This window comes from Plectropomus leopardus, chromosome 15, assembly GCF_008729295.1.
Source record: "Plectropomus leopardus isolate mb chromosome 15, YSFRI_Pleo_2.0, whole genome shotgun sequence".
Taxonomy (NCBI): Eukaryota; Metazoa; Chordata; class Actinopteri; order Perciformes; family Serranidae; genus Plectropomus; species Plectropomus leopardus.
Genome location: NC_056477.1, coordinates 7,462,846 through 7,607,024, shown reverse-complemented (window position 1 = coordinate 7,607,024; position 144,179 = coordinate 7,462,846). Strand labels below are relative to the sequence as shown.

The window sequence follows — 144,179 nt, the reverse complement described above, 5'->3', positions numbered from 1 at the left end:
TCACATGTGAGTATTTTGCTGTTATTATTTATCTTATCTTATAGTTAAGCATATGTATTTGGATAGACAAAACGATTTTAAGATGTCACCTTGGAATTTATAATTTATAACTGTAAAAAACCTAATATTTTCTGACATTTTATGCACCAAACAAGTAATCAGTGATTTGAAATAATTGGCAGATTAACTGATTATGAGGATAATCCTTTGTTGTAGCTCTAAAACAATGTCTCTGTATGTTTGTGCTGAGGAGTCATAAAAATGGTGTAAAATTATTCTGCACTTCTTCTCAACAATACTAAAGCAGTAATTTGACATGTATTTAGCATGTAATTAAGAGCAGAATCTGTTTACTGTGTGCTGCAATGATATAGAAGTTATTTAAATTTTAAAAAACTACAACATGTTTGCCTTCAATGTGTTATATTTTAAAGAACAACTAGAATAAAACTGACAAAAACTGTAAGAAGTAAAAAAACAAAAAAAAAAAAAAAAAAAAAAAAAACTACTACATTAAAATATAAGCCAATAATTCCTCCAGTACTCACATCTATGCCGACACAGTTTACTCTTAAAAAAAAAAAATTCCCTGTTGACAAAAAGAAGGATGTGGGAGATTTTAATGGACTCAGCAGAAAAAGCTTCTCTGAGGCACTTTGACGTTTTCAAACACACACACTTTTGGTGAATTAAAGAGATTCTGTAGATAGCTGTGAAAGCTTATCCTGTGCACCTCAGCAGATTCTAAAGCCCTTTTTCTTATGTGATCATTTTAGGTAATTGAATAAATTCCCAGAGCTCGGCGTGGAATTAGAAGAAGCTAGTCTTTGGTCAGAGGAGAGCTTTTAAGAAACCGAGGGAACGCACATCAGAGGCCCAGCAGTCGATGGTAATGTAATGAACGTTTACATTTACCTGCCTCTCACCTTTCCTGTTGGTATATATCCTCAATCTAAACTGCACTCGTCAAAGCTCCTGTCCAGTTTGCTTTCATAAATATACTGTATCTTTTTTTTTTCCTCCCTCCTTTGCTAAGCGTCCCTGCCTTGGAAATGAAATGTTTGGTGTTGCAGTGAGGGGGGGTTGGGGTGTGTGTGTGTGTGTGTGTGTGTGTGTGTGTGTGTGTGTGTGTGTGTGTGTGTGAAGGGGGGCAGAGGGCTGGTTACGCTGCCAGAACTAGCACTTCTGGTTGGAAAAAAGGGGTCTGAGTTTTCGTCAGACGTGCAGTGCGGACAGACAGGGCGAAGGAAAAGGCTTTTTGAAAGTGCAGTCCAAGAGCAACAGAAAACACTCCCTCTTGACCGTGTGGTCAAAAATGGGTGTAGAGGGAGAGGCGGCATCTGGCACGCCGCCTGGAGAGAAGGGGGAGCAAAGATCCCCGCCTCGGCCTGCTGTGTCCCCCCTCTGCTGCCAGCTGCAGCCTGTGGGTATGTGGTAGGAAAAGAGGATGGAGGGAAACAGGTAGAGCAGAGAGGGAGAGACAGGCAGACAGATAGAAAAGAAGAGCATCAGTGAGGAAGACAGGCAGACGGAGGTTCACGTACAAAAGCGCCAGGCAGGAGGATACTGAGAAGCATGGAGGCATATCATGAACAAGGTCAGAAAGACACTGCTAGGAAGAACAGGAAATGATACAGGATATATCCTCTCATTCTCTCTCTCTTTCTCTCTGTCTGCACTCTCCGAGGCCTGCGCTGTAAGTGACAGCGCTGCAGAGGGAAGTTGACATTGCTGAAGTATGAATTTCACCCGTTTGTGTTTTGCGGAAAACACGGAATCGAGGCTGTCTGTCTGGATCAGGGGCTGGGCCCTTGACCCCTGAATGTCCCCTCCAAAGCAGACGGCAGGGTTTTATTGGCCAGTCAGACTCAATTTATTAAACACTGTGCAACTCTATTCTCGGCTTTTGAGTTAGTCTTTCCAAATGTGGCTGTGATATGTGTTTGGACGTGGATATGAGAGGTATTTCTGTGGCCAATGATGGCCTATTACTTGAGAAACATGCTGTTTTTTCATAAAAACTAGCATGTAGGATAACCCATAATACAAAACCTTGAAAAAGCAACGTTTCTTCAGCATATTTAGATACATTTTAACTCCCTGTGATACTTTTCAGCTCAGACTGAAACCAACATTTTGCGAGAAGAAGAAATTCACTCAGTGCAGATGTACAAATTCCTTGCAACAGGAGATGTTTGCCTAAAAAAAGGGCTGCTTAATTAAACAAAATATTATCGAAATCACCCTGTGGCTAAGTGCCATATTGAAATTGCAAGAGCAGCATGTTTTTAATGAAGGTTAAATGTTTGTCACAACATGCCATCATAAATGAAGCATTGTGGTGCTACAGGGATGCCCCAACCCACAAATCATAGTCCAGATGTAAAGGAACGTGCTTGTTTGGTACAAGGGGCAACCTCCGGGGCTGAAAAATGGAGGCAACTTACAAGTGCCAAAAACTGCAGTTCCTCTAATGGCCACTTGAAGCGACGCTTTCATAATTAGTTAGTTAGCCCTCCAAGCTAATGATGCTGACTACGCAACTGACAGATAAGAAATAGTTAGAAAATAAGTTATAGATAGAGAATAACTTCTTGCTGACACCAGATATCATATATAACTGTATCATATAAAGTTGCTCTGAGCTCTTAATTCACTTCTAAGCAGAAAGAAGAAGATGACTTTATCTCAGAGCCCTAATGGGCAAAGCACAAGAGTGCTTGGCTTGAAGGGTCTGAGTCGACTGAGGGGTCTCCGACTGATGTTACGAAACTTTGACTTACATTGGGGCCTAGTGCAGACCCTCAAATCAACGCACCATCAACATTTTATGTTAAAAATTATTATTCCAGCCAAAATCGCTACTCATATTGCAATTGCACTATCTGTCAAAACAATCACAGTATGATTTTTTGCATATCGTGCAGCCCTCGTCTCAAACATGACAAACAGCTGCATTAAAACATGATACACCCTTTAACACTGCAAGGTACAGACCTCCCAAATGGTACAATGTGAAAGGAAATATACAACTCATGCAGCTTGACTTGGGCAAGACTAGACCTCAACCTGAAACACAAACAATACGCATGCAGTATGCAAGTTTACTGCATGCTCATGTACTGTATATTTACACACAGATACACACAAGCACTCACAGGACAGTGGGTAATACGATATGCGCATCTATGGAGTGGTGGAGTAAAGTGAGACCTTCCTGTAATCAAAAGAAACAGCGTGCTACAATAAAGGCTGTTTTGAAACGGTCTGTGGCCTGAGGGATGGATCCCTCTGTTGGAATGAGGAAGAGAAAACGGACACTAAGCTGTGTGTCACAGAAAGAATAGAGCAGAATAAAGTAGAACAGAGCAGCAGAGAAGTGGCTGGCTGTGCAATCTTAACAACATTGTGTTGTGTTGAGCTGAGACCTATTTTCTATTCTGCCTTTGTCTTCTTTTCCTTTCTCCTCTCTTCTTTTGTCCCCTCTTCCCTCCTGACTTTGCAGGTTGCAGTGTGTTTGTGAGTCTCTTGGGCGACATCCATCAGTTAAATGGATAGGGGCTATGCAACAGCAGTGCTACAGTGAAAAGGAGGGCAGGGCGTATTCCCTTTCCTAAATCCAACCAGTCTGGAATCAATCTGCTATCACACTACCGGCCCTAAAACACACACAAACACACACATTTTAATCTTTAACCCTGGTGAGGCTGGCCCGTGCTATTTTTCATCCCTGTACGTTTATGCACTGTAGTGTTGTATCAGGTCTGGGATATGGTTCTCCACTACATCTCTGACTTCACCTGCTGCTGAAGCTCTTTACCAGAGCGCTGGGAGTTAACGGCTGCCATAAATAGTCATAGGAGTGTGTGCAGCGATCTGCAGGGCAGCGCAGGGCAAAGATATATCTGACAGGAAAGGAGCAAATCTCCTCTCCATGCTACCTGCTGTAAAAAGTTAAACCTTCAGATCAGAGACAGGTTGATTTTTGAAAAAGGATACAGAAATAAATAAAGTCTGTGAGGTGTCTACAGCACACTCAATTTGATTTGCCGGCCACTGTCTCAAAAACAGCTTGCACATGGACAGAGCATTCACAATATAAAACAAATCAAGTCAATTCAGAGTGAAAGTCTCAAAATTCTGGGTATAGGTATATCAACCGAACCAGAACAGCAACAAATATGTTTTTGTATGCAATATATTCTAAGCAGTATATTAAGGACATGGTTGCTGCAGAAGTGGAGATATAAACTGAATATAAACAGATGACTGGCTGAGATTTTGTCATAATTTTTTTTTACAGTCATTTGCAATAATATTCAGTCCTCCTTGATAAACACTGTATCCTAAACAAACGTGCCACGCTTGTTTCATTTCCCTTCTCTAATTGGGCCAAAAGTGAAGATATTTTCACAGTTTTTTGTTTGTTTGTTTTTTCATCATGCTGTAAATTTGGTGTTGACACAGAGTGGTAAATCTTTTTATGCGGAAATCTACTCTTTTTGTTGAGTTTTTTAATAAATAATTCTCATGATTACTCAAATGACAAAACCGAGGAGTAAAGAAGCTTTTGGTGTCAGTAATATATGCAAAGCAGAAATGGACCGACAACACCTTATGCATGGGCGCTATTGAAAACAAAAAGGTTTGATTGCAGAACTGTGGCTTAAAAAAGACATCTGCGTTTATTTCACGGACATGTGGTAGAAAATAACTCAAAGTTATGCAGGAATTGTAGGTTACTGTTTGTAAACAGAATTTTCAGCAAAAGTGAAGGCCCATCCTAGATTCACTCTTGTTTTGGAACGAGCTTTGTCCACTTGATATTTTACCTTGACATGTGCATTTTTAAGGTGCTGTGTTGGCAATTTTCATAGTTTCCTCTTGGATGTGTGCTGCTTATGGTCTGGCATCTGTTTGCTCTTAGAGTGGCACAATAGGAAGAGATATGGGTGTCATGTCAAGACTAAAATGAACCTTCCTTTTCAGCACTCTGCGGAGCGCTGAAAAGGAAATGTTCAAAAGAGTTCATCCTCTGATGAGTACTTAGATTTGTATGACATTTGATAAAAATCAGCCTGATGTTAGGACCTTATATTTATTATGTGTGAGCTGAAATTGCGTTAAGAGTGACCTTAAATATGAGGACTTACCGACAAATACTCAAAACAAATTTAATTGAAATTTGACAAGTGGCCCAGTGCTGGATGTGCGACGTACAGCAGCAAATACCTTCATAATTAACAATGCACTACCTGAAGAAACAAATGTTATTTTTAGGACGTGAAAAATCACATTGCATTGTTCTATGACATATGATTTATAAAGAGCCACTAAAGGCGTCTGTGGTGTGTTTATCACTGAGCAAAATTAAATGTATTTACCAGAAAAGAAACAGGAATGATTTGATTTTAATTTACATATCATTACTGATGCTGATGACTATGAGTGTCAGACCAAAGCGGACAGTGATCACAGGTCAAAGATGTGTCTATAAAGCTCATAAAAAAGAACTATTCTTTAATTTTTAAAATGCTCTGAATCAGTCCAACCACACTTATCTATCAACCAACCACGGTGAGACTCCAGGGCAATAAGACTCCAGTAAATGAACAGACAGCCTATTGTTCCTCTGTGGCTCTTTGCTGCCTCACCTCTGCCTCTGCCTGCTTAATTAAAGGTTAATTGCGTAGAATAAGTATGCACCTCCCGCAAATGCTCCACATTTCTCTTTCCATCCACTCAGAGCAGAGTTTGTGTGTTGGCTTGGTTGGATATCTGGAATTTATCAACTTGTTCAGGAAATGAGAACCAAGCTGTACCTAACTCAATGTGTGAGCAGGTACAAAACCAACATATGGGAGTGTGTGCTGTGTGTGTTCAAACAGAAGCATATGCACACACACACACACACACACACACACACACACACACACAGGCAGAAGAATTCAGCACTCCCTCCGTCATTTTTAATCAAGAATATGATCCCTCATCCCATCTGGGTTTTCTGACTTGGTGGGCTGCAGCGTGCACAACACAACACATCCATTTATGAAGGAGTGAAGACACACACACACACACACACACACACACACACACACACACACACCAATACGCACACATACATTATGCAAACATGGATAGACAATCTGTGTGGTTGATGAAGCTGAGACCACCAACTGTATGCAGGGAGTTTGGCCTTAGAAATCGCAAAGAGCAGATGGTACCACTCTTGTAATTGACAGGGATAGCCATTGAAGCAGCCGCTCTGACACAAACATACGCAGACAAACACACACACATTTACAGGAACGATTTTGTTTTCCAAAGACAATTATTCTCAAAAATGTAGCACAAAAGCGATGCAGCTGGCACGCAGAGGGGGAATAAAAAAAAAAAAAAGAGCACTGGTATAATTTTAGTACACTATTAGCCTAAAACCTGCGTGTGTGTGTGTTGTGCTTTGTCCCCCTTCAGGTTGATTTATTCAAGTAAATCCTTGTTCTACTGTCAGAGGCCTTCTTATCACTTCACGATCCCCTCTGCTCACTTACTGGCTTGTCTGTGTGTGTATGCATGTGTATGTGTGTAGGAGGACAGAGGTCAATGAGATAACATTTGGTGGACCACCTGCCGGGAAGCTCAGTTTGCTAAATACAAAGTCTCATCTAACCCACTACTGTGTGTGTGTGTGTGTGTGTGTTGGTTTGCTGTTTACCTGAACAACTGAGGTACAAAAGTATTTGATTACTGATAATGTTATGGGACAAGAACCATGTGAGGAGGAATACGGGCAAAACATGCAAGCCGTTTGTCTTCATCAGTGTAAGCTGATCAAACACACGTGTAAACAATATACACCAACTTCCTACCGAAAGGTCCTCTCATCTCAAATAATTCACCCCCAAAATTACCATTTTTATATCAATTATTCACTGCGTGTTAGATGAAGAAAATATTTTTTCTTGCATGCTTCCACAGTGAACAAAGAATTTAAGAAATCTTTATGAATTGGAGTAAAAAGGGTCTGCGTTTAACAACAGTAAAACTACATCAAAACATCCGTTTATAACTCTCACACAACTCACTCACTATAATCCAAGTCTTATTTATCCAATCAAAGCCAGACTTCAGTGACAAAAACGATAGTCGGTAGTTAGTTTGTATTATTGTGTGACTTTGGGGGATCCAACTGAACCTTTTCAGAACACAAAAGTATAGAGATAGTATAGAGACATAAGTATAGAGAATTTTCTCTATTTTTGGACTGCACATTCACCGTGTGGGGTTGCAAAAATAATGATTTCATCATAAATTCAACGTAACACAGGGTGAGAAACTGATATACAAATGGTCATCTGTGAGGTGAAGTATTTGTTTAAGAGTTTCGTTAGACTGCCATAAATCCTAACTATCTTCAACTTAAAAAACAGTGGCAACAGAAGTGAAACAATTTCCAAAAGCCACCTCCTTCTTAACAAGTGTGTATTCTTAAAACTCTCCCTAAATGGGCTTTATGACAGGAGCACACAGCCACATGTCACCTTGGCTTATCATTAGTCCAGTGCCAGAGGGAAAGTGTTACCATTGGACTATTGGAGTGGACATTAACAAGTTCTGCTACCAGCTCAGTGCCTCATAACCTGGAGGAGTGGGGTGTCTACATCATTAGCTTTAACTAGCTACACTGATAGCAACTCACAGGGAGGTTCACACACAGAAACACAGAGGGCAGTAGAGATGAAGAAAGAGAAGAGTTAATCTAAAAAGTTCTCATTATTTAAGAATACAAACAAACTTTAAATCGTACGATAGTTTAATTTCTTATTCACCAGAGATTATAGATGGATGGAAAATTTTACTGTGTGTGTGCGTTCAGCCGTGCACAAGGGTGTGCATATACTTGTAATGTGTAGATGGATGTGCACGTGCCTCACAACCAGAGGAATTTTAATTGTCTGAGACAAAGGATTTAATTTTTTCCCAGTACATCTATCTTTCACTCCTTCACTCTCTCTGCTCCTTTTTTTTTCACCGTCCTTTCTTCCATGAAACAATAAAATCGTCTGGCCTCTAAGTTATGGAGAGCGTTTGAAGTGGCTGGAGGAGCCAGTAAATTTAGTGGGCACCTTTGGGAGCCGGTTCAGTGGTGCAGTGGCTGCACCTATATTTCATGTGTGCATGTGCACGTGCCTGTGTGGAGTATGTGTGTGTTTGCATGTGTGCTCACAAGAGTCCTGGCTGTGCCTGTGTGTGTGTGACAGAAATGTGCTTAGATTTGGTGTGTGTGCACGTGTGTGTAAATGTTCATGTGGCTCTCTATTTCATAGTCATGCTGATTTGTGACCGTCTACATCAGGTTTCCCAGGACGCAGTAAATCCAGTAAGCTGGACAAACGCAAGCACGTGTTTGTGTATGGGCGTGTGAATGAACTTGCATGAGGCATATTTTACAGTTGTGGGTTGACCATCTTTGGCCAACTATTGCCCATCATTTTGTGCAATATATCTGGTGCTACTGGTGGTAGTTTGCCTTTACTGGATGCTGCTCGACAATGTGAATCTGTTGCAGAGGCAGTTGATGAAACGTATCTGTTTATTCAGTCTAACAAATCTGGGATTTCACTCATCTAATTCTCTCACCTATTTCCAGTATATAGTATTTTCACTTGAGTTAAGTTCTCTTCTTTTCAAAAAGACAAAAAAAAAGAAAAAAGAAAACCCAAAACAAACACGTCCTGTGCAAAGCTATGCATGTTTAAAGTTCCAGTTGCAAGTTTTTACCTCAATTTGCATTGCAAGCATATTATAAGACAGATTAAATAAGTGTAAAATGATTAGTGGCAGAATGTATGTGTATGTCAAACGTACGCTGGCTGTCACCTGGAGGCATTGTGGTGCTTTTACATGCAAATTCATAACCTCTCCTTTTTTGTCAACGCTACTTTTTTGAGGCCAGCTTGGTGACTTGGGGGCCCCGACCCATTTTAGACCGGTGACTTGATCCTTTCTATAAACACCCCACCATAACCCTACATGGACAAGTCATACAGGAGTTATAGCACAACCAAAACATTCTGCCTCACTTTTAGACAGTAATACTGTAACTCTATATAGCTCTAAACACCAACGCCCACAATATTCTCAGTTTTGAGATAAACAAACACTTGCTAAACTGTTAAGTGACACATGAAAGCTAAGCCACCAGTTCTTGGATTGTATGTCAATGTATGACAGGTTTAAATTGTGATCTCAATTCTAAGAAAAGAAATTCAGAAGAGGTTTGCATTTAATCCCCAATCATGCAGCCTTATGTGAAGAACACATTATTGTTTCCTGTCATCAAGGAAGATATTTCAAAGGTCCAGTATGTGGGATTTTGTGGCATCTAGCAGTGAGATTGGATGATGTTGGCCAACACGAAAATGCAAATGGCCCAGAGCCAGTGTTTGGTTTGTCCATTCTGGGCTACTGTAAAAACAACATGGCAGACTCTATTGAAGAGGACGTGCTTTGTATGTAGATGGGACGCCCTCAGAAATAAGATGGTTCATCTCAAGGGGTTTATCCTCATGAATAAACTTGTACAACAATATAAACCACTTATTCTAAGGTAACAAACACAGGATTCTTATTTTCAGGTGATTATAAACTTATTGGAACAGTTACAAATATCATGTTCCATTTATGCCTATAGATTACCCCTAAATCCTACACACTAACCATACACAAAGTAGCTAACGTTTAGCAAACTACTATGGAGCTCAATGTCGATTTCAGCAAGGACAAATGGTTGCTGTCGTCGACTGACCCTTTGACCTTCGAGAGTCTTGTAAGAGCTCTTCCAAACTGCCATTTAAACTCAGTAATCTCCATTAACCAGATCCACATGATTCACCTGCTGCACAGCACAACCTAAACCAAAGTCCCCACTCATCCTCCACAACTTCAACCATCCAAGTCCTCTTTTATAATTGTTTTCCTCCTTTTATCCACAGTATTTTATGCTGATTTGGGAGGTCTGTGCTTTCGTAATTGCACCACTTAAAACTCTTTTAAACTACTTGTCACATTTACACACACAGACACACACACAAACACAAAGAGTTACGCACTGGTGGGCACGGCTACCATACAAGGTGCCACCAGCTACTCTGTTCACATCATCCACATGCACAGCGACCGCGCTATCCGGAGAAATTTGGGGTTCAGTATTTTGCCCTTCAACATGCAGCCTGGAGGAGCTAGAGAATGAACTTACGGTCTTGCCATAAGTGGACAACCCGCTCTTCCTCCTGAGCCACAGTAGCACCTAATTTACTTGCATAACTATTGAAAATACTTCTTTAAACAAAGTTGTTGCTGTGTTTTACCCATATTTCCATCTCTTTGCCGTTGCCTCACTCATCTGTTGCATCCCAGTCTAGTGATAATGCCATCACAATGCATTTGTAACAAATTTATCATTTGAAGTCAGTAATTTAAGAGGTAGAAATGTGAAAACAGTAAAGACGGAAAGATGTAGACACAAAGAGAGATTTGCATCAGAAGGAAATTAGTAGCTGTATATATATATATTATATATATATATATATATATATATATATATATATATATATATATATAATATATATATGCTCTCTGTCTCTTAAGCTCCTGTCATTTTCTTCCCCTCCCTCCATCTCTCTCTGTCTTTCTCCTTTCCTCTCTCAGTTTTCCTAGACACCTGTGCAGGTCTAGTGTTTCAGCCGAGTCCCTGAAAAATAAATGCAGAGCTCCAATCTCTTAATCCACTCGGCTCCACGCAGCCACGTCACATGACACCGCCACGGCCGTCCTGATGCCCAGACAACACTGGAGGGAGAGATTATTGTGTGTGTCTGTGTGTGTGTTTGAGGAAGAGAGAGCCAAAGAAAGAGAAAGCAACAAAAAAGTACATATAAGCTACTGTAAATGAGGATCTGTGTTTGTATGTTAATATACACCAGTAGTTGTTCTGTCCAGTGCATTCGGACATCACATTTGTCTGACTGAGTGTCTGCATACTGTATGTTTTTTAGAAGAGGAATTGAAGTTGGGAGAGGGGAGGCAGACTAATCTCTTTTCATTCAAATCAAGGTCCTTGGTCCATGCTTTGTGTGTGTGTGTGTGTGTTTTGGGATGATACCCTATCCACAGCAATCAGTCTGACCTCCACTCTGGAGTGAACTGCTCTCAATGATTAATGGATCTGCCTCCGTGCTTGGTCGCCAAGGCAACCCGAAACCTGATAGCCCTCAGGAATTCGCTAGCTTGCCCTCAAAGTTGGTGTGTGTGTGTGTGTGTGTGTGTGTGTGTGCGTGTTTGTGTGTGTGTGTGTTGCTAGGCTGTGGGTGGGAGACAGAGAGGCTAAATGTGATGCTTTGGAAAGATGGTGTTGGTTGTGGTAAAGGTGGGAGAGGAGGAGGGAGAGACGTCTGATTCAGTCAATAAAACAGGGTAAAGACATTTCCTGTTCGTTATTGTTTTCTTAAATCCATATAATGCATTTCGTCTTCGTCTAGTCATGGGTGTCCACAGCCCTTTCTCTTAAATGGTAAGTATTGTTTTGGGCTATCAGTATCATGGTTTTTGTTTTAGGAGCATGTAAAATCTTGGTATCATTGCGTGCCACCTCCTAAAGTGATTTGGGGTTAAAATCAACACTACTGTTATTTGCAAATGAAAATTCGAAACTGTACATGAAAATGTGCAACTGTTTGCATCATTACTGCATGATTATATCTCCTGTGTGAGACGTTTGCCCATCTTAACCCACTGATGATTAAATCCATGTTAACAAGATGGCAGCTCTTAAGTTGAAGTGCTGCAGCTGCAGTGGACCGTACGCTTGACAGACCAACTTAACACTATGATGTTATTTTTAAAGGGCCACTTAACTCTTTATTGATCTGGAGACCACTGGGGCTCATTAGACAGAGGCTCAAGGTTAGCATGGCTTACATGAAGCACAGTGCTGATGCTTTTGTGCCATTGGATTGACAGTATTATAGATCATTTTTCTTTTTTTTTATCCCTTCAGGTAAGCAAAGAGTCAATTGCTACATTGGACGTAAAACAGTGCACACAAATCTAAGGTAGTTCTTATCACCCTGATGTATGCTCAAGTGTTCCTATTTCTGACAATTTTGTCTTTAATTAGTTATTCATTTCTACATTAAGGGAATTTTACGCCGTGACTGACAGCTGTGTGAGCCAATGCGTGCACTCGCCTTTAATGGCACTGCTCGCGATTGGTTGGATGGGTGTTTGGCCAGAACTCCGCCACCTCAGAGATCACTACTGCACAAAATCTGGCTCCGAGTGACATCACCAACACAAGATGCAATGACCGTGTCCTGGATATTTTGGCTTCACTTAAGCATAGCGAGGATATATGGGGATGCGTCGTCCATCTTTATATACAGTTGGCGGTATTTGACGAGTTAAGGATTGAGAATGGGCTGGATGGGATTAAGAGTCACAGTACTCAGTCTTTTAAGTCTAAAAGTGTTCTGAGATTTGAACAGGTAAATAATGTTTTCAAGGAAAGCTGTCTTCCATCTTAGTATGTTAAACCGTCCATCTCTCAAATTAGTGGTTAAGAAACTGTAGTATTACAGCGCTCATACAAGTTGTGTGTGGCTAACGGCTGAATGTGTGTGTGTGTATGTGTAAGTATCTTGTATCAGAGCCATTGTGATAGCTGAAGGATGAATCTCTAGCAGGAAACCACACAGACTGCACGCTCAAACGCTCTGCACTGTCCCAGCCGTGGCATGAAATACCATCCTTGAGTGTGTGTGTGTGTGTGTGATTAAGTGAGAGAGAGAGAATGACAGAGAGAAGGTACTTAACAAATCTGCATCTTTGTGTCGTTGTATGGAAATACTGTAACCAGTGCTCTCAGCTTCAGATAATCACATCTGTGGTTTCTCTGAGTTTTGTGCCACCATGATGAAATACTTCCATTACCGGTCTGCAAATACAACTTGACTTTCTGATTTCCCTCTTCTTTGGAAAACTCAAAACTGTGGACTGCACTTTACTAACCAGAACTTGTAATGAAACACAAAATATGTGCAACCAATTTGCCTATGGAATTAGCATTTGGCTAAAGGAAAGAATCAAATTCACAAAAACAAAGAAATTAAGTAATTTACATGGTAATGCGTCAGCTGAAACAAACTTCTCTTGTTTGTACACAAGTCACATCTCTATGGTTATTAATTTCGGGGGATTATACAGTATGCAGACTTCCTAAAGAGATTACAATTTTCTCATAAAAAGCAGCAAACTAACTAAAGCCGCATGGTTATTTGATTAGTTCAAGAACAAAAACTCAAGAGTCCAGAATGTGTTTCTGATTATCTGATTAATGTTATTGTGTTTTTACTGCCAGATACCGATCCGACAGTGCTGGTGTTCATGTTTAGGTGTACATGTGTGCATGTGTGTGTGTGTGTTTGTATGTCACTGTCTGGGTCTATGTGTGCATGTGCTGAGTGACGGACGCAGTGGGGGTATCTGTGACAGTGTGTCAGGCATGTAAACCCAGCCTGACCTGGTCTGCTATGGTCCTCCAGGTCCCTCAACACACACACACACACACACACACACACACACACACACACACACACACACACACACACACACACACACACACACACACACACACACACACACACACACACACACTGCTCTTGTTTCTCTGTTTTCTGGTGCTTCCTGCGTTCTCACACTAGTTGAGACTATTTGACAGGCAGACCTTTGCTGCTTCGCCAGTAGGATGCTGCTGTCAGTGTAAGTCGTGGTGATGCTTTTCTAATGAGATGCGCTATCAGCACAGAAACACAGATTGTATTTTCTCACATGAATATGATGCTAAAACACTGACTGAGGCTGTTACTTTCAGGTATGCAGATACTTTTAAAAGGACAACATCTACTAGATGACTTGCTGTCTGACAGGGCTGACATGTAGTCGGTTATTTTTGTATATTTATGTTCATTTTAATCTGGCAGGTAGAGGCTATTTATATTTATCACAACCTGAAAGGAAAAAAGCAGGATTTTGTGGCACATCAGCTTGTTGACCGGATGGAAAATGTTATCAAATGTTTGAGCTTGAGCACACTGATTAACAGATTAACGTTTCAACACCACCGTGGTTTCACCAGAGATAAAAACCAAAAGCATTTATTTTCTGGAGGGTCTGATGGATCAAATTATTGTTTATACTTATAAACTGAGCCTCATACAAGGTTCCTACAGCTTAAGGCGAGCTAGCCTTTATTTCCACTCCTATGAACTTTGAGACCAATTTTGCAATTAGCAAAGTTGAATAATAAGGACAATTTTGCCAAAATGTTTATTGTTACATAAAACATGCCAGTCCAGTGGAAAAAGTTAGATTTGGGAATTACCTCATCATCACCTAAATCAAAATCCAATCCTCAAATCAAAATTGTTTTCTTGATGATTTTGGTTTGTTCTCAGTTTGCATGTGGGATTCCACTGCCTTAAATCTCACCATGACCTGTTTAAGAGGAGGGACTTGGTGAAGGTAAGTGTTCCAATTCAATTATTTTGTATTTAAAGCTCTCGTCTATCGGAAACATTTTTTTCTTTAATGATGACCTCATTATATAAGATCTGAAGTGGAAACAAATGAAAGAAAATGAATGAAAAGACTTCTGAACAATCCTGCTGCTCTGGCCTTCCTTATCACCATAAACTTCCTCTCCATTCAAAAATTATTCTGATAGTTAAAGATGTTTAGATAATTATTCCCAACATCTCCTATATAACTCCAGAACCTCATTTAAACAGAAAATATATTCAAACTGAGTCTCATCCACACTTTACAGACAGGTGCAGAGGGCAAATTAAATCATGCAAAAGAAAACGGTGCCTGCACACTATCTGCTCCAAGTTTACTAGATAATTAATTCAGTGCAGACTCTGTGCAGAAACGTTTTTTTAAATATTAGATATTTTTAAAATGTCTCATTGTGAGTTTTCCTAAAACAGCTCATGGTACTAGAAATATGTAAGTAAGACGTACCATGTCTAACTGTATTGGAGATGATACTTTCAGTGCCTTTATAATATCATACAGTGCTAAGAACTTTATACTTAACTGTATACTTAACTAAGCCTGTAAGATTACACCAGGAAGTCAGAGACCTATAATGGCAACAGAGGCACAGCACACACACAACACAGGTGCACATGGTGTATGATGCCTTTCAGTAGTTTTTATACAGTTTGTCGAATTTGTTTATGTGTAAGAGGATGTTGATTAGCTCTGAGGATATGTCTAACATCTGTAAAAACGTGTGCAACACAAATGTAGAAATGTTATTGATTGAAATGGACTTTTAAATGCATGTAAAATAAATGCTGCCAGTGGTGCTAAATTAAAACGCACAAGTTTAAACATACAAACTAATGAGATTAATGTGTTTCTATTATCTAACAATTACATGCATGAAAGTGTAGTTTCAGGCTGCAGGTAGGTGTAAGGAAACAGCAGAAATTCAACTTGATATATAGTTGCAAATGTGACTGCATGCAAAATAGGCTGTGTGTGTATGCATCTGTAAACAAGCCAGAGTCAGACGCAGTTCAAGTGGACAAACTGTACAGTATTTCCAACCACCCAGGCAAAAGCAGCAGAAATGTTAAATCATTGTGGAATTTCTGACACATCATCTGAAATAAAAACACATCTGTGTCTCTACACAGGAATGAATTCAGTCAGTTAATAAGTACTATTGGAAATTTGACAATCCAACAATTACTTCTGTTTTTACAGTTTGTCTATTATAAATGGTACTATCATCTAAAGTGTTATTTTGGCATTTTTTAGGAATATATGTCTTTCAAAAATTTAACAAAAAAAAGCATCCACAATTTTAAGTTTTCTTTAAAAATAACCAAAACATTTCAGAGAGAAAAAAAGTGCCAAAACATTCTTAAAAAGAAGAAAAAATCACCAAAAACATCTAAAAGAACATAAACATTCCAAACCACATTTCTTAAATAAAATCTTCAAATTTTTTTTAAAACAAAAATTACCACAAAAAATCTATCTATTTTTTAAACATTTCCATGATTTTTCAAAACTTTCAATAATTTTACCAGTTCTGTGACTTTTCCAGGCCTGGAAAATGTGATCGTGAAATGCAATGACTTTTTCAGGATTTCCAGGACTGTGGGAACCCTGTAATAATGTCTGTATGTGTGTGTCAGCAGAGAAAAGCAACAGGAGGTCCAGGAGGAACAGAGAGAATAAACTGTGAACATTTAGTGTGTGTTCATATGCATGTGTTACGGTCGTGTGTGTAAAAATCTGAAGGAAAAGAAAGAAAACATAAAACTCAGATCAGGTTATCTGTCACAATGAGCCTGAGCAAATCAGTGATTGGATCTGTCATTTGTCAATGAAAACCAGAATGTTATTAAGTTCAGTGATATTATGTTTAACCCCGTCTGTCAGCCCGTCTTTCACACTCTGTGCCCTGATGAGCGGCTGAAATTAGTCATAATCATAACACTGACGTGTCTCCAACTCACTTTGTAAATGGATAGAACAACTCTGTCTCCTACAGACATGACACCACAGCGCGGTGTCCTCCCAGTTTAAAGTGCTGTGTATTTATGTCAGTGTAGTTTGTAAAATGTGTGGCCACACAGTACTACATGTCTGTTGCTATAGTGTATTCATGCAGCTGTGCACGCAAACTCTTAAGGGGGCAGGGAAAAAAATGCAGTGACCTTTAAGGATGCTATTCTAGATTTTTCACAACTAATACCAAAAGAAAAGACCACAGCCAACAAAGGATTGATCCCACTAACAAGTATTACGTGGTCATCTAAAGCCTGAAAGAGATGAATCCCCTTCGAGATAGATCTAATGTGTCAAAAAAATTATCCAACACAACAACATAAGGTCCAACATAACTGCTATATAATAACGTACAAATGTTACATACCCGAGATTTACTGAAACATACAATGCCATCAATTATCATGGCAATTAAGTTTTCCTTTATTATGTTCAAACACTGTAGTGTATTTTAGGCAACTCCCATTCACTGTCCTTACATCACACTGCCATAAATATCACTGTAATCACTAGTGCACCAAATCTGAGGCTGAAAAAAATGCATATTTACTTCCTAGTTAGTAAAGTTTACTTGTTGTGCAGCTGTTTAAGGAAATTATTTAGGTTTTTGACAGAGTAACACATCATGTGTTTTGTCTCTTCTTTTTAGATGATTTGTTGATAAAAATACAACAAAATTTAAATAGACTTTGAAGATTGCAGCATCACAAAAGCCAACAAAACAAGCACATGTGCGCTTGTGCCACCAAAGGAGGCATTTGGACCACTTAATGGCCCCAGAGAGATTACAGGAAAAAAAGGCACAGACAGATCCTGACTAAATTAAGAATTTCTAGAATAATCACTTTGGTGATTAGAACAAAAAGGGCAGCGGTATCAGCTCACTCCTTCCTGTGTACATCGCTGTATATGCATCATGAGTAAGTCTTGGATCAATTGTGTTTCCATGTCTACCTTTAACCCTTTGAAACCTGAGCAAACTGGCTTGATTTCTTTCAAAAACATGAGAAAAAGGCAACGGGCAAAAAAATAAATAAATGACCGAAAAAAATTCTAGAAATTGAGTACAAAAAAGTACCTGAAAGTTAGTTAATCGACAGACAGACAGACAGATCGATAGATAAATGACTAGCAAACTTTTCTTTAAGTAAGACAAATTTAAATTTGTAATCCTGATAATTAGCTATAAATATTTTTCTTTTTTTCGCTAGCTTTTTAAATAATTTTCTAAATCTATTAAATTCTCGCATTTTGTGGAACATTTTTTTGCCACGTTGCTAATTTCTTTTTTCCCCATTTTTTTCGCATCAGTTACTCAGCGTTTAGACTGTTGTGAAAGGTGTCTGAAATCAGCACAGGAAAAGTCATGTCGCTCCAGGTTTCAATGCGTTAAAGATATGGAATAGCATGGGTTAATACGTCAACATGCATGCACGCACATGTGTATCCGTGCACGTGTGTGATGAGAAGCCTGACAAAATGAAAGGCAGCGAGTGGAGCAGGGTTCAGTACAGGCTAGACCTCTAGCCCTAATCAGGTTACATGATTAATGAGGGGGGGAAATGGGCTCATGTTGTATTAAGAAAATGTGTGTTTGAACCCAAAGCGGCGGGTATCAGCAGCCTAATGCATCAGCCATCGACTGGACACCTGAGATCCACGGTCTGCTGCGCTGTTAGCTCGGTCCCAGCGGAGAGACGCTGCATCGATTCTCCTAAAACTCCCTCTCATTCACTCACTTTCTTCCTGTTTCTCTTTTATTCCTCCTTTTTTTGTTTCTCGTTTTATCATTTATGTCCTTTAATGCTCCCCTTTCACACCTCCTTTGTTTCATTTAATTACCCCTCTCTTGCCTCTTCATTCTGCACCCTTAATCCGTCTTCCTTCTTCTTTTCTTACCTCCTTTTTGCACTGCCCAACAGGCTCGCTGGGTTTGCACACACTGTACAATAGCATCAGTGTTTTCTGTGTCTGTTTTTTGCCTCTCTGTGATTTAGGTTCATTTCTGGCGTTGGAGCGATGGCCAACACTCAGCCCTCACAACCCAAACATTGAACAGTCTGAACAGTCATTTAATCTCTGCGACTCGTGGCACCACAGACTTGTCTGATATATTAGCTAGCGCTGCCTCATCCAATAAAGATGACCGAGGTTGTGTGCGAAACATACTGTAGAGGCGAGAACAGTACTTTCTGGACTGCTTTCCATGGCAAGACAAAGGTTTATTCATTATTCATGTCTCGAGGTTTCCACTAAAAAAAATTCTAAAAAATCATTAGACGGTTTTTGTATCAAAACATTTACTTTGTAAGCAACGCAACGGTTTTACCGCAGCAAATAACACAGTGACAGTTACATTTTGACTCGGCTCTTTGCCCCGCTGAGTGAAAGTAGCTGTTGTGTTATTGCTGGGAACCAATTAGACAGCCTCTGTGGTTCTTTGAAGCTGACTGTATCTTGACACTCTCGGGGGAGGTGAGTTGTTATGCAGTAGCTGTAGCACATATGCACGAGCTGATGAGTGATTAGTCTGGATTCAAACACAAACACAGCTAAACCAGAGCCTTGCTCATTTTACCCTAAGACAATATTCAGTTTTCTATCTTATCAACAGCAGGGATTGTGGTGCACTAAATTGTAGTGTTACATTAACATGTTTGGGGTTGAGTCCTGGCTCTGCTGTGTTATTATGAGGGATAGTGACTGCAAAGGCCAAAGGGTCACAGGGTGCACAGTAGCAAAAAATGGCCTTTTAGCAGCATCAGGTGTGTTTTGTCAAAGTGAAAAGTAATGGTGTTTAACAGTATAAACAGTGAAGAAATACAGACTGAAATCAGGATACAAAGATCTTGTGACACAGATAAAGTTGAATTTTTCCTCCTTGTGGTGTCATTTCCTCTGGGTTTACTCCCTCGGTCATGTCAATATGCCAGATTTATGAATAATCAGAGCGCAGTCTGTGTTTGCTCTCCTCAACTGAACCATCATCTCCAATGAGATAGTTTACTCTGAAAAGTTCAGTGACTGACTCTAACAAAGGAGAAGTATAAGGCGTTCATTAAAACAAAATAACCCCGGGCTCAGAGAATCAAAGCAATAAAGCAGACTGGATAAATAAATAAATGAATGAAATGAAGATCGTGGAATCAAGTCAGAGAAAAGGGTGAGGAGACCACAAGAAACCCTTCAGATATGGAAACAAACCTGCAATATATAGACAAACGATTAGCGTACCATGTCATCAGTAAAGATGATTCACTGTTGTAGCGTTGCGCCCCGATGTACACACACATGCACGTGCACTGTAGATGTAAACACGCATACAAACACGAGCACACACAGAGAGAGACTCCCACTATGAATTCTGCAAAGACAGCAAGGAAAATATCTGTGTTTTGAAAGTATTACCAGTCATATTTTCATATTTCTTTCCCCCCGCTGTTATAATTTTCTCCCCTGTCAAACAAATCAAAACGCCAAGACCAAACGGAGGCTGAGGGAGCGGCTCAGATTTTCCACTGTCAGGTTCACAAATGCTGCTCTTACAAACAGGCACTGTGCAAGAAGACATGACCTGATCTGTGCACTGTGACCGTGCATAATGTGTGTGTGTGTGTGTGTGTATTGATTTTCAGGTCAGGGAGAACAGTATAGCTCATTATGTTTGATCTGTTCTTCCTCTTATGTATGCAAATATACAGTTATTACTAATATTCCTTAAAGTGTAATGTACCCTCCATTTTTAAGGTGGTGTATCTTACAAAGATCCTTACTTCATAATCCTCAAAATTATTAGCGCTTTTTATTACCAGCATTAGCTTTAATATTATAAAATGACTTTTTGTACTTAGGTACAGTAAATACTTCAAGACTTTTACTAAAGTAATATCTTAAAACGTGACATTAAATTCTACCAAAGTCAATTTTCTAGTAGGAAATCTTTACTTTCACTCAAGTATAACTTTCAGGTATTTTATATTGTTTTGTAGCAACCTGCAATTTTACTATTTTAATCCTAATCTTGAAATTAATGTAATTACATACTTGTATTATAAATTAATCAACATAAAGCCAATGATGAAATGAAGAGGTTAATTCTATAGGTTGACATTACTGACTTTTTTAAAATCATGATTGATGCTCAGTATAATGCAGTGTGAGTGTTTGTATGATGTGGTAGAAATGTAGTTTAGATTTCATGACAAGTGATTGTGTCTGGGCCACAGATGTTTAACCGCTTCAATACTTAGGTTTCTATTCTAAGCAGACTTTTTCAACCTGTCCAGTTACTGCAAAAAGGGATAACTCATTCACTACAGTGACGAGGTGATTAATGTTTTTTTTTTTTAAATTCATATAAAATGAAAAAAAAAAGACTAATTTAATAACTCATTTGGGTTTTTAAATGGCTAGAGATTGTAATTCATGTTTAACAGGCAAAATTAAACCCTCCACACTGTATTGATGCTTTGCACCACAAGCCATCTGCCACACTACACTCAAACTAAATATATCATCACAAAAAAACTGGGATGATGAAGCAAGAGTCCATTTCATCTCCCAAACAGGAAGACCAGGCGATCCGCTGCCTTCTGGTTACATTTCCCCTCAGAGCGCCATCCGTCATCAAAGGGTCAGGGGTCGGGAGATTCATCAAAACAGTTTGTGCAGCGTGAGGTACACAAAGCGGCCTCTCAGGATTAGAGATGGCCTGCTGTGTTTATGGCTGTCTACATTAAGACCTATCCCATCATCACCCGGGCCTGCTTGGTGTGAACTCATCAACCATTCCAATGGGCTGACATGGCGAACCGTCACATACACAGCTCTCTCACAGCACTCCCTCTCCCTGCAGCTTCACACAAATAGTAATCAGGTCGTACGTTAGTTACACTTGTGAGTACTGCTACTTTTCTGAGTACTTTTTACCTTCTGCATGTTGTTTGCCTTTTTAGGTATTAACACCTAGTGAAGGCTTACGAGAGAGAGGCTGGGCTATGGTTGAAAAGATTCATGAGATTTGTTACAGTGTATGAGAGTAACACAGGATGTCATCAATTAATTGTACAGTCACAATTTTTGGAATTAACTACAAAAGAAAAAAAATTTATTGAGCTACTGTGAAACTTCCACATATTTTCCAGACTTTTTCTTGGTTTATAAGAATTCAAAACTCTTTACTCTTTACTTGTCCTTTAAAAAAACAATCTGTGTGATTAAAATCCCACTTATCATCAGTGCTTTTTTGCAGAGTACTTCCTGTGCTATTGTCAGAGTTAATGCAGTAGTGATGCTCTTGTTTTATAGTTGGGCCAGGATATCTAGTCACATGGTACTCATCCACAGACTATACTTGATGCCTATTGTGTTTGACATGCGTTGATTGCTAGACAGCCGGTGTGGAAGAGGAACTTGCCCCCAAGCGTCCGATTGGCCTATTTAGCAGATTATTTTGGTTTCCATATTTTCTCTAATACGATGTCTGTCTGGGCTTGTGCAACCGAATGTAAAGTAAGAGTTACCAAAAATGCCTCCATGATGAATTTGTGACAAACTAAAGTTTGGTTCACATGTCGCTCAGCAGTGAAAAATCTTGCAGGAGTCCATATATCTGTGTGTCTCTTTCTCTCTGTGTTCTTGCCTAACGATCGTGCCGGCTCCATTAGCTGATGTTTGGACACCTGTAGGCGCTCGGGGCTGGACGAGGAGGGCTGTCAACGAGGGGCTTTGGCAAATCGAGAGATTATCCAAACAGTGGGACACTGGCTAATAAAAACAAGCCCCCCGTTCACTGCATTAGCGCTGCATTAGCGCAGAGGGTACGGAGAATGGGGACCCGGGGGTCTGAGTGATGCACTGTACAAAGCTGTTTAAGGGATCTTCTGTAAATTATTAGTGATTTTCTCCAGGCTGTATTTACTAGATAAGTTACTGGAGTGTTTCCTTGTTTGAGGGAGGTGAGAGGGGGGTGTAGTTCTGTGTAGACATTTGCAGGACTGGAAACTCCAATAATCAAAATGCAATGAAAAAAATATCCTATACTGTACTGGAGATAAAATTCATATTTCCAGGAAAGGCTTAATGGAATTGCTTATTAGCTGTATAATGAGTGTACAGAGAATAACATGGTTATGTGTGATAAAAATACTTGTTAATGTTTGTTAAAATTAAGGAACGTAACATTTAACATGACAGCTGAATTCATGTAATTGTGACACTTCCACTTGTGCAAGAGAAAAAATATTTATCTATATTGTACTGATGCAAAATGTATTTTAAATCCTTCTTACCCACGCAGTCATATCTCATTACAAATGCAGGGTAAAAAAAATCAACAGCAGTAAATGACAAAGTAATAATTAGGAAGAAAGTTGTTCAACAGTCGGCTGAGTTTGCAGTGAGTGTACGCTGATCCTGTGCAGGGTCAGAGAATACAGTAAGCACAGTATATTCTCTGCCGCTGTACAGCAGCCGCACTCAGGGTGTGTACGCCGGTCATGGGCATAAACTTCAATTTCTGGCCATGACATTTATTAACTCCTACAAATACGACAGCTGCTGTTTTTTTTTTCTTTTCTTTTTTTCCTCAAGGCACGGAAAATGAAATCATCTAATTTCCTTCACATAATGTTGGGTTTTTTGTGAAGTTTCTCAGGGTGAATTAAGGGAATGGTTTCAATGCATTAAATCATTTATTTACACAGTGAAATGCCTCCTTTTCCACCAGTGACCAACACGGCGTAGGTGCCGTAACACACTGTAATCCATTTATACAGTTGGTTAATATATGGGCACGGGGTTAAGGGTTTAATTTAAAGCAAATGAGATTGGCTAAAATAAATCTGCTTCATGTTTCGGACTGCAGAGTTCTCACTGTCCTCGACTTTTACGCATTTCCAGAGTTTGTGTGTGATAAAAATTGTCTCCAAAGTAAATACATTACATACATTTATTCATTCATAAAGATTTGCAAATAATAACTTTACATATGAGCAGTTTTAATGGCAATAACTGTTAGCGAGACAGCGTAATGCCATTAGGGTATAATTGCTGGTCTCTGAGGTGGGAAGGACACTGCTGGCAATAACACTTGGAGAGAGGGAATTTGCCTTTTATTAAAAACTGCTTTGGTGACTGGGAGTAAATTCATTATCTGACTCTATTAGCTCAGCAGAGTGGGAATAAACTACAGAGGAGGTACCACAAAATGCCTCAGGCCAATGTGTTTGTGCGCTCTGTGTTTTCTTTTTATTTTATCACGGCTCATAAACAACAGAGAGTCTTTTTAGATTGACTGCTATCAGTTACGTGGCTTTCACTCCAATGTGAAATCAGATTGAGACTTTTTTTTTTACATAACCAGAGATGATGACTTCAAGATCCTTTCAGGCAGATTTATGATGATAGAATTGAGGGGAAGAAAAGCATCTTTTGTTTAATATATAAATAAATAACATTCTTTTAGCGCTAATCCTAACAAAGAAGTTTCAAAACAAAAACTTGTTTTTCTGGTTTTGCACAAACAGTGATACTAAAATATGTGTGTATTTTGTCTTTTGTGTTGTCTACAGTTACACGTCCCATATGTTCAGGCACTCAAACACTTCCATACAGTGCGGCCCTTAGCGATCATTTATCATAAATACATATACAGTCACTTATATCAGGGGAAACAGGCAATCCTCAGCTCATCTCCTCCATCCTCCCATCCTGCTTGGATTTACACCGCAGAGCCCATTTCAGCCACGACGTACATCCACTCAGCTCCCACCACTTTACCCACCTCTCTGCCTCTACCAGCCTGTTTCTCCTTATAGCCCATAATAATCCCCCAAAAAGCCTCTCAGGGTCTGCGTTTCCCAACTCTGAGAGCAGCAACACAATGGCAGCTCAGCGAGAAGCACAGGCAGGCAGAGATTGGTCAGTTTGATGAATGCATGCACATCTGTGGGAGATTTCCTCTGCAGATAAAATGAACACTTACTGGTTTTTAGTTTTTTTTTCCTCCCCGTCTCTTTTTTCCCAACGCTACGAGTTAAATATGTATCTGCAAGACTTTTGAGAGGGTATTGAGCTGTATTGTTTGAGAATGGATAGTGCTCAGCTTCATGAATATTAACAAAGAAACTCAATAGATATTGATGTTTTAAGTACAGGCCAGGGTTTCCACACACTGTCATGGACAAAAGTTTTAAAACTTTTCCATGATTTTTCAAGGACCTTGATCTTTTTCTCTTTTGCCACTTGCCCGACCATTTTTCAAATATATAAATTTAAAGCTGTAATCAAACATAATATCAGCACCCCACCTGATGTGTTCATGGACCCTCAAAATGTTTAACAAACAACAACAATAATTTCTGTTTTCACAGTATCTGTTACAAATGGTGTTATCTGTGCATTTTTTTATAGAAAACATGCCTTTCAAAAGTAAAATAAAATACTTTAAGTTTTCTATCAAAAACTGCCAAAAACTAAAACTTGCCAATAAATAACATGCTTTCTTTAAGAAACTGGCAGTACAATTAATACAAAATACAGCAATTTTAGGTTGTATGCCCCTCCCCTAAAGCCAAAAGTGGTTAAAAAATAGTTTGACATGCTTAGATCAACCAAAACTTTGTCACACATCGACACATTTTAAAGCTACGTTGCGTCGTGAGCTACAGAAAATTCACCATAATGTCACATTAATGTCATTTAATGTATCACACACAACCGATTTCCATGACTTTTCCCAAAACTTTCCATGACTTTTCCAGGCCGGGGAAATGTAATTTTGAAATTCCATGATTTTTCCATGACAGTGGGAACCCTGTCAGGCTACTCACATATTCAATTCAGTCTTTCGTCACATAATTTCTCTGATGCGGAAAGTGTGCTAAGGGTGCTGACACTTACGCTCATAAACTGTGACTTGTGCTGAACTTGCATACTGTCGTTACAGTCGAGCTCCAAGTAAATGCTAACAGTCTACAGTACATGTCAGCTAAAAGCTACGCTTTTTAAAGAACGCCCGTCAGGCTGAGTTTGTTTTGTCACGCCGTCCAGCAGCACATAAGAATCACGGTTAATAACACAGACAGCACAGTGCAATTCTTATCTCTACATCTGATGCCAGCTGCAGCCCTGATACAGGAATTATCATGCTTAATTTAATCCCTTCAACATGTCTTCACTTTGACACTTTTCTCTTCCTTCACTGTGACTGTGCTGCGGTGCGGAGACTGGAGGTGAATAATTTGTTGGTGTGGCTGTGACAGTGGAGGTAGGAGCCTACAGGGGTTTAGAGACCAGACTGTGTGGGCCGATCAGGTTGCAGTATTGACCCGAGGTCTGGCTTGAGTTGTAAGAGAGAGCTCAGAAAGAGAAGCAAATCCATGAAATAAAGAAAAATCAGTCTGTGTGTATGAGAAGGAGAGAGGACACAAGGAGCAGAGGGAGAGAGAGAATAATGTGAAAATATCTATTCTTTAAATCTGAATGATTAAATCATGAGTTAAACATATTGATATCTAAAACAAAAAAGGAACAATATGATTATTTACTGTGATAAAACAATGGAGCAAGAGACTTATTGAAAAAACAGTGGAGTAACATGAGCGTGAGTAACATGAGCCGGTTAAACATCAGCAGCACTTTATGGTAGTGACTCTGTGGCCAAAGCAGAAAACTCTCCTAAGATTATGGTTTTTTATTACCAGCTACGAATTACCAAACCATCAAAAATACTTCTGCAATATGAAACTGAGCTCTTTGTTTGTCTTTTAATTTGTTAAAGGTCCCTCTTATAACGGGAAGCTGGAGACGAATGAGACAGTTGAACATAAATATTCAGCAGGTAACCTGAGAAGCTATTGGTTCATTTCAAAAGATTATTATTGGATAATTATTTTGAATTTGAAATACAATTTTACTTATATGCCTACAATGACACATGACTGACATAAAAGTCCTGGATCATAAAAAGCTGCTCAGAATGTAAGTGGAGTTTGATGTAAAAATACTCATTTAACATTTGCTTTGAGTGAATTATATTCTCTGTGTAAGCTGAGGAGAGGTCTGAAAATACTCTTTAAGACAGAATTATTAATTTTTTATTATTTGGCTGCAAACAGCACTTTGATTTGGACTCAATATTCTGACAACTTCACACTGTCACTCAGATTATCTTATGTATGTTCTCTCTAATTATTTCAAGTGACTGTAGCTATATTTCTGGATTAATTCATTGATTTTAATTAGGCTACTAAAAAAACAAAAAATCATTTTAAAAAAAGGTACCCGGCGATTGGATCACACCTCATTTATCCTGTCATTTAATAAAGAAATGATCATGTGAAATTTTATTTATCTATTTTTTTGTTCAAATGCCAAACTCAATAACTAATATTCTGGCTGCAGATACTTTCTGTAACATCAGCAAGATGCACGCTGCACGGTCACATCTGAGAGGACTATTTATCTCTCCCTATACCCTACATTTGGTGACACTTCAGTTGCATCTCTGCTGCAGACGCAGCAGGCAGATACTTTTTCTGATGGCTCAGAGACCTGTTGCCCCAGATTTAAAACTTGCTGCACAGCACAGCAGTCCTCCCCGCTGTGCTGTGCAGCTCATTTGACCCCAAGCCATTGTTGAGTATCTCTGCTCTGATGTTTTACATAAAGCTCTAAGACTTAAAACTGTCTCAAAAGAGAAAAAATACTGATTTCTACTTTATGTTCAATTCTTTTTTTAATGTTCAGGGGGGACAGGACTTTGTGAGATGACTGCCTTCCACGTCGGAGGCCGATCAGGACCAGATGGACGGGGTGATGACCCCCCCGGCAGGCGAGAGCAGCGGTGCAACTGCCACTCAAAATCCCAGCGTGTTGATATGTGTGAGCGTAGATTTGTGTGTCGGAGGACGATGGGGGGTTGTGTTATGGCTCTGAGGGTGCTACGGCAAACAGGGTCCCCATGATACGAGTGACTGACACTCCTTCAACATCTGTTCCACAGAAAACTCTCACTTCTCCACTAACAATCTCCCTGCCTCGCTCTCTGTCGCCTCCCTCTCTGTCTCTTCCACACACACACACACACACACACACACACACACACACACACACATCAATCTTTTCATTTTACAGTAAAGCCGAGAGGAATGGAGAAATTAGATTTGGGCAGAATAAGATACTCCATTTGTGATGTGGCTCTTTGCAGGGTTCTCTGCATGGTTGACAGAGGAGGCTGCAGACGGCACTGATGCCTTTACCCTTCTCTTCTCCTTCCTCCCTCGTTCTGTCCCCCCCACCACCACCCCCACTCCTTGCTCCACGATCAGGTTTCTCGCTGTCCATCAGTGGAGAGGGAAAGGAGAAGAAGGGGAGGAGGAGGGTTGTTCTGATCAATGGCAGGAAACCAGACGATGGGAAGGGAAGACGTGAAACAGATAGGCCCCATAACCTACCTACCAACCAGGATACCGCAATCACTTCTCTTTCTCTCTCCATCTATTTCTTGCACACTTCTGTGTTCCTGTCTGTAATTCAAACACACGCGCACACACACACGCGACCTGCTCGGTTGAAAAACAAAGACCAAACACCACACATGCAAATACGCATCTGACCACAAACATGCTGCAAAAAGCACACAGCAGCACCTAACTTCCAACTCTGATATGCCAACACACAAACACATACTCAACACCGCAGACTGCACAGAGAATGTATAGCTTCCCCTTTAGGCTAAATGCATACCTGCTCCTAATGGGACAACGGCTAATAATACACAAAATTAGAATTTATATTTCTCCCAGCCTTATGCAAATCTCAAACATATTGCTTTCTGTCTCCAGGGGGCCACATTCCCACACATGAATACACTCAGAGGTGCATGTGAGAGGCACACAAACAAATGCACACGCCTCATCCAAGATATGTGTAATTAGGCCAGACAGAGAGAATAGCTGTCTCGTTTGAGTTTATTAATTTGTGGTATTTTTATTACCGGTATTTTATGGGGGACAACACCATCGCTTATTCCTCGAGGCACATATTAGCAGAACGGGTAGTTGCCGGTTATTTAACTCTATTCCTCAGGATCAAATTATGCAGGATTCGATCCTGGCAGAGTTATAAGCCTAGCTGACAACACAACGGAAAAAGGTGGGGACTTAATTATATTAAAGACAGTGCTGAACATGATTGCAAGGCTTCATTTATTTGAAAATATATATTTGTACTCACAGTGCAAGTGTGATGCATCAATTGCATAGCTGTGTGTGTGTGTGTGTGTGTGTGTGTAGATGCATATATAAGTGTGTGTTTCTGATCTATACAGTGCAGCACTGCTGAGCTTTCTTGCCACCCCAGCTAACTCTTAACTCCTGTCAAAACATGGAGCTTGAAATTGAATTAAGACTCCATGCTGCAGTCCCTGCTGAGCCCCCCAACCAACGCCTTTAACACCCTACACTGCTCTGGAACACACACACACACACACACACACACACACACACACACACACACACACACACACACACACAGTGCATTCCCAGTTCCGAGACTGTGTATGCCCAAGTACATATATAGAAGAGATGCACATATCAACAAAAACATCAATTTCAAAATTTGCACACACAACTTAATTAATGACAACCAATGAAACTAAGAATGGTTTTTAAAATCAGCTACAACATGGTGCACACACACACACACACACACACACACACACACACACACACACACACAGAGAGAGAGAGAGAGAGAAAGAACTACGAGAAAGTATTTTAGGTAGGATGAGGCCAGCTCAGCCTTGAAACTCTGTCGCTGTTAATACGCTGCAGCTGAAACGGAGACAAAGATACCTTTTCAGTGTCTTAAATGCTGACACTAGTTTTTGCCAACTACAGTCTGAGGATTTTCACTGCCATGTTTCAAGAGCGTTGAAATTATGCTTGGGTATTTGTTGAACTGAGATGTGTTGACAGTGCGAGGGCCAGGTGGACCTGATACGTCACAGAAAAAAAGAGCATGTTTTTTTTTTTTTAATTCATATTTCTTGGCTTGTGTAATGGGCTCAACGTACTATTTTTTTTTTTTTGCGTAATTTTGTGTAACGTTAGTATTGATATTTGCAACTGCTTTTGTATGGAAAAGTATCTCCAAAAATTATGTATTTGGGGATAAAAGCAAAAGTCTCATTGTCAAACTGAGGTCAGGGTGCATATTATTTTAATTGCAGAATATTCTCTGTAAGTGCAGGTTACAGAAAGCCAAAAAGACCAGTGGTTATATTCAATTACAAACAGTAAATGAAAAAAATGTGAGTCCCACTGAGATATTAGCCAATAATTCGGCACACACTCAGCTGCTTTGTCTGTGTCTGTGATTTGTCCGCTGCAGTTTAGTTTGTGTTGCCTGTGTCGATGTTCTGCGTTTTATCCAAAGATTGCTCTCCAATGTGTTCTCTGTGTTGTTGGCAGTTCAAGTTGGTCTATTAGAAATCATGTTAAAACAATATTGTCTGAGTGAGAGGGTCATTAATCATCAGGCTGACAAGAGCTCTGGACATTGTTGACGAGTAATGAGCGTGTTCCTAACCTTTAATACATTTGGGCTGCTGTTAGTCAGGTGGATAATTAGTACGGTGATGATGATACAAAAATATTCTGTATGCCGTCAATTCTGGTGATTATATGACATTACTCAACTGAGAAGTGCTTACAAAGGCAGGAGTTTTGTTTCATTTTTACTGTTTGAAAATGTGACAGCTCCCACATGTTCTGAGATTCAGAGCTTTAAAGCAGCAGACAGACAAATATTACAACATTTCTTGATATTTGGGTTCAATTATGTCCTGAATTTTGAACTCTGAACATTCACATTTTAATAAATAAACATTTCTTTTCTAAGTACATATTCAAAAAATTAAAATAAAATTAAAACAATTTGTATTGAAGACATTTTTGTCTAAAAGAAAAACAAAACCCTGCAAAAAATTCACTGCTAAATACAGCTGTTTTCTACACATATTTTTTGCTTAGGGTCACACTTGATACGACACATTATTTATGAAGGGCTGCATCGGCTGCATAAATTTATGAATGAGCTGTTCAAGTCTGGCTCCTGCAAATGAGAGTTAAGTGGTGTGTGGGACATAACCTTTGCTTTGGGACTGAGCAAAAGGTTACTGCAGTGCATGTGTGTGTGTGTGTGTGTGTGTGTGTGTGTGTGTGTGTGTGTGCATGGTGAGTATTGAGCAAAGGCCACTTCAATGCAACCCAACACCAGCTCTTTGTCTGAGCGGCAGCTCACCACAGACTGCTAACCAGAGAGCCTCACTCTTTTCCAAATGCAATCGTTTTATGGTGTAAATAAATGTCCTGTCAACTGGTCATTACTAGCTAAAATCATATGAGCTTACATTACTTATAATAATAAAAATAAATAAATGGAAATCATGCATTATCTCATAATATTCTGTTTTGTCATTTTTTAGTACAATTTTTATTTCTTTTTGAGCCAAGCCCCTCCAAAAGTTTTTTTTTTTTCAATTTCAGTAATTATAATAAATCTTGTTTAGAGTAAATTCTGTTAATGTAAAGCAGAGCTTGTGATGTTAAATGTATTTCATCACTAACAATAAAATTCACAGGTTTAATGAGCTATGCAGAGTTCACAGGTTTTCCCCAGAGACAAAGAAACAACAGGATATAAGGGTTAACACCAGAAAACCTCTCACCTGTTTTTTATGGCTTTGACATTTAGCTTTTTTTTCCCCTTTTACACAATTTATCAACAACCTGTTGTATGTGGGGGAAAATAACAAAGATCTAAGATTCATAATTATACACAGTTTTAATGGGGTGAAATTTTGATACTAGAAAAAGTGAAACACTGATAGTATGACTTTTAATTTTCCCACGCTAGTCAGGCGTGTGTTACACTATCTATCACATAATGTCTCTGCATGAGGATGCTAGTGAGTGTGTGTGTGTGTGCGCATGTGTTTCCCATCCCTCCAGAGACGTGACAATTGTTTGTTGTGATATTGTAATGAAGCCCTCAGGCCCTCTTAAACTAATCAGACTCTCTCTCACTGTGTGCAGATAGATCAGTTATCAGGGCCGTGGGCAAGACAGGACGGTGCAGCGAAGCACGGCGTCTGCCTTTTGGCCTTCGCTTTGTGTGACACACACTCCCTGCCGTTCCTGCCTAACACGTTAGCATGCAGCCTGCCCATCAATCAGCTGCTCAACTCTCCCGTTTTAAGCTCCAGCTGTTGTTTCTTGTCGGGGTGATGATATAAGAGCATCATTTTAAGGTAATACAGCTCAGTAATGTTCAAGCAATTAAGCTAATGGTGTTTGAAGGGTTTTATACAAATGTTACATGTCAGAAAAGGTCGCTACTTAAAATGTATCACTTATCAATCCAAATGAGTTTTGTGATGCTACTCTGAAAAGCTATAAAATATTATTTAATCTTTTGTTGTTGTTTTCAATGATCACCATTCTTTGCAAGAAAAATATGTTAGTTTTTATTTTTTAATTCATAATTATTTTGTCACTGCTGCCATATCAAACAACATTGCCTCTCATGAATACCTGACTGTCCTCTGTACTTTTGTGTAAAAACAAAACAAAACAAAACATGAGTCGTGGTCAATGCAGATTTATATACTACATCTTCTTGATCTAAATGCAAAGGCTTTTATGTAGTTTACAATTTTAAGAACATTATTTATTTTTCTTTTAGAATGGCTGGGGTTTGATATTAATGCACTGCGTGCCATTATAATAATATTAAAAAAGTATTTTTAAGATATTTAAAGTTATAAAAATACAATCTATGTACATGTGTGAATTAGTTTACTTTTCTGTAAATTAGGAAGTCTGTGGTCAAAAGCCTGAACTTAAGCAGTCGCATATAAGATAACAAAGAAGAAAAAAGTCAGTTTTTCTGAGTAAGATATGTTACACACACACACACACACACACACACACACACACACATGCATACAGACACTGTCCGTACGGAATCAGCTCCCTAGGACGCTGCAGGCATCTTTGGCGTGTTTTACATTTTTACTGCATTTGTGTGTGTGCACAAGACCTTGTGTGGTACATAATGGACACATTAAGTTTCACACTCGTGCCATGGGCCATGTGCCTGATCTTACACACATACAAATGCAAAGTGACGTGCAAAAACAAAAAGACGTAAACACACAAACATGAAGGCAAAGATGCAAAAGCCAAAACCCTGCCCCATGCCCCCCAAAAAATTAAAATAAAATAAATAAATATTTTCCTGTGGAAAATTATATGCCAGTAATAAAATCAACAAATGTGCCATTGTACTTCCTGGCAAGGATCAATATTCTGATACAAAGTAAATTGTTGAGGACAGGTCAGGGCTGTATGGATTTGGCCGGCGGCTTACGGAGCTTACAAAACAGATTACCCTCAAGAGAACGAAGTGAAAGTTAAACAAAAATAATACTGGTGTAAATTAACTCTCTTTGAGGATCTGGGTCTGTGGCATGTACACTGTGCACGTGTGTGTGTGTGTGTGTGTGTGTAGTGTTCTCTTGTATGATGATGATGACCATGATGATGGTGATGATGATTGGTTAATTGCAGGCAGCTTGCAAGTGTAGTGTAGAGCTTATTCTGTGTGTGTGTGTGTGTGTGTGTGTGTGTGTGTGTGTGTGCGCGCGCACGCGCGTGCGTGTGCATGCACGCATGTGTGTGTGCATGTCTGTTGTTCACAGGTTGGAGTGCAAAGGGAGTGGCCTGCGGTGGCTGTGAGAGGCATGTAATATGTTTAAATAGGGCAAAGTAGTGTTTGGAGAATTGGTAATTACTTACATCCCTCTCTGGCCATAGGGACACTGTCCAGATCTCACCTCCCCACCACACACATACACTTATACACACATACACAAAACATGATATGGGACCCAGTCAAACACTCAAATACACAAATACACAGTCAGAGTCACTCTGACAATCAACAATCACCAACAGGAGCCGGTGTAAGAAGGAGACAGAGGACACAGGCTGGTAAAGACAGTTTCAATGCAAAATTCCATCTATTTATATTATATGCCTGAAATGGAAAAGGCCACTTTTCTGTGGTCGTCACTGCCAGGCTAAAGTTTACCAAAAATGGTCCCCGGTTCCCTCCACTGGTTGGCTGCAGCACAACCTTGAGCTCCTCCCACTGCAATAATAACCACTGCACCACTTTAAAGGGGGGATATATCATCCATAATTATGATTTGCAACGACTTATGGTCTAAATATCTATCTTTTCTCAACTGTGTTAAATCGTACTGAATAATTGGTAAAAGTTAACATACATTTCAAAGTGTTGAAGATAGAACATGTGCATAACACTGTTCTTGGCTAACAGCATCATGACTGCAAGTAGGGTGTTTTTGCTCAACCATAAACTGTGACATCTTGTAATATTGTATGATTATTGATCCTTTTCCTCATCAATGGCAAGCAAAATAAAAAAAACTAGAGATGTGCAAAGACTGTGGTTTCTTCTTTTTATGTAACAGTTAACATGAAGTGAATCTAATTGGCCACCCCAGGTGCCACCCCATTATGAGTGGGAATCTGCACAGTCAATTTGAACTTTTTGGCATCAAAAACAAATTTTCGTTTAAAGGTGAAACTCAGTTTCAAATTAAACTATAAACAAGAACATAAGACACAGCAATGTTAGTAATGTTAAGTATGTATAGATAGTGGAGACAAAAATCATAATTTAAAGCACCTCATAACACCCCTACATAAGTCAGTGCCCAACTTGGGCCACTCCAGTGAAAAAGGTCTGGACACACCACTGCCTACATCAAATACAATTTTAACACAAGTAAACAGTGTGCAACAATAATGCCAGTAAGGCAGTGTGTGTGTGCTGAGCTGAGTATCACTGATCCACTATTGCGTCTAGACTGCAAAGACTATTCTCTATCTGGTCTCAGAAAGAAACACAGCAAAGTTCATCCACGTCCTTACAAAATAGGTCATGTTTGGTGACGTGATATCACTTGAAGGAAAAGCTAAACTACTGTAGCTTGAGAGCTAGTCTATCTAGTCTCTTTTTTTATAAAGCCAAGTATCACAAATCACAATCTGCCTCAGAGGGCTTTACAACATACAATATCCCTCTCTATCCTTGGACACTCATGGCAGATAAGAAAAAACTCCCCCCAAAAAATCCCTAAGCAGGAGGGATCCCTCCTTCAGGACGGGCAGACATGCAATAGATAACAATAATGTTACAGTAATACCTTGGAAAGAGAGAAAGAGAAGCAGAGGGAGAGATGCCCAGCTACAATAATAATAAAATAACATATAACAACAGTAAAATAAATATAAATAGTAATACATGTAACTTACAAAAGTATGTATGTTACATGCATAAATGGCAGTTTTTGTACATGACAATAATAGTCATATGTGTTAAGTAAGAGCCAGCTTACAGGACAATATGTTGATGCAGTTTATTCAATACATGTATGGATCAAAGACTCCGTCTCATTACTGTTGCAGTGGAGGACTGTTAAATTGAAGTAGATGGTGTAATAAAGATAAAAGCTGTCTCTGTATATGTGCACTTGATGCAGGTTGCCATTGTATAATAAAAATGAGACTGAAGGTGTTTTTTAACCACTTTCCAGCATTTTCAAAATCTTTACTCAACAGTTGAGACAAATCAAAACATAAATAGAGGTCCAACATTCTGTTGGATTTAAATATTGTTTCATGGACTGTAAAATGCAATCAAATGATAAATCAATATCATTCATTAATACGTAACCAGTAATGATTAATCCAATCATTTTGCTAAATTAAAAAAGGCCTCTAATTAAACTGTTCCTTGTCTCTTGTTACGATAAAACTGAAAAAAGTCTTGTGTTAACTCTGTGGTATGCTGAAGAGTTTAAGCTTCAAATATAATGTCTCTTTGACGATGTTTCAGCTTAATTTTTCCACTGTACTCAGATCAACTAAGAGCGAAAGAATGTCTTTAATTCAGCAAAATGTGTGTGTGTGCGTGGGCATGAATGTCTATGTGTGTGTTTGTGTGTGTGTTTTGGGTGAGAAGGTCACAGGAGGCGCCAAACTCGATTCCGGATTGAGTGTTTAACTTGACTTTCCACTGTCTCCCTTTAAACCAGCTCTGGCACTCACTACAAGTGAGACATCGAGTCGTGACCACAATACCACATTCTGCGTAAGAGGACCTTTTTCTCACTCATAATATTGACTGTGATAATGTTTTCATCACTACGTGGCAACACCAGATCAGATGAACGGCATTCTGCGCAGACCAAATACACGGCAGCTTCTGCGTGAGTGAAGGACAGAACGACTTATGTTGCTCTTACCTTTTTACCTCTGAATCAATAAAAGACGCTCTTTCAGGTTTCCCTGAGTTGAGACGCATGTGTGTGCTGTTCGCTCATCAAGACACGTGCACTTGCTCTGCTCTTAGAGGCCTATCGTTCTGAGTGTTTTTGAGAAAATGGACGTGAAAATATACAGAATTGGCTGTAATTATATGTGAAGGTTTATTTAAGTTTGAGGGTAACGTGGAGGGAAAAAAAGACAGACGGACAGAAATCCAGATGAGGGGCTTGTATGTGTGTGTGTGTGTGTGTGTGTGTGTGTGTGTGTGTGTGTGTGTGTGTGTGTATTTCACATTGTGGCTTGATGATGTTGTCTGGGCCAATCTGCCAGAGTGAATGGTTTGAATTTACTAGCCCACGACAGTCAAATTGTCCTAATCACTAAGTAAATAGATACTTCCCCAAGCTATCAGGGCACACACGCCGACAAAACTGCCTACAAGGAGGTAGGAGGTGAAAAAAAAAGAGAAAACTTTCACTGTTAATTGTTGTTTTCCTTTTTATTCCAACCTAAAAAACACCCAGTGTAATTATTCATAAGTGCCACTTTGATTTGGGCAAATTTGTTTGAAAGAGGCTTAAGGTGTTTCGCTTGAGTTATTCCCTTACAGAGTTTGGGTTGTGCACGGAGGGTCTTTTGCTTGCAGCGTTTTCACTTAAATTGAAGCTGAGAGCCGGGGGTTGGATAGAATTACACACCTTGTGCCCCTTTCTGAATGACTTGCCTCTAATCTAACCCAATCTGGCTTTCTGCAAACCTTATGGTGCTATATTTCTTTACATGCGTCGGGTCTTAAGATAGGATAACAACTGATGAAGATAATCCACTCAAATGAATTAGATTTGTTAAAAAAAAACGCTTTTAGCCGAAGTGAATCCAGCACCTCTTGTAAACATTTAATCAAAGTTTACAGCGGATTACGTCCTGAAATTTCAGTCTATCTTGATTTAAAAGCACAAACAAATGCGCGCTCTCATAACACAGGAAATTTGCTGGGATAAGCATGTGCAACAAGGCATTTATATCACATTATGTTGCTGCCCAAATACATAACAAGTATAATTCAACAGTCAATCAATCTTTCAGAAGCTGTGTTTTTGGAGTTTTCATATGGTGCATGTTTTGAAATTGAATTACGGAAAAACGCTACACTGCTGTGCCACATTTAAACATGAAACATTGTCAAGTTATTTCCACATCCACACTTCAAACACCATCAGTTTCTCCTGATGACTGGCTAACTTTAAGATGCGTGGCCTGTGTGTTAGTACATACCGACAGATTGTTAATCAAAACTGCATCTTTTAACATTTTATTAAGCTCTACATGATGACTTTTGTATTTTATGCTTACTGTCTTTTGCTGTTTATTCTTACTATTGCTGCTCTGCATGTTTGCATGTAATGCTCAGCTACGTGATGCTGTTTGTCGTTGCTGTGTTATGGTTTTGTACTGATTTTCTGCTGTTTTTTTGTTGCTTTGCATGGCCTGTGTTCTGTCTTGAAAATTCCTGTTTGTTATTGGTACAGATGTTTATATGGTGTCCTGCTGTTGTTGTTATGTGAATTGGAACATTTTACAGGTTTCAAAACCAGAGGACTACAGTTGAAAATAATCCATCTGGCTAACACTGGCACATTTGCAGAAATATTGATTAATGTGTGTTGTCCTTTAAATAAAATAAATTAAATGACTGAAAATATGCAAAAACTAGAAAAAAAGAAGAAATGCTATATGTGTTGTTGGAAATCAAGGCCCAGTCAAGTTAGCGCATGGTTCACCAGTGATTTGAACATTAGAGTGTAGCTCAGGCCAAGTCAGCAACCCAACACCGGGGTATAAAGTGTCCGTCATGCCTGGTTTACACTGGACCCATGTCTGGAACAGGAGAAGTGAGGATACTGTGACATACCGAGGACTGAAACTCTCAAGTAGAGCACGTCTCAAACAGTGTCGGAGAGGGAAATTATACAAAATGCCACCAAATACATTTGACACATCTGATTTATGGTCATTTTCCACTTTGAAATTCTTAATGGAAAATTAATGAGCTTTGGTTATGAGGCAGTGTATGCTGTATACTTCATGTGTGAACAAAATGTCATTACTGGGGGGGATATGAGCTGCAAGACAGTTATGTAAATCAATTTTTAACTTTTACTGTACTGATGGTTGATATATTGCTGTAAAATTAAGCTGCGACTTGGCTAAATAGCTCATCAGCAGAATTTAAACTTTTTTAAAAAAATTGTCACATATAATAAATTTACATTTTTATTGTGACTTGTGACCATGTGTTTTGCTTCCCATACTGTACTTGATGGCTGTTATTTGATGATTCTCAAAGAAAAAAAAAGAATCAGTACAAGATCGTCTAGACACATACGTATCAGATGTCCACATAACGTGGCTTATAGGAGCTCCCAGTCTTCTTAACGTACCTAAACAGCAGCCGTAAGCTTTACAGTCTCACATTAACGACAACACCAAATACCACAGCCTGTGTTTAAGCAGTAAACTGTAAATGAGGCAGCTCACAGTGTGTGTGTGTGTGTGTGTGTGTGTGTGTGTGTGTGTGTGTGTGTGTGTGTTTGTGTGTGCGCAACAGTAAGAACTATACTAATAGCTTTGTAGCAGTTTGTAATAGAGACACAGTTTTTACTGCATGTGTACAAAAGTGCGTCTACGATTCTTTGAGTGTGTGTGTGTATTTATGGGCTAATTAGGATTTGAGTTACACCATAATTAGTTTTGTGGCATTCCCACAGCACAGCGTATCATGTTACGGCTCATATGCATAATTAGGGAAAATAAACATTCACGGCTTTAGTTGGCTGTTATGAATCTTTCAACGCTTTCCTTGTTCCCCTCCTCTTTCTCTGCTCCCTCCTCTCTCCGCTCGCTTCTCTTGTTTTGCCTATCTCACAAACCAACACATTATCTACGCTTACTTCCAGCTTTCCAGTGATAAAAAGGTAAGAGGCCCGTTTTGATCATATCTACAGCAAAACCTGGCTTGAACAAAAGTACATGCACACATGGACACACACTTTGATTTTTTAGGGGCATCTATAAACGTGAAGACAGAAAGCAGAGCGTTCATAAAGAATCATCAATATAGATGTAGGAGCCCGAGACAATAAAATGTCTTTTATAGCATTAGACCCTCTCACAGACACACACCCTCTGTCTCTCCTTCCATTCATAGTTACAGTTTTAAGGTAATTTGTAAGGTTAAGTATTTTGGCTCTAAATTTAATGTTCACGTCTGGTTTTGGAGAGAGTGGTAATATGACGACACCTGAACTTCTCTGGATTGCCTCCTGTGGCAGCGGATGACTAACACAGTCAAAGTAAGTAACAACACTAATGCTATGACCACACTACGAGTGACAGAGCAACAGGCTAATAGTCATTTCAACAAAAGCTGGTGACATGAAGCAAGAAACTAATACTTGTCGCTGTGAGACGTGCAACAAATCAAAGGTGAGCTGGCCTTTTTTCAGCGCTCTAATGAGGCGTTGAAGCGTCTCATAGGTTTTTGTTTCTTGCTGCTGTACTGCGATAGACAGTATAAATAATGGACAATATCACAGATTAGTTTGTGAACTGCCGTTTTAAAGCCTCAAGTTTAGCATTTTGACCGTCTCCACTGTTTTTTTTTTGGAGCCAGAAATGACCATATTTGGAGGAGTGAGGGATGGATCTGACTGTGACGGCGATGATGCTTCATAGATAGCCTGTAACTCAAGTGGTCCTGTTCTGAAATATACGTAACTTTAAGCCTTAATGAAAATGTAAACGGGTAAAAAATAAAAAAAACAAATCACCCTCCATACAGTTGTCATGAATGTTGAAAGTAGCTAAAGAGAACAAAACCTTTGTACCTAGCTGTAAACTTGTTTATTTCAGCTATTTAATTGGGCATTTCAACATGATGGTCTATGGGATTTACTGCTTGGAAACTATCCTCAAGTGGCCATTCAAGTAACTGCAGCTTCTGACATTTCCCCATCGGCTTCATTGTTCAGCGTCAGTCGTTGCCGCTTGGATACGGTGTTGTTGCTAAGGTAGCTGACATTATGCTATCTTTCTTTGTACACACGGATGCAATGGGTCAACAAAATGTGATGGCAAAATGAGGCTCAGACATTGATCAAAAGTTTAGATTTTTTTTTTTGACTAAACAGAAACTATACATCAGGCGTGTCGAACATATGACCCGTGGGCCAGAACGGGCCCACCAAAGGGTTCAGTCAGGCCCTCTGGGTGACTCTGCAAAGCGTGAAATTTCAAAGTCGTTTATACTGGAGCCCGAATGATTTTATCATTGGGGTGCTGGAAATAAAATTAAATAGATCATTCCTGATATCGACTGGTACATATCAGTTGAGGGCATCTGTAACTATGTACAGAAACACAAATCAAGAAATAAATTAAGAATAACTTAATTTCTGACAATAACTGAAACATTTGAATTCAGGACATCTCAAACTCCACCCATACTGTAAATCACGCATTTTTACTGTATCAAAGTTTGTTTAACTGTAAAATATCTGATGGTTTTATTGGTCCTGCCCACATCACATTGGACTATATGTGGCCTTCAAACCAAAATGAGTTTGACACCCCTGCTTTACATGATGTTCAGTCAAGGTGCTTTGTTGCAAGTAGCAGACACGCAGGCCCAGGTTGACGAGTGCGCCAACGAGCACTTAAGCAGCAACTCAACAGTGTAATTGCTGTGGTAGCTTTATCACTGGTGGTGTGAACACAACATAACAGCTTATCACACATTTGTGACCGTACAAAATAGAAATGTATAAATCATATTTCAATTATTGTTCGTGTGAGAGCGTTTGTTACGTCTCGCAGTTAAAAATGAAAAATAAACCTTTTCCTTCTCTGCCGCTCTGTTTCTCTCAGCTCCTCCTGAGTGAACACAGTATTTTAATATTGGCGCTCCACAGCAGACACATGATGTCAATCCCACTATTTATTATGTTTATTTTGCTCTCTCTCGTCATAACATACTGGAAATGTCAGCCTCAGTTTCAGGCTATGTGTCTCTTGGCTGGACATTAAAACAAATGACAGCAAGGAGTCTATTTTTCCTCTGTGTGCGTATGTGTGTTTGTGTGTGTGTGCACGTTGCTGACAGATTCTTCTTTACACTTCACGCTGACATTGACATTAGCCATTTAGATGTGTGTATTTGTGTTTCTCCAGAATCATGGGCCATGCTCACTTTGCAGCAGCTGACGTGTGTATTTGTTTGTGTATGTGCAAGTGTGAGTGTGCGTCTGCCGCCGTATTTACAAATCTCCCTAATGAGAAATTATTGAGGTGCGGCACTAAATTTTCTGTGCCACAGTCAATTTATTTTTCCAGGTAATATGTTCATATTTTAAAACCGCCTATTGCTCGACAGATGAAATGAGATTTCGGAGCGAGTGAAAAGTTATCCTCCTCCACCCCATCCGTCCACTCCTTAGAGTTGTGTTTACAAGGTTGATTTTAAAATGGTTGTAACCTGCGGGTGTTTATAAGGCGAGTTTAGCTCGTGAACATCTAAGAAGTCACTGAAACAGACTTGCTACAGGGGGAGAAATTAGTTCCAGAGAAAAGACTGAAGGAGAGGGAGGAAGGGAAAGGGTGAGGAGAGGGGAGGACAATGGAAAGATGAGCAGGAAAGGAGGAGCAGGACTTCATCATGTCTGTCTGTGTTTGTGTAATCATAGCTGATTCAAATATGGATCTGTGGTCAAGCGGCAAGACAATATTTCCTTTGATTTTGGTGTTATTTAGCGCTCACAAAACCCCATACAAAATCTGATATAACCTGAAATTAAAATGCATAAGGATATGCAGGCCTATAATGTCTGCACATGCGTGTGTGTGCTGGGGGTGCTTGTGGCGTGCAGACTTGCGGATTTCTGGCTGGACAGAGAGCAGATGTCTAGAACGTGCTAAATGACTGACTTGTTGATAATCAGCCTGCCATTAAAAGTGTCAGGGTTTACATGCGTGTGCAAAAACCATGAACATGCTGGCAGCCAAGTCTGAGCAGAAAGGGTTTCTTCTTTTCTAGTGCAATCCCTCTTATCCATTTATGTTTCACAGAATGTCTCTAAATGTGCTGATGAAGTAAAATTTTGGAAGAAAACGTATGCTGGTAGTGCGTATTGTTTTTGTGCCTGACTGATCAATGGTAACCACAGTTTTTGACATTGGTCCAGTATTGAGAGAGACCCCGAAACAGGCTGGAATCACTTGGGCATATTCACACCGTCAAATAATGTCTACTAAAAGTGCTTGTTTTTGCCTCTGATAAGCTCAGCTTATTATTTGAAGTCTGACAACATTATGAAAAAGATCCCTACAGAGATAGACCTCGTGAAGGAGTAAGATCCTTTTTGTTTAACCAGAAACTGCCCTGAAATCACCATTGGCAATTCCACCAGACTCTGAAGAAATAAACAGTAATTTTGTCGTCTTAAAAACATGCATCATTCAGAGTTGACAGAAACAAAATTAAATTCACAAGAACTGTCCTTATCCTCCTTTGACTGTTACAACAATCACCAATTCTTGTTTGGTTAAAATAAACCCTTAATTGATTCAGCTAGATGTGAAAATATGCTGGCTCTATACACACTAAAATTACTGTTTATTTAAATACCATCTGGTGGAATTGGTGATACTAATTCTGGGCTGTTTCTGTTTTTTTCTAAACAAAAAGATCTTTCTCTGGAGGGATTCATTCCATGAATTTTAAGACACTTATAATAACAATCTGAGCCTTATAGTGGCAAAAACAAGTACTTTTACTGGACGTAGATTGAAGTATGAACATGCCCTGAGTGGTTAAATGGCAGCCCGTTTTGCTGTTGCCTTACGCAGCGGTCTCACTCAATACTGGACCAATTTCAAAATCTGTTGTTACTGTTAGGCAGTTAGATACAAAGACGTGAGAAATAAATTATTGAATACAGTTCTCATAGACCCTTCCATTTTTAAAAGTCTATATTAAATATATTATGAATGCTTAACTACATGCTTATGCTTATATACTTAAAACAAACCAGTTAATCTCAATACATCTCAGTTTAAATAAATCACTGAAATGAAATTAATGAAATGCGTAATATTATCACATTATCTTGTGAAGATTGTCAACATGCTCTCAAAACTCACTCTTTTATACTCTGTTGGATTTTTATCTTTCTCTACTATAAGATGTTGGGGTGTATACATATATGTTTTCACAGCAGGATTAGTCCATCACAGAGAATGAATTGGACGGACCTGAAGTAGTTAATTTGAGCCAAGTTCACGTAAACACTGCCTGATAGAATGGATTTGATTTCCATCAAATTCACCAGGGACAGATATACTTAACTCCACCTACACACACACACACACACACACACACACACACACACACACAACACACACACACACACACACACACACACACACACACACACAACCAACCACTCACACACTTCACAAACACAGAAGCACCTGTAAAAGCTGAGCATTAAAGTGTGGTGATTATTTCCACTGAGAGTTGTGAAGGGTAAAGAAAGAAAGACAGGAAGAGAAAACTCCAACGAACATACTGTAGACACACACACACACACACACACACACACACACACACACACACACACACACACGCCTCTCCTGTAGACACACACACACACACACACACACACACACACACACACACATATACTGCCATTGCTGAGCCTGTTTCATTCAACAGCTGCACTTCCTCATGGCTCCGATTCAGCACATTTCCATCAACCACCTCTGCCAGACCACAACACACTCCAACAACAGCCCACTTCAGAGCGCGCACACACACACACACACACACACACACACACACACAGATCCGAGTGCATTAGCTGTGTAGATTAATGAAAATGTCTTGCTGAACAAGGGAGAGAATACCTTGCAGTGTGAAATTGCTTGCAGACCATTGTGTGTGTGGGTGTGTGTGTGTCTGTCTGTCTGTAGGAAGCGAGAACAGCATGTTTCATCTCAAACCTTGTTTCTCACTGCTACCACTACCACCACTCACTCTCTCTTTTTCCTCGTCTCTCCCTCCTTCACACCCCCTCACCAGCTATTCATTTACACTTGTCAAGAGGTAGCCATTAAGCCCAAAAGCCTGCGCCGAAATTTTATTTCAAAACCATTTGTATTCCTGAAAGAAAAATAAATCCAGCGTTCCCTCCGACTGCATTAGGGCCGCGGTTTGGTGATTTGTTTAGGTTGATAACACTCACGGCCCAGCAGCCACCTTCTTTCGGTCTTCCTTGCTTGCTTTCTTTCTGTCTTTGGGGCCATACAAGGGCCCTTGTCTCAATGTTAACCAGCTGGCTGTAACATAAAGTCATACTTTATTTGACTTCTATTAGGAGAACAAGACATCTAATGAAGGGGGCTGCTTATGCACTGTGGGTCTATATGTCTGTGAAAAAAAGGGAGGTGGGGAGCTAGTCTCAATAAAGCAGTTGGATTTGCTCAGAGCTCTCGTAAAAGCAAGTGGGCCCAATCAAAACGACCATGAGGGAGAGGGCTAACAGGGCAGATTATGTCCCAAAAGTGTCCCACTGAGTCTTTTTGCTTTTGTGATAATATGTGTAGATTTTTCTTGTGTGTGTTGCAGTTGTATGCAAGTCTGAGTGCGCTCTCATGCATGTGCATCTATCGTCCTGGAAGGAGAAATTCACCAGAGTGTTTCTCCATTCAGCGTTTCACCCCAGAGCTACAAATTCTTCCCCCCTCTGTTCAAAAACTTGAGCCTGATTTCCAGACTATTTGTCTGGCTGTTTTCATGGTCGCGGTGATTTCATGACAGTATCCATACGCAGGCGCGGGCGGATTGGGGTTTTATCTTCCTGACATAGTAGCAATTGTACAATGTGATGGCCTTGGAAAAGTAATGGCTATTCACACGGAGCTGCCAAAATGAAACCCAACTCTAGATGACTGGGAGAATGTTCCCACATCTCTTGTTAAATTGTCTCTGTCTGCTCATTCATTTTGTGCAATTGTTTCTCTTTTTCTCCTTTTCTTCCTTCTTTCTTTCGCTCTTGGCTCCCTCTCTCTCTCCATTGGGCTTTGTTTGAAGTCTGCTTTAGGCCAGTAAAAGGACCCCCCCCCTCCCATGGCAGTTTAAATGACAGCTAGTGAAACATGATACACTGGCCCACCATTAAAAAAAAAAAAAAAATAGCCATGATAGCCATGCTGCTCGCTCTGTTAATCAAATTCGCCGTAATTGTCATCTGAAGATTTTAAAAGACGCAGAGGGGGAAACCAAAAGACTAACCTCTGGACCTGTAGCCCTGGGGTCGGCGTTTGTGTGTGCGCGAGTGTCCTCAGGGATCGTCTGAGAGTTTGTATATGGTCACGCTGAGTTAAGGAGCTGTGTCTGAGTTCTGGATGGAGAGTCTCCTAAGGGAGCCCATCGTCCACCCACTCTTTGTCTCTCAGTCTGGTTGTCTGTTTCCATGTCTCCCTGTGTTAAATCCTCCCACCCATTCTGTCTGTTTTCACTTTTTCTCTCTCTCTCTCTCTCATCCTTTGACCAGCTCCGTCAGTGGCCTTACTTTCAACTGTGGTCTAAACGCAAAATCTACCACAACAGTTAAAAGAACGCTCTAATGTTTTGAGCTGTTTTTAGACCAAAACGTGACACAATAAAATAAGATACTCTTCTGTGTAATGGCTACTGATTTTAACTAAAAGAAAAGATGAGGAGAAGGTGTTTTATTCACGTTTCACATCTACAGGAAAGAAGTACATAAAAGCTGTAACAACTTATGAAGATTAGACAAATGTATTATTATTTGTTAATTATCTCTGCCAGGGAAAAGCTTTGAGGGAATCATGCTGGTGGTTGTGTGTGTTTGTGTGAATCTGTCTGTTCGCAGCTAATCTAACAAACTACTAGAACAAACAGCCTAATATTTCATCAGCACATTTATGAATTTAAAGAGCCACGTTTATCGACAGTTTTAGACCATCATTGACTCCTCACTCAATGAGGCCACAAGTTTTTCAAACATCGGCTATGCTAAAAACACCAGGCCTTACCACCTGTTGCAGGCCACATTTGGGCCTTTGTTGTGGCTCAAAAACTAACACTGATAAAAAAAAGTTTGATCGTATTTTGAACCGAAACATCTGCAAATTCATTCCATTCTCAATATGTTATGACCCACTAAGGTTAGGCACATTACAAGAAAATAAGTCGACTTTTTTTGTTATCTTCACTGCTATCTTGACTGCAAGGGAGCCAGGAGGGACAATTTAACCAGGTACAGCTGGTCCATATTCTGGCTGCCACACTGTAAAATCTGACAAGTTGATCTTACTTAAAATAATGGAAGCCAATTGCCTTGATAAAGAAAGTAAATATAACTATTAATTGTAATTTAGGTTTATTTGATATCTAATTGTTAAGGTTACTTAAAATTTAGATGCATTCATTTAATTTTGTGAAGTTGAAAATGACTACTGAAACTACCTTGTTCTTTCCAACTGTAAGCAGTTTTTGTAAACTAAGTTAGTCTGACTTAACTTTTTTCACGCCAGAGAGGATTTTGAAGTTTGAAGTCAGGCTATCTGCAAATTCTGGTTTGTTAATATGTTATAGATTATGCAAATATGACTGACTATTTTGTAACCAGTAGAAAACAGATATATAGCTCAGTAAACAAGGTTTTCTGAAATAGCTAAAACTTAAAAAGATTGATTTGATTAAACTTGTAATTTTGAAGTTACGACAACTTCACAAAATTAAGTAAATATAACTACATTTTAAGTAAACTTAATGACTAGAAATAAAGTAAACCTAAATTAAGTCTACTGTCAGATTTCACAGTGCATGGCTGGAGCGGGGAGTTATTCTGTCATACCACACTGGGATCGTTTTAAAAGCGGAGTGCTTTGCCTCCCCAGTCTTGTGCAGATTTTGTTGATGTGGTAATTTCTTTCTTGATATTTGTACTTCTGCCCACAGTAAGCAGGCTAGGCAGTTAAGTGAATTCTTTTTTCATCTGTTTCAATTGTGTCTATTGTTATTTCCTTCTTTGTTTTGCTGAAATATACTACGCCATTAAAAGTCCAGTTATGAATAACATGGATCAAAGATTTGTCGCTTTTTTAGTGATTAAAAATACATGAATCCTCATAATAATACTATATCCATATCTCATGCACAGTGCCTGTTAACAGGAGAACTCAATCTGTTCTGTGCAACACACTGCAGCTCCATCAAAAATAGAGAAGATGCGTATTTTTCTGGGACACTTCCAAAACGCGCTTTGTCTTGTCTGCTGGAATTGTCTAGAGTCCATGATCAGTTTGGACGGCCGCCTGGCAGAGATGTGCACTCTAATGAATGCACTTTTCTATTTTTTCTATATTATTTCAGTCATAAAATCTACAACATAAAAATTGTACGATGTAAATAACATGTAAAGTATTTCCTCGTCAACCTATTTTGTCAGCAAGTGTTAGGATCACAAATTTCAGTCTTTAGGTATCTCATTTAAGAATGAAACTCCAGATTTTTGACACCATGCCACTGCACACTTTTGACCATTTCTCATTTCCCAGCTCAACCACGATCCCAAACCAACATGTGGGTCTTCGATCATCTGTGGTCTGACTGGTTTTGTAGTGGAGTGGGAGTTAGTAAATGATCTGTTTTGAATGGCTCTAAATAGCAACAACTAATGCATTACCACACGTCCAATGTGTGAATCCTGTTGTTTAACCCTCTGATAATGCGTCAGCAGTAATTAACCAGGTCAAACATGTTTTACACCTGCTCCATCAAAGGCATGTCTGATGCTGTGTGATGAGTAATGATGATCTGTGAGTGTTTTGACACTGAAAACACTGCCAAACTGTCCCCTGTGAGTCTAACTGGAAATGTGAGCACACATTAGTCTGCTGTTTTTATACCACACAATGGAGGGTTAAGGGAAGAATTAAACAAAGAGGATGACAACCAATCAAGGATATGAAACACATGACGGCGCCAGTAAATGACATGTGGTTTCGTTCTTTTTGTGCCACCAGGAATCCACCCAGCAACTGAAGTCGAAAGAGCAGACTCCCATTGGACAACCGGCACGACTTCACATCACTCAGCGAGCGTTTCACAGTGTAACAGACCGTATTACAGCACCGGGCAAATATGCACTTTATCGCCTACTCAAGTCTTTGATTTCTCTTTCTGCTCCATTTGGATTGACATAAATTGTGCAATATGGTAGCCTTGATTTCAGCTCCAGGCAGACAGGCAGCTGGCTGGAGGGGGATGAGAGACGAAGAGAGGAGTGTGGGGTCACTTAACTTCAGAAACTTAATTCTGTCCGTCCCAACTGAAGCATCTGAATCGTGACTGCGTTTATGTGTGTGTAGGTGCATGCCGATTCGCACCCGTGAGCCACTGACCACACATTTAACAAGGCGCTCCAGTGATCCTGCAGGCACAAGTGTTTACCCAAAGTCCTGACCTTCTTGCACTGATACTTTCACTGCTGATATAAATACCACACACACAAACAGGCGCGCACACAGCAGCAACGATACAGGTAACTTAATCCTCATTGTCCTCCATTCTCTCCATTGGCTAACACCTGTCATGTGTTCATGCTCTCCACCAATCAAATCCCACAGCCTTAATGATACACAAGATATTTTTATACTGAGCACTTGTTGTTGAGAGGCCTTCTGTAAAAATTGTGTTAGGGCGGGAGCGGGATCATATTGGGTTGCAGCATATGCATGTGTGTGTATGCATGTGTGTGTGGTTTGAAACTGGATAGGTCAGAGAAGCCTGTGCTAATATGTCCTAAAGAATGCTTATGACGAGGTGCTAACTCGCAGTGATTGCAACTGCTGGTGGCAGAGAGAGAGAGAGGAGAGAGAGAGAGAGAGAGAGAAAACGTTCCAGTTTTATTTGGGTTACTGTGGAAAGGTCCCATCATGCTTTATGTTGACAGGACATTTGTCAAATTGGAGTGATGCAACTGCCCTGAATCTTCTCTGTCACGTTGCATGGCTCCAGTTACTCTGATATATTTCTTGTTGGAAAACTTGGGTCAAACTAGGGCTGTCAAATGATTTACTTTTTGAAACAAACAAACAAAAACAAAAAAAACGCAATTAATCGCAGAATTTCAATAGTTAATTACAATTAATCACATGTTTTTTAATCACACGATTTCAATTCAACTATTTGGCATTACAAACAATTATTTTCCATCACCAAACTTTTGCCAAACTTTGGAGCATTATTTAGTCTTCTTCTTAAGAAGCTAGCATGACATGTTCGAATTTCTTAGGTTCTCTTGTTTAATATGGTACCAAAATCATTGCTCTAGCGTTAAAACACAGCACAGCACAGTCTTTTACGGATGGTAATGTCAGCAGGTGGTTAATGGGACTAAAGATAAAAAAATAAAAAACATTTAAAAACGTGTCATGTACGGACCTTAATGACATTGCTGTGTTTGTAGCATATTTTACAATGGATTTTACAATGGATTTGAACCCAGTTCAGCCAATCTTGGTCGAGGACTGGAACTGTCCATTCTCTAATTTAACATATATGTTGACCCAGGTCAGTCTACTGAACAACACACACTGGCATTCTGTATGTGTGCAGCATGAAATGAGGATATTCCCCAAAAATATATATGCCTGGTGTTGGATAGGTACTTTATAGCTGTAAAATTAATTTAAAACTTCCCAACTCATCGACCAGTGTGTGCTGGGAACGTATCCACTCTCACTAATCTCACTGATGGGTTAACACACTCTGAAAGGCTCCTTACAGTGCTGGTAATTGAGGAAAAACCTTCATAGCGAACTGCCACCGCTGTGTTAACCGCATGGAAACATATGTGTGTACAGTACGTCTGTGTGCATTTGCATGTGTCTGTGTGTGAACGGCCAGTCGGCATTCAGACCGACCTTGTGTATTAAGAGTGGAATTTATGTAAAAGTTCTCATATTCGGCAGTCATTTCCTTTTGATGTTCAAGCTCACTGTTTCCAGGCAGGAATTTTTGAACTCTGGAGAGAGAAATGGAGGGGGTAATGGAGTGGCGGAGAAAAAGAAAAACACAAATTGGTTATTTCTTCATCATAACCACACCCTTTGTCCTCATGTTCTCTCTCCTAACCACTCATGTTTTAATAATATTTTCCTCTCTCTCTCTCTCTCTTAATTGTCAAACACTATCATGCACTGTCAGGGTTAGTTGTGTTTGTGTGTTTAAGCATATCCCTGCACTTTTGGCAAACTTAACTTAGTTGGGATAAATGGCTACACACACAAAGACACACAATATTCATTATGGTCCTGGTGTGCGTTCTTTGCATTCTCATTCACATTTATTGACAGAGCTAATGGAATCATGTCTGTGCACATTTGCTTGTTTTACATTTTCAACATGTCTGTTAAGTGTCTGCGGCTCGCTGTACGCACGTTTGTATTTATGTGTGTAAGAACAAGTCTGTCCACGTCTGCATTTCACGGTGTGTGCACACATGCATTCAGCCGTGCGTCTGTGTTTATCGATATAGCTAATGGATTTTCTGCTGGCCCAAAGTTTGTTTGTTCAGTAACCCAATATGGCAGTCGGTTTATAAGGCAAGCCTTCAGAATAGAAGCGTGACTCATGACTCTGTCTGACACAACTGTCGATGACCTGACACCCATATCAGATAGCACGAGAGAGAGCGAGATATGAGGAGGTCATGAGAGGAAGAGTTGTGATGATCGATAGACCATCAAGGCAGGATGACATTTTAACCTGAAGAGTGGCAAATAATATGTCTGAATGTCTTAATGGAGTAATGATAGGCAGGAAAACAAAGATACACCTCGAGAAAGAAGAGGGATGTTTACTAGTGATATATTTTTCTTAATCTTAGACCAGAGGTACCAATAACCACAGATTCTTTTTAGCAAAGACTGAAATGTCTGAAGGACGTCTGTCATTTTGACAGATTAGAACACTTAAGGTCTACGTTATCTTAAAGTAATTCACATCCCTGTCCAGCTGTTGTGGTGTGCATATCAATTAGCTAAAGTTTTGTCTTGATCTCACATGCACAGCCTTATTGTCTAGTGGGCTTTAGCCAAACAGGATAACTCTTTGATTTAGCCATCGCATTACTGTACCGCAAAATACCATTGCAAATTATCACAGCAGCTGAGTGTCTGAAATTTCTTTAAAAAGACCGATAAAAATTATGCTGTTGATAATCAAGGTGAAAAAAGTAGAGCTGCCTCAGTTCAAAGTCTGCCTGGTTAGCACTAACATAGCAGGAGGGTCTAACATCCAACACCGAGACACTAAACTGTTCCAGCAAACTCACACTGACACCAAAAAGGCTTTGAAAAGACATTGAAATGTTAGCCATGTTTTGCTAACATTAAACCCTTTCACCCTGTGTTTGCGGGAAGACTCTCACAGAGCGAAAGCGAGACAAGGACAGGCCAAGAGGAGTCTATACACTTTGCTTTGTCATTAGATACCAACTTTAAATAATAAAAGAATTAAAGAAGTCTGCAACACATCCATGACCAAAGTGTCAAACATTCATTGTTAATTACAAATGTTACCATCGCTTCAGAGCCCAAAAAGTAGAAAAAAGAGGGACTGATGCAGCGGACGACGAAGGACAAGCAGGTAATACTGACACCGATTGTCAGCCAAAATAGTAGATTATAATGGGATTCTTACACCCTTGTCCGTTACAATAATGTGCAATGAGTAAGTTTAACACAGGCGCTGCCCTGGATCTTAAAAATTTGATGACATTACACATGAGGAAGGTCCCATCTGGCTACAACTGCCCTTGACAAACACGCACACATGAACATAGCTTTTCATTAAATTACTCTTTGATTTAATATGATCAACAGACACACAGAAGGCTGCAGACAGTGTGACACAAGCCAGATAGACCGTCCTACAGAGAACAGAGCGTCTCCGTCTCTTCCTCTGTACCAGCTGACTTAACATCTCTCCGTCTACCTTAAAGTCCTTCTCTTCTTCTCATTCTCTACCCCTGACACATGAAAGGAGACTGTAGGGTATTTCTACTCTTGAAAGGGATTTGAGTTGAGCCCCCAATAAAATTCTGCATGTCCGATGGTGACTTAGAGTTTGAAAAGAGCTCTTGTGTGAGTGACTGAGATGAAATCATGACTGCTGAACAGCATCTGGATATATATGCAGGGAAATGACTATAAAGTGAGATTACACTGAGCTTTACATGGACAGACATGCAGATATCCAAGCAATGACCTCTCATGCAAGCACAGATGTAAACGAAGACAGACTTTTAAGCTCTCGGACACATCTCTGATTTTTCTGTAACGGCATGTTGAAAAAGAGCAACAGCACGAATAGTACTAAGTCACTGTGTTAAGGCAAACGTAGCACTATCTTGGGTAACAACTTTGGCTGCAGTTACTGTAGCATACACTTCCCCAAATCCAATAAAGAGCAGAACAGGAGTGCAATCATCACTATCACTTTAACATATTAGTAACCAGGACTGAGTTAGTTAGTATAGCATGCTAACATTTCAATGCAATCGCAAAATAAATACCAGCATTTTACATTTCTGTGGACCACAGACACATTACATTTCTGAGTTATATAGCAGATGTACTGGAACTTTCTTTCAACAATGCTGTAATGAGTGTGGTTATGGTTAGGCAGAAAAAACACTTGGTTATTGTTAGAAAAAGATTATGTTTTAGCCTCAAATACCCAAAATGGGAATGCATTATCTGAAAGCATAACCCACTTGTGAGAACATCTATTGGCAAAAGAATATTTGATATTTTGGAGTAAAAGGGAGAAATGTAAACAGAGGAGAGATAGACATCGGCTGGCAGGGGATGAAAACAAAGAAATAAAGTGGATTAAGAAAGAACTGTGGGTTGATCAAAATGATTACAGGGAACAAAAAAAAGAAATAACAGCAGATTAAAAACAGGAAGAAAGAATAAAACCGGAAAAAAAGGAACAAGAAATTGATGGTGGAATAAGTGAGGAATAGACTAAAAGCAAAGAAGCAGTTTTGGAAAAGAGGACTTGTAGTAAACCTACAGTCTATGTGGTCGGGTCTGAACCATGACACCGTGATTAGTTTTAACATTTCACACTTTGGTTCACCTCGTATTTGTCTCTCTCTGTCCTCCCTTCTCCTGCTACAGCTCCAACTGTCCCCCAGCATTGTTCTCAGGAAAAAAAATAGAGGATGGATCGTCTTACCTTTTCAGGAAGGCAGAAAAAAACAGGCAGAACCTAAAACTCCCTAAAAACACAGGGGAGAAAAGGGGGAAGTGATGGTCGTGGCATGAGGAGGGAGGAGGGAGATGGGTGAAGAGTCGGAGGACTGGAAGGTTTGATAAAGGGAGGTTGGAGGAGGAAAGCAGCAAATACGGCATTTTGGATATTGACTAACTTTTGAACCCTGCACAAACACGTCTTTCACAACTAGAATAAAACGTGGCGCTTGGCTAGACAGAGCTTTAATAAAACAGCTCAGACTCACAATAATGCGACCAGAAATATATTTTTTTCATATACAAAACACTTATCTGTTAGACAATTGCACACACACTGACATGTTGCTTCATGCCAACCTCATTCTGTTGCACCATGACAGCAGCATGATTCATGACATCAATAATGATAGCTGATACTAAATACTATTAATGACTTCTCAAATTGCACTCCTTATGTCAGTCACTCACACTGGAGTATCATGACCTTTGTGTACACCACAAGTACTGAACACATTTAGATTACTTAATGTTCTCTGTAAACGTTGTCAAACTGCTTTGAAGTGACTTCACAGGTACACTAGTGAGTGCTACACCTATAACAAACAAGGGCAAAAATGCTCACAAAACAATCTTAAAGTCTCTCCTCAAACATTTGATCTGCCTGATGGAAATGTTATCTATCTATCTTTGGGCTTAAAGTATGATTGCCCTGGTCAGCACTTTAATTTGTGACTACATTTTTTTTTTCCACTATCATGTGATTTAGTATTTTTAATGTTACAGGATTTTTTCAAGAAAAGCACAAAATGAATTTAATCTGGATTTTTTAAAATGAGGAATCGCCGCATGCTCTTTTAATGTCTAGAGTTCTTCATTGTCCACTGTACAATGTTTGTGGTGAGAAATGCCAAAATAAGAGTTCAGTCCTCGTCTTGCCCTGCCTGTGAGCCATGAGCTATATCAGGGGGACTTTACAGAAAGTTGAGACTTCTCACAAACACAGACACACACACACACACACATAGAGTGGATGTTATCGGCATGATCAGGTATGTATGAGAAAAACGACACACAGACTCACTTGCCCTCTAGATAAGGAGGTACAAGTTTCCAGCTTTCTACTGCAGCCATATCCTGTTACTAATACTCTGCCCTGGGCATGAACGCCTACACACTCACACACACTGCCCTAGGGCACAGGAACATCAACTTCCACCATGGGCCTCCGTTTCTCACCCTTTTTGCTGTCTTTCACCTCTCTATCACCTCTCAGCTCACACTATGACCTTTTCACACCTGTTCACATACTATAATAGCTCGACAAAGACAGAAACAGACGGGTGTGAGAATGAACTGCTCATAAAAAGTGTTTACCACACATTATTGCTTCTAAAGACATTATTTTTTTTGCACCATGAATACACACGGAGAGAAGAACAGAAGAATACAGAAGTAAAAACTGTGAACAAAACAAAACACTTTTCTGTGTGGTTGTACCCACACATGCTATCTACCCTGTTATTAAATATTTAATTACTGCAGCAAACTGTAGGGTAGGAGCTATTCTAAACAAGTTAATATGAGGTTAGTCAAGGATTGAGAAGTTTCCTTTCCCACACACCTTCCTGAAGGCTGCATTTGCCCTTTTGACTCCAATAAATCATAATAAACATATGACTGATTTATAGCCAACACATAAAGGTGCAACAGGATTAGCAGCTTTGCAACATGACGCTAAATTGTGGGCACATGTCTCTTGTAAAGTATCACTCTGGTTTTTCTGTCTCTGTGTTAGTTTAACAGTGTTGCACTGTGTAATGTATGACGCTGATTTGCATGAGGCGATAGACGAACCGGGAGGCAGACAGATGTATTCAGGTACCAGCAGCTGTAGGATGCAACTTAAAGTGACATTGAAGAGAATGCAGGTGAGGAGGTCAGGAGATTAAGGGCACTTCTTTACTCTGGAGCAGGTGCGACTCGCTTCCTCAAGGCCAGGTTCAAAGGTCGTAAACTGGAATGCAATGTCACGACAGCGATGTGTGAATTTGACTCTGAAACCTGATATTTCCTTACTTCTCTCATCTGCATCCTTCTAACTGTCACTGTTGTGTTCAGCTTACAGAAAGTATAAATGAACCTATTGTTTTATCAAGTTCCTGTATTGGTTTGTTGCATTGCAGAGCTACTTCCTGGTTATTTACCTGCTTACAACGCATATAAACATGTGCAAACTATAGCAAGCAAGCAACCCGCGACCCCTAGCAGTATGAGCTGTTGTGGATAACAAATGAATGAATGCACCTATTCATTAATAACAGACCACAAGTGCCAGAATTGACCAATTAGACTCAAGTACTTCACACAGCCATGTAATAAACACATTTAGATATTCATGAGTGAATTTATATTCAGGTAAATGAAACACAGATAAACAAGACCCACTACCAGTTAAAATAATAATCTGAACATTCATTCTTTGCAGCAGCAAGTTTTGCTGTTTTTATTTTGTGTAGAAATGAACCACATGTAGGTTTGTCGCCAAGCTGAAGTTAAACCAAGAAGCAGCTCTGCAATACAACTGACTAAGTCATTTAATTTAAGTAGAAACTATATAAATAACTTCATTTTCACTTTCTTTTATGCTTTCAAATAAATGTTTTAGATAACTGGGTTAAATTTTACATGCTCAAAACCTGTCAAGCCACATCTTGTCATTTTGAATCTGTTTGTAAATGTCTGTCTAGTAGAATTGATGCATTTGAAATATTTGGACTGACGCTGGTGAGTCAAATGTTTTCAGAACTTAAAAGGGCAATGGGGCCAAACTACAAGAAAATGAAAGTTGAAAGAAAAAAAACCCTTGTGTTGACAGGTTCTTGTCAATCAAACAACATAAGTAACTCAGATAAACTGACTAGATAACTTCAAACTAACATCGGAATATGCAATCTGAAAGCACTTGCTGACATCTTAAAAACACCAGTTCAAGATTACACCGCAGCAGATTTTCTTATCCTTTTCTCATTTTCACTTTACCCTCAAACCTACCATGTATCTCCTGCTGATGTCAACAATGAGCTTAGCAGAAGAACCTAGATAACAAGACGACCTGTCACTCTGTGCCTAAATCTTCTAACACACATACACACACATATCTACAAGTGAGTAAGGTCTTGACATGTTCACTCAAAGCCTTAAGAGTGAGATTATATGGACCTATCGACAGTTAACACACACACACACACACACACACACACACACACACATACACACACACACACACACACACACACACACACACACACAGAGAGAGAGAGAGAGAGAGAGACACACACAGTGAGTGGTTGGATGGACAGCTCCCACAGCACTAAATGGTAAACAGCAGGTTTTAGGTGACGTGTGGAATGTAGAAAATTCTCTTTCATAATAAGCTGCTCTCTAACACTGCAGGGCAGGTCAGTCTCTCTCTGTTTCTGTGAATGTGTGTGTGTTTGAGTGTGTGTGCTGTTGACCAACCTTTCGGTTTGAGTGAACCTGTCACGGCCAAAAGTGTGTGTGCGTGTGTGTGTGTGTGTGTGTGTGAAAGTGGTGGTCTTAGAATGATGAAGTGGTTTAAGCAGGCAGAGATTAGATGTGTGAACAGCTGAGCACAAAGTGGCAACATGGGAAAGGTGATAAATTTAACATGCACATGCAGGCCCACCTGCTAAATAGTGCACGTCTAGACAACATTTTTACAAACTGATTGCATGTTACATTGTGCAAGATGAGTCTAATAAAGTCTTGGTTGAAAAAAAATCAGTGTCAGAATGTAAGATATCAATATTGAGGCATGTTAGATGGTGTGATAAATGTGCTGCATTTAAAAAAACTGATCGAGGAGAGATGTCATCAACTCGAGTTATCCGTCAGCACCGCTCTCATGTTCTGTCAATGAACCCGGGTGCAGTCAGGGAAAATAGAGCAACATGAAATGCTGATTTGGCAAAATGAGTGTGAGGTAAATATGTTTTTGGCAATGGCGTTATGCTCGCTCAAAAGTGTACCCTGCATCACTACTGAGAACTATTTTCTGCACAGATACTTTGGGGATAATATTCTACATCGTCACACCTTAAAGGGTAACCTCAATGTTTTTCAATCTGGACCCTATTTTCCTGTGCTTTTGTGTCTAAGTGACAAATGTAGACATCATTTTTTTAAATTGGTCCAGTATTGGGCAAAAAAGGCTGCATGTAACTGATCTGGGCATTTGTACACAGTCAATTTATGTCCTTGTTATGGCCACTAACGGGATAAGAATAATATTCTTAGTGTCTGACGACAATTTGGAAAGGATTGCAGAGAACGAGTAAGTAAGTAAGTAGTAAGATCCTTTTTGTTTAACCAGAAATAGCCCCAAATAGCCATCACCAAACCCACCAGACTTCATATAAATATATAGTAATTTTAGCATGTGCAGAACATATTTTCACATCCTAACTGGGTGAATTAAGGGTCTATTTCAAATCAGACCAGAGTTTGATTGATGAAATAGTGGAGAGACAAACCATGTGTTAAGTGTGTTTTATGATGAAAAAATTAATTAATTCATTTATTTAAATGGAGTGTGGTGGGTTTGGTGATAGTTATTTCAGGCATATTTCTTGTTCAATAAAAAGGATCTTACTCTTTAAAAAAAACAGGTCAATGTCTGTAGGGATCCTTTCCATGATTTTAGACACTTAAAACAATCTCAGCCTGTCAGTGGCAAAAACACACATTTTAGTGGATGTGAACTGACAGTGCACAATTGCCCATCACTGTTATTTTGCATCTCACTCAATGCTGGACCCATTTCAAAAATGGTTGTCTCCATTAGTTACTTAGACAAAAAACATGGAGTCCAAGATTAAAAATACCCAAATTACCCTAGAAGTACACAAACACAATGCAAACCTTGTGCATAACCGCACACTTGCACGAACACAAACTCCTTTGTCACTTTAACTGACACTCTGTCTTGTGCAATTCATGTCAGTTAATTACTGCAGATAGACAAACTGGTGTGACTACATCTGTCAAATTCAGCGACCTACAATGATTCCCTCATCTTTACATTCAGACGTAGACATAGACACCTAAATATGTGAAAAAGGAAAAAAAAAACTTGTGCTCTCTAAGAAACACATTGTCCACAAAGACACACTGTCTCACCTTTGCACTTTTCTGTCATCCCACTGCTCTATTTCCTGGTTGTTACCTGTTTTTAACCAGGTGGGACTCGAGTGTGTGTGTGTGTGTCTGTCTGCTACTTGAGCAGTGACATACTCAGCAGAGAGTCACAGAGAGTTCATCCAACAAGAACAGGAAGATGTGCCAGGACTGTCATGTCCCAACAACTTTGCAGGAAAGCTCATACACACACACACACACACACACACACACACACACACACACACACACATTCACTCCCACACATACAAAGGAAACAATGCCCTCTGTATTCCATACTTTATAGATTTGCAATTTGCAGTGGGAGGTAGCCATTGAGCAATAAATGAAAACACCTCAGAGAGTGTATAAATACATCTAGAAACCACAGTTTTCTTTCCTCATTCTATTCCCATCCCCTTCTGCCAACATTTCCTTGATCCGTTCGAAAATTGTGTTTAAACGTGGCCAAGTATTAATCAAAAGAGAGAGGGTACGAGGTCACATATTTGGACAAAACATGAACTTATTTCCCGCATCTTCCACATGTCCCTGGAGTTTTCTGGAAGTCCCCCTGTGAAAGCTGAGATGGGCTGGGTCTCTGACTCTGGTCGGGGCTTCATTCCCCTGGTCCATCCCCATCAAAGGCCTTCTGTTTGGGGGTAAAAGAGTCCAATTTCTGGGCCTCCCAGAACCATACCGTGTGGTGGCACGGACAGAAGGGCCTGGAGCGGGGAGGTGCTAAGTGAGCAGGGGGCTAAGCGAGGGCCTGGGGAGTGAGTGGACAGAGCGGGCCGACTAATGGTTCCCTCGCTGGGGAGAAGAGGAATGTCTGGTGGGGGAGAGGAGGGGAGACAGGACTGATATAAGAGGGATATGTGTGTATGAGTGTTATTTGTAGATGTTAGGAGAGATTAGTGTGTGTGGGTGCTTTATTTACCCACAGCGCCCCCATTAGGGAGACCCTGGAGAGAAATACATTCAGCACTTCATTCATTATACTCAGCTGTCATCTGTGGACTCACACCTACATGCATGCGCACAGACAAGCAAACGCATCCAGTCATTCCTGCATGATTATAACCATGTACGTGCAGCAGACACGCTGTCCTTCACACATTAATATGTAAAGCATGTCACTGATACAGTCAGGGTTACATGATTAATTCCCAGTGGCACTACCGAGGCTAAAACTGTATTCACTCAAAGCACAGTTACCAAACACTTGATGGAGGAAAAAATACTCTACATACAGAGATACAGTAAAGACACTTGGATTTAAACCAGTCCGTATGACCGATAAGCTTCCATTACTGCTCTCTGTGAAATTTTATTTTTTGCACATCCTGCACAAAACTGCACCACAGCTCTCTTATTGTTTAACAGGTATAATGTTTTTAATGTTATGTAGTTTTTTTAAAAGTATCGTCATATTTTTATGTTAAAGTTTATTTTTCATATTCATATTCTTGAGTTTTTAATTTACTTTTATGTTCAATGTAAGCACCAAAAGCCAAATAAAATTCGTACTAAGTGAGAATTGGTAATATTACTTCAGTTGATTCCATTTCTGATACTACCAAACATTTTGTATGTTATCACTCATTAGTGAGAATGACTTTGACATTTCTATGAGGGATCCTGCAGATGATGGTTAAGAAGCATTGAATGCAGTAGTTTCCAAACTTTTAGCTTGTAAACCTTTGATAGGAAGCAGCGTCGAACTGTAACCCTTCACTACAGGAAAACTCCTGGAAAAAAGGGGAAATATTAGCAAGGTCAGAAAACACTGATACAAAATTATGTACCATAACTTTCTTCTTATTTCTTATCCTTGTTTACGCTCTCCTGACCCTAAGAGATTTATGTTGCAACCCCTTGGTGACTCCTTACCCCGACATTTTGAGCCACTGACTAAAAGCATGGCACATGTTACAATGGAGCTACTCTCCGGTGGGTAGCAGCAAACAGTGACATGCATTGTCCGGCTGCTGATGTGGCCAGATGCCAGATGTTTGTGCCAGATGTAAATGCAACCACCCACCACGGATACATGACATTAAAAAAAAAAAAAAGACCAGCAATCCAGGAAAAAAAACTTTTGCTTTCAGGTCTAATACTGTAGGTCAGTCGACTATAAGGCAGTGACAGTGGGATGGGTTAGCGTACTACATGTGATGTGACAATCTTTTTGTCTCCATTTGTCCTGTCAATTTCTACATTTAGCAAAGTTGAAATCTTAACTTTGAAAACTAATATATATATATCTTGTATAAGAAAAAGCAAATAGATCCTAATAAAGTATCTCTTTTCTATTATTATGGACATTACCTAAATAATATTTAAAAAATAACTGTAACTTACCATAATCCATAAACAAAAAGTTTCTTCACTAGACTACATATGACAGAATTACAGAGCTCCTTTGCATTCTTTTTTTTTTTTTAAATGCTAACCTACATGTACAGTACACACGGCATAACTTTTAAACATGCTGTGGATACAGAAACTACATTTGTCTGTGCTACAGAGTGACTACATCCAGACTCTTACAATATGTATGCACACATACGCATGCATTTTTTATGTCTTAATCCTCATCTCACCCCTCTCATCTCTGCAGCTCTACGCCGCAGACAATAAAAGACGGAAGGAGGTGGAAGGATGGAGGGGAGGATGCGACTCTCCTGTGAAAATAAACATGTGAAACAAACACCCAGTGTGCGGGGGTCGGGTTTCTCTGCTGTGACGACAATGAGCGTGAGGAAGAGGGATATCGTAATTGGAGCCCGACTGAAATACTGTAAAGGGATGTCTAGTGATATACACGCAAATGATTCAGGTCAAAGCTTTGATTGAGAGTATTTCTGAGTCCTGTGATGACGTGTGGTGCAGACGACAACTCACTACAGGCTGAGTAAATAATGATATTTGCACACTGGCAATCAGACACATGAGCATAAATGTATGAACGTATAAATGATACATGCAAAAACATAGAATCCGTACAGGCCAGGTTAATTTGATCAAAATTTACTTTGAGATAACCACCCACACGAGCAGGAAAACTGACACTGTCAACACATTTCTGAGAATCCCCGCAGAAAACATCACACCGACACTCAAATGTACACATACATGCACAAGTACCCCTGAACTTCATCGCAAATTTGAAAATGTACATCACCTGCCAGAAAGTGATAAATGTGTTGTTCTTCTACACTCTACACAAAGGATGACAGCGATAGGATATGACTTTAACAATAATAACCGTGAGTACACTTTGCGTCGTATTACTTTGTATACTGACTTCCACCATCACGCCCCAGATATGACCCCCACCCACACCCACAACCACACACACACACACACACACACACACACACACACACACACACACACACACACAAAAAAAACATTCCTGCCAGTGAAAGAGAAATGTCAGACATTACCTAAAGTATACCAAGCATGTTCACATATAGACAGCTGAGGAGGGATGTGAAAATGTGACAGAAATCTAAACATGATAGCGGATGTGATATCGAGTATCAATGCGGTATGTGTGAGAAAGCATTACTCTGTTTCTCTTGCTATTTCCCTCTCGCGCTCGTCCTCTCAGTCTCACCTGAGCTAAAGGTCCTGGGAACAACACGCTTACTCCTGCGGTGAGTGACAGCTCATGGCCCCGAGGCAGCTGGCTCCGCCTCCAGGTGAGGTCTGACCATCTCAAGTTTCCATCTCAACCCCCTCATTCATCTCCTGCCTTTGCTTGCTCTCACTCATTTTCTTGTAACACACCTCAAGGCTCGCCCTGCCACCTGACAACACTGCACGTATACAGATGTACCTGCAAGATTTGCAAGTTTCACAAAGACAAATAAAAAGAAAAAAGCTATGCACTAACTTAGAATGTCATATATACATAAGGCACAGTGTCTCAAACATGTACACCTTTAGTGTGTTAAAATGATGTACACACAGACACACAATAACACGCTCACACACAGACACACATGCTGTTACTCAAAATCCCACACATAGACAGAAATACAGCAACAGAAAAATAAACCCTAAGTACGTTAAGTTAAGAGGGTTTGTGTGTGTGTGTGTGTGTGTGTGTGTGTGTGTGTGTGTGTGTGTGTGTCTGTGTGCACAGCCTGAGGTAGTGGGGTTTCTATTACAGTGAAGCTTCCTTTCCCAGGTGAAAAAGCGAAGTAAAGAGAGGTAGTGTAAAATCCCACAGCCTCAGGGGGTGACAGCAACAGACGTGCCCCCTCATGCCTCCACTAGTATGCCCCCACCTGTCAATAAATACATTTGCATTCACATTAATAAAATCAATCAAAATAGTAGGCCGCACTACAATTATCTGTTGTGTAGAAAACATAAAATACAAGTAAGTGTAGCTCAGTTGAGAGAGTTGAATGAGTTTTCTCAGTCTACCACAAAACTAACTCACATTAACAAGTAGATATTAAACAATAAATGATAAAAGTGGGTTATTGGTGGAAATCTTGAAATATGCAGGGAGCTTTGACAAATCCTCAATAGGTAATAGGTAATCCTTAATTAGCAATTGTGACAGGTGTTTTTAGACTCTTCAACAAACCAGGATAGAATTAACTAATTTTGTTGCGGACAGTGCTTTCCTTTTCACAACACTCCTTTAGGTGGCATTTAGGAGGCTTCCACATAAGGGACCCTGGCCTGGATCCAAGTAAACTTGACCACAGAGTCCAGTTCATTTGGTTAGTGTAAACACCATTTGCAGCACCCCAGTATGCATCGATTCATGCCAGAGTCCACTTGAAAAGGTGGTCTCCAGTACTGTACATGTGGACTAAGGGCAGGTTTACATCAAGTGTAGAAAAACAGCTGCACCAAAACACGGATGTGGATCATTATTTGAGTGAGTAGCTGTCGAGTTGGTAGGATTGCAAATGCATTTTTTAGCGCCACTGATCTCTTCTGCAATCTTCATGTGCGTGCAGCATGTACCAAACTCATCTCCTGAACTGCACAACCATGTGTAATTAAGAAGAAAGGCGGGTGAGGAGGTCGTTCTTGACACTGTCTCCAAAATATAAATAATATAAGGCGTAATGCAAAGACTGACACCTCTTAGGTTCATTTTTTAGGATGATTTGGGGGCTTTTGTCTTTATTATTGTAGGATAGCTGAAGTGTGAAAGGGGGAGAGAGAGAGAGAGAGAGAGGGGATGATATGCAACAAAGGGCTGCAGGTGAGAGTCGAATCTGCTGCAGCTGCAGCGAGGACACAGCCCCTGTACGTGGCGCACCCGCTTTACCAGGTGAGCTACTGCCCCCCCCTTCTCTTAGGATCTTGTGATTGGGGTGCCTAATTACAAAACAAACAACACAAACAAATGTCCCGTAGGTTATGACAGAAGTGGTCTCTGGAACAACACTACTAAAGTGAAAGCTAAGCAGTGGTGAAGCGGCGTCGTACTCAGGCAGGGTACAAATCAACTGTATCCAATATAAAACCACCCTTTGTCTCTGCAGCTGATTTTCAAACATCAAGTTAATCCCTGGAAAAGTTGTCACATTTCTCCTGAACTAGCTTTTGAATGTACCTGTTTCAATAAAAATACACCCACATTTTACAGTCATCATTCATTTTAGCTGCGTAATGCCTAAAATGCATTCCTTAAAGGTCATTGAGTGGTACAGTTTCCAGCTGCCAGGCTGTGTCAAGTCAAAGCAAAGAAATGACTTGCCAGGATGAGTCAGGCTACTATGTGAACCCCTCAGCCCTTGAACTGGTTATTTACATCTGGAAGGGCACAGCAGTGGTTGTTCTGCTGTTTTTATGTGTGAGCGAAAAAGCGAGAGAGATATAGTAACTGGATTAAAGTGGGTACATAAGGTGTATATACTGCATGGACGAGCTGTGGTGGGCCAGAGGTTAAACTGGGTTGGAGGTGTCGTGTTGCTGTAGGTCACTTTCTTTCAGCCAATCAGTGAGTTCTGGCACTCTGGTAAAAGTACGCAGAGTGGAGGCTGGAGGGACGCATAGAATGAGCTATGAGAAAATAAAACAAAAGGAGACAGGGATAATGTTCTCAGCCATTTAAATGAAAGTGCCAAAAAAATGAGGTCTGAAAAATGTGTAAATTGAAACGGCTGTACTTGAAGCCATTCATTTCCTGCGGTATCTGGGTAAATATTATGAACTGTACTCTAGAATACTGAGCACACTATCCATCATGACTCGCACAAGCCAAGTTTGAGCTCAGTTTTACTCCACTACCAACATAATTAGTAGGAGAATTATAATCTATACAATTGTGTGTGTGTGTGTGTGTGTGTGTGTGTGTGTGTGTGAGATGATGCCGTTTTGCCCCTGGCAGTTCTAAGGAAGAGAAACATATTGCCTCAATCCAGGATACTGAGTGCTAAAAACATGAAGGCAGTGAGGCTGCTTTCAAAGCTGCACGTACGCATGCAAGCGCACTCACTCACTCACACACACACACACACACACACACACACACACACAGAGAGAGAGACATTGGATTTGATTCCTTCAACTTGGCTACATTAAATTGACAGAGATGATTCATTTATATATTCAAACCTTTTTTCCTGATGCACCTGTGGGTAAAAGGGTGGTGACAGCTTTGTAACACACCAAGATCATTTCAATTATGTTTATTTTGTAAACATGTTTTGGATGTCTCGCTCATTGAGCACTGATACAGTAATTGCCCATACGACAAATTATTTAAAACAATTTCAGCTTCTTTGCATATTTGCCTATATAACCTTCAATCCGTCCATCTTCAAATCTACCATACATATTAAATCTCCGAAATGAAAAAAGATCTGCCACAGCATATTTGATTCTTATAGATCACATAGTTAATCACAATTTTACACTTGGAAATGCAACAACTTGCATGTCCAAACAAATTATAAAACTTTTGCCTTACTCCCCCTCGCTTTTGCTGCCAGTTTAGTTATCTTATGTCACCACAGACTGAGCGTGTTTGCACATGAAACATTGTGTTACAATCTCTCACAGTGTCTTTTAACAAAGCTCAGCTTCTTACTTCTCTCTCTGTTATATATTCCACTATTCCTTCAATCTGCACTCTGGCAAGTTCAAGACATTCAAGACGTTCAAGTTTTTGACAAATTATTTTTGTCTTTTTGGCTGTCATTTCCTTTGATAAGAATAATTTTGTACTTGCTAAGTCTATTGCTGAGACCTGAAAACTCTTCGCTTAATTGTTCAGAAATCAGACCGCTTGAAACCCAACTTATTTGGAAAAGAAAATGGGGAACTGGAAAAAAATGATTAGCTAAAGATTTTACTGTAAAGATGCATTACAGCATACAGAATGGGGCGCCCAGTAGCTCACCTGCTGGAGCCGGTGTCCCACACACAAAGGCTATGTCCTGGCCGCAGCGGCTGCAGGTTCAATTCCAACCCACAGCCCTTTGCTGCATGTCATCCCTCCCTCTCACCCCCGTCAAATAAAGGGGATGCCATATTTGATTCCAAAGGGAAAACTAACATGGAGGGAATAAAATTTAAAGTTTTTCATGACAACCACAACTTTTCATTTCTTGGTTAGTAGCAGAGAACAGCAGAGAGCGAAGAAATCGCAGCTGGTACAGGTGTATCAACACTGTGGAAAATGAGTACCAAAACTGCTTTAAATATTCAGAATTGATAACAAGTGATGAAGTTTCAACAGCACTACTCCCTGGTTAGACTTCAACTGTGCTGTACTTAACATCGCTGCATGCATGCACAGTTTTCGCCTCAAGATGTAGGCCAAGATTTTTTACCTCCAAATTACATACAAGTGTCATACACTCCAATTGTTACTTCTTACCGCCACCTTCAACTGACTTCAACAGCATGCTACAACATAGTGAGGCATGTTCTCTCCCAAGTAATATTTGCTAAGATCTTGTCTGTCACTAAATAAGGGTGTCAACTGTCATAAATAAGAAAAAATGGTCACTCTCTCAATCTCTCTCTACAGGCCAACACAGATGATAGACGAGGAGAGGTAACTGGATGGATTTCTCTGCTCATTCCAACGCCTCCAACACTACCTGCCAGCTGGCCAGACAGAAGCAGAGACTTCTGGGATAGATTTATGTGTAGTGGTGGGTCTAAATTGGCCCCACATCAGGATGGCCTCTCACTAAAGTATTAATAATGATGGTTCCTGTTTGAGTGTGTGCGCAGGATTCTGGCAGCCCTTACATGTCTGGCTTGCCCTCTCTAAGCTGTTCTCCGTCAGCAATACCACACAAGCACACGCACGCACAAAGAAGCACATTAACAGAAGCACTCGCGAAGACCGACACACATGCATGCATGCACATCGACACACACCACCTCCTCATACCCACTTGGCTCTGGATGAACCGACCGCAACACACAAAGAGGCTCAGGAGATAGAGCGTGATGACTAAAACTGCTTCTCATTCATCACTCTCTTTTCAACCCTCTCTCTCTCTCTCTCGCCTCTTAACTCACCCATCATAAATACCACTGGTGCGAGAAAATCTATTTCCCCCATGTCCTCACACATGCACACTAAAATAGAGTCATTTCAATGCCTGTCCAAACAATCATTTTCATGTCTGAGGCGAGTTGGTTGATACTTTGCTGAAATGTACTCAATGTGCCCTATGAGCCGGTGGCTTCTTAGCTGAAGTGCCAGTATTGAAAATGTACACAAAGAAGTGTTTATCTGGCGGACACTGGATGGTTTGAAGCACACTGACAATGTGCTCCAACTAGCAACAGATTTGTAAGGCTTTTGAAACCACAGCTTACTCAGACAAGTGCAACACTGCAATTTTCACATCTATAAAAGGCAACACATAGTAAATGCCATGGACACTACTTTTTTTATTCCATTGTGGAACAATTCAATTTTGTCTTGAAGAATAAAACATGGATGTTTTTCTACCACAATTGTATGGTGACATTCTGTTGTGTTGTGATTAGTAGGTCTATTTATCTTTTAAAATAAAATCTCAAACAGGAATATAGGATTGGGTGAAATAGAGAATATCCACAATGCTTTTAAAGAAATTCCTTTATATCTGTATCAGAACAATATTGTAGGGTTGATTTTTGGTGCTTTCTTAAGATATTTACACAATAAGAGTTTTGATAAATAATCATCAGTAATGTGGATCTGATGACGTGGCAGGTAAAGGCAAATAATAGACACACACAAATAATAGTGTGTGTGTGTGTGTGTGTGTGTGTGTGCACGTGTGGGTGTGCGTGTGTCTGTGTGAGAGAGAGAATGGGAGCATACACATAAATCACACCACCCCTGTATAAGTCAGTGCCCGTCTTGTGCAACCCAGTCAAAAAAGTCTAAGCCACTGAGCTCATGGAAGTTGAGGTTGAGCTGTAACATGTATGGAAGAAGAAACTGCATTTACATCGTCAGTATGAGTCGAGTAAAGTGATAGATATTTTCTCCCCTTCCACACTTTCTGACCCATTTGCCCTATTTTAGCGCCCTCTCTTGCTGAGTTCCTTTCTTCTGTATCCACCACCCCCTTCACCTCTACACTGGCTGTGTTGTGCGGTTTTTGCTCTTTAAAGAACACCGCAGCCGTCCACAGTGGCAGCCTGAGAACTGTCACTGAGGCCGTTAGAAAACCATTAACAACAGCTCATGCTCCTTCACTGTAATCACAGCCTGTTTGCATTGGAAATGGTGGGTGAAACAACAGTGAGTTGCAACAGGACAGCATGGTCCAAGTCTTGATTAAACAGGCTCTGATGTGAGATTTGGGCACAAAAAGATCTCCAACCAACAACTTGTACATGTAAAACAAACAGGGAGAAAAAAAGGTTATGAGAGAGAGAGCCTGGTGGCCTTGTAATTGTAGGACACTTTTAAAAAAAAATCTGTACAACAGCCAACATGCCCATCAGCAGAGGTTCAAGTGCTGATTTCCATGACTCACATGTTAAGATTTATGCCCTTTAAACATCTGCACGAAAGGAGAGCTCTTATTCAGGTCAATCTGAGGTCAAGCAGAAAATGACATTAGTGCCACTGGCTGATGACCAAAGCTGGATGCAAAACCAGATTCTCCCGACAGTAAGTATGCAGATACTGTCTTATATCTACTATATTACATCTACAGATTTAAAACAAGGGCAACAAAAAAGGGCCAAATATTAATTCTAGTTTTTCTCCTATATTTATTCTGCAGCCAATCGTTGACCTCTTCAGATACACAGACATGGGGATGTAATGTAGATCACTGTCTTGCAATGTATTTAGTATCGTAGGATCGCTGTATCGTGAGGCCATCATTATTGTTGGAATTGTTTCATGGGGTACTTTGGGATACCCAAACCAAATAACTACAGACAACTCTGACTTACGGTGCATCTGCTGTACACAGACAGAAATCCAATGTGATATAGCTTGTGTGCAAACACATACACACATACTACACAAACACAGACACATACACATACATATCATGAACTGTCAAATAACATCAGAGCAATCCTGAAGAATGCATGAGTAGACTGATCTTCACACACACACACACACACACACACACACACACACACACACAGTAACTCTAGTGGTTTTCCAGCGGGGCAGAAATATCATTATACAGTTAACTGTACATTACAAATGGGCTGCCAACTGTCTCTGGAGTACCACATGACCCCCGTTGGCTCCTACGATTGGCTGGCAGGCAGAACGGCAAGAGTATCAGGTTAGCGATTGATTGGGTGACGTGTGGTGGAACAGATGGAACAGAGAGGAAGTGTATTCCCAGGAAACCACACCAAACCATTGGGTTTTTCCACAGGCAGGTGAGGTGGACACACACACACACACACGCACACACACACTCTAACAAGACAATTCCTGAACCTACACCTCTCCCTCTCTCTCGTACTGGCTCGGGCTCTTCCTGGCTCTCCCTCCAGCCCTCACAGGCTATTTGGCTCTGCATAGATCTTCATTATGTTTAATTACCTTCTCAGGTTTCACTGGAATGAATCCACATGTGAGTGAGTTGGGGGGCGTTCTTTTCCTTTCCTGATTCTAAAGCCATTTTTTATCTGCCTAAGAGGTGCAATAAATCAATAAAAGACAAAAAGCAGAATTGACATACTTTTCCATGGCAAGATTTATACTGGAACTAAACTGAAAAATCTGACTGTAAGTCCAACAAGCTTTATGTTGTTATTGGCTGACCAGAGCAAACATGGCTGGCAGTGTCAAAAACCGTGTTTCAATGACCAAGAAATTTGTTCTGGAGAAGCAAAAATGTCACATACAAGTGAACCTAACTTGAATATGTAAAAACAGAGATCAAAATCCATGTAGTTGTATAGAAGCCAACAAAAGCTAATGCTAATATTAATTTTTTAAGACAATAACTACATATTTTATTTATTTATTGTCCACTTCATTCGCACTTTCGTAGTTCAGCAGGTGGCAGAGGCTTTCACAGTCCAACTACAACATTGTTTATGTTCTAAATCTTGTGTTGCCAAAATTTTCATAGTCAAATTGACCTATGGGCAGATGAGGAAGTGACTCATCTAACAATATATTGCCAGCTTCTGGTCATACATATACAGTCATTTTCAGTTTTCACAGAAGTTTACCATTTAACGGAGGTAAATATAAAACTGATTTCAACTGGATTTTATGCCCGGATGTTTCCAAAGGTTCATGATTTGATAGTCATGACAATTCAGTCCTTTACTTTCTCCCTCTCATTTAAAACACTAAATGCAAGAAAAAGTCAAGATGGATTATTATCCAAAAGAATTTGATACTATTGACAGACCTGTACGCTGACAGCTGACTCCATAAAAAACAAGAAGCAACACTGGCAAGAAACTGTGTGTACATTTGAAAGACATTTAGTACCTGGATCAGTTTCAGGGCTGCTACAAATTGCAGCACATCAAAGACAGCTCCCTTCTGTAGTGGAATTAACTTCATATTGTGAATACTCTTATTGTGATAGCCCACCAGCCGATGGAGAAATAAAATACAATGCTTTTTTTTAAGTTTATGTAAAAGTCAGTCACTGTGGGAAAAAAAAGAGAAAAGAAAAACAACTTCAGCTTAGGGATGATATTTTGAAGCTGTTCACTTTGTCAATTAACATAAATATAAATCTAAAAATAGGTTGTGATAACCTATTTTTTTGTTAAAATAAAGGCAATTCAAGAGTAAGAAAATGGAAAATTTAATCTTAAACAAAAAACGTTGTTTACCTCTTCCTATTGTGAACATTAAGTGATTTTGATCCAGTGAAGATATTATAAACAATGCAAGTTCCAAGAACTCAAACTTGGTTTACTATGAAGTTTTGGTGTATTGTGCATCACACACAAGCCAAACGGCTTGACATTATTTGCCCTGTGTACAACTGTATCATATTCTAGGACACGCCTGGTTGGGAAACCCTGTGGGAGGCAGGAGAATTGCTCAAGAAGATGGCAGGCTAGTGGTTTTATTTACCAGCAGCAATCTGAGCCTTGCTTCTGAAAATAGTCTCATCCCATTCCTCCTCAGTGAACTATATAGTATACATTTCAATATTTACTTCAAGAAAAAAAAATCCTTAAAAGAAAATCCATCTGCATAGCTCCCCTCCCTGGGTTCATTCAACAACACTATTTTTCCTCTGAGGGAAAATAAATTGTTCAATATTTCTCCACCATTACACAGGAACCCAAATGGGGAAAAAATAAACAAAAGCAACTGGAAATAGCCTCAGGGGCAAACGACTAAACAAACTCTTTGTGGAATATTCTTTTTGCTGGTGCTACTCTAGTACTCAGTCGGGTAGGAGGTGGGCTCACTCACTCTTTGAAAACAGGTAACTAAACTGTACCTTTTGGAGGAGCCTCTCACTGAGGTAGTATCACACACAAGTTTTAAACAGTATTCTTTCTCGCAAGTTCAAATTTGGATCCCAACCATTTTTCCCTTGTGCACCCCATGTGCAGTGGCTATGTCCTTGCCACAGTTGCAGTGGGTTTGATTCCACCTTTGGCCCTTTGCTGCATGCCATCCCCTCTCTTTACCTTTCAAACTGTCTAATAAAGGCCAAAAATCGTCTTAAAAGAAAAAAAAACTACAATCACTTACATTACAACAGTGTACTTCACTGTATTTTATCTAAATTCATTGCCATATAACCCTTTTTTTCTATAGTGCTTGAAACTTTTCCAAAATACCACCTGCTACAAAGCAGCTTCACCTGGAAGCCATAATGTACCAGCACACAAATGCAACCTTAATACAATACTAGTATAAAAAAGATACTTCATACCTCTCTTGATATCATGGCAAAAAGTCCTTGGTATCCAAAAAAGTTTTTTTATTTGTTATTTTTTTGTTTTACTAAAACCCTGCTCACAGTCCTGGTACTCATATTTATAAATGCTAATGAACCACCCATATCCGAGCACTTTAGGAGAACACTCTGTGTGTGTGTGTGTGTGTGTGTGTGTGTGTGTGTGTGTGTGTGTGTGTGAGAGAGGGAGAGAGAGAGAGAGAGAGAGAATGATGATGAGAAAGGGAAGAAGTGGAAGGTGGGGTATTGTGCAATCTTTCTGTAGGTTATTAATAACTCTGAATAACTCACTATATGCAAAGCAAGTGCTTCACTTCAGTTGATAGCTGTGGATAACTGTCCGAAACGGGGTCGCTGACTGCACTAAGAACACTGGCCTCATTCGTGTTCAACACAAATTTCCTCTATCATTATAGTGCTGAAAACACAAAACAAAAATTGAAGCATTCAAATGCTGACTTGGACGTTGATGACCAACAATTAAAGCTTTGAACCGAGCTTCTGCTGAAGTGGTGATGGTGTTATTTCCACCAACTCTGGGTGGTCCATACAGCCTGCTAACAGCTGTTTTCAACTATTAATTTGTTAGGAATGCAATAAAAATTCAGCTGTATTGAGCCTAGAAAAAAATCTCCAAGCTATTTGTATCATACTGCTAAAATATGTTGCATTTCAAAAAAAAAAATCATAACATGTTAATCTACAACCATACATACTGCATGACTGTACCTTTGATTCAAACTGAACTACAACTGTATATCCTTTAAGAAATACATTTAGTCTTTTGGTGCCAAAACACACCTCTCCTGTACCACTATTTGTGAGTGTGCTGCACGCTGTGTTGAATTCTGCTTTGCTACAGAGACCTGTGGAGGTTTACAAAATGTCCCATGAAATCCAGCTGCTGTGGGCACGCCAAATATCGCTCAACAGATAACAATACGTGTCTGCGCTGTTGGGGCACTTACGGCCGCGCAAGCAAGCGAGTGTTTTGTGTCATGCTGCAATATGCAGGGGATGATTTTTGCAGGTGTCAAACTGTAAACTAGATGAAAACAGCTCATTTTGTGGCACCTGGGCTGGTAAAAGCAGAGAAATCAATGATGGATTGGGAAAATAATCATACAAGAAAATCTAGCCCTATTGTTACTCAGGGCTGCGGCAGTTTGCCTCAGCACCCTCTACAACCCCCTTGAAAATACACGATGATTAGATTTAAAACAGACAAGACAAGGGAAGATTATTTGCAAGATTTCCTGAAGTTTCTCCAACTAGTAAGGTGTTGATGCTGCACTGTACTGCATGTGTGAGAGAGCAGGTTTGACTCGTCCGCAGCTCAGAGGTAATACATTTGGAGCGCAGAACCAGATGGATAGCATGATATTAATCACCAAAGCCAAATTACATGGCTCACATGTCACAATTTGGTACTTGTCAATATTTATTTTTAGTGTTAAACTAACCGGGATGTATATAGCTGCAGTTGTTTTCCTACAAAACTCAAATTTAAAGGAAGCATGCATTAACAGCACTGCAGGCTAAAATAAACTAATTACAGAATGTGTGAAAATGTCATCAATTATTCTTCAGAGCCTTCCTGAAGTGTTTAGTACCTTTAACAGGTGCATTTAAAATACAGCTTCTGGGAGTTTTCAAAACCACTTTCACTGGGTTTATTATCTGTGCTCCCTAAAAGGTGCACCACACCCATAAGATTTTAACTCCAGGTTAAATCCATGTTCAGGAAGCACCACTTGGGTAGCCTAAATCCATGTGTAATCTGTGTCAAGGAAATTGCTCCCATGTGTGTTAATGCTACTGACAGAACTATTAGGCCACAGTATTAATGGCTTGCTGAAACACACAGCTAAACAAACAACTGCCACAGCTAGCTTACCCTGTCTTTGCCCTGAGGGGTCCACACAGGCGAGAGATGTTACTCAGCGCTGCACACAGTAGCAGCTGTGCTAACAGGCACAGCAAGACTCGTGCTAATGCTTATAATATTTCAGCAACAGCATTATCACCAAAATACCACAGCAGTGAACTGCTGTTTTGTGTGCATGTAAACAAAAATAATTCTGGCATTGCATGCATGTTAAAGGGACAGTTCACCTCAAAACCTACCTAAAAACATTTTTATCCTCTTAGCTGTAGAGGTATTTGTCATCTAGATCTAGATGTTTATATATGACAACAATGTAAATATGGTAACATATACTTATAGCGATATGGTTTATATATAGTTATATGTAATTTAAGAAAATACTATTTATTTAAAGCGGAAGCGAGTCAATAATTTTTCAATAACGGATGGAGAAGGGGTGGAATTTAATAAGTTTGCACTTCTTCCCACTCCTTATCATACATGTCTGTAGCCTATGTTTGTGTTTGTTTACAGGTTCATTCTTTCCTTCCTTTTTTTTTAAATGTTCAAAATAAATTTCAATTTCAGATTGTTTTCGTGTGAGTTGCCAAGTGTTGGAGATATTAGCCATAAAGATGTCCGTCTTCTTCCAACTACAGTGGAACAAGACACAACTCAACAGCAATGTCTTTTTTCAGAAATCACGACCCGATGACTCAAGATAATCCACAGATCTTGTTGTGAGCAGTTTTATGTTGTAACTATTCTAACTCTAACTCTCCTGCTGAACACATCAGAGGAGACTACAATGGATGCAGCGCACAATATCATAATATCCTGGGGGACAGACCATCAGTAATTGAAAAGCTGTCCATACAACAGTGAGCTACAAGACATGTCTGTAATGAAAATAATATTTTTTTCATACGCATCTTAAAAAGGGGAAAATCAAAATGTGGTCAAACAGAAGAATATTCCATAACTTAACTGTTCCTTAAGTTTAAGTGAATTTCCCCCCCAAGCGCCCACTTCCTTCCTCCTCCTGACACAAGGTTGCTATGGTCTCAGACTGGGTCCCCTGTGAGATGAACATGAGATGTGTCGATGAGATATGCTCATACACTCTCTGTATGTGTGTCAGCGGGGAGGACGGAGGGGCTGCGTCTGGACATGATGTCTATATGTGTTTGTGTGACTGCGTATGCTTTGACACTGAGTCTGTGTGTGAGAGAGATCACACCAGTGTTCTGCACTGGATGTGTATAAAAGCTCTGCCTATAGTAAATCCCCAGAGGTGGCAGCCTAACCCAAACATTCGTCTGTCAATCACTATAAGCCACCAACTATGGTCATGACCCGGGAACAGGAAGAGGCCTTGTTGTCCCTGAACGGATCTTACTGTGCTACTCTGGAGGGAGCCATGTATATAGAGATGTATCTGTGTGTTTAACTCACTATTCAGTATTATAGGGTGAGTTCAGAGGAAGTGGTGGACTTTTTGCATGGGACTTCTATGACAGCCTTGAATCGACTACTAAAAATGTTAAATGCACTACCTCTCTCTGTAGAGTATGCCATAAACTATCCCACTTAACGTAATATTATTGTTGAAATATTAAACTTACTGAAACAGCATCTGAACCAGCCACGCCTGTCATTTTTAAAAAGCGCAAGATTAAAGAGCAAGAGATTAATATTCCCGTAACCTTTGCCCAGCTGTTAAATAAGCACACTAGGTATCAGTCATGATGTAAGTGCAGTAGCCAACAAAGGCAAATGCTCTAAAACAGCCCAAAAAATTCCATTAGGAGAGACATGTTGTAGCTCCACAAGCGTTGCTAATTCACAAACATGTAGAAAAATCTAAAACAAATACGACAAAAACTTGCCGTTATTGCAGGGGCATGCGGCAAAACGACAAAACAAGCGCAAATATGATGCCAACACGGAAACGATGCAAAGTCAAAAACACACAAAACCCCAAAACAAATGCAACAGACAAATGCTGCATTTACAGTTAAAGATTCTCCAGGCCTCCAGGGGGAGTGCTATGGGGAACAGCTTGATTTTTCAACCCCTGAGAGAGAAAGAGAGACCACCCACGAAAGTGTTCATTTTTGAAGTGAGGACAAGTGGACTAAAGACACAACATACAGTGGCACGTATTCTTTGTATTTGGCCTTTGAATTTTACAATATTATAAAAGAGCTGCTGGACATAGAGTGATGGCTTGTTCAAAAAACAGCCATATTTGGGGTCAAATGCACTACTGGAGATGTAGCAATGGTTTGCCAAGAAAATACCTATGTTTTGTGGCATAAATGCTGTCAGAAACACATTGATGTGTCTCCGAAAAAACATGTTTGGGGGCAGAAACATTGCTGGACACAGAGCTATTAGTCCCAAAAACACCTACGTTTCAGGACATCAATGCAGCAGTCACTAGAAAACAACGTTTGGGGACAGAAATGCTTGTAGAAATGCCTCAGTGTCTCCCTAATGATCCACCGTTGTGTTCTCAAACAGAAGATGACAGCCTATCGACAGTGGTCTGCAGATTGGAAGCCCTCTCACCTAGACGTCAGGCCATACACCATCTCCTCCACCTCCCAATGACAACGTCAGCGCAGGCAGACTGCATGTCACTGCATAACAACACTCACAAATTCAATCTCCAGCAGGTTCACCACTTATCTCCACAAAGTGGGTAATGCTTTAAGACTGTCTGTTTGTTTTAATCAGTATTAAGTCTTCTTGGATGTGGAGTGGAAACGCAGGGACCAGAGGGCGATGTATGTCAAGAGAAGTGTCCCCTTAGCAGTGATTTCTGAGTAGATAAATATTTTCATAGGTGCCAGATTTTTCCCTGCTATCCTCCACACTCTCAAACATGGAATATAGGAAATAATATTTTGATTAACTTTGTTTTTGCATTACTTATAGACTTAAAATCTCAAGACACACACACACACAGAGCAAAGAAAAGCAAGAACAAATAATATATAAATCACAAGAAAAGTGAGACTGCAACAGGAAGAGCAACAAAGATTACTGCAAGTGTTTCAGCTGCCAGCTATGCCAGTATCAACAAGGTGAAGAGTGAGAGAGGGGGCATTTCATTTTTTAGATGCATGATGACCTACTTTTGTGGCATCAGCCAACATCAAGCAATTCATACACACACACACACACACACACTGAAGCTTCACCATATAACCGCTGACTTTGTTCTCCTTGTTTAAATGGATTATGCATATTCGACCCACATTGCCCCAAAAAGTAGGTGTTTTTTTCTTTTCTCATATTTTATCAGCTTTCCTAAGTTAAAATGTTTCATTACATTACACAGAGCCTCCTACTTTCCCCGCAAAGGCTAATGCAATCAGTAATAAAGACAAATTTTCTTCTCTCTCTTGCAGTATTTGTGTGTCAGTGGCTCTAAGTGTCGGCTTCTTTGAGCGTCCTGGTGTGTGATGAAGTATGTGAAAGGTTGACAGAGAGAGTGTGAGAAAAGAAACAGACAGAGAGACAAAAACACATGTACTGTGTGTTTGTCTCCGAGCCAGTGAATGAAATATACTGGCTGAAGTGTGTGTGAGTGTGTGTCCTGGCACGTGTGAGGTGGTGTGTGGGCGTCGAGAGGGAAAGCTCATAAAACCCATGATCACACTGATGAGGTCACGGGGAGTGAAACCGGAGAAAGCCTTTCATTTCCTGTCTCATTCCATCCCTCTCTCTCCTACCTCCATTCATCCATCTCTCCTCCACCTTCCTGCCTATACTTCACTCCTGTTTTCACCACTGATGCCAAAACTCAAAGTCTTTCTCACCCTCTGCCTATCTGGAATTTTTCAGTATGTGTCACCTAATACTGGAAAACAAGAATAGACTTTGTTTTTCAAAAGTGACTAATGTTGCGTTCAAAGGAGACACATTAAATCTTCTCTCTCTTTGCTCTGGTTTTAGTGTATGGGTGATATGAATTTCTGTCAAGTTAAACTCTTGAAATGTCTTTCTTTAACAAAATCTAAAAAAGGCAAGTACACAACCTATAGCAGCAAATAATGATTACTACCATTAATATCCAATCCATCAGTCATTTCCCTGATTATTCAATTGTTGTTTGGTCTGTAAAGTAGCAGAAAATATTGAAGAAATCAAGGTGACATTTTCAAATGTCTCATTTTGTCTGACCCACAGTTAAGTGCCTAAAGATATTCAGCTTCCAATCATGTAAGACAGAAAAGTACATAAGAAATAGATGAAACCACATAATTTGGGAACTAATCACTTAAAACAAACCTATTTCTCAAACCTATTTGTTGTTTTCTCCAAAGGTTATGATCTGTCAGAGTAACCACATGTAATGTATTAATTAACTAAAAAAATCAACACACACACTCAAGCCCCCACAAAGAAAAACATGGGTTTATGTGAAGGTTTGAGAGAGCAGCAATGAAACAGATGTTTCAGATACAAACTCCAAGTTTAGCAAAAACATTTTATTTTAAAAAATGTTAAATATATGTCGATTTAAAACAATTCTGAAATGCACATTATTTATTGAGGGTGATTGGCACAGTCAAACTTAGTGTTAGAAGTATATACACAAGGTTTTTAAGTCAATACAGAGTTGGCTGCAGCTTGCTGTTGTCCAAGGCCACAATTCATGGAAGCTACAGGGAAGAGAGTTTGCTAAACAGTGGGTTTCAGCGAAGTGAAATGGCGATTTGAGTCTATCGCCAGCGGTTGTGAGTCAACATGTGAGTACAATCTTTGGTAATACTGTCAGTATAAATGTGTGTAGACCACAGAGACATTTTTTTCTCACAAAACTTACATCTGTAGCCAAAGGGAGACTGTATTGATGTCAGTGGTCACACCGCTAACCTGCAGTTATTTTCTGTTGGAAGGAGAAACCAGCCCTAACCATTCACAGTGAGGCGATCGTAACCATGGAACAACACAAAAGAAAGTAGACAGGAAAGTGTTCACAGCACAAGTGCCTGAATAATGGAGACTGTAACTAGAAGTGGACAGTAATAGTCCTCTACTTTACTTTTAGATAGCAGGTGCTGTAGAGTTATCACTAAAGGTAAAGTATTCATACATACAGAAACAATTGACATTTTACATCAGACTTATATAACTGTGACTAATGGAAGTCCATTGAAAATGTCCAAACATTTTAAAATACTATAAAGTCTCTGACATTAAAGCCATTTGACAGTATCAATAATCACAGGCACCGACTCCTCCTTAACTTTTTTTTTCTACATCTGCTCCAGTGTTCACATGCCTCCTTAAAAGTGTAAGAGTTTGGCTGCGCCCTGAGACTGTATGAAATAATGGACGTAACAGCCGTGACATCACCCACTGGTTTGTGGACTCCTGTTTTAAAGCCTGGAGTTTGGCATTTTGACCGTCTCCCTCTTGGATTTTTGACTGTTTGGACAAGAGGTTGAAGATAACTAATGCTCGCTGCTAGCTTGATTAGCACACTGCATGTACTGCTATGGTTCACTGGGATAATGCTCATTTTTTGCATAAAACCATTAAAACAGACAACAGAAAAACTAAATATGCAACTCCTTAGAGGGTCTTGTAGCACAACCAAATGCATAAAAAGACTATTTTAATGTGACCAAAATGTCACAATTAATTTTCATGAACTGAAAACACACTGACACGGCTATAGCTATTTCATTTTGTCATTCATATACTCTGGGATCTGTGGGAACAGAACTGCTCTTAAAGCCAACCTCAAGTGGTCATTTGAGGAAGTGCAGTTTTTGGCACCTCCATGCTGGCTTCATCTTTTCGTCTCGGAGGTTGCGTCATGACTGTGGATAATGGAACTAATTCAAATATCTAAAAAATGAATATGATATGATATGAAAAAAGATTACCATTGTTACCTAGGGGACACATCTTTCTTATTTTATTTCCCCCATGGCTTTTCCTTTTACACCAAGCTGAGAGAAAAAAACGTGTTTACTTTTTATATCAGATAGCAAAATAATCAATATGGTGTTTGGCTGGGTGTTTGTAATAAGCACTGCAGCCTTTTGGGATTGTTTGCAGTGCTTTAGACTTCTACTCTTGTTTTTTGGACAGGTGGTCTAAGAAATCAACTGAAATCAACAGAAGCAACTATATTCTCTACTTTATTTTTGCTTAGCAGAATGCATTTACAAGCTGTGAGAACCATCTGCTACTTTGCGAATAAAGTTAACATGATTTTGTATCCACCTGTGTTTCTATGGGTGGGTCTTCAACAAAAGATGAGGAAAGCGATCCCTGCATGAACACTTATGGCATTCTTCTTGTTAACTTGACTTTTAATAGCACAACAAAAAGCTCACCATCAATTTTCTCCACATTTCACCAAAACCTCAAGGCACACCTGAGCTCACTCTACAACACAACAGCTGTGAACCAGTGCAGCTGAGGATAACAGAACTACACAACTACTCCCGCAGTCACTCTTCTTCTTATCACCGGCTCATTACTGGTCAGTGTTTGACAAAACTCCGAGGGGCAGTGGTAGCTGGCTGCCAGATTGACTGTCCCATCTGTGTGCTCACGTTTAGCAGAGGGAGGAAAATTAAAGGCGGGAAAAGCAGGAATGATGCTGAGGGAAACTGTGTCTGCTTGCATGGATACATGTGTTCCCAAAGACAAAAACACTGGAAACACTGAAACGAGAGACCGCACCAAGCCACAGTATATGGGATCAAAACAAACACAAGACAGCAACATGACAAAGGGAATTAACGTCAAATAAAACGAGGCACCTTGATTAGAAAATGGAATCCCTTTTGAAAAATGACTGCACACAGAAAGACTGAAATACAGTATGTGAAAACTAGTCTGCATGGGTGTGTGTAGTTGTCTCAGATCATCACTGAGCGACCTGCCACTTCTGATTAACCCTGATCGAACATCTCTTTGTGTTTGTGTGTCTAGAATATATTCCATTTGTTCCCCAAAGGGGAGATAGTGAAGCAGCGGCACTAACGGTGATTAGGTATTCAGTATAAGGTTTAACACAGGGGACCTCGGGCTTTCTCTGAACCATATTTTATGTATTTTTTTTTATTTATTCCAGTTTCATAAAAACAAACAAATTAGATAATGTGGATGGGGAGTCTGGGATTAATTTTGAAGCAGCTGATTAGTGTGTTTTTGTGTGTGTGTGTGTCCTGGGATAATTGTGTCTGGGACCAAGCCTAAAAAGCCTTCAGGCTTTACTGCAGTCTGGGAGATAGAAACACTCCCTCCTTCTATCCCCTTCTCCGCCCATCCCCCCTCCAGCCCACTCATTCTATCTTTTCATTTTCCTGTTTTCTGGAAGAAAAAGTTGTTTTTAACTTGTGTCTTCTTTCCTCTTTCCATCACTCAACACATCCGCGCTGCCATTTCTCCCACCTTTCTCTTTTCCCTTCTTATCCCTCTTTTCCTTTATCATCCGTGCCCCTCCTCTCCAGTATTAGAGCATCGCTTGCTGAATTCTTTAATTTGAGAAAATATACATCAAGAGCACAAGGTGACATTTTGGATGTCAAAACCTCATCTGCAGATGAAGCCAGTCTTTTTACAATTGTAAATCTGATTAACATTACATGCTGAGCCGAGCCTTCTGTTGGTTTGTTCAAGTGTCCACAAACAGAGTCAACTGTTTGGTTTACAAAGATAAACAAACACATGTTGAGAGATTTGAATTTATTTAAGTATGTAAACAATATTTAAGTAATATTATATTCCAAGAAAAAATTAACAACTGCAGCTCAAGTATGAAGTTATAGTAGGTTCCCTCTCATTAAGTCTAGCCATCCTCTCTTATGACCAGTAGATGGCAGTGTGAGCGGAGAGCTAGTCATAAAATTGATGGTCAAAAATTGAGATTTTTGCCTGAATTAGGCAACTAGGTTTAGATGCAAAGTACCATTCCCAACGACACACAGAAGGCGTAAACAGGCTGAGAGTAAGAACTACCTGAGAAAATGACTTCAGGGGAAAGAGAGTCTCCCCTTAAAAGCATAGTAGCTGTACCCACGCTCCAAAAACTATATCAGGCAGGAGCTGGACAAATACAATAGCAGTCAATGTGCAATCTATTGACACATCCACATTTTTGAGTTCACACTTTTCCTCAAGTGTGAGCCCAAAACATCCTCAAGTCTGAGGAAGAGCTTGAGCTGTCAGTTGTTGAAGCGTCAATAAATTGCACATTTGAGAGCTACAGCATGCAGATTTATTTCACGTTGTAGAAAGAAAGCCTCCCAGCCAGTAACATGGCAGTGAGAAAGTTCGGCGTGATTTCAGTGGACTTGTAACAGCTGTTCTGAGCTGCATTATTTTAAAACTAAGAATCTCTCTTTTAACTTAAACTGTACTTGAAAATTGCAAGCCATTGCAAATAATGCCAACATTTGTTGAATGTGTGTAACTACAATCACAGAGTTAAGGGCAAGTCTTATCAGGTTGCCTGTTGAGCTCTGCTTATAACCGTCAGTTCTCATCTACAATCACTGTAAACATCCTGAAATACATTTTTTGTGTATTTTCCTGTCTTAAATCCAGTTCACTTATAGAATATTATTTAAGGGAATGAAGTAACTCTATTGCAGGACCCTGATCAGGTCCAGCCCGATCCGTCCCCTTTGAAGGTCCACATTCAGGACCCGGACCTCCACCCGTTCCCCAGGTCCCAACGCCAGGCTGCGACGGCGCTGACTGACAGGCAGTTTGTCCAGTGTGATGTTGCTCTTGTGGATGAGGCCCGCACGGCCCACGCCGATATCTACAAAAGCCCCGAACAATGTTGTGTTGTCCACCCGGCCTGTCAGCACCGCACCCACCCGTAGATCACTCATCGACACAATGCCCCGCTTAAAGTCCGCCTGCCCAAAATCTAGAGATGGCAAAAAGAGATCGAGAGATTATCAAAAAAGTGAGGTGACTAGATACAAAAGAGAGAGGGGTACAAAATCAAGTATGGGTGGTGGCAAGCACACATGCTTGGGATAAGAGACGGGGCTCGGGGATGCAGGAAAGCGAGGGGGGCGGGGCAGAAATGACAAACAGATATTACATTTCGAGCAGCAACCCAATACTTGTGTCTGCATACTTCCACATTTCTCAGCATTCTGTTCTACCCCACTTTCCACTTGGCCTGTCCATGAGAGATCTTTTTCCTTTCTGTAGCATTAACACAAACAAGGAAGGCTCGCGCCCCAGGAAATAGTCCGGTCCAATTATCCTCCCCACAGCACTGATTTCATGCGGTAGCCTCGGCCCATCTGTTTACTCAGCTGAGCACTGGCTAGGAGGCCAAGCGTGGTGTGCTGCAACCGAATAGGGCCAACCTGAGAATGAACCTTGTAGCTGCGTTCCTTAATTTTAAAAAGAGTTAAGGCAGCACTGACTGGTTATCCAGCCTTTGCTCTCTGTATGGAACTATATAAAAAAGGAGTGCCTGGTAATAAGGCACTATAGTGTTGTGTATTTAGCTCGGGGGTCTCGAAATTATACAGCAACTATTTAAAAAAATGTTTATAAACCCATGTTAACTAAAGTTTTCCTCCTTGTTTTGTGTGAGGACAATGGACCAAGAAACCCTGCCATTAGTTTATCATACAGAAGAAGACCAACTGACCAATTAATTTGTCAGAAATGGTCATTCCTAAAATTATGTTTCCAAAAGCAGTGGGTCAGGCACAGGTAGACTCACACAATAAAAACTATTCCTTTAGTCAGTAAAATTTCTAGCTTTTGTTTTCATTTCAAATAGCGGTTTCTATCCAAAATATCAGCTCAAAGTGTCTTAGTATTTGTCTGACAGTCCCAAAAGACTATTCATAAACAGAATTATAGCCTTAATCAGAATGCGAAGCAAAGAGACTATTGCTTATATTTCGTCTTTAGCACCGAATAAGTGTGCCAAATCTAACAAACATTATACTTATATTCAATACATTGCTTTCAACTAGCTGCTCTTGTATTTCATACGCCTTTTATCAAAATATAGACAAGAGAAGAACAAAAAAGCGAGATTGAGATGTGACAGACATTCTTGAGAAGAGTAATTGGAGCTGCAAGAAAATGTAAACATTTGTGACTGTTTATGATTTTACTGGTATGTTGTTTTGTGCCTGAGCTCAAGAGCATAAGATTAAGGAGAAAAACAGAGGTCTTTGTATATTTGTGTGTGTGTGTCTGTGTGTGGGTAAAGATATTGTGTCCAACAGCACAGTCTGCTGGACCCATCACACCCTGTCAGAAACATACTACTTGTGTTGTTGGGCTACAGGGAGGAAGCCACAGCACTGTCAGATCCTATCAAGTTACTCTGCCAAGACATGCCTATTATAATGCAGGCAAAAGGAAAAGACAGTGTGTGTTGCACTGTGCAAAGCAGGCAAAGAACAAATACAAGTTCAACTTTCTATCAGTCAGCAGGGACCAATAAAGGACGTTATGAAGGAAAGATGAGAGACATTGAGAAGTTACTGTGACTGCTAGGTTGTAGATGTGTGCAGTCGTTTTATATGATTCAAAACAATGATGGTTTTGTGTTCAGGGACAGACTTTTGCACAAAAATATACGTAGTTAATAGCAGATGTGTGACAGAGGGGAATAACTGTGGTTTTGCATGATTTGGATTCGTATTAACTGAGAATTGTGATCTGTAAAGGGTGTGTTTTTAAATTATTTTAGAAATGTTGATATATGAATGAGTATGTTGATTTTTTCACCTCTTAAATTTTTTTAACTATACTTTTGTATTCTGATTCTTTGTGTTTTTTCCCAATTTGAACCACGCTGTTAATCGAGCGTTTGGCATAATCATACATTTTGGTCCTACTTCGGTGTGAATGTGAGTGGAAGGAGTCTTACTTTGTCTTATGTCAAACCCAGGAGGCTGCGTGAGGCCGTCTATGATGAGTTTAAGGGTCTCGGGTGTGGTGTCCACTGTCCTGGCCAGTTCCTCGACACTGCTGGTCCTAACCTTGCTCTCCACACACTGTTGCAGGCCTGCACTCCCAATCTGGTCTGCACTGCCACCCACAAGAGTCAGAAACCTGGACAAGAGTTAAGAGTAAAATAAAATATGTAAAATAAAGCATGGATTTTAAAACATAAACTTAAAAAAAACATAACAGGGACAGCAAATAAACAAAACAAACAATATTTTTGTATGTTTAGGTATGCACACACAAGTTAATGTAGTCGACAGCAAGAATCAAAAGGTGTTTTCGGACTAAACAGTTTTGGGAATTCCCTGAGAGGAACTGCCCACTGAGGAGCCCCGCAGGAAACTACAAACCTTCAAGGGCATTTTTTTCTGTTCGCATTCACACCAACAATAGGAACGCTGAAGTGATGGACTGTAAGCCTGTCAGCGTTTGATAAAGCAACATCACTTTTGCCTTGACAAATTGTATTTTCACCTCTGAATACGTGCTTAGTAAAGCCTTCATTGCCAGTCCATTTTGTTTACATTTCTTCAGTGTTTTCATTATGAGCTGTTGTTTTTGATCCCTGGTGTGTGTTGTTTACATGCTTAACAGGTTTTTAAAAATGTCAGTTTCCTGTGCTGCACGAGAAATCACCGTACACTTATATCACTCCAGGTTCCTCTATTGCTGGGAGAGTACCTACACTAAAATAAGAGCTAAAAAAGTCCCTCAAAACGGCATTCTCAAAGCTACAATTGTTCAGAGTTCTTAGAGTGCACATACGACAAAAAGTCCAAAAAATGCTTAAAAGTGTTCATAAATTTGTTTTAACAGTGTCCAACTAGAGTCCTCGTTGGGGAAAAGCACATGCACCACCTCCTTCACAGGCGAGACATAGGCCTATGAGGGATGGAGTAATGGAGGAAGGGACGGGAGGAGGGGGGAAAGTGACGACAGACTGGGAAGAATGATTAGGGCAAAAAAGCAAAACTGTCAAAAAGAAGAGAAACAAAAGATGAGAAAAGTGAAAACGTAGGAAGCAGGGAGAGAAAAGCTAAGCTAATGCAGGTAAAGTGAGAGGGAGCTGGGGGAAAGGAGGGAGGGCAGAGAGGTGTGGGAGTAATTACACACAAAGTCATGGGGCTGCCGAGGCAGGGATTTCGGGTCTAAGAGCACACACAAGCACAAATACACATTTATTTTACCCCCTATTAAATCAGGTAAATCCACAGTGGGCTGTAAACGCCCTGACACCTTGTCTCATGAAACTGCCTCCACTTTGCTAAGGTTGGACTGTTTGTCCATCTGTCCACCGCCTGGAAAAGTCTCCCTCTATCACTTTATTCTAGCAGGATGTCCCACCTCCAAAATGTCTAGACGGTCAGTCAGGTTGCACCATTTAAACCTCACAGAGTCTAAGATTTAAATCCAAAGTAATTAGCTAGTCTACATTCAAAAACAGACTTAGTAACAAACTGGGATGAGATCCAGAATAGCAAAAAGTGGTTATGGAAAAATGTGTGATGTGTGTGTCTGTGTGTGTGTGTATATATTATTTACAGTAGGCACTTTCCATGGCTGGTGATAGATGTGAATGTATTTGCCTCTATGCATGTGTTCATGTGTGGACCAGCTGGGTAGCGTCCGTGATGGATGTCGCTCACTGGCAGCCTGACGCCTAACAGACTCCGCAGCTGTCCCTTTGCCCCATGATGGACAGAACAGGTGGACACACACATATCAGAACACACATACATACACACACACACACACACACACACACACAAACTTGATTCATACACAATGTTGTTCAGAAATGCTCATTTGGCAGTAGCAGAGACAGTGCGGATGTAACGGGACACGGCTTGTGTACAAACTATGCATGAGACAGCTGTGAGCGGAGAGGCCCCTGCCAGCTAAGTCACCGTCTGCCGTCCAAAAGCGGGAGACAAGCGGAATCAATCCCTCAACACCAGTGAGCCAGATCGGTACAAAATAGTTGCAGAGTATAGGCCAGAAAGGGCTTAGCGGTGAGGAAACAGCACCTTTGGACCAAAATGGACTTCTGTCTAACACTCGGATCTTGTCTCCTGCGTCTCCCTCAGCTTCTTAACTTTCCAACCATATATCTTTTTACAGGAAAAGGAATACTTGCGCCCTGGTTGCCTAGTGGTCTAAGATGCACACCACATAGCCCCCATGGTTTGAATCCAGCCTGGGACCATCACTTTTTCTCTCACACACAATATGTCCAGTCTTCTCTACTGTGTCAACATTTGTAAAAATACCCCCCAAAACTTTACAGGGATAGAAGTATTAATATTTTTTTCAGTAACGGGGCCAAGTACATCTTGTTGGGTGTTCATTATCTGCAGCACTCACTCAGGGATTATTTCCTGCTGCTAAAGTAAAGCAAAAGTATATTAGAAGTCTTATTTCTCATTGTATGATTCCCTACAGGCATTCATAAAGAAACTTATCTTTTCACTGGAAATTTTGAAAAGTCTGTTAATGCCACTAGGATTTCAACCAACTTAAAATATTGTCCGCTTTTCTGTTCATATGGGCGGAGGTTGAACTGCAGGCTTTTCTCAGTGGATACTCACTGATAGTAGAACATTAAACCCTTCAAACATCAGACTGCTTGACTTATAAACACACGGGTTCAGCAGGGTGCAGACCAAGGCTGGGACAATATGCTTATCTCCTGATTGGATCCTATCACGATACTCGGTTGCTGATTTGATAAGTGTAGCGATTTTTCTTTACCCCAGACCATAGGAAAAATGTCTCATGTCAGTCAGTCTTTCTGACTTTCATTTTAGCAGCATCAAATACTGCATAGAAACATGGTAAATAAACTAATAATAGTTTTTATGGTGTTTTTTTTTACAATTTTATTTCAGTGAAGCACGTCATGATCTTGCTCTGGGGGAAAAATCTTTACTTTCATAATCACTTACTGACTTACTTACTAAAATGTACATGTACAACAAAATGAATAAAAAATGTATACTTTTTGAGGTAAACTTAAAGCTATAGCTATTTATATAATAGCTTTCTATAATAGCTGTCCCTGCACTGTTTTCTATACACTGATTTACTGATGGCGGATGCCATATCAACAGTGTCTGCAAATGAGTGATTTTCTATTTTTTGTTGTTGTAGTTATATTTAAGATAGGTAAAATGTTAAATTGTAGAGCTGTGCTCAGCAAATTGACTGGCTCAGCCCCTTGCCCTGCTCTCATTTAATTTCTCTGATTATCAGACCACAATTGAGCGATAATTAGCTATCTAGCTAGCACTCTCCCCACTGGAGACTATTCATCAGGAGGAGAGTGAGGCAGAAGCTTGGGAGACAGACTCAGCAGGAGCTGTAGTAACTCCAATTCAGCCAGTGAAGATCCCCTGCGCTGGAGTCACAGTGGGGTGAGTCTAATCTGTGTAACGGCGGCAACAGAAAGTTTGCAGATCCTGCAGGGAGTCTGTGCTGAAGTTGCTTTTCAAGCAGCTCAAGGTCCATGTCCTCTGACCGTCCACTATTTTCTGCTTTCTTGCTTCAGCTTTGTTCTTCTTGAAAATCAATTAAGGCATTAAAATAGATTTAAAAAAAAAAAACACAAAAAGAAAAACAGCAATACTTAAATGACCCTCCCACACCCTTAGTGCAGCTTATCAGTTTCCAGATCAAATATGGGAGCATTCCTAAATATTCAAGATGGAATGATAGAGGGAGAGGAGAGAGCTGAGGGAGGAAAAGCAGTGTTGAATTAAGAGCAGCCTCCGTTCTGGCTCTACATCTTACAATGGTTTTGGGGGGTGGCAGTTTCTGTTTTTGGGTGTGTGTGTGTGTGTGTGTGTGTGTGTGTGTGTGTGTGTGTGTGTGTGTGTGTGTGTGTGTGTGTGTGTGTGTGTTGCCCATCTCATTTTTCCAACGGTGTATGTTAGTATTTAAGGGGTACCAGGAGTCCAGAGGCCTCCACCACTGTTGGGTTCATTCTCATATAATTACCACCAACACTGTGTCCGTGTGAATGTGGGGCTGGGTGGGCTAGGATATAGATTTTATCCAGGCCCACAGCAAGAGCCCACTCTGTGTTGTATTATAGAAATATTGGGCCCCGACTGTTACGTATCAGAGAAGAATTCATCAGAGTGGACCCCCTCTGTCTCATATCAGAGGATAGATTTCATGTAACGGAGCCAACGGTTTTACAACAATATGCTTTTTTGATATTTTGATGTGAAATATTCCAGCAGAGTAGATTCTCTGGAGCTGAATATTACACTTTTTTTCTTTCTTTCTTTTTTTTTTAACAGAAAAGTTGCATCAAGATTTGCTATATCTCACTACATCTGAAACAAAGGTGGAGGACTTGTGTGGTGTTGCGTGTGTGTGTTGTATAGGGTTACAAAAAGGGGGTGATGTGTGGGTTGTGAGCAGTAATGGAGGATCCAGTTTCACTAATGTGATGAACATGATATTCCTTATACACCATAAAGGCATACACACACACACACACACACACACACACACACACACACACACACACACACACACACACAGACACAGACACACATACAAACAGCATTCCTCCACAATCCTCCCTCTGTATCTCCTCCTTTCATCAGTTGTAGGTGAGGACGTGAGGAGAGCAGTGAGGCATTTCATGCTCTACACAGTGTGAGATTTTTCATATAGAGGGCTTAAATGTGTCCCATTATGCTAATGAGTAACTGCAAAGAAGAGCATTTTCTTTCTTTTTTTTTTTTTGAAAATTTCACAATATTTAGAAAAACCCACTTATTTAGACTGACTTTTAATTAGTGTAAATCTTCTAATGATCATTTTATGTCAGTTCTCTCATTTTTTCTATTCTTACTAGTCTCTGAAATTTTTTACCCTCCCTTTTATATTTTGTTTATCATCTTGTGTCTACTGATTGTCTTTTCCTGTTGTCTTTCTACTTTTGTGTCACATTTTTATTGTGGAGCACTTTTAGCTATCCTTGTATGAAAAGTGCTTTATAAATGATGTTTCTTGTGATTATGATTAGATTACGATCATGATTATGATTAACAGAATATAAGGCTGAATCTTTTTTTGCTGGCCTGGCATGACACCAAAACTCAAAGTAAGGAAAAGTCTAGTTAACTTAATGTTATTATTTATTTTAATTCTAAATAAAATGACAATTATCTGCGAAGGTCAATAAAATTAATCAAGAAAGCAACATTTTTGAAACAGATTAATCAAAACATACAATTACAACAGTGATGTTTAGGGCTTATATGAGGAGACAGCCAAATCAGGCTCATACACTCATCAAGTACAATGGTCTATTTTGCAGAAGAGTGACGCACGCTTTGATTTGAAGTTTCGGTGGAAGATTGTTTTTTTTCCATTGCATCAGGTCGTCTAAATTCCAAGGAAGAGCAAGTGCTGACATGGCTTTTCCTGCACCGTCATCTGACCTCAACCTCACACACAATCGTAGTAACAAATGAAAAATGTTAAAGAAGGTTGTGACATACTGTAGAACCACAAGACAAGCTTTCTCAAATTCCCTGAGAGTTTGTGAAACTGTGGTCAATGCAAAATACATGTGCAAGCAGGTGAGAAATTAATTTGAATAGAAATGAGTGAAATGCCAGACAAGGATTAGTAGATAATCATAACAAAGGATACAATTTGCTAACATGGTGTTAAGGGCTCTGAACTCGAGAAAAATATTAAATCAGAGAATGATAAATGAATTATAAGAGACAGGAGTAAGATTTAAGAATAAAGAGAAAAAGGATAAGCAGGCAAGAAAGAGAAATACACAGCAGACACTCGTGATTTTTTTTACCACGTATTACCATCTACTTAGCTGCATGCAGGATATCTAATGTAGATATTATTATTATTATTATTTTTGCTTTTCCATTGTGAAAAATTGTTGATGGTGCCAAGAGAACTGTTCCATCCAGTTTGTTCGTCACCCCTATGTTGAGGTACCAAGCACACTGATCCCATATTAAACAGTGGAGCTAGAAACACTGCAGTCTGTTCATTGGTCACAAAGAACTGTACAACAACAGTTGCAACATTTCCAGCCTTTATCATCTTACGTACGCTACTCAGCCAGTCAAATTTTTGGTTTCAATACCCCCCCGTCCCAACAGGTTAAAATATAACAAATATAAGCGTACAAAAGCACAAATACACTCTGCCAGGTGTGAGCGATGATGGCTGACGTTTAAGAGGTCACCATGACAACACTGGTATTTGGGCACCTTAATGAGTCGTTACAACAAACACCAATGACAAAGAAAGACAGATGAAGTGAAACGACAGACAGAGCTGGATGGAGATAGATGGATGAATGGATGAGGATGAGAAAGAGAAAGGTGTCTGTTAAGATGATGTAAATAAATTTAAAGAAACAAAGTGTGGCTTTGTGGAAAAAAACACAGTGTGGAGATATACTGTATGTGTGAGAAATCAAAAGAGAAAAAGGAACAGACTTTTATTACAATAGGAGGTGGATATTTGTCATTTTAAACCTCTGACCATCATCAGCTCTTTGAAATACTGTGCAATGCAATCTCTGCTGACACTGACAAATAAACACACAAACATACAATGTCACTTAGTTGAAGTAGGAAGGAAAAGCAAAAACAGTTTTATACAAGCGGCAAAAATCTATCTTCACACGTGCGCAAAGAGACGCATCCATCCACACACATGCACAGAGGCCATTAAAGGCGCATCAACATGAGGGGAGCGATGCTTAGAGCCACTAGTGTCAGAACTTATGTAGACTAAACACAGTTGAGTGACTACAGCTGTAGGAGAGAGGGTCCTCCCTCTATGTGTGTGTGCGCCTGCCTGTCTCTCTCTCTCTCTCTCTCTCTCTCTCTCTCTCTCTCCCTCTCTCTCTCTCCCTCTCTCTCTCACACACACACACACACCCACACACACACACTCTCACACACACACACACACACACACACACACACACACACACACACACACACACACACACACACGAGAACAGGACATACAAGTCTTGGACAGATTTTCAATGTGCTTTTGATATCAGCATCGGCAGCGCTAACAATCAAATCTCACACAAGGACACACACAGAAACAGTCACACTGACAAACACGTACAAAGCCAACGCCTCCTCTCTTGTATCCCATGTCTGTGTAAATTGAATCACAGTCCTCCACCACTATAACCAGCCCCATATGAGACAGTGTCAAAATCAACTCCATCTTACCCTGAACATGCTTTGGCCAGTGGGGTAGACTGATTTACAAGTGTGTGTGTGTGTGTGTGTGTGTGTGTGTGTGTGTGTGTACCTTTGTGCCACATGGTAGGACTCTGGGTGTATGCAGGTCTGGTCCAGGGGGTTAAATGAGGTTGGTATGTTGATGCCAGTCTTTCCCTTCCCCTTCTTGGCTGCTGGTTTCTCTGGTGCAGGCTGAGGTGAGGCACTGTTTGGACAAGACAGAGGGACATTTACGTTTATGAGGATGTCCAAAAAAACAACATATTTTTTACAATTACATCTAGTTGTATCTGGTCATGGACCACTCAAAGCCTTGAAAGTGCCTTTCTCGAAATACTGCATTTGTTATTCTGGATAATCCACATACATTGTCAAAATTTGCACTATTTCAGTTCAACACTTTATACTGAAACAATGCTTTGACATCTCTACTTCCCTTATCTTCTTTACACCACCATAAAACCACAACCCTTCTCACTAGTGCTGGGTAACATAAAAACTACAATACCCGTGCCAGTTCTACCACCCTTAGAGTGACACCATTACCAACAGAGTACTTTATTTGATACCTGTTTTGTCTACTGCGTTGGATACCCTTCATGTAAATGGAAGCATTCAGATAAAAATGCCACCAGATGCCACAGGTGTGTTGTATAGACACACTTTTGAAAACTTTATAGACTTTTTTCAATGAGAAAAAAACACTTGTGGTGATCAGCTGCGAGCAAAACTATACAAATGGACTTTTTTTCTAGGTCTAGGCAGGGTCCAAAATAAGCACCATTGACTAGCCAAATGTTGGCGAGATTTGCTCCATTCACAAGCCACAAAAACGATAGCTATCTATTGAGTGGCTGGTAAAATTTAAATATATTCACTAGCCATTCAGCAAGTGGACAAAAAACGTTGTTTCTGCACCTTGGATCTGGGAACAAAAGGATCTAATGTATTGTTTGACTGTAGAGGTTCCAATATCACTTGGTACTGTGTAAATTTAGTCGATATGAGTGCCGATACCCAGCCCTACTATACACATGTACGTATGTGCCTTGAATGACATACAAATCATATACACTGCACCACAAATACATTTATTGCATCTGTGATTTGCACTATGCTGGTGTGTCATGTTGTTTGTGCTCATTTGCACGTCACCATATCACTCGACTGCACTGCTAAGTAATTTATTTGTACTACAACTTTACATACATATTGTGCATATACCATGTCTGCATACAGTACTGTTTTTTTATTATTATATTTTAAACTATTTGTCTTTTATTTACCATTTTCATGTGTGCACCATAGACTAAGCTACAACTGCATAACCTGTGAACTCTTGGGAGTGTTCAATGATAATGAAGCTGAACCTTGAGCAAAATGTTGTTGATTTTTTTAAATGTCATTCTTGATACTTTAAGCACACCAAACAAAACTCTATAGAGGAATCTCAGGGATGTACACCTGAAACTTAAACCAAAACCACCTGCTAAGTTAGACACCTTAGGAAATGAAATGAGGAGATACTTTTTTTGGCAATTTGTGTAAACTAATCCTTGAAGCTGAATTAAGTGTGTGTGCCTATGTGTGTATCTGTACATACAGTTTGCATGTGAATGTGTACCTGTGTAGCGTTTGAGGGTTGATTCTTATGAAGCCGGCACACTGCTGGTAGGTCTTGGGCCCCATGCCTTTGACCAGTTTGAGTTGCTCTCTGTTGATGAAGGGGCCATTCTGCTCTCTCCACTCTGCAATACTCCGCGCCCTGCCTGCATTGAGGCCTGCCACATGCCTAGGAGATAAAACAACAAATAAAAAAAGTTAAAATGTCACACAAGATCGTCTCAAACTTTTTTGAGGTCTTTGTGTTTACTTCTGAGGTCTGTGTTCTACACTGGATGATAATGTGAGGAACAGTACAGTAAAAAATAAACTGGGGGGAAATCAAAGTTTCAAAATGAGATGTCTAACCATTACGTTTGGCTGTGGCTGTTTATAGTGCCCATACCACTAATACATCATGTACCAGTAAACCATCATCGTGGTAATCGCCTAGTCGGAAATATGCGTGTGGTATAGACATTTTCTCCGCACATTCTTGTTTCGTAAATACCAGTTTTGAGAAATGGTATATGCATGTTTTTGCTTTTTGCATATGTATCGTTTACACATCTGGCCTATGATTTCTATAATAAACAAACAAACAGAGCAGATTGTGCAAACCGTGACCTGGCATTTAAACAAGAAGGGGAAACACTCACAGACGCACACAAGCCAATATTTAGAGAGTATATTTGTCCAATTTTGGCTGAGCAACGATGAGAGGTGATTTGAAACTCAATTAGGTCTGCTCTGTTAATGCCCACAGTGACTCACTCCTGCTAAAACACACAGCAATGTCAACACTCCCATAATACCTCAGTCATCAACACGTCTGTGTGTTTAATATGTGTGTGTGTAGCATAACTTCAGGAATGGAAAAAGCTCACTTGCAGAGCAGACAGGTAAACAGATGACCTGATGCCTGCTCTGCAGCTAATGCCAGCTCATTTTATACTGTTTGTATCTACTTCAAGTATGTGTGTATATAAAACATTTGCACTTCCTGTACTTTTGAATCATGCAAATGTACTTTACATGCTGTAGTTAACATGTGTATGAGTGCACGGTTACTATCAGAGATATTTGCAACTGCGCATATGTATGCATTTCTATGTGTGAGAGTGATATGAGTGTGTATGCATTGCCTAATCCCCTCTGATGATTCCAACTGGCCCAATAAGTGAGGTCAGAATGTGATGCATGAATAATCCAAACAGAAAGCTGGCAGGCTGGTGTGTGTGTGTGTGTGTGTGTGTGTGTGTGTGTGTGTGTGTGTGTGTGTGTGTGTGTGTGTGTAAGCACTGAATATGCGCCTGTGCAAAGTGTGAATGAAGCTCTGCCATGCTGTGACTGCTGAGGGAAAGTATGTCAGAGGACCTACTTCATCTCCCCTTCACCATTTGCGTGTGTGTGCAAGTGTGTGTGTGCAGGAGAGAGAGCACTTGCTTGTGATCACATGTATGTGTGTTGTTTCATGTGTCATCTACCTCATCAGTGTCTCTGAGCAGATGTTGATGTCCACCCCGACGAAGCTCACACATTCTTGCACCACGCCATCCAACGCTGCCTTCAGAGCGCCGGCTGACACATCATGCTGGAAATACACATTTAGCAAACACACACACACACACACACACACACACACACACACACAGACACAGACACACACAGAGAAGAAATGTCAGGCAGAAAACTAAATTAGCAGAGAAAACAACATTAAATTACTGCTTTCGTTTGTTGCACAGACATTCGAAACAAACACAGACATGTGAGCAGGTGCTCTTTAGGAATTTTACAGGTTTTACACTTTCTACGTATTTTCGAGGTGCGATCACACTAAAAACTGCAGAAACTTTCATGTATAAAACTGTTTCATTCTAAAGCTAACACTGCTGCTTTTTTTGTCGCAATTCTGTATTTTTTTTGTCATATTTTCTTCCACACATGACAACCAAGTATATGTTATTGCAGACTTTTTGATAAACTTTGCATAATCATGTTCTGTTCACATTATCCTCATACTGTTTTTATTCACTATTATATTACAGATTTGCTTTATGCTACTATTTGGTCCTGTGCATGTAGAATTTCCCCAAGGGAATAATAAAAAAAATCATCCTTAAAGGGATACAGAAAGTGTTAGTATAAAATACTGGAAGGTCTGAGGACCAAAACATTGTTTGTGTAATAAACTGCAAGTAATGGGACATATGTGCGTGAATCCGCTTTTCTTCATCAATTTCCAATTTCCTCCTTCGTACCTGTCGGCAAGTTTTTGAAAGTGTGCACGATCCTCTCCATTCCAGCATAAATGACTGACAAACTGAGTGAAAGAGGTTTGATTGACAAGTGGTACAGTAAGAGAGAGGCAGAGAGGGAGCGCAGAGGGGAGAGAGACAGAGAGAATGTTTAGTTTGGCTTGTGAATAATCTTTCTCTCTCCTACTAACATAGTGTTCTCGTTAGTGTAGCTCGCTGTCACTTAAGATCCTCCAAATGAACTCTTCACACTTCTCCACTGGCAGCCAATCATTAATTAATCAGGACATATTTTCCAAAAGGACTAGAATCTTTTTCCTAATAAGGAGCAGGGAGGAAAGCCAACAACTAAGATTAAGACAAGGAGAGTGGAGAGGAGCAGAGTGAAAAAGAAATTAACTCAATCAAAACGAAACACCAAAATAAGATTTAAGTAATTCTACAAGGCCTTAGCAGTCATCCCCAGACAAACAGAAGCCTTGGGCGGAGTTCAGCTGGAGACCGATGCCTCAGCAACTGCTCGAGGATTAACTGACAGTCTAAACTAGACTACTGTTGGGCTATGTGTGTGTGCACAAGTGTTTGTGTGTGCTGTGAGACGCGACTGGGACTAGCATGGGTTGTCCTGTAACATGATAAAGCTCTGAACAAACACTGGCTTGTAAACAGATAACAGCACTGCCAGCTAGCAAACACACCCTTCTCTGTCAGCAGGAACAGGACAGCAGGACAGATGAGGACAGACGGGGAGAGACAGACGGGTGTACGTTCTAGTGAAGGAACACATGGAGTTTTGCTCGGCCATATATGAGACATTCACTAGTTTGAATCAAGTTTCAACTGATTGTATTTTTTCGTACTTTCTGTAAGACATGAGATTAGCATATTGTGTTTTCTTTTAAACAATGGTACTTTTTCAGTAATGTTCCCCCTTTAAAACTTTTTTTAGCCCTGACTAGCATAAGACATTTTTGGTAATAATAAAAAACATTTACAGAGAGGTAAAAGTGTCTGATTTACAAAACAATAACCTTGTAAATTAAAAACACTAAAATGCTACAATTTAAATGTTTGGTGTCCATCAATAAATTCATGGCAGACCAATTTTGTCATCATGCCAAATCAGTAAGATGACATTGCAGTTGCATTAAGCATCAACTTTTTGATAAGATGTACTTAAAATTTAGTGACATGATTATTTCAGGAGTTATGCATGATTGATATTTTTTAAATTAATGTTTTAAACAAATCTCATGTACACTCTACAGTAATCCAGAGTACCCCTAGGGGTACATGTACCCCCATTTGAGAGGCACTGCTTCACCTAACATACATAACATCTCCAGCTGAGGAGAGAAATCCCCACCTCTACTAATTGGACTCAATTCAGTTTTGCAAAACTATGTATTTGTTATGAAATGATTTTACTTTACTTACAGTAGCATGAGGGAATAACATGAACATGAACATAAAGCCAAAGTTACTTAAACTGACCCAGAGGGACATAATATCAGCTTGAAACTGTGCAGGTTTAACTCTTAAGGTGTTCTGCCAAAGCAAACACCTTATGCTGCATTTACCAGCTGTCAACAACAACCATCATTACGGGATTAGCGCACATAGCTGATTGACATACTTGCAAATATTTTGTTCATAGTGCCAAGACGTTGAGGGCACAAAGCGGAAGGACACTGTCATCATTTAATCTTTGAAGGAATGCATTTAATGTAAGATTTGGCATTTTCTAAAAATAATTAAGCACTTCAGGCTTCCGTTTTATACAGTCATTGAACTTTTAATCACAGGGGAACACACTTGCACTTTTATGACACTAACACTGTTGTTACAGGTACTATAGAGCAAATCTTGGCTTCAAAGTTTTGTTTTTTGAGAGGACATAATGAACACATTAATCACTTCTTTCTGCTGTTGTGCAACATACCTCTTTTTGACCTGGTTTCCTATAATATAACAGCTGTAAACAAGTTGTATTACAGCATCAAAAGCACTGAGTGTGCAATCAGATGAGAACCACGCTCGTTTAACACTCCATGACAAATGCAGGAATTAGCTTAGAAGTATGGAACCCCAAAATGTTAAGTATTAAACAAAAAAAAAGATGTTATGAAATAATAAATTATGATGGGAACACAAATAATACAAATGAATAATTTTGATTATTAAATCTAATAATTAAATGTTATTTCATAATTTGTTAGTGAGTTTTAGAGAATAACACTTTTGTATTATTAAAGACATTTGGTGTGAAATCACCAAGAATTGCTTGCCTGTTAGTAGTTGTATTTATAATAAATAAATGATTTTCCTTGTCAACCCTGTTGAGAGTCGGATGACAGGATGTTGTTTTCTCTTGAAATAACATTTCAGTCAATTATTTCTGTATTAAATTAATCTTCTTTGTTGTATTTATTGAGCTCAGGTATCATTTACATTGCGAGAGCTTCCTTTGAAAGATTACTGTAATATCGGCAACAAAAAACAGTTGCCTACCATAAGCAGGATGGTAAACACTGTGATTCAGCAGACAGATAAAGACAGCTAGAGATGAGGTAGTAGCACCCCTGGTGACTCCTCGTGTGACCTGCAGTCTGATTCTTAGTGTGAATGCTGAAGCACTACAGCCAGAGGCATTTTGGAGTCAATAAAAATAACTTTCCAAACGATCAGAAGTTCCCACTGAAAGTTTTATGATTTCCGGTGAGAAGATATAGAAAAAGGAGAGCAAGACGGAGATAGTCAGAGAGGAGAAAGAGGAAATCACCTGTAATGTCACACCTGAGAAGAATGTTTTCACACGAGAAAGGTGAAGATGTGTGAGGCCGTGTGACTTTTAACCTGCAATAAAACCCAGATGAATGTGTTCTCACATTCTTATTGAAACCTTATAGAGGTGGGAGCAGCACAAGAGGATCTAAGGTATTGTAACACGGAGCTGCACGTGCACTACAGCGTATGACCGCGCTCAATAAGGGATGGGAAAACCTGAAGTGAAACTGTAACCTAACTTTAATAAGTATTATTTTATTCTTATAACGTTTCAAAAATTCTCTATGAAACATTTTTTTCAAGCAAAATTTATGCAACACAAATATTTATTCTAAATGACTTGTGCTTTTCATGTTAACCAGGACAACACAAGTTTAAACAGCCAGTTTACTCAATTTTGCATGTACTTATTTATTGTTAGCAGAGCAGGTACTTTATATATGTCTCTATGTACAGTTTGTGTATACAACTGTAACATTATTTGTTTTCTGAGAAGCACACTGTTTTTTTCCACGAAATGTGCTACATTATAAATAAAGTTTTGCTTGTTTCTGATGCTTGCTGATGATTCTATAATGATTTGCTAAAAGGCAAAGTTTGGTACTTCCTTTTGTGGTGCTCCTTCTGCAAAAGCAAAACATACAGTGATGCAAACTGAAGCTTAATCTAACACTAAAAAACTTTATGGTTTAAATATAATCTATTGGGGAGAAAAATATGCACAGAAAAGGCTGGCAGAGCTGATTTCCATGAGCTGGACAAGAACTAAAGTTTCTGCATCCTTTATTTTTCACATGAACGATGGAACCTCAGCTATGTATCATAAAATCACATTGGCACATATGGTGAAAAAAATGGGATTTCATACATCACTTCAAGGACAGCCCTGGAAAAAATAAGACATAACTTCAAATTTACCCTCAGCCATCCATAACCTGAGGGCAAGGCTAGGTTCAAAATTGCTATTGGTGTTCCTGGTCAAAAACAGAATAATGTTAAATTTTACAAAATCCTAAAGCCCTGTGATATGGATTATACCTCTCAGGCCTAAAAGATGTGGCACAACTTAGCAAGTCACTGACTGATCCAAAATGTATTGTCATCAGAGGCGGCTAGTGATGCAATACAAATAAATAGTGCTTTTAAGGAACAAATACTTTTCACTTTCCTTTTTCTTTTACTTGATTTTTTTTTAGCCATAATCTATACTACATTTGCCATCTACTGTCTTTGTTACAACTTGTAATAGAAAATATTCAAATTGAAAGTAATTTGTACTTTAAAACTTTTAGTAGGTTTCTCAAACGGTAATTTTGACTTTTACTTAAGAATGAAATTTCACTCATGCATGCAAATAAATGATAAACACAATCACATGCAGGCGGTGCAAACACACACATAAAAAAGAAAGAAAAAGAAGTGAACGAGTCCTTTTGAAGAGAAAAACCATAAAATTCATATTAAGGATGAAACCAGGACAATCTGCCGAAGCAGCAGGTCTAGATTTAGAGAGTGTGTCTCTGGCACCGGCAGCAGTGATTTAATGTGCCAGGGTTGGAGTGGAAGAGAGCAACTGTTACAGAAAACGTTCTGCTCTATTAAACATACATACACACAATCCCCTATGTGTGTATCTGTGCTGACACATACAGACAGCAGAGGCCCTCATGGTGCTCTGCTCAGTTTACAGTGGCACTGAAAGCACAGATGGAGCATGTCGTCCTGTATCTTTCTATCTACCTTTCAATCCACATATCTCAGCTTCTCCCTCTCTCTACTTTCATTAATCCCACCTAGAAAATAAACCGGCCACTGTACATCGGAAATCACAATTCAGACACATGTGAAATGTATCACCAATTTTTACACTAGTCAAATTTGCCACCCTATGGAAAGACCTTTAAAATTTCTTATTCCACCCAATAGATACATTACCATCCCTTATTAAAAAACACCACCGTTCTCCTATCCCAACGCCCGGACCCCCAAACCTCAAAATCATCCAAAGCCAATGGACTGGATCCCTATGTGTGAAGGTCATGTTTGGATTGGCCGGAAACCAGCTGAAGCCAGCCAACCAACACGCAAGAACAAAGTGCTTCTGTCTGCACCTTCAGTACTTAAATGCTGCTGAGTTACCGCATGTCAATCAGAGAGAGACAGAGAAAAAGAGAGTGGTGAGAAACACAGAGCAGGAGAGAAAGACAGACACCCAAAACAAACTTCATTGTGAGTTATTTCGATGAGAAACTGTAAAACATGAATGGCATTTTTCCGATGTAGAAACACAAATGTGTTGCAACATGAGGCATGCACAAAATGTAAATCCACAAATTGTAAATATAGAGACGCATAAAGCCAGAGAGCCGGAGAGGGAAAAGGGAGACGAAGCAACTGCTGAGAGTTAAGGTGTTGACTGACAATGATGGCGGAGGTCTTCGGACTGTCAGCAGACTGAAATACCGTTTATGAATGATGCCACTAAGAGCTTGGCAACTGGAATCATGCTGGAGCCAGAGTGGCTGCATGTACCAAGAGCCCAAGGGCAGTAAATGATGGAAGGATAACTGTAAGATGATTATAAACTGTGGGATCAGATGGCATTAGGCCTCCCTTCACTGCATTTAGCTCAGCACATGCAAATTAGGCTTATTTTCATATTTCTATTATTTTAATGTGAGGGGCACATACACTTATTTGACCAATCTACTGTATTTTTTAGACTTGTTCCAACTTAATTTCAAAGGCATACTGAACGTTAATATGTTAATTTCTTATTGCCAAGCACTGAACACATAACAGAAAAGCAAATAAAAAACATTTTTTTGCAAGCAGAATATTCAAGTTAATATGTTCAGAAGTTGCCTACAACTTAAGTACTGCTCGCCTTCACTGCAAGAGAAAACGTCTTTTTCTTAAACATTCAAGGCCTTTACACAACAGGAGCACGACGAATCAACAACACAAAAATGCAAAACTGTCACCTAAGAGTATTTTGCATCAAAACTATGCATACCTGCAGTGGAGTGAATCTGCAACAATTGCAATATACAAGGTTTTGATGACAACACATACAGGGTGTCTGCAGTTATCAGACACTTTAATTCAATGCTTTTTAAAGATCTTTCCAAAATAACATTCAACCAAACTTAAGACTGATTTTTTTTAAAATAAATTATCTTTTGCTATTATCAGTTAATCTACATTTTGCCAGGTGTAGGTGCAAGTATAAAACAGAAAGACATTATTAGGTTCAGTGGTAGGTTTTAAGATTTGTGACATCAGAATTGTAGACTTTCACACAGAAGACATTGACTCGTTTTGATAAGAAAATAAACTAAAAGATGTATAAATTAAATAAGATAAAACGTACGTGGCAATTAAAACCTCAAGACTATTTAGGACTACTTTTAAGACCAAAAAATAAAAAAAAATAATTTATCAAAACATTTAGATTTTTTTTATTGACCTACAGACACCCTGCAATAGATTTGCTGGCAGTGATGCAAATTTGTCGCTGTCTGTCACTCTGTCTGCGGTAAATTGTTGTAAAGCCTGATGTACTATAAGTTTTTTTGATTGAGTTCCTTTTAGCAATATTCTCTGACTGACTTTGAGTTCCCTCTAATAAACAGTTATGCAGTGTATATGTTAATGGTTTTTATTGTGAAAGGTACAAATGAAGGGGGGTGGATCTGGTGTGCTTTACCTTTAAAAGATTCAGTCTATGGAACCTGTGTTGTTGTTTGATAATCTTCCAAAAAAGTAAATTTTTCATCACGGGATAATCACATTGTGTGAAATTACTCATAACAAAAAAAAAAAAAAAAAAAACCAATTTGAAAAAATACTGACATGCAAATAAATCAAAAGAAAATAATGCCCCGGGTGTGAGAGGGCCTTAAGGGACCAAAAGAAAAAGCAACATTACAAAATATTGGTACAGGTGACAACTGAGGCTGCAGGGGGGGATTATTCTCAAGTAAAAACAGGTAGAGAGAGGGAGGGGCATCTAAACCCTTATAACCCCTATAACCTTTATGTAGATGTGCAACTTAAAGGAGAGGAAAGACTAGAAGCTGCAGTCGTCCAGAAAAGAGTTTGCTTATGATTGTGACTTCCAAAATGAACAATTAGAGGTCAATAAAGCCAGTATTTGTTGCATAATCTCTGCAAATGTGTGCTTGCTGTGAAACTGCTTCTTCACATCCATCACTCTCAGATAATCAATGACTCCGTACAAACTAACAAGGTGCCTGAGGTTATCTGAAGGTCATGTACTTCCTGACTGACAGCTTGTATAACGCCCTATGAGAACTCACTCTTGAACATACTGCATACTATTCCAGGCGCGCAGGCTTGGCTAAGAGTCTGTGTATGTGCGTGTGCACATGTGAATTTGTGCATAGTTAAATCGTTAAATACAGAGTCGTAAATCAGCAGCTGAAAGTGATATGACAGCAAGGAGATGGTTTTATGTTTTTTTCAACACCTTTAATGAATGTCTAATGGCTATTTCTCAACTTCCTGCAAAACAGTCACACACTCACACATCACCTGAGGGACTGCAAAACAGATCATGAGAAAACTGAAACAGAATACGCCTCAAGACAGGCACAGAGAGCAACTTTCCCAGTAGTATAAGCTCAGATCAGCTGATTTAAGGACATCATTCTTTACACCCAAAACACCTTTTAACTTCCAATCCATCTAACTGATCTTATATTACACTTTAAATTAGTTTCTTGATGTTTGTGTGTTTTGCCATTTAACCACTGGTTTAATTTCCTTTTAACACGTGAAAACCATGGCATTAGATAAAAATAAAGGTTAACTTTCTTAAAAAAATTTACCACCAAAAGACAAACATCCAAGCACTAGAAAAACTAGCATGACATGACAACCGCTATTAAATGTTTTATAAATTGTTGAATAAGTAGAGAATTGGCATGAGTCTGTTTACATCAATTATACAAGCAAAGATACAAGCTTGACTCACTCAGCACACAAACACACAGATGCATGCTGTGACAAACCTAAAGGAAATAATTAAAATAGTAGCAGATTACATTTGGCAGCTTCTGCCACTGATCGAGTCTTTAAGAGCACCAGTTTTATTTTTCCCATGCCTCAAAACACAGAGACAGGAACTATCAATCACTGTCAGCCCTCCATTTCTGGCTTTCCTTCCATCCCTCAGCTCTGTCTGCTCCTGTCTCCCCTGCAGGCACGACCATTCAGGAGTGAAAGATGCTGAAGCGCACACATACACACCTGCAAGGCTGGACACACACACACACATGCACACACACAACGCAATACAGGCACAGTGGCCTTGGTATGAAAAGTGACATTAATTGCACTGGCTGTAGGTGAAATCCTCAAATTCCCTCAACTAATTTTTTAGGTCAATGCAAATGTGGCTGGTTCTACAGAAAAACAACAATGATGACGGGAAACTTACGAGTTGTAATGCAAACATTAAAATTCATTTATTTTATTATTTTGGGGGTATTTTCCCTTTATTTGATAAGATAGATATATTATCAACATGAAAGAAGGAGAGAGGGGATGACATGCAGCACCAAGGGTGGATCTGAGCTGGGGGTCAACAGATTATCAGCCTGGCTGATTAGCGGGACAGATATTTGGCATTTTGCTGATGCTAAGGTTATTTTCTGTAGCTACAAACTACAGATGTCGTCTCAACACCTCACATGCAAACTAGATGTTACAATTTACCAATGTCTCATAAATGTCTCATATGCATCAAGTAGTAGCGATAGATGATTGTTCGGTCCAGCGACTCCACATTACAGCATGTTACAACAACATAAGACTATTGTTTCAAAATCAAAAAATACATTTATTAATCACAGCACACAAAAAAGAACGTGGTCCCAGCATGGCGCTAAATATTTTTAATTTTTGAACAATTCTCTTTCAAAATCAGCAGAGGGAGGCACAGAGACACAGCTGTTGTAGCATGTCGTGTGCAGCGCAGGCACCACCTACGTCACCTAATGATATATCCACGTGGAGTGAACATGCGCAGAAATAATGTATTTATTCCAACCAGAGAGAAAGGATCAGATTAAACACTTTACTGGTTGTTAGGGGGTAATATTTTTTCTGCTAAATGGATGATCAAAAGTTCACAACATCCTTCTCAACCTGATTAGAATTCCTTACAATCTTGCCACTTCCTTCCTATTGAGGTGGTTATTTGAGGCATTTTTATTTTAAATGGGCTATTTCTCTGATCATTAGGGTCCATGGAAACACACCTATTGACTGCTATTGTGACGACAAGTAGCAAAAACCAACTAAAAAAGTTATGTTAATTTCATCTGGTGCCACTTTTTAGTGTATTTTCACAGTTCATGTAGTACCACTTGAGAGCCAGAAAAAAAACATAGTATGAACGTCAGGCAGAGGAAGGGGAGTCATTAGGACAAGAGCAGAAAAATTCAGGCGAAAAAAGACGGAAAAAAGGTGAGAGAAGGAGAACGGTTGAAAGAGGTGAGGAGAAGAGTGACAGTTTCTTTAATATCCGGCTGGCGGGCAATGTTTTCTTACACAGCAGTGTGTGTCTGCGTGTGTACTTTCCAGTAGCAGTTAGTTTCACAGCCCTAGGGATTACCCAGCAGTCAACAGACTACAGCGACATAAAGAGCTGATTGACAGATGGAGGAGCTGTCCAAAGACCACACCCACTAAGTGTCTTATTATAAAGGACACAATACTCTTGAAATGTTTGCCTATTTAAGTGCTCTGAACTACGAATACAATTTACCTCAAATATATCAGAAGCCACTTAAATGTATTATTACTGCAGGTAACCACAAATAAAGAAAAATAATGCCAATAACGCCCCGTTCAAACAGACGCGTATCTGGCAAACTGAGTATCCAGAAAAACCTGTCTGCCAGAGGTGCTGTAGTGAAAACAGTGTTCCCACACCAACAGTTACGTCCAATCTGATTTTAATGGGCCTCACTTTTTTAGCCCTCAGCTCATTTCCTCCTTTCTCTCAGAGCTGTCACTCACTGGGTCAGCAGAGGGAGAGAGAAAGAGGGCGCATGCTGTGCCAGCTGTCTAGAGTTACATCTGCCCTTATGCTTTCTGGGTCTAATGGCAATAAACTTTCTGAAAGCTCAAAATGCCACGAATCGCACAAAAGAACTTGCTAGAAAACTCACACTATGCATGAGTGCACTTTTCTCACACTCACTCTTCCACATATACACACACACACTTATACAATACACACATGCAAGTACATACACACACTTAACCCTTCAACTCTGAATGTAGCTTGTACGTGTGTGTGTGTGTGTGTGTTTGTGATGTCCCGTCTCATATCTGTCAGCACCCAGAGTTTATTTACCCGGTTATATTATCGTTTGTTGACCTAGTCACATGATCTGAGAGCGGGAGGTGCAGAACCCAGGGCACCCCAGAGAGTCCAGTCAGGAGGTGATGAGAGACACGGGCCTGTGACCTAACACACACACACACACACACACACACACACACACACACATACACAAGCACTTGCACAATGTGACCTCCTCCTTTCTCTTTCAGATCTCCATTCCCCCCCTCACCCTCAAATTCACCATCATTCCTTTTCCTTTGACTTTTGTCACCCTCTGCTGTCCTTTTTAACCCCTTTTCCCTCTTCGACTTCTCATTTAAAGTGGTTGTCAATTGGGACTCTTTCTTTGCGAACACTGCCTTGAATGCTCTGTCGGCCAACACCAACAAATGACAATACTTTTCAGGCCCCGAGTATCAAATGTTAGAGGGAAAGTATTAAAAAAAAAAATCAACCAGTGTATCTCTTAGCTACAGTAAATGCTGTACATAATTGGCTTAGTGTACAGGAGCATCCACTCATTTGTGTATCAAACTCCACACCATATTGTGTTGGGTTTTGTAAGAAAACCTTTTTTCTTGCATGCCTCCAGTGAACAAAGAATCCAAAAAGAGAGAAAATTCTTGATGAGCTGAAGTCATAACACTCATGAACTCATTTATCCGGTCGTATGCAGACAGACAGCTCTTTCAAACGGGGAATTGAACTGAAAGTGAAACACATCACACTTTCCAAAGCCAAACAGTAATTTTATCAGTTTATTTAAAGGGTTAGTTCAAATTCATCAAAGTCATATGATAACAAAGAACTAACTGATCAAGGAAAGCTCCTGTTGTTCAGCAAGGTAAAATTACTGTTTTTATCAGTAGTTTATCAGTCTGGCTTTTCAAGAGAGCATAGATAAGTTTTACATTTAGTTCAATAACCCGTTGGAAAGGGCTGTCTGTTTGGGAAGAACTGAGCATGCCAATGGATAAGTGAGACTTGGATTATGCTACATGAGTTGTGTAAGAGTTTGTAAGCAGATGTTTTGATATAGTTTTGCTGTTGATAAACGTGGTTCAATTCATCAAGAATTTCTGGATTCTTCCTTCACCGACATGCCAAAAAATCAGTTTTCTTACCAAATAAAATGTAACATGAGGTAAGTAATTGCTACACAAATGGCCATTTGGGTGATAAACTATTCCTTTAAAGCTACAGTTATAACTTTGCTGAAACTGTCACTGTATTCTGAAAGAAGTACATAACACTAATAATGTCCCTCCTCTTGCTACTGCTTGTAATGGCATTTGCTAGAAACTACCGCAGAGCAGTCATGTCAATAACTGTTCATGTGTGGCCAAACTGTCGATCCAGGCAAATAAGTTAAGATTTTGTAACTGCACTGCCTATTTCTTGCCTCAAATGTATTCAGAAATAGATTTTGGTGCACTGTTTATCTTTAAAATGAGAAACTTTGTGACCAAGCCGCCTTGTTGGAAACATTCAACCAGAGCAACAAGCCCCTCCCACCAGCCAGACCAACATATAGCTGCCAGCCTAATAATTTGATCTTATTCTATTTGCCTTTGTCTTCGTCAGTCCTTTTTGTTCTGTTCCTATTTCCATTCACTCATACCGTTTCCCCCCTACAACCTACCATATATGGAGAACAATACTGCATTAACAGGAAGCCTAAAAAGTAGGCACACTGACCTAATGCTCGTCTTCCCGTTCTCACAGTTACACACACACTTGTAATGAACAAAATCAACACTGAGCTAACTGTTGTTTCATCTGCACACACACACATACTTGGAGCACATATGGACAAGGAGCAGCAATCACCCAAGCAAAAACAAATGTGCAAACATACGTCATCCCTGATCTCCATTAATTAAATTAGCTGTCAACCTTAGCATCATCTGTTGACATAGGCCTCGGCCAAGTTTATCTACTTCCCTGCTTGCCTCTCTTCTCACAGCCCATTTTAAGGTTTACACATTGGTTCTGTCATAGCTTTAAACCCTCACACACATTCCCTTAAAGCCTCAAGCCCAAAGTCCTGCTTTCTTTGTTTTTACCTGATGTACAAAAGTCAAACCTAAACTCTACAAGAGTGAAAACAGTCAAATTAACAAACTAGAGCATAATGTACTGTATATAATGTTTTGCAAGTACTTTTAAAGGTAGAGTGTGTAGGATTTAGGGGATATACTGGCAGAAATGAAATGTAATATTATAAGTATGTTTTCTTTTGTGTAGATTGGCCTGAAAATCAGAACTGTTGTGTTTTCTTTGCCTTAGAATGAGCTGTTATATCTACATAGAGAGCACGTACACAAAGTCGCTATGTTGCATTGCCATGTTTCTACAGTAGCCCAGAATGGAGGAACCAAACGCTGGCTCTAGATACGGACTAAATGTTTTCGTGTTGGCCACCATAGTTAACAGCCCCTTTGCAACAACAGCATCAGCAAAACACTGAATATTAACTTGATGCTGCTTTATTCAGTGTTTTTACCAGTTTTGATTACTGCGTCCTTTTGTTTTGGGGAGAAAAAGAAGTCTGCACATAATTCGGCTCCCAGTAAAAACCTCCTGAACATCTGGATCAGAAATGAGGTGAGCTATCAGAAGAAAAAGATGAACACACATGCTTGTTGCAAACAGGCAGAGAGGAAGAGACCTCTGCAGAAAATTCGTCTCCCCATAAAAACACTAATGGAATCCTAAACAGGAGCTCATGCTCGGCACAAAAGAGACGTTTCAGCTGGTTGAAATCTGCAAACCTCACTACTAAATCCTAAACACTGCTCCTTTAAATGCTTTTAGACAAACCAATATTTTAGAGATTGAAATATGCTAGTGCAATTGTTGCAATGTGATGCTTAGTTTTACTTTTTGCTGAGAAATATTGTGGCAAAATGTGTATAAATGGCTTTTATATTCTCCTTTTCTTTCTCTTATTCCTTCTGTGAATGTTGGTTCATGTAACATAATGATACAGCCATTTTGGTCAAGACTCTTGTTAAAGAGAGCATACTGGTTAAAAACAGGAGAGAACAAAGAGAAAAAAATAAAAACACACATCATGCCCCATCTTTGCAAGTTTAGTATTTGACCGCAAATAAGTAACGACAGCAGACGGTGCTATAACAACACGCATGTGTGTACAATCATGGTTTATTGTTAATGTGCTTTCTGCTCGGCCCTTTGCTTCAGTCTAACTCACAGCAGATGTTCCACTGCCCCCGAGGCGAGAAGCTCTCACCCAAAAAGAGCATCACAACAGAAAAAACACACTTACCTGGTACGTTCCAATGCCTATGTGTTTGGGATCAATCTTCACGAGCTCAGCCAGGGGATCTTGGACACGTCTTCCAATGGAAACTGTCCACACACACACACACACACACACACACACACACACACACACACACACACACACGGGAAACAAACATGAAATTCTGTGTCTCTTGAGAATCTGTGTTTTTCATGAACTTGCTATCTAGAATCACAGTTATTGAATATGCAAATCCATATTATTTTTAATTACTGAATATGTAAATTGTCTGCATATTACAGTGCAGGCCTGAGGGCAGGCCAAAACCTAATTGTCTTCCCTCTACCACCCCCTTAATAATAATTAAAGCTGGCTTTCAAATGAAGTCTTTGCACCTGTCATTTAGCTTCCTGATAGATGCTGAAGCCATGAACCTTTAAAACCTCTAATTTAACCAGACCCGCGCACATTGCCGCACACAGCCAAATGTAGAACACAAATAAACACACACAGTCCACATAAACCAAAGGGGGGTTGCTTTTAACGATGGAGTCTGTAAGGCCTCAGCACACTGCTGCACATGAGGCCAAATGTCTTTTCCATGAATACACTGGCAGGGCCAGTGACAAGGAGAAAAATTACAAACAACTTTACTCACATACAGACCATAATACATGACATCACCCTCCAACACACACACACAGGCTCAGAGAGAGGGAGAGAATAACAGGACCAATAACACATTCATGACCCTGTGAAACACAAAGGACATGCCAGCTGTGGGTGTTTCTTTGTCATTTTTTAAAAATAATTTCATATTTAAGAAAACCCCAAAAGCTTTTCCAAAACAGTTAGGTTTGTTTTTTTTATTTTGAGGTATCTAATTCTCTTAATGGCTGGAGTTCTATCAAGGAAAAGAGATTGAGCAAAATGTTACACACATCAGCTTTAGGCTAAAACCATAGACTAATTAAAATAATGGATGTAGCCACCGTGACGTCACCCATTGGTATGTGGACTCCCACTTTGGCAGAAGTAAAACAACAGCTTTTCGTGGTACTACCCCCAGGCCCCCATCGCTAAAAAACACCTCTGTTTGGTGGCCAAAAAGCTGCTGAAAATACAGGAAAAAGAAGAAGAAAAAGAAAAAAACTTTTGTTGTTTGTTGGCCTCAAATTGTGGTCTACAGCAGGGTTTCCCACACATTCATTTATTTGTGGCAGCCCGCCATGATTAAAACATCTGTCGCAACAATAAATTTTCTATTTTTGGAACTGGACCATTCATTACGAGCACTATTGGAATATATAATCAGTTCAGTTATTTATAACTCCACACTGTTGGAGTGCAGAGTGAAATTTTTAAGATTAATCCTTTAAATTAATGTTAACTGCAAAAATAAGAAAAGAAAATTGAATGCACTGCAGTTACATAAAGTAGTCAGTGTTAAATAATAAAGTTGACTACACTACTGTTATAATAACATTTAAAAACATATATCACCTATCCCTAATATGAAACTATACTATATTTCTGGTTTTCAAAAACATACCATGCCAACATTTTCCTTTGGCGACTGGGCTGAGGTGAATTAAATAAAAACTCACCTGCTGGACAGATATCATAAACTGAGAATTAGATAGAGAGGCCAAGGCTGTAAACGTGTTTAATTCTGCTGTGACGTTGGGTGTTTTAACATGGGTGTTTATGGGGACTGACTCACTTTTGGAGCCAGCCTCAAGTGGCCATTCTAGTAGTTGCAATTTTTGGCACTTCCTCATTGGCTTCATTTTTCAGCCCTGAAAGTTGCCGTTTGGCTAAAACACAATGTAGTAGTTTATGTAGTAATAACATGAAGTAGTTTGTGTCCTTCCCTGTCCTCCCCGTGCTGCTGCTCGTCAGTGTCTTGTATGTGTGCATTATGCGTATGTTTGAATTTCCGTGGCCAGCTGCATGAGGCACGTCGGACTTAGATCTTTGAGGCGGAACAAACAGACAAAGAGAAAGAGTGGGATGGGATGTAAAAGAGGGAGTATGTCTGGAATCAATGGCTCTCCTCTCCGCTCTCTCCTCTGGCTGCGGTATGAGGCTGCTGCCTGAGATAATATTTAGACAGGGATGGAGTTTCAACCCTGGCCTTGCTCAGTGCACCACCAAAACTCTCCAAACCCCTTTCCATCTATTCTGTCTCTGACTCTCTCTCCCTCTCTCTCTGTGAGACGAACCGATTTGTAAATGGAGTCCAGCATAACTCTCCAGCACTTATTGAAAGTTTATGAGCCAAATGCAGGGCTACGAAAAAATGGAAAGCAATGAAGAAAGAAGAGAGAGGAAGGCCCAGATCAGACACAGACACATCGCTCAGGAGAACTGGAAGAATGTGAAGTGCAGCGAGGGAAAAGTTGTGATTTGGCGTCTCTGCTTTCTCTGTCAAATCACAACAGTTTTGAGGACTACAACAGTCAAATGAGTGACAGTGATCCAGGAAAACTGATCTGTACTCTTAACTCTTTTTCCTTTGCGGTCAGTCTTGACTAATCTCTCGCTCTGTCTCTGTCAGAGAGGAGCACAGAAATAAACTGAACGTAAAATCATTTGTCCTATAAGATGGTTGAAGTGTTGCCGATCACCACAAGGTGTCCCTAGATCTCCCAACAACAGAGAGGACAGATGGAAGGTGCCTGAAACTCCCTGCACACTATGTCACATGGCCAGATGAAGAAACTCACCTACCCCCGAAGGTAAAAAAGACAGACACAAACACTCTGTCACCACATCCGACTCAGTAACAGCAGTGTCTCGCCTCAGCACCTCCTCTTTCTATAGTCAAACGCTGTAGATTTCTCATGGCTTTCATTAGGGGTATAAATATGACTCTCCGTGGCTCTCAGTGCTGCTGACCACAGGAAACTCGCGAGGAATAATCCAGCCTCGCTTGATTTATAGCTTTTATAGAGGAAGTCTGCTGAAAACATTCGTTCTCCAAAAAACTCTGTTCAATTCTTTTTTATTCTGCTGTGTTTTCAGTGATGTAGTATGTGGAGTGAGTCAGGGAGAGGTGGTAAGTGAGAGCAAGAGGGACAAAAGCAAAAAAAGGATATGAGAGCCTTATAGCAATGGCTGAAATTCAAAGATAACAGGACATACTGCAATATTTGTTGCTGTGTTTTCTGACAGAAACTTAGGTGACTCCTCATATTATATATTAAATTGTGATTTGTTATTGTGTGAAAAACAGCTAGTTGGTACTTTTCAACTTTTGCGCATTGTTATCACCAGTATCATCATCACATTTTGTTACTTAGATCAAACACCCACAGTCGAGTAGTTTAAAAACAGTTCATATTATGTGGACTCTATACTCTACCGTTTCTTTATGGGACCCTGACAGTATTTGAGCTCACATGTGAAGTAGGGGCCACAATCTCCAAAATTAGAAAATTATTCTAAAGATTTATGCCTACTGTAGCACACAAGCAATTCTCAATTACAGATCAAATAATTACTCGATCAAGTACTTTTTTTTTTTTAGATTGACCAGATTTCTCTTCTTATTATAAAATATTTATCTCAGGGTTACTACTGTTAAATTTATTTTATTTTTCTTTTGTTTAGTTTTGCAGTCATTAAATGTCAAAATGTCAAAAATGGGCATTTTTCACTATTTTCTGACATTTAATTAACAAAAAAATTTTAAAAATTAGCAACAGCATAATCGAAAATGCAAATAGCAGTTAGTTGGAGCCCTATACACAGTGTCTTCTACAAAACCAATAATTTTACCATCAATAAGGGCCCAATAAAAACACAGTTGTTTGACAAAACATAATCATTATCAGACGAAGACAATCCAGCCTGGATGCTTAGATAGCGTACCTGCACTCCTAAGGTTGGGGTCCATGTCTGGCATCTCTTTGACCGCCTCAGGACTCACACTGTAGATGGATGCTCCGGCTTCATTGGTTATACTGGGCAAAGAAAGGGAAGTCAAAGAGTGAGGGAATAAGAAAAAGAGGGAGAGGGAGAGATGATAAAAGAGATATGTAGTATATATAGAAAGAATAAAAGGCAGGTTCGCAGGGGGGCATATAGTGAGGAGTTCTTACTGCTTGAAAGAAATAATGGCGTGGCTATTTAGGCAAATCACCACTGCCTGCACCCTAAATAATGCAGCTGACAACTTCTCAAACTCATTCTTCATTTGACCCTTTGTAGTCAAAGCTTGACCATCATTACTGACATTACGGCTGAAATAACGTCAGCACTAGCAGTCCTGCCTTAACATTAACAGCACAATTATGATCTTTCAAATGTACTTCCTCTGACAATTCAACGGACAGCAGGTGTAAAGAACCACATACGTCCTGACTGCATGTTTGAGCCACTTGCTTAGAATGTAACTATACAAATATGAACAAAAAATTCAGAATAGGTCCATTAGTGAGTCTAATCACTTAATGAGGTAATTTTGCCCACTTAAAAGTATTGCACTCACTTCAGGTAAGTATAGATCTGGATTCACCTTTTTTTTCTGTGAATGTTGCTTTGAGTATGACCACCTTTGCACATTTTAACGACTGACACATCGATAACAGGCAGTATGAGGCGTTCGTTAAAGTCGAGGGCACTAAGTCAGTGGGTCTCTGCAGGGCAGTCGCAATTTATGTGACACTACTGCCATCCAGAGGTCACTGGGGTGTACTGCTATTCATTCATATCCAAAAATGAATTTCTGTCAATAGTGAGATTGGGAAAGGCCAGCCACAAGCCTTGACTTCCTCAGGTTACACAGAAATCAAGATGAGCTTCTGTGTATTTGGTACACACAAAAAAAAGGTCACAGTTGCAACAATTTGTTTATGTTTTTGTTTATGCTGTCACTGAGGTCCCACATTTCATGAAGTGTGAAATAGGTTTTGCCAGATAGACACATAGGCCTGTCACAATGGTTACTTTAATTGGATAATATTTTGTCACAGAAAAAAAATTCTAAACAATATTATTATCATTGTCAATTGTTTTACCAACCCGAGTGGTTCAGATGGTTAACTGCACCTGCCAACATAGAGCTCTTAAGCCTATTGGTGTGCATTATGTATTAATATAGGTGTGGTTTCATCTTCTATAACATTTGACCTGACAAAGATCCAAGCAGGATCGAAAAGTTGTCTTTAATAAACTTGTGTGGTATGAAGTGTGCAGGTGTTACCTTTTTCCTCATAAACTGGAATAATGATAATATAATAGAATTGTAATGAAAGTACATCCTTTCAAGAAGCATTAACTTTACAACAAAATGTGTCTCAACATAGTTTTTCTTTGTTCATTTGGGAAAACCCTCCTGTAAATCAGGGCCCTTTCTTCTGTCAACAAACACTCATGTAAACACAAGGGCAATATTGTACAATATATGGACATGACCCCATCATTTTGACCATTTTGACTTTGATAAGATCATGTAATTATTGTGATAGACCCAGTGACATTACTTAGTTTCATTTGCATTTAGTGCCATATAATTTGTCAATTTAGATATCATATTAGAAACAATATTTAAATTAATAGTATGAGTAGATATTCATGTGAAAAAAATCATGAAAAATTCATCATGAAAAAAATCATCAAAGTAAATTACCTCTTTAAAAAGAAACAGATATGGCATTATTATTACTAGCTGTAAAGGAGTTATTGTCCAGGATTTTAAGACAACTGAACACAGACATCCTTATTCTTATTTTAAATACCTACTCAATAGATAATTTGGCAAAGATTAATTTATATTAAAACAGGTTGCTGATATGCAAATTTCTGTTTCACTGATGTTTTTAATATATATGTCTTGACGATGAAAATTATGCTACATGGTAACAGAGGGTTTACATGGAAGCAAATTCTATCATTTCCCATGGTAATATATTCACTCTAAAGTAGGCCGCTTATCATCCATCACCACGCAGACAACAAAGCCACTGATACCCGCGTTAAAGCTACTGACTGATACAACTGAAGCTGTCATGTTGTTTAGTCCTTCTATTCTCTCGGCTGGATGGAGAGAGGGGGATGACTGGAGGAGGAGGAGAGGGGGGCTTTTTCCTCAGGGCTGGCCAATATGAGGAAGGGTCAACACCTCCCCAATGTCCACAGCCCAGAATGAGGCCTTCTGTGGTACACACTCTCACCACACACACACACATACACACTATCCCAGAGGCCTGGACCTTGTTGCAACAACCTTGCCAATTATAAGTATCTTGTTAATGAGGAGTGGCAGAGGCCTTCTGATGGGAATCACATTTAAATGAACTTGTCCTCCCTCCCTCTCTTTCCCATCCTCTCTGTCTGTCCCTTCCTCCGCCTCACTGTTCTTTTTGTCAGCTCCTTATCCATCGTGCTGACAGCTGACATATCGCCATGGTGACACTGCTAACGAGCACTGGCACATGACCTTCAAGGAGGTCAGAGCAGAACTGGTCATTAACCCGGAAACACTCTCGTTCACGCACATAAATTCACACAGACACAAAAACACACACATAGTAATTTATGTTGAATGAGACGAAGGGGATGAAATATGTATAATTCAAAAATATCTTCTTTACTGAAAGCAACTGCAGCTCTCTCTTTAAATGTACACCATTCAAAATGGTCAATAATGGTTTTTAAAACACTTTCATTTGTCAGCACCTTGTCACTGCTTACGCTACCGCTTTATATAGTCCTGACCTCACCTGAGCGCTGTGAGAGGACATGCCCACAGCACAGAAAATATTTTTTAAAATAGGAAAATAGTAATACAGGCAGAGGGCAGGATCTCTGCAGAAAAAATACACCACCATAAGGGGTGGGAACCACCAGAGTCCCCACAATAATATATTACCGAAATACTGAAATAGCAATACAATATTTTTTTGTTTTAAAACATTTTGCAATATACTGAGTATTGCCATAAGATATATTCCGTTATGTTGCCTTTTATTACCTTTTTTCAACTGCAAAACATGCCTTCACAGGAAAACTTAACTGCGGCAAAATGTATCTAGTGCACCTGAAAAACAGTTGACTCTTATTCTGATTTATTCTTTATTTTGTATTTGTAATATAAATAGATATAATGAAAAAATCTGACAATTGGCATTGATGTTACAATGCAATATTGTCACACAAACATTTTGCTGTTATTATGTTGCAATGACCGTCCCCCTCTCTGTCCTCATTCAAAGACAGTGAAATTATGAAGGTTAAGTAAAAAGAGAGGCAGCTGTTTGTTTAAGAGAGACAGAATGACAAAAAGAACAGGAAACATGGGGCAGACAAAAGTGGAAAAAAGTGAAAAAATATAATTAAGAGAAAAATAGAACACAAGAGGATACAGAGAGAGAAGAAAGGGAGGCCACCAGCCCCTATCATGTCCAACTTAATTAAGGCTGCTGCTGGGGCAGCTGGGTAACAGCACTGTCATGGATACAGCTCTGAGCCCTGATCGCCATAGCGTCCATGGCTGTCGCCATAGTGAGGGCATCATCCTGGCAGCAAGCAGAAGGTTGTCTGCTCCCCAGATCTCTGGCCTAAGTGGATGGATGGTCGAAGGATGGAGACACACACACACACACACACACACACACACACACACACACACACACACACACACACACACACACACACACACACTCCTGGGCTACACAAAGTCAAAGATCGCCTCTTGGTGCAAAGCGATGACTTGGTGGCCCTGTGGGGTTATCATTTATTCCCACTCGCTTTTGCTTCTGTATACACACACACACATAAATACGGGCCTGCCTTTAGCCTTGTCCTGTCCTGGGGCAAAGTCACCAACTGGCTCCCCTACTGGTCGTCTTTGAGACACACCCTCAGGCTTAACACACACACACACAAACACACACGCACACCATGAGTGGCCCCCTGCTGCTCCCTCGAGAAACCGAACATTGGAAGAGATGGATACACACTTTGATACCTCATTACAGCCTTCTGGCTCACACAGCCCTAATGTAAATTAAAAACAGCTCATCAGATCAGTCAGAGAAGGAGACAGGCAATAATATCATCAACTAATTTGATACACAGGGGGAAAAAAGTTGAAGGGGGGGGGGGGGGAAAAGCACTGCAGGGCGAAAAAGAATGCAAGATTGATGTCTTGTTGGAAGAAATTGGTGTATTTTGAAGTATTTTAGGCACATGGACAAAGACAACATGCGAATACGAGGCCCGAAAAGATTCTTCAAGGTCCAAAACCTTAAACTTGTCATCTGATTCTAAAGAAGTGGCTGACTTTGAAGATGTTAAAAATGTTTGGTTCATTTAATCATGTTGATTCAGGTGCAATTTTTTAAAAAGTCAAGGATAGTATAAGATGTAACATAAAAGGAGTGCATATTTTCATAGTTCATTTCACTGTTAATGGTAGATTTTTTTCCCTCTGTAGATCATTAATCCCCAACTACAGCTTCAGGTCATAGTTTGCATAAAAGTTGCTTATACTCAAAATGAGGTACACGTGACGTGTTGCAGACAAGTTTTGTTTTACGATAAAAAATATATTTGTGTTATTTCTACGCATACAGTACAGAAAGTGATGTAACCTTCTCTGATAAATCTGATAATGGAGTGCTGCATGAGTGAGTACTAAAATATACAAATTTGTTGTTATTTTCCATCTCTAACACTTCTGGTTCCCTCATCTCAAAGCCATGGAGTTTTTTCTGGTTAGATGCCTAAATTAAGGTCTGTGGTTAACAAACGCTTAGAGATTTTTGTTCTATTACACACAATAAGTCAGTAAATACTATTCTCGGGTCCTTAAAAAGTGGACAATGACACTACAGAACATCACACACACACACCACACACCAAATCACACCACATTGATCACAACTTTACAGCCTTGTTGTGGTGGTGATGTTGTCATGTGACCGTGGTGTAAGTACACTTACAGTTTAGTGTTAGTTTTTTTTACTTCTGGCGATTGCATTTGTGCTTCAAAAGTAAAAAATGAAAAGATAAATATTACGTTCATTTGTGAATATTATCTTGCTGAATAAAACATGTAAGCATCACAAACCTTTGTTTGCCACCGAGCTAATTTTCTACAATTCTACAATTTCATTTAGCAAGACGCTTTTATCCAAAGCGACGTACAACACAAGCAAGCAATCCAAGGGAAAAATCCCATTGGATGTTTGTTGGGGAATTCAGGGCAATGGTAACTTACTACTCAACCTACAAAAACCGTCCCTGCACCACTCTTCACATATGACATCTAAAGACAAATTAAATACAAGTGCATATGTATCTATGCATTAAATATGGCTATTTTATGATGTATATGGTGGGTTTCTTTTATTAAAAAAAACGTGTGAGTACTCTAACTAAGCCATACCAAACGTAAAGTCACAGTTACCTGAACAATCAAATCAAACTTGGTGAAAAATGTTACCTTTAAATAACCTGCAGTACCATGAAGGCATCGAGGAGCCCAGTGAAAACTGATGGCACTACTAGTTTCAACTTTCAAGACAGACACTTGAGAGAATTGTGGATTGCATACACACTCACACTCACTCACACACACACACACACACCTATTTCAGCTCAAGATGCTTGGACTGGCCTCATTTTACTGCCTTAAAAGGAGCTATGATGTCACATAAATACACATAAAGTTTGTCTGTCCCGGCTGCTCAAACAGCTTGGGTCCATTGTTCAGTCAGCTGCAAAGCTTGACCTCAGGGAGACAAATTGAGGGACGCACCATTTCTCTCTCTCTTTCTCTCTCTCACACACACATACACACAGACACACACACGTCGGGTCTGAAGACGATGACATTTTTCACAGAGAAAAGCGTCCAAATGGCAGGTGTCAGGGGCCGTCAGTCTCTAGTGAGGCGCTAGAAGGCAGGCAGGCACACGCACACACAAATAAACTCCAACTGCCAGTGTGAGGCACGTCTGAAAAGAGCAAAGCCTCACAGACACTCATGTCAATCTGGTAACAGGAAAGGCCTGCACTTGTGTCACGCACAAACGCATACACACACACATCCGAAATCACAGACGCACACATGGCATGTCACACAGACTCATCACACATGTTTGTCACACGCAGGACCATTGCTGGGAACACTGGAACCCTAGGGGAGGATGGCATGGAGGGCGGGTGGAAGGAGGGACAGAGGCTGACCACCAGTGAGGCATGGTGGGAGGAGAGAGGGGGCTGTGGGTGATATGGATGAGGCTGGCAGATATTCACTGTCCACCACCTGCGAATGCCAAAGGTCCCTACTCATGATGAGCGAGACACAAAAGCACAAATAAATACAAGGAACACAATTCACAGTTTCCCGTGAGCAACAACTCGAAGCACAAGCACATCTCACCACTTTCTACCTTTTTTTTTTCTACTTGACTTTCCCATCATCATGTGTAATGTTTAATTTAAAAAAAAATCAATTAAATTTTAGTTCTGTTCCAATATCAATACTACTATACTATTTGGTATGCCAAAAGAATTAATGAATACATAAAATCTCAAATGCAATATGCCAAAAAATACTAGAGTGTCCTACTGCGGGGGCAGAACGTTGGGCGCCGTAAAAGTTAAACTTAACAGTTAATTCTGCTGGTTCTAAAACTAGCATCTGCAAACAGCTCCTCTAATCCACTGATTTGATCTGATCAGCTGTGAAGGGATCTGCAGATCAACTGTCCACCCCAAATTTTTACTATAATTTGCCTTTACAATTGCCCTTTTTTTTCCACTTAAATCTTTATTAACACAAATATTTGTGACAGACGTGTCAGTTACGACAGAATAACAAACCCATATATACATATACATTTTTACGTCCTTGAAGATTAGTGTATCTATTGATTATTGTTACATTCCAGTGTCATCTTTTTGAGTCTTGTATTTTTGACATTTTTTGCTATTTTCTCTCTAGTTGTGCTTCTTGTAGTCTCAATATTTGTGTCAGTTTTTCCACTGAAAATATTTCTTCCGCGATTATTAGTCATTGATCGTTCGTTCGTGTTTCCTTGCCCCAGTTCCTAGTGATAGCTTCTTTGCTTGCTACTAGCAGTATTTTGATCAAATATCTATCTTTGGCAATAATGTTTTCTTCAGAGAATTTACATAGATAAAGCATCAAACAACTGGATCTCATATCCTATTATTTGCTTTAGCTCCTTGAATACCATTTCCCAAAATACAATTATTTTCTGACATTTCCAAAAAATCAAAAGAATGGTCTACATCAAAAGAACCAGACTCTCGCCAACATTTCTTCCGACGGCAGCTGCAAACTTTTGAGTTTTGGTGTAATAAAGAAACAAAACAGATTCTTAAATGAGAATTTCCTCCAGGTTCAAGAATTATTGGATGAACGATGTATCTTCCACATATTATGACAATCTTCATTTACTTCTTTGTCCCATCTTACCTTTACAACTGTCTTTCACTAAATGTCTGTATGTGTTAAACAACCTCTCATGTACCCATGGGTTCATATTCCTCCCCTTAAATGAAGACACACCCCACAGCCAAGCTGAGGCCTTTCCATGCCTCTAAATCCATCTGTCCCCCTGCTCCTCCTCCTATCCAACCATCAAACCGTCACTGAGGCCTAAATGTGCCTCGATCTCACCCAGTCACCACTGGTCCTGCCACTGTATGTTCATCACTCACTCAGCCCGGCCCTCGGAGCATGCCTGGACACAGGACATGACAGGGGATACACACACACAGTCATAAATACAGTCTACACCACTGTCCTCCAGGTCCATCAGCTCGCCAGTAATAATGATCTCATCCCGCCAGGAGTGAGCTGGAGGGCCAGACGGTCAAGGTCTTGCCCTCCAGATCATTAAGCATGTCTGTGTGTCAGTGCAAGCGTACACTGTTGGCTATTTGAGTATGTTTCCAGCTGCGACTGCTTGTATTGCTCGTGGACAACTTTTAAGTGTGAGCCCGTCAAGGAGAGAACAATCACTACTTCTAGAAAGAGAGATGGCCAACTTCTCATGAGCTACAAGAGCACGACATCAGGCAAAGACAGAGCTACTGGTGGAAACAAGTCTAAATAAACAGTACAGCAGATTAACCCTTTGAGACCTGAGCAAATAGGCTTGATTTCTTTCAAAAACACGAGAAGAAGGCAATGAGCACAAAAAGAAATTACCACAAAATTAGCAAGAAATTTGTAAGAAAATTACCCAAAAAATAGTACGAAAAAAACACAAATAAGAAAGAAAAACGGCATAAAAACAAGGAAATGACCTGGAAAAAGTGCTTATGTATTATAATTCTGTAACATTATAAATATAATTTTCCCCTCGCTTTTTTCTTGCTCCCTGTATATTTTTTCATAGCTTTTTGAAAACAGTTTTCTTAATCTACTAATTTCTTGCAATTTGTGGCATTTTTTTTTCACCAAGTTTCTCATTGCCTTTTTTTAAAACCACATTTTTTAAAGAAATTACACCAATTTGCACAGAGTTCACAACTTTAAAACCATGTCACTACAGGTTTCAAAGGGTCATTTAAATGTGATTAATTTCATATTACAATATATGCTTTAATTCTTCAATAAATGAATTCAAGGCAAACAGGGACACTGATTTGAGGACCCTCAAGGATGTGTTTCTTTGTTTGTGAAAAGGGGTAACAGGGTCGGTCATCGCACTGCCTTCAGGAGTGACAGAGCAAGTGGTCAAGAAATTGGATGTCATTTGTTTGCCTTTAGCTGTGTTTTATGTATGTGTGTGTTTTTCGTGTGTGTGTATCATCACCATTGCCCAAAGATCTTCCTAACCTTACCCCACATATTCTTGCCCTCTGATATCATTAACATCTGCTTGTTGCAGTCAAACACTGTCGACAAGTCGTTCTTCATGCAAACAGCCCCAAACGCAAGCCCCAAAACATTTGTGATAATTGGCTGTTTGAACAAATTTAAAATGATCAAATGGTGTGCTAAATTCTACAGTATACAAGTATACAGTGATAGATTAAATACTAATCCAAACTTAAAAAATAAAAATTTCATTCATCTTTCCTCACAGAAATAAATGAAACGCTGTGAAAGGGCAAATTTATATTTTAAAAAAAGTTGTCTTACACTCCTTAAAATCAAGAAGGCCTCACAACCCTCTTTGAAGCTTTGGCAGCCCTGGGGTGAGGACCCCACCACCAGGTTGGGAACCAGTCAATGAGACCACACTGTCAGGTCTTTATTACTGGCTACACATAAGTAGTTACCCCTAAAAAATAATAATAATTAAATAATCTTGAGAAATATCCCTGCAAAAAATATTTAGTGTTTCTCAGTAAGTAAGGCAAGCCTTTTTAAACATTCATGTTGCATCTTTAGAGCTCTAACATGGACATGCAGACACTTGACAAGAGCAAGTTTTCTTAGTAAAGTTGAGTTAAGAAAAGCTGTCAACAGCTTAAAACACACTTTTCACTCATTTAAAAAGGGTTTGTCAAACGCAAATTAACGTGAGCCCAACCTATGTTAGGGATGCTGACTGTAGATTAGTGAAGACGGCGGTAAAGAAATGGGAGTTGATGACATGTTGATCTCTGTTTACTACAATATTTAAGATCTTCTCGAAAGTGCAGAAGTTACAACTTTAGTGTTGATAGATCAGGACTCACAGTGGTATGTTTGTGTGCTGTGTGCGTGTGCGTGTGCGTGTGTGTGTGTGCCACCCTTCTGAATTTTATTTTGCCCTAATGTTTATTGTAGCATAAAACATGATGCTTTTTGTGCAGTGAAGAAGTTAGATTATTTATGAAAAATGTTGAAAACTAATGATAATTTGAGTATCCATTGGGTTTACCAACAGAGGTGGGAAACATCTTGGAAACTTTGGTTATGGTTTTATTGGAAATTTTGAGTTTCTCACTCTGCGTGTGAGATTCCATTGCTTGGATTCCTATCTATGACGAGTTTAAGAAAAGGAATGTATTAAATCATTTCATGAAATGATAGATGTTACCAATTTTTTGAGATTTTGCAATGTAGCATCAGAGAAAATGATTCATAAAATCCTACTTTCCATGTCTGAGCATTTTAAGCCATTTTAATACAAATTAAGGCCTTAATTTAAGATTGCTGAATTCACTGCCTTTTAAGGATCCGCAGGAACCCTGGTGCCATCCCTGCCAATCGGCTCCTCTCAAAAATCCAGAAACACCAGCTGATGAGGGTGACAGAGACCACTGCGCATCACCATACAAAACACAGCTAACCACACACTCTCAACAGACGTCTGGCCCCAGTCTACTAGACAGTGCTAAAGCACAATGACAGACAAGGTCATGCTGTGCTGTCAAGGAGCCAAAAAGAAACAAACACACACACACACACACACACACACACACACACACACACACACACAAGTGGGCAGTGTGCTAGACATCAGCAGGCATTAACTACAATAAGCAGGTACACAACAGACACATATTTGCTCATACTTACACACATACATATACATACAGGTTTAATGGGAAAATAATCATGTCAGAAATGTTGTTTTCTAAACTAGCATGTCACAAACTGACATCCAGCAGGAGGTCTTTAAATTATTGAGACGCAGCTGTATGGCAAATAACCTGATGTGTGTTCAGTGGGGGCCATTACAGGCACAGACAAACCTTGTCAGCTAAATAATACCTCATGCTGTATAATGTCCTGTAGGAGGCTGGTCATTCACAGAGGCATTGTTCAAGCTTAATCATCTAAGGTGACTGTTGTGCCTCTAATAGGAGCATAAAGAGTCAACTCTGGTCTTTTATTTATTCCTCAATTAGCAAAGACAACAGTATAGGAGATAAAGGACTATTACATCTGAACCAATCTAAAAAAATGATGTTATATGTCACTATGTCAAATGTACGGTGTAAACTTTTTGGTACTTTATTTACAAAACATGGCATATTCAATTATTGGCCAGTAAAGCTGAGCCTAAACCTGAGCCTGTGATGAAATGATCAACATATTAAAAACCAAGACACTCATCAACATCCTGGGAAATTTTTACAGTGGATCATTTAATTAAAAAAGGCACTCTAACTCCACAATGATGGTGTTAACCTCTTAAAATATTCATAAGGTCATATGCTTGTTGTTGTAAATACAAAAACTCTAAAGTAAGCTATCACTGTAGTGTAAGATAACACCTAGATTGGACTGATAAGCATGCTTATCAGAGTATGATTAAAGTAGAAACAGTCAGCTTTTCTCCCCTGTAGCATTTCCAAGTGGTATTATTTTTGGCACTTTTGTTGCAAAGACACCCAGATTGATTTCGATTTGATTTGGATAAATGTACACACACTGGTCAGCCTTTCATACACATTCACAACACACAACACAACATGTTCCCTTGTTTGTCTGTCTTTAAAAAGGGACACAGTCCTCACAAATTATGGAAGAGGTGAGTCAGTGAGTATGATGAGTCTACTCAAACAGGACTAAGGCACTGAAACTGCATACACACAAACACATACACACACACACACACAAAAACACAAGTAAGCATGTCCCGCAGGCTGCCATTTCTGGCTGTCATTCCAGCTGAGCACTGAGGCAGAAGGACAGAGAGCGAGAGAGAGACAGGCGGGTGGAGGAGAAAGGGTGGAGAAGGGTGGGGGTGGCGCGACAATGAAGGCTCACAAGGGGACAGGAAGCAGATGGTCCAAATGAGGCTGAGGTCTTTAATGAACTACTGAGGAGAGGAGAGGAGAGGAGAGGAGAGGACTTGTACCTATATTAAGTACAGCCATATCATACTTCTTCCTAAAAAAAGCTTTCAACACTGACATGGTCACATTTTAAACGCCCAGATGTGATGTTTAACATTGCATTTGCGTATGCATCTGGCTGCGTCATAAGCGTTTTTGTATATCCTCTAGAGAGCAAACACAAGAGCTCAGGCCATATACAACTACCGTGCACGAGGGATGTAAACAACAGACATGGCGTCACTCAAGGATGTTACTACCATGTTAATACTGAGATCAAGACAGAACAGGCAACAGCAACGACAATGTAGGTGGCACGTAAGGCCTCTAAATCAAGCCTGTTGTAATCCCCGCTGCTGTGTTTACTCTGTCACCTCCACTCTTCACCTTTAATGGCCGGTCCCAGCTAACAAGGTAATGATGTTAAAAATCCCAATAAAACCCAAACTGATCTCCAGTCTGGCCAAATAACACAATGAAGACAAAATATAATCACTCTCTATTTCACACATTTTTGCTTCTGAGCCAGAATACATCTTTCCAAGTGCACAGCTGCTTTCAGGAGCTGAGGACGACAAAGAGGGAGCAGAAAAAAAAAAAAAAAAAAGGAAAGCCAAAGAAATGTGGATGAGAAGGTAGAGATGGAAAGTCTGGGCCTGTAAATACTCTGAAACAGACAGGACAGTATTCAGCTCAGGAAAGGTTTTGCTGTATGTGCTGGTGGTTTTTCCAACAGCATGACCGAGCCAGCTTCCTACTCATGGACTGCCTCAAACACTTTCTACACCTGTCGATCAAAGTCTGAAGTTCATCGGTTATAAGGTCAGCTGCTCAAACACATAGAAACATACAAAACCATAAAGTATAGCAGAAACTGGGTCAATTAATTGTAATGGAGACCTTCGCAGCAAGCACTAAGACCCCTTGCTGTCTCTGATGCTACATGACTATTCTCCGTCATTGCCATCATCCTTGTTGCCGTGGTAATGAGGTTTCCCTAATGGCAGGTCGGGGTCAGCTGTGGGTCAGTCAGCAGGGGAGTGAGCCTCTCATAGTTAACGGTCACTTACCCTGCCCTACTATCATCATCTATCAGGAGATGTTCTGGTCAAAACTGGAATTGATTACATAGCACTGTTCACTCATATCATTAATGAGTCTTATATAATAAACACATTAATAATTTTTATCAACATAGCAGACAAATACAGAACAATTTGCACCTCCAAAGCTGGTTTTGTATACAAGACAAAGATAATGTCTGGATCAACTGTCATTTGCGGTATTTATGTTCAATCTATGATTGATCAATCACTGTTCTAAAATTTGAGCAATAAAGTATATATTAATCAATATGCAGGGTGTCAATTTTTACTTGCCTGAGATATCTGGTCCATCAACCAATATGTTACAAAAATTAATGTTAATGTTTTTTGGATCATGTCAAGATATTTTCTTAACCAACATGCATAATAATATAAAATATGTATATAAATTATAAATATACAATTTTGCTTTATTTAGTTATTTTTAGTTATGTAGTTATTGACTCCAAAAAATGAGTTGAGAGGGGGGGGGGGTTACGCTTGGGCTCAGTACTTTCTGTGATGATGTCGGATGGGCCAGTTTCATGCTTAAACTCACACCAGTCAGTTTAGGTTGTAATTTATGCGACACTTTGAGATCTTGAGAACTTCTGAATAAAATAAATAAAATAAATGAAGCTGTTTTCCTCAGACCTGATGCCTTTAATCTGAGGTCTGACACCTGACTCTGAGAGTCTGAGGATGTCCTAATATGGACACCGTACTGGACACCCTAATGTGTCATACAGACACTACAGGGTGCCCTAAAGGATGTCAACGCATATGACAGACACAGATGCACACTGCCTAAGCAACATGTTTTGACACCCTGAGTAACACCACGTTCAATTGCAAAAATGCTGTAAGTGTTCACCTCTAAATGTCAAATTAGTATGTTCTTTTTACCATGCACTGACAAAAAGAAAACTATGTTTGTATTTAAGCTCCTTTAATGACTATTTTAGATCCTAATTAGGGGATAAGGATACTGATTGGATTTAATTTGTGAAAATTTTGAAAAGTTCTATGGCCTTACAACGGAGCTGAGGTTTTATTTTTGCTGAGAACTTTGAGGTTAATCCCACCCAGGTATCACATATATCCCACAGTGTGCGTTATACTGAATACAGCAAAGTGGGACCGTACCCCAGAGTCTTATATTTCAAAGACATATGTCAGGGAGAACCCCACCTCAGAGGTATGGCTGGGAGTATTTATTGAAATACCAGCATTTGGACTTTTGAGTGCATTTCAAAAGCACATTTATTAGATCAAGCGTTTAAGAAGGGAAATGTCTGAAGAGAACAGATGATGGAAATGATCCAGTGGTGAAGACAAGGGGAAAGAACCGAGAATGGAAGTGAAGATAGGAATAAAGAAAATGAGACAGATAAAGAAGAGAAATGTACAAGCACACACATATATTCTACTTTAACATCTATGTTTCTACATCAGTCCAAAGAAACCAAAGTGAGGCACAAGACCAGATGACTGCGGAGCGATATCATCTGGATAACAACAACCACACTCATGGCGAATGTCAAAATAACATCTCTCTGCTCTTCCAAAGTTCATGCACTTGCAAAAGCCTTTATTCCACAAACCCTACTGAGGCAGAGGCAGACCATTAACACATGTGTTATGTGCTGCAAAAATATAGTTAATCATATCAGGTGATATGGGACATTCAGCCAGCACCACATCAAACAGAAGACCGACATTCTTACGTGTTGTGAAAAGCACGAATGCCATTAACTGCAGTAAAAGAATGAACAAGAGAGACATTATATCAAGATGTGAAATTGTGCTGCTCTGGGAGGTGCTCAGGTCTGCTCAATAGAAAAAAACATGTCTGTCATGAAAATAATCAAGGAGAAGTTAACTTAATAAACGCCCCACTTTGACCGTTTCTCTTCTTGCAAATAGACAGAAAATGGAACTTCAGAGGAAAAATGTGGGCTATTACACCAAAAGTATGATCCCTGAAGTGAGCGTGTGTGTACAAACTCAAAGATACTGACAAAACGCTGACATGCAGACACACGCACATTCACACGCACATCCACATGCACATTCACACGCACAGCTCAGAATCATTTTAGGCTGCGGTCCCAATGCTAACCTCAAGTCAACAAACACACATGGAATTTAGCAGAGAGAGAAAGAGACGGAGCAAGGAGAGGCCAGTGGTTATTTTGCTTGGACCGGGGTTCTGTGCTGTTTTCTGAAGTGTGGACTGGGCCTGGTTACCGACACAACGTGGACCGCAAAACGTCTCTTTAATTGGACCAAAGTGAAACGAAGTCCAGATGGCTTTAATAGACAGTATTCGCTTGAGGGACACATTCCAATTTGTCTTTTTCTCCATCTGTGTCCAGCTCTCTCGCTCCCACACATTTTCCTCCTCCATCCTTTACTCTTTCACATCCTTCGAGTCAGCCGCCCTTTCCACACACTTCACTTTCTCCATCCATGACCATTATTTCTTAATCATCATCATCATTCAGCGCTAAGTTCTATTTACCTCTGAGTTCAGAGGTTGGAGCTAGGAATGACGTCACACCCAAGTTAACCACATTCCAGTACAACAAGACGGAAAACCAAGATGTTCCAGCCAATTCTAACTAGCCATTGTTAGCAACACCAGTTGATATGGAAAGATAAGATCTCTGCGAATTAGAGTTGCAATGGTGTGAGATTTTTTCTGTGCGAATAATCGTCTCAAAAAGTAACACTGTTTCACGGTATCAATGTATTAAAGAATTGTTATTATCCATCAGAATGCCCCTCAAAGGAATGAAAACAGCAGGGTTATTTTTGGTTTTATCACTATGATGGAAACTTAAAACTGTTTTTTTAATGGAAGTATGTGTAAAAAGCCTCAGGTTTGAAAATAACTCAAGTAAAGATTTGATTCTCTAATAAAAAAAAAGAAATGATATTGTTGACAGGCAAATACACACTGTATTATAATCCTAAAGTACACTTTAAAAACCAGTATACCACTGCAACCCGACTGAGAACTCTGAAACTCCAACTTCCCAATGCAACAAAAGATGTCATTGACACCCCTCTTCATCCCACTGACTTCCACATCCTTACACACCTTTCTCACTTTCCTCTTAAACGACAGGTTGAAATTTTGGAATTTAATCTTTACAAATGACACATGCATATTTCCATGCACATTTACTCTAAAAGGTTTGGAATATTTGAAAGTCTTGAAAAGTGCTTGAGGACTTTTTAAACTGTTGGAAATATGGGAGAAAGTTTGCATTGCTGAAATATGCAAAATGTACTATGGGATACTGATTTATATTATTACATAATACATAACGTGTGAATCAAGTGGACTCTATGCCATGCACGTCAGCCCTCTGGACAGTCTGGTTCATCCATCATCCATTTTCCACACCCACTTTTTTCCAATCATAGTCACAGCTAACTTGTGCCTGTTGTAGCATGCACTGGGTGAAAAACCTTACCAGTAGGAGACGTCCAGGGGGTGAAAACGGCGCCTAGAGATGAGGTCAGCAAAGACAGACTCAGTCTCACGACACGCCGTCCCGTTGCCAATGACAACCCTGACACAGCTGGAATGGACAAGAGAAAGAGGAAAAAGTGGATTGAGAAAGCAACCATAAAAAAGGTGTCTAAAGATATAAAATACTTAAGTGTAATGCTAAAAACCTTTTCAAGATCATCTTTAACTAAATTCGAGACAGATTTTTGGATGAATTATTTTTTCCTATTCAAGCATTGCAGGTAAGTATGAAGGTAAGTCAAATAAGTGGTCTCATGCAGAAGTAGATGTAGAAAACATATGATTATTAGAGTAAGTTACTGTAAGTTAATGTACATTTTGCCTGAGATAACTGCAAGTATAGAGTAAAAGCAGTGTTACTCATGATATGTTTTCTGACACTCAACTGAAACCATATAGTACACTAAGTGACAGGAGTAATACCTGTACTTGATCATAAGGTGGCACAGTTTTTCTGCTTCTTTTTGCTGGTTTGCATTATGCAGGTACACAACGTCAGTATGGAGAATCTGACCTGAGAGAAGCGAGATGAAGACAAACAGAGGAAAAGAGAAATTCAGTGTTGCTCATTAAGAATTATGAAGACAACAGGGGGCTCACTGTACTAAGCTAAACACCATTAGCTAATGTCTCTCCACGGTGTGCTGTCTTACGAAGAAGCAATGGCCTAAATAAATCAAATAGCTTATGAACTACACATCTTTACTGTCTGAGCCTCCACAGGAAGTCCAGCACCTTCCAGTTAGCTGCTTCCTCAGACGAGGAGTGTAACTCTGAATGGACAGCTCTGACCAGAAGTCATGTGAGCTAGGAACCACCAAACCTGTGACCATATATATGTATATATATATATATATATAGACACCTGCGTGTGTCTGTTGCAAGTGTGTCACTTGTGGCCACACAATCAGTCACCCAGAGGGTGGGACCTACCCTTGCACAGTGTGAAGCCACACCCACTGAGAAACATGCTGTGACATACAGTGCAGCAGAAACACACATAATCCACTCACCAGGGCCATGCCAACTGGCATTTATTTAGGTCTGCATGTATATGTCTCAGAGTATAGGCCATTATCCGTGAAGATGTAGTGACACTTTAGTTTTCATAGTGTGATAGAGTAGGTAATCCTTTAGTATGTAGCTAAAATTACAGAAAAATACAGCTAGTGAAATGCAAGAGCTGTGTTCTTAAAACAAACCATTTGTGTTTATGCTTACTGAATATATCAGCAACCACTAATATGCATGAATGGAAGGGAGCAGCACACAACACAACAACAAGTTTTACTTTATATTACTCTTTTTGAATCAATGCAGTGGCACGGCATAAACCTGTGTTTGCTGTAAACCTCACTGGATCAACATGCATCATTGAACCTGATGCTGCAGCCTCTCAGACACGACTGTTATCCATGGACTTTATGCACTATGATGTCTAGAGCTGTCAAAAAGTGTAATGAATATAACACAACATTGTTAATGGTCTTACAAGAATTATAGCTCAAACTGTTTTGTATGCAAAAGCAGGTGGTATACACATGCGTTCAGTGCATTATGTGGCTACTCACTCGTGGGGGAGAGAATTGCCAGTTTACAGCCATGTCTGAAGCCAGGGTCCACCCCCATGATGACACAGCCTCTGACGGGACACACCAGCAGTCGCTGACGGAGATTCCGCACAAACATGGCGATCGACTCCTTCTCTGCTGCACTTGTTAGCTTAGTCCTGAAAAGAGGGGAAGAATGAGAGAAACAGATAAAGAGTAAAGAAGAGAGGGAGAGGACAGGCAGAAGAGAGGGTGAAGATATAAAACGAGAGAAGTGAGGGATTGGGAAAAGCATAAAAGGGAATAGGGACACAGTGTAAATGGATAAGTGGTTATCAAATGAAAGAAAGCCCTGAGAGCATGCACACACTTATTAACAGTCACACTAAAAATACCTGTAACTCCTGGTGAGAAAAGGCAGAATAAGCCTTTTATAAGAGTCCTCTACTGCATTCTTGATGATTGCACGAAGCTCTTCTTTTGCAAACGTCTTCGGCCTCCACCTGCAATAAACAGTGGGACAAAGGGTGTTTGTTGCTTTAATAGAATGGTGAAAGAATGAGTGCTAAAACCCAGAAATGATTAAGCACTTTTGGACTTCTGGTTCCCTCATCTTTAAGTCGATGTTTGTTTGTTTTTTTAATTTTGTTAGATGCCTGAAATAAGGTCTGTGGTTAACACACGTTTAAGACATTTTCACATGCTGTTGTACAACATAAAATATGTTAGTAAATACCGTATTTGTGAAATTTTAAGCATTTACATGTCGTTACAAAAGGGGGTTTCTAGTAAGTGGCTAAATGAGACTACTGACTGTCATCAGGCCAAACACAGCTTTACAGCCCTGTTGTGTCGGGGGGGCTGTCTGTCGTGGTGTGTGTGTGTGTGTGTGTGTGTGTGTGTGTTTTTTGTTGTGTTTCTGACCTGTTGTTGATGCACCACCTTGTGAAGTCACTCCTCACCCTGTCGGGAATGTTCACCTTCACTGTCAAAATCTTCAGACTCTCCCCTCGGTTAATAGCCAATGTCTGCGCGCACACACACACACACACACACACACACACACACACACACACACACACACACACACACACACACACACACACACACACAAATAAATACACACAAAACATACACACATTTCCCCTGATTAATACAATACAATAAACTATAAGCAGTGCAGACAGGTACACACTGAGAGGAAAGACCTACTTCCTTCCCCTCCCAAGAACTTATAACCTTTACAGCTGCCATTTTAAACGCAGACATTTTAAAAATCAACAGTCCAGATCCACACAATGGATAACTCTGTCGCTATTTATATTGTCTTTTTACATTTGTAGTCTTGAAAAGTCTGTTTACGCAACTGTAAAACAGATATAGATGCTATTTCTTTGCAGAAAAATAATGCAGTCCTGTCACTTAAATTTATGCAAAATCCAAAGCTTTTCACACAGCCACAAGGATAAAAATCTAAAGGTGGTGATCTTCATTTTCAGAATGTCTTTTTGTTTTCAGTTGGAAGCATTAATGGAGGGAAAGGGAAGCAAATGTAGTGCTTATTTTGGGGTTAGAGCACAAAAATAAAATCCTTTAACTCTCTGCACACGTACACGTGTAGAAGTGACGAGCCTAGCAGTATATCCTGTGGCCAGGCCTGTTGTGCTGTGTGCCGGTCCCCCCTCAGAGGAACTGTTACATGCTGTTAAGCAAACTGTAGTAAGTGTCTGACCTTTTCAGTGGGGAACCTTTAGCCCGCCACAGAACAGGGCCAAGAAACAAGACGTCAATCTGGAAACCAAGCGGAAGAAGCAAGCTGACAAATGCCACCACTACGCCACCATCAGCGCTGAGACCGCAAGGCCTACCCCCACCCGCACCCGCACATGTGGTGCCACAACCATTACCACTCAGCAGCACCCTCGGATGTGCTGCACCCATATGCAACACACACACAAAAATAAAAATATAAAACACAGCTAATGGCATGGCAGAGGCTAGAATTAATGCAGCAAGCTGCTTGAATTATGATGAAAGTTAGATTTCTCTTCTGTTGGCATGTTTCTGCCCTGGGCTGCCGCACTGACGGTGATGAGATATCTCAAACAATCTTCATCAAAGTACTGAAGTTTAACGTGCTGCTGAAGGAAGGAAGCAAAGCAATTTTTCTAAATTCTCTGAACATCTTGGAAAGCCCATAAGTAAAAAATCAAAGAAGCAAAACTGCCTTGCTTATTCTTTGTTCTCAGGGTTTGATGTTTGATCTTTATAAGATCATTTGGTGTCATGAAGAATGGCATGCAGTCTTTACATGATGCCATACATTAAAGGCAGATTTCTACAATTTCTACAGAAGCCACACAGAAAAATGTGACCTGTCTATTCACAATGGTATGATGCATGCATAAAAGAAAATCTACATTATCTCTACAGGTGGGTCATACTAGTATTATTACCATAGTTGTTTTTCATTTATTTGCTGTCTTTTCTCTTTAGATACTGTTCTTTTCTACTCAATTTAAATATGATTTGTCCTGATGTTTTCCTTTTGTGTAAAACTTCTATAAATAAGTGATGCAGATACTGACCAAAGATCATCCTTTAATCTGTTGCTTGTGTGATATTGTGTGACATATACTTTAAAGCAATAAAGAAAAGCATTGCAAATCCACTTATCCAAATGTATGCTTCTTAGCAATCCTGTAATCTAACTACCAAAAAATGAATCCTCTCTATGCTCTGCTACCAAACCCTAACTGTGGTAAATGCAAGTATGCTCCACCAAAATTAAAAAAAAAAAAAAAAAAAAAAGCTTTCTCTAACAGTTGTGCAATCTCTGCCCTTTCTGTTCTCTGTGGTAGCTGGCCACTGTCCTCGCTGATGATAAACAACCTTGTGTCTGTCTGTGCGTCTCTCAGTTTCTGCCTGGGTTGGGTCAGTGGTGGGAGACGGAGGGTGATCTGAGAGGAAGGGTGATGTGAGACAGAGTGAGAAGCGTGTGTTTGTGCGTTAGATGGCCCAGGAGTGACATGTGGCCAAGTACTGGCCAAATCCTGACGAGACCAGACAGAATGTCTTTCCTGGACGCCCCTTCATCCTTCCGCCGGCCCCCGAGGGAGGGCAGTCAGCCAGCGACCGTCCTCTCTCTATCCGTTTCCTTCTCTCTCTCACCCTTTCTTTAGAGGAATACTATCATCAACACATCCAGCTATCCGACATATCACGGAGAAACAAACAGATACACATACCGACACAGATTCAGAGTAGACCTGCACACTTTTTGACCCTGCTGACACGCATGGGACACACTGCATAATAACAGTTGAACAAAGCTGTCAGCAGATCATCTTATATTCCTAAAATACTGTTAATACCTAGCCATACTAAAGCAAAAAGTATTTTTTTAAAGCAAAACTGAGTGTATAATGTTCCCGATAAACACTGAAATAATAACCAGTGAAGCATATTGGAATGTAAGCTTCATTTAGTGCATATTATTCTTTAGACAGTACAATTTCAGATGAATGTTGATTCTCTAAATATCAATGAGGATAAGTCACCACTAGGGATCATGGCGCAGCATGACGCACTGGTCTTTTACACAAACATACTGGCTGCTCAGGGAGAACTCTGCACTCCTGTCCCGTTTACACTCTCTAATTCTATCCAATAACAAACACGACACAGCATGAAGTCCGACTGACGTTCATGGAACAACAAACTTCAGATCAGAATGAGAAAGGAGAGAGAGGAAACTGATCTTTATTAGCACTTACTGCGCTTTAAAGTTCAAAAATGTGGCTTTACTGTATGTTTTGTAATATAATTATTTCAGCTTTAAATATCTAATATGATTAACAGTAGAAAAAAAGAAGGCAGAAGGGTATTAAACTGATCAGAAAGTACAAACTTTTTTTTTTTTTTTTCATTTTTATCCCTTTTAACTCCAAACTCACATAATCTTAGTACTCGGTCACAGAATAGCTTGTTGCTCCATATTCCCCAAATCAGAACTAAACTAGGAAAAATGTTATTCTCTTACAATGCACCTTTACCATGGAGTAATCTGCAAAGGAATCTTGTTTTTAATTGAGTGTAAATGTTTTTAATTATACTTCTACACCATACATTTTTTGTTTTTTTCTGTATTTTTTGAGCTATTTACATTGAAATTATTGTTTGTTGTTTTGTATAATTTTATTTCTATTTTAACTGTTATTTTTTTTTTATTGTTGATTGCTTTTAATGTCTTTGTTCATTCTCAGCATCAACGAAAATGTGGGTTTCTCTCAATTGATTTCCGGAGTCTTAAATAAAGGTTTGAATGAATGAATAAATATATATACAGTATACAAATTTCATATGATGGGTAAAAAATATAACTAGAAGTAACTAGTGATTCATGATATATGTGCGCAACCAACATGTGTAGAATTCTGCACTTTTCACATAGTCAAGGCACTTTGCACCATGCACTTTTTACCATACAGTTTACATAGCTACTGTTAATGTACTTTTGTCCTCTGAAAGAACGGTTGTATTGTTTCATTTTCTCCTTTCTTTCTTTTGTCTGTTACCTGCCAAAGGACTACGGATGTAAATTAGGAAGTAAAGATGTAAACTCATGCATATTTACTTTTGTATTTAATACAAATGTTTATTAATATGTTATGTCCCTTTTGAATAAATATTAAATCAATCAATCAATAGATAATCTTTCAAAGCATTAGGAGCAATACACACACAAAAACCAAGTGTTTGTCTGTGTGTGTGACACTGAAAACAAACTTCTTTTTCTCCACCTGTCCATCAAAGAGAGTGTTTAATTTATCAAACAGTTGCATTTTACCCAAGCTCCTCTGCAGGCGAACCCTACACTGCAGCGCTAAACTACCGTTTGATCACAACACAAAACGCATTAAAAATAGCCCATTGCACATTCAACAAATCGGCCCTGGCATGCTCAAGAGCGCACCAGCTGCTAATAGCTATAAGGTAAATGCGTACCCTTCGAAGAAGACTTCAAATCAAATGTGACGGAATTAAATCTGAGCTAAGCATCTCAACTAGATATGTCAAATGGCTTTAAGACATACTGAATACCAGAGCTCAGTATAAACTAGCCTTGCATGAATTCATAAAACAGTTACACAGTTTTATAGAGGCATACATCAGTGGAGGCTTTTTAGGTTTTTTTTTGTTTTTTTTTAAATTGATTAACCATTTTAGCCATTTTAAGCAAAAATGCCAAACCCTCTTAGATACCAGCCTCTAAAATGTGAAAATTTGCAGCTTTTCTTTGTCTGATGTGAATGTGAAATTAATGTCGTTGATTAGCTGGTCAGAATCATGAAGTAATTTGATGACATCACCTTCAGCATTTATTTAACCAAATAATTAATCAATTAAAAGACAAATTAATTTAAAAATTCTTAATAATTGAAAATGAACATTAGTTGCAGCCCAGTACATTTTAATTCCAAAGTGCACCATGAAGCAGAAAAAGTGCACTAAATATTCATATTTCATCCTGCTTTAGTCTTACTACAGGCTTTTTGCAACACATTTGTCTTTGTATGTTCTTGTCTAATCAATTCAAACTTGTCCAAATGGATGGGGCAATATAAAGTTTTATCAATGATCGGGATTAAAAGCACTCTCAATAAGTTAATATCCATAATCAGGACAATTATAATAACTGTCTCGCAGCATCTGTAGTACCGAAAGAAACTCCTGGGCAACAAACAGTTAAAGAGACTCTGCAAAAACAATGTGCATTTCAAAAAACACAAAATATCTTCAACAATAATCAAAAAATATTAAGCTATTGCAAATAGTTTAAAAACGTGTCTTTTTAGGATTGATTGTTTGTGCTATCTGTGATGCAACTAAAATACTTGTTTCTTTACAAAATTTAAGGTGAAGTGATTCCAGTATGTTTAAATTCCATTTTAAGTGTTTTAAGCATATTTTGATTATTATCGGAATAATATTTTGAATCGCAGTTATTTTGGCAGGATAGTCATGACATGAAATCTTCATATCCTCCCATGCCCTCTTGCCAGTACATCAATTAAGTTTTTATCTCTGGTATCATTAAGAGATGTATCCCTTTTTATACTTGAATATTAAGGATGTCATTTCTTGAGTACCTAATTTTGTCTTCCACCACGGGGTATTAGTTCCCATCTGTGAGTGAACTTGCATGTTCACTGGAGCAACTCTAACTCCATCCATCCCTCTCTTTATAAAATGCCCTGTCTTTTCCCTTTAACAAACCACCAGAGCTGGGGCTTAATAAAATGTGCTAAAGCAAACGGGCAAGTGTGTGCTCACACACATGCCTCCTGTCAAAACACATCTCCCACCTGCTCCCCCTTCCTGACAACTTGACGGCTAGAAAAGGTTCATTTTAGCCGGAATCCGACAGCTAGCAGGGTCACAGCAGCCTGTGGATTAACGCTCCATGACAAAGGCGAGTCATCGAATTAAAGGCCTCTCATACGCAGGAGAGGAGAGGGGAAAAGGGGAGGTGTGTGGACTGGATTGGAGGGCTGATGTTTAGTCAGAAAAAGAAGGAGGGAGGCAGATCAGGGCAGAGCAGGAGAGATAAGTGACGGACGCACCTCAGCGTCGCTCATCTGTTCGTTCTCTCCCTCCCCTCACCGACCCCCCCTCCCTCTCCCCATCCTTCCGTCCGCCTGTGGGCCCAGCAGCAGTAGCTGTCACTACAGGAGAGCGCCTGTCAATCAAAGCCTCCTAATCCAATGGCATGTCGGCAGGGGACATGTCACATATGTTAAGAGGAGAGAATGAGGGGACTTGCAGGGTGTGCTTGTGTGTGAGCAAGTGTGTGCGCACGCATGTATGTTTATGTGATTGTATGACTGTAGGGCAGAGCACGGTTGCCAGAGAGTGTGGTGTGGCAGAGAGGCAGCGGGTGATGGAAGCTGTGGTGACACATGAGGCCCGGGACCAACTCTGAGTAACCCACTAGTCACTAGAGGGACAGAGGGGGAGCAGAGGAGGCAGAGCAGGGCGCAGGAGGGGTAAACATGGAGGCACAGACAAGGCTAACTGCGACTGACATGGCTAGCATTCAGAGGAGGCACACATGAAGCAGACAGAAATGGCACACGTACACAAACACATGGTGTGCATTTGTTTGTGTGCAAGGTACAGTCACGGCAAAACACAAGATACAGGGGTGAGTGACCTTTAGGATTTTCATTCATTCATAGTTTTTCATATTTATTCATCTTAAATGTGTCTTCTGAAAGCATTCCCCTTAGTTATACCATCAAGGTAACAGCTTTTATTTTGAAGGAGTTATGGCAGTTGATGTTTGATTTTTAATTTTCCATAAATGTAGGAATAGCCAAGGGGTAAGGAGAAATATTTATGACAATAACACAGGGTTAGACCCAGGGTTCCGACAGATTAAGGCAAATTATATTTAAGACTTTTAATGCCACTTGTACTGAAGGGTTCAGAGATATTTAGCCTCATTTTTTTTTATTGTAACCTGAAATATCATTTTTCTGGTGCCATTAATGCAAGGGTTATTTAGTACATTATGAATATAAAAAAGGGGGGAAAAAAGATGTTATCAAATATTTTGAGATTTTACAATTAAATGTTAGAAAAAAAGATTCATAAAATCCTACTTCATTTAATACCAATTAGGGTATTAAGCTTCTATACTGCACTATTCCAGGAAGAAAGGAAGGAAGAAACGGAAGGAGGGATGTGTTGTGAAATGAATAAAGTTGCTACCTGATGGGGCTGGATGCGGTGGATGTTGCAGGTGAAGTCAACGTAGAGGTGAAACTTGTCAATGTCCTTGTTTTTGTTTTGTTGGGCGCCTGGTTTTTTGTGACCTTGTTCAGACTTCTGCTCTTTTTCCTTAAGTGCCGACTTGGACACAGAGGACTGGATGGTCACAAAGCTGTTCTCACACCTGACACAGTACGAAAGAAATACAGAGGGAAAGAATGTATGAATGAATCAGTTAAAAGACACTCTACTATCAATATCAATGCAACACAGACGACTGTGGAAATTACAATTAATCATCACAAATCATTAGAAATGTTGTTTGCATGTGAATACGCACAATGTTTTCACGTAGGTCAGTGTCTCAGGGTCTTTGGCTATCATATCAGCCAAGATATGCTCCACACCTGTAGCCACTTCCTCCACCGATGACAGACCTAACATACACACAAAAACACATGCATAGCATACTTAGAAACAGTGCTGTTTTGGACCTTTAATGAGCTCTATAAATCTTAAAAAGCAAATATAATTTCAAAAAGTTGCTATTTTTTTCACTATTTAAATTTGACTGCATATGTTTGTTGATAAATATGCACATGACTGAATCTGTACATTTTAACCATTTAAACAAAGCTAAAATTTGCCTAACCCAATCAGCTCAAAATCTGTCCAAAATAAATAATGAGAGTCAGTAATTTCTCCACACATGATCTATTAGGTAAAACAAATTTCTCTTCATGAGTGTGACACAAGAAAAGGCCAACAGATCTGAGTGGTTCTTCTTTTTAAAGCATAAAAGCTAACCTTCAGTGCTACGTTTATTTCGATGTCTAAAAAACATGTGTGTGTGTGTGTGTGTGTGTGTGTGTGTGTGTGTTTATGTCTTACCCTCAGTGCCAGGTTTTACCCACTGCCTTAAATCCAAAGTGTGCGGTGTGTCCAAGAGTGCAGAGGCGGCGGCCTCAAGGCCGAGCGCTTTGGCCCTGCGAGCCTTCGTCAGCTTACTGCCTTTCTTATAGGGAGAGTACTGCAGATTAAAAAAAAGAAATGTAAGAGCCACAGTCAGGTGTGCATTAATTATTGCACCCAAGAATTAGACCTTCAAATTTAGATGATAATCATTAACTCAGTGTAAAAATTTGACTCTGACCACATGATCCAGTTCATCAGCTGATCGGCAGCTTCTTAGGTCTTGTTCCAGTTCAGCTGTCAAAACACCGTCCTTCTTTAGAGTCTGGATCACAGACTGGGTCTTCTTGGCTAGAGAGCTGAAGGAACACGTTAACAAATAAATACAAAGAAAAAGAAAAGCAGATTATATGTGCAGTGCAAAATCATAGCACACAGACAAAATAAAGTGATACACATATAAAACAATCACACTATTTCTGAGACTGTCTAAGGCCTCAAAGCTTGATCACTAGCACCATCTAGTGGCCAATGTCAAATATACAGTCAGGGAATGAACACAGTTACAGCTGTATATATATATAACTATACATTTAAAAGTGTCCCTGCATCCATTTAAAGGTGTATTAGCTTTTTTATTTATTTTTTGTTTGTTTAATCTAAGCGTTTTATTTGCTTACCATATCTCTTCATACACCAGTTGGACGTCTCGGACAGCATCAGCGTCCATGTGGTTAATCATCTCTTTGCGGTAGCGCACCATGAACGGCACGGTGTTCTCCTCACGAAGCAGTCCGATGATGTTTGCACACACCCATTTCTCTACACATGTCAGGGTGGACAGAAGCTATGGGGAAATATACAGGCACGTATTTCAAACAGTATATCTATATACAGAAATAGGTAACCACCAATTACTAACTTTTCAACAGACAAAAAAAGAATGTTTGTCCATTGTTAATATATTAGACACAGTAACATTTTTCCACACATAAAACACACAAAGAAACCCTACGATACCTCCATTAAGTCCCAATTCATATTGAGTTCATTCCTCATAGCTTCTGATGATTTTAAGGCAGTTGATTGTCCAAAGCAGGCACCACTGGTCTTCTGTTTCTTTAGGCAGGGCTCATCAAACGTATAATCCTCCTCCACTTCCTCTTTCTTTGCTCGAACCCCAGCTAGTGACGTCCCTTCACCTGTCCACGTGTCTGCCCGATGAGCTTCTGACACGATAAATGACACCCTCTACAAAAAAAGAAAAACAAAACACATAAAAACATAAAGACACAAGAGAAAAAAATCAAAAGGATTGAAAAAAATAGTGATTAGCGATGGCTTATATGCTGTTATGACTGACAACTCAATGAAAATAACTGGACTTATTCAATTGATTGTTTTGCATGCAGCACTTTTGGTGTGCACAGTTCAGTCACACACAGATATTCAGATATTCTCTATTTCATCCTCTTCGTGTGTGTGTGTGTGTGTGTGTGTGTGTGTGTGTGTGTGTGTGTGTGCGTGTGTGTACTCAAACTTTTACCTCCTCCTTCATTCCGATACTTGGCCCATGATCTGCCTTTTCTCCCACTGGACCGTCTGTTTGTTCTTCTCCTTCATCTTCTCCTGCCTTATCATCATTTTTGCCTTCATCAATGTTTTTCCTCTTTGCTCCAGCCAACCCAGATGCACCACGATCCTTTGCAACTTTTAGGGCCTGTGTTTTTCGCTCTGCTGCTGGTTTTCGTGGTGCCCTTGGTTTAGGAACTTTGGGAGCTTTTGGTTGTTTGGGTGCTTTTGGCTCCTTTGGTTTAGCAGCTTTCTTGGCGGCTGCTTTCTTCTCCCCGTCTGCAGGGGCTTTTGCAGTCTTGCTGGAGGCTTTTGGCTTTGGCTCTGGAGGCTTCCACTCCTCATTGTCCTCATCGCTACTCGCTGTCTGGGAAAAGGACCTGATGGCAGAGTGGGAAAAGGGAATCACCGGAGGCCCCATGATATATAATTTTTCCAGGACATTTGAGTCATAATACAATATTATTTTTTATTTTAAACACGTAGCAATGTGCTGAGTATAGCAGTCACAAACTTTGTTGCCATCTGTTTTATCTTGTAAGATAAAGTATTCAGTCTGTTTATCTCACTTTAAAAAAAAATTGTGCAGCAAAACATACCTAGTGGACTGAAAAAGGATTATCTTATTATTCTAGTAAGTTACCAAAAGTTTAATTTGTATTTGTAATATTTGTAATATTAAATTCTAAGATGAATAAATAAATTATCGCAAAACTGTGCTGTATCGATTTTTCCACCACCAATGGAAAAAAAGTGGAAAATCAGCTAATTCTAATACTACTATTTATCTTTTTCTGCTCAATGTTTCTTTGATTTGAACTGCTTTCCTCCGAAATCATAAAGACAGTTTGTCTCTAACGGATTGCATATTTATATTGGGATAGTCTAATTATGTAGTTATGGTTATCTGACATCATCATCCCTGAAAAAAAAAATTAAATATAGACCCCCAACGTGCACTCTTGACACTAGATATGCTATTATTGCAGAGAATGAATTAATAAAAAAAAAAACAAAACTTACAAGTCAGAGTCCATATCTCTCTTCTCCACAACTTTGGCAGTTGTTGATCGGGGTCTTCGCATCATCTGTTAGCAAAAAAATAGTTAGGGACTGTATTTTATTTATCTTGAGCAAAATGGGGTTTGAGGTTTTAATGCCACTCAAAGTTAAGTTTAATACCATTTTTCTCATAACCAAAATTGATGGACAATTTTAGTTTGCCCTAATGTTTATTGTGACATATTACAAGACTTTTATCAGTGATAAAGTTAGACTACCAACCTAGGTTAGTAAAAACAACCCTTTTTAGCGCTGATCACATGGAAGATATGAACAAATTTTATTATCATAAAATATCTATTTGGTTTTCTAACAGAATTGGGAAATATCTGGCCTGTTTTATGGATGATTTTGTGTTTCTCAATCTGCAAGTGAGATTCCACCACTTGAGATTCCCAACATGACAAGTTTAAGAGAAGGAATTTATTATATTATTGTACATCAAAATAGATGTTACCAATTGTTTAAAATAATGTATAATGTTTTTGTCTGAGATTTATTGTTTTTGTGGAATTTCATAGTTGTGTCTCAGTTCTGCTGCTCTGTCCCAAATTGATAAAGCAAGGTAAAGGTAATTAAAAGGAAAATATATATGCAAAACACATCATTTGTAATTAAAGCACGAATTATAAACCACACACTCCAAATAAAATACACCAAATCAAAATAATCTGCCGTGTGACACATGCTAAAAATATTTTAGGTGCCTTGCCCATTTTACACTCTCTCCCTTGTCGTAAATAACGAACAGTCCCCTAGCTAGCGTTACATCGAAAAAACTGTTAAATTACTCGACGTTAACTCATTGACCTGGTAATATTAAAAATAACGTTAACAACTGCAGTCAGCGTTAAATTATCGACAGTTAAGCTAGCTAACGCGTATTATCGTCACCGAGAAATGACAGTTCAACAGAAAGCAGAAACATTTAATTTGTGCTCACTTCAGCAGAAGTATTTCATTTACCGAAGCAGACATGAATTGCAAAAGTTTGCTGCCTGGAAAAAAATTAGGCTAACTGTTTTTTCAAATTTGGCGCTGCGCGTTGACGCTAGCAAACATAGCTGGCTAAAGTGTCACAGCAGCGAGCCGTATAAATGTATGACACTTTGTCCCCGCACGGCAGAAAGCGTAATAAACAAGTTGTACCTTTGTTTCGTTGAAAATGCTCAACTTATTCCTCGGTATTCAGTTGGAAATAGACGCTTGTGTTGCAGAAACCACTGCTTCCTGTAACGGTGTGAGCTCAGCCAATGACAACATCCAAATATAGAGCACGTGACTGTTTCTTCTTCCTCTTCGGTTTGCAAAATTCATAAACCTTTACCGCCCCCTGGTGTGTACTGCAGTAACCTGGCGACACTCAAAGTGTAAAAGCACAGGTGATATAACATTAACAGTGGCTCAGTTCCATTAAGTGTCCCAGTAAGCTTTTCCACTAAGCCAGCATTGGCAATACCAGAGCCTCCACTAAGTGGAATGCAGCCATCATTAATGTTAT

At 39.7% G+C, this 144,179-nt stretch overlaps 1 protein-coding gene across 1 annotated transcript; it reads right to left on the bottom strand.

The window, feature by feature from the left end:
* Window positions 1-81,575: 81,575 nt before the first annotated feature.
* srbd1 (S1 RNA binding domain 1) lies at window positions 81,576-143,909 on the bottom strand. Its single transcript, XM_042502281.1, has 21 exons — window positions 143,828-143,909; window positions 142,640-142,704; window positions 141,591-141,996; window positions 141,065-141,295; window positions 140,725-140,891; window positions 140,286-140,403; window positions 140,024-140,162; window positions 139,473-139,569; window positions 139,133-139,316; window positions 132,281-132,384; window positions 131,752-131,859; window positions 131,378-131,535; window positions 130,230-130,320; window positions 129,748-129,855; window positions 113,286-113,377; window positions 109,434-109,516; window positions 95,203-95,309; window positions 93,738-93,905; window positions 92,184-92,318; window positions 84,769-84,953; window positions 81,576-82,782 (listed from the first exon to the last, which is right to left on the bottom strand). Exons 2-21 carry the CDS (start codon window positions 142,702-142,704, stop codon window positions 82,490-82,492), a joined length of 3,039 nt encoding a protein of 1,012 aa, XP_042358215.1. The 5' UTR covers window positions 143,828-143,909; the 3' UTR covers window positions 81,576-82,489.
* Between the last annotated feature and the right edge of the window lie 270 nt (window positions 143,910-144,179).

Excerpts from the sequence above, each read along its gene's own strand:
- srbd1 (XM_042502281.1), bottom strand. The coding sequence starts at position 142,704 with ATGATGCGAAGACCCCGATCAACAACTGCCAAAGTTGTGGAGAAGAGA. Across the intron at positions 132,385-139,132 it reads ACCGCATCCAGCCCCATCAG|ACATTGGCTATTAACCGAGG; the intron begins GTAGCAACTTTA and ends GTGTGCGCGCAG. Across the intron at positions 109,517-113,285 it reads CCCCAACCTTAGGAGTGCAG|TTTCCATTGGAAGACGTGTC; the intron begins GTACGCTATCTA and ends GTGTGTGGACAG.